The sequence below is a fragment of the Vigna unguiculata genome, chromosome 10 (assembly GCF_037176805.1).
Source record: "Vigna unguiculata cultivar grain cowpea cultivar isolate G323 ecotype 2 chromosome 10, ASM3717680v1, whole genome shotgun sequence".
Classification (NCBI taxonomy): domain Eukaryota; kingdom Viridiplantae; phylum Streptophyta; class Magnoliopsida; order Fabales; family Fabaceae; genus Vigna; species Vigna unguiculata.
Genome location: NC_140801.1, coordinates 4,139,259 through 4,283,437, shown reverse-complemented (window position 1 = coordinate 4,283,437; position 144,179 = coordinate 4,139,259). Strand labels below are relative to the sequence as shown.

The following is a 144,179-nucleotide window of genomic DNA, read 5'->3' as shown; positions in this document are numbered from 1 at the left end:
GCTTCCTAAAGAAGTTTTTACAACTTGGAATACCTACTTTTAACACATTTTTGTTTTTTTGATTCTGACAACATTAACTATGAATAACTTTTTACTTTGCATGTTCCCACAAAATGAATTGATGTTAGAAAGAATATCAAGAATTTCTCTAAATATGAATAATAGCTGTACCAATAACCGCAAATAAAAAACTTCTCACTTTCTCAAGAATTAATTTACCTATTCCAAGACGTTTGCATTAATAATTATTACAACATTAAATATCAACACTAAGAATGATGGTTTGTGGCACTCAATGCCTATCCAAATATTGCAATGTTATCTACATGTTCAAATTTAACACATCTACCAAATTCATCCAGATACAATGCACTTTAAATATTTTTACAACCTAATTGATTTAATGTATTATAACTTATAATTAATATTAATTTAAATTTTTTAATTCAATCTCTTTGTAAACATTTCAAAATCTCTCAATTAGCCATACTTACTTCTCATCTTCCACCATCACCTAATGTGCATTTAATTATTAAATTAGTATTCTATATTGTCCATGGTTGGAATTTGAAGTTTAAATAACTGAATTTGAATTTGAAACTTACTGTTTTTATATTTTGTATGTACAATAGATGAGTAGATGAAAGCGTTATTATATATCATAATTTATTCTTCGGATATACGATATTTTTAATTCATGATTTTCTAATTTAAATTGAACTTTCTGAATTTAAATTGTTTAAAAAGTTTAAAATTATTTGAAAAATTTATTTTTAATATTAGTATTAATATTAATATCAAATGACATGTTATCCTATATTTTATTAACTTCTCCGTATGTAATTATATATTGGAAATTCACTTCATTACATCTTGGCCTAATAAATTATCCAAGAATATATATTTACTCAATAAGCTTTTTATACTTTTCATCTTCCAAAAATAAAAAAAAATGTTAACAAGAATAAAAACAACTTTTCATCTTCCAGCATTTACATTGTCAAATGTCAATAACTTTTCATCTTCCAAGAATCTTGCAAATTTCTCTCTTCCAACACATTATCTTCTTTAATTACTCCATTTATTATGAACAACCAAAATTATGATTTGTGGAAACATCAATCAAACATATAATTAGGATTTAAGACATTCCAAAAAGTATTATTTATCAATTTTAAGTATATATAAAATACAAATTTTTTATATCCTAATGTTTTTTTTTTAGATGTTACGTGTTGTTTCTTTATCATTAATCATTAATATTCATTTTTTTATTGTTGTTATATATTATTGATTAGTAATTAGTATTACTAAGACTAAAAGGATGGCTTAAAAATATTGTATTGGAAATCAAAATCTTCTTCCATTAATGTGTTTAGAAGATGATTGATCTAATATTACTTATTATGTTTATATTCTTAACTTTATACCAATCTAGGATTAAATTCAAATATTAATTTAAAAATAAATTTATGTTTATGCAGAATTAATGTAATATTATCATTTTATATTTTTGTATAATATTACATTACATTAAATTTACATTGGAAACTTTTTTTTTTTCATTTAATGTCTTTGAAAACCAAACTTTTCATCTTATAATGGATTTTTTTCAAACATCAAACAGTAGATAATATTAAGTAATATATTCCTCTCGTATTTTTTAAAATAAATTTCAAACTAAATTTCAAAATTAATTGATTGGAAATCAAATCTTTCTCTGATTTTAAATTGTGAAAAATTTCTCATAATATATAAATAAAATTTGGATTCAAATTTGAAATCGTGCGATAAAAAAATTTAAATTTAACATTTAAAATAAAAAGTATATACAATTTTTTTTAATAAATACTTTAATATTTCTGATAAAAAGATATAAATTCAAATATTCAAAAATTCGATGACTCATAACTGTATAATAATATATTATAAAATATAATAATATTTAATAACAATATAAATTTAAATATCTTAATAAAGTTTGAATTTGAAATTCAAATTCAAAAAAAAATTGTAATATAGTGTAGGTTTTCTTCTGAATTTTTTTAATGTATCTAAATAATTTACAGATATTTTTAATTTATAAGAAAAATTCGTATTTAAGATATTATGAAATTCTAAAAATATAAATTGAAAAAAATTAACAAAAATACATTAATAATTACAATTAAAAATAATAAATTAAAAATATGATATAAAAGAATTAATAAATAATATAATATTTAGGAATAAAATTTTTGTGGTTCTAAATAAGATAATAATATATTAACATATTAAAATATAGTAATAAAACTAATAATAATTAAAATATGGTGTAAAATAATAAATAAATAAATAAGTGTAAAATCTAAAATTTGGTTACTGATAAGTATGTTTCCAGATTTATTTTTGGTTTTTCAAATACTTTTTTTTCAAATATCACATAAAATATATTAATATCAATAATAATTTTTAAAATATAATTTGTACTTATTATATTAATATTCAAATTTGTACTTATTATATAAATCCATTCCAAAACAATTTTCCTTTTCTTATGTATTAATCGGACAAATAAGCATTTTTTTTCCCTACTATTATATTTTTCTACATTTTTTACTCAATATTTCATTTAAAATTAAATTAAATGTCATAATTTTAATTAACTAAATCTTACTATATTATTTAAAATAATTATATACAATACATTTTATTAAAAATATATATAAATATACACTTTTATTATAAAATTAAGTAAATAATTATTATTAAATTTTACAAAATAAAATATTCATATTAAATTTAATTATACTTTTATAATTTTAAATTAATTTGATAAATATACGTTTCGAAAATTCGGTACGCGTTGCACGGGTAGAAATACTAGTTTCTTAAATGGCCAAAGTAAAAAGGGTTCTCTAATGGTCTTAACGCGCTTCCACGGCTATAAAAAAATATTAATCTTTGAATGTTTTGTGTCTGTAAAGAGATCATCTCTCACTGTGTTGCATTATTGCTTTCTCTTCCAACACTTGATGACGTCACCAGTTCCTTCCATGGAATTCGCCTCTTCAACTTCCAAACTCCCACAAATGTATGACGTGTTAATTAACTTCAATGGAGAAGACATCCGCAGGAAATTTGTTTCTCATCTTGATTCTGTCCTCTTAGCTGCTGGACTCACCACTTTCCTTCACCACCAGATCTCAGTCAACGACATGGACATCCAACAACCAATTCTCGATCTCTGTCGGATAGTAATTGTTGTTTTCACCAAAACCTATTCTCAATCTGCTTGGTGCCTTCATCAGCTTCATCAAATCATCAAATGGCATGAAACCTATTGTCGACATGTTCTGCCTGTATATTACGAGATTCAGCCATCTGATGTGCGTCTTCAGAAGGGAGATTTTGGAAAAGACCTCAGAGCAACTGCACAACAAACATTTTCAGCACAACAACTGGAGCATGGCATGTCAAGGTGGAGCCACGCACTCAGCAAAACTGCAGATTTTTTTGGATGGGATGTGAGCAATTACAGGTAAATTACTCTCTCAATCATCCACATTTTAAGCTTGTGATTTAGTTTTCGTAATGCATGACTTCTTGTATAATTGCTATTGATTTCGAAGGAGTGATGCTGAACTAGTGGACACAATTGTTAAAAGCATTCTTAATTTACCAGTCTTGTCTGCTACTAAATTTCCAATTGGATTACAATCCCACGTGGAAGATGGGATTCAAATTATAAAAAATAAAGCCACCGGGGTTTGTAGATTAGGAATATGTGGAATTGGAGGATCCGGTAAAACCACACTTGCCAAAGCTATCTATAATCAAATTCATGGTACATTCTTGAAAAAAAGTTTTATTGAAAATATTTCAGGAGTTAGTCGAACACAAAAGTATGCTAATTTACAACAACGACTACTTTCAGATCTCCTAAAAACAAAGGTGGAGATACGTAGTGTTGAGATGGGAAGAAGTATGATTGAGGAAAGACTTTATGGGAAAAAGGTACTTATTGTACTTGACGATGTGAATGACTATTGGCCATTGGATCTATTGGAAAGTAGTGCATGGTTCGGTGAAGGAACCGTAATAATCATTACAACACGAGATGAAAGCCTATTGAGGATACATCATCAAGTTGATTCTATTTTCCGAATGAATCTAATGAACCCAAACGACTCCCTTGAGCTTCTTAGTTGGCACGCATTTAGAGAAGCAAAACCAAAAGAGGAATGTCATTTCCTCGCAAAAATGGTAGTTGATTATTGTGGAGGACTACCACTAGCTCTTGAAGTCATTGGATCTTTGTTATATGAAAGGACTAAAGAAGAATGGAATAAAGTATTGTTAAGATTAGAAAGTGTTCCCCAGTATGAAGTTCTAGAGATATTGAAAATAAGTTTCGACGGTTTACGTAATCAAATTGAAAGAAATTTATTCCTTGATATATGTCGTTTCTTTGTTGGTAAAGATAGAGTCTATGTTACAAAGATCCTAAATGGTTGTGGAGTAGACGCTGATAGTGGAATAAGAATTCTCATAGAACGTAGCCTCATAATAGTTAAAAGGAACAACAAGTTTGGATTGCATCCTCTGCTAAAAGAGATGGGAAGAGAAATTATTGGCGAAATTACTACAGGAAAGGAATCTGAGAAGGCCAGTCGACTATGGTTTGATAAGGATGAAGATTATGCACTGATAGAGCATATTGTAAGAACATTCTTTATCTATTGTTTTGAAACTTCTTTTTAAAAGTGTTTGCTTTCTCATGCGCAATATATTTGTTTTTTAGCTATTTTCATCACAGGAAAAAAATGTCATTCAGAGATTCCCTCCGAAATGGTTTCTAACCGTAAGAGATTTCTTCGATCGTGATTATTTAGAGGTAAGAGACGCAATAAGCAGGATGAAACTCGGTGGACATTGTGAGTGCCGCTCTAAGGAACTGGGATGGATTATCTTGGAAAAGTTTTCTTCAGACTTCCTACCTGTTGGATTGCTACATGATGCAATAGCCATTGATTTAAAACACAGTCTTCCTCGACTCGTCTGGAAAGAACCCCAGGTTTTTGTAACTTCACATTTTATTTTGAAACTCAGCCCAAAATAAATATAGTATTTGTTTCCACTTACAACTATTTTATTCCATCACTTTCTTTTCTAAAATTTTCCAAAAAAACTATCTTCTTGCAGGTTTTGGCATCACTAAAAGTCCTTAATCTTAGTCACTCCAAGTACTTGACAGAAACCCCTGACTTTTCGAGACTACCAGGTCTTGAACACCTCATTCTCAAAGATTGCCCAAGATTGTGCGAAGTGCACCCATCTATTGGAGGTCTCTGCAATCTTACACTTCTAAATTTGAAGGACTGTACAAAGATAAACAATCTTCCCAGAGAGATATATATGTTGAAATCTTTAAAAACACTCATTCTTTCTGGTTGTTCCGGGATTCACCTAATGGAAAAAGATATAGTGCAAATGGAATCCTTGATAACTCTTATTACTGAAAATAGAGTTGTGAAAGAAGTTCCTTTTTCAATTGTAAGCTCAAAAAGTATTGGATATTTATCTCTACGAGGATTTGAGGGATTATCACATAATATTTTTCCTTTTATCATTCGGTCTTGGATGTTGCCATCAATGAACCCCCTATCTTATAATCATTCCTTTTGCATGGATATGGAAGTTAATAGTTGGGATGATATTACGCCATTACTTAGAATCCTTGTCAATCTTCGAAGTATTTTGGTGCAATGTGAGACCGAGTTTCAACTATCTAAGCAAGTACAAGATATTTTGGTGGAATATGGTGTAAATATTACAGAATCACACACTTCAAAGCAGCACTTCAGGTTTTCTTTGATTGGTGTTGGAAGATGCAAGGAATTCTTTGATGGTTTCAGCGATAGCATTTCCGAGGTTCTTCTCTAACTTTCCCTTTGTTCATCACTTTCACCATCATTTTAGCTATTAATCAAGAGAACACAATAATCCTAATGAGGTATGTAATAGAAACTACATTTCTAAACTTTTATCATCCTGCACCTCTACACCAACACAACATCTTCTAAAAGTATTTGATTTTAATAACCAACTAACCAAACTGATTATGCTTGTGCTAAGCACTAGCAAGTTGTTGATTTCCACTTTCTTGCTTTACTAGCTTTATGATTGTTTTATTCCCAGTGATTGTAGAAATATAAACTAAGAGAGTCAAAAACAGAAACGCATTCTAAATCCATATAGAAATGGTGATATAAACTGAACAAACTATTAACCAGATTTGTTTTAATCATGTATTTGTTTTTGTTTAACTAAACATTGTAAGCATAATACACAGAATATGATCTTAATAATCAATCATAAACTCATACACAATATTCCCATACTGATAATCATGCTGTAAAAAGTAAACGGAAGCGTACCTGAATTGACCATAACGATAATATTAGAGAGCACTAATGATACAGTGATCTTCCTCCTGAAGAGCACCTTTATTTCCCTTTGGTTTTCTTTCTTGATGGAGATAGGGAGAAAGGAACATGAAAAATACGTTATGACTCTGTGTGTGCTCTCATAAGGAACCACGACCATTTATAAACTGAATTACTTAAGTTTTAGTATTTCTAATTTGGCCCCTTATCAAATTAGAAATTACTAAGTGGTCTCTATACAATATTTATTTTCATGACATATGCCTTTAGCCAAATCTTTAATTTAGTCAGATCACTTTATTATTTGGCTTTATAAATAATGGTCCTAACACATTTAATTATGTGTCATATATATGCATAACCCAAAATTACTAACAAACATGTCCTTATTTATCTCATGATACAGGTATTTGCAGGAAGTGAATCTTGTGATGTTTCTCTTCCAGGTGACAATAATCCTAATTGTTTGGCCCATATGGGTGAGGGATATTCTGTTTCTTTCACTGTGCCTCGGGATCGTGACATGAAGGGAATGGCTTTGTGTGTAGTTTATTTATCAACCCCTGAAATTGTGGCAACTGAATGTCTTAGAAGTGTCTTAATTGTTAATTATACAAAGTGCACATTGCATATACACAACCATGGCACGGTAATTTTCTTTAACGATAAAGATTGGGAGGGTATAATATCAAATTTAGGATCAGGAGACAAGGTTGAGATTTTCGTGATTTTTGGTCATGGATTGGTAGTGAGGAGAACAATTGTCTATCTTGTATGTGGTGAATCAAATGAGTCTTCGTCAAAGAAAAATTCCCTCATTAGATTTATAAAAAAATTGTAAGTCATTTATCTTCTTTCAGAACAGCACGATTCCTTGAGTTATGGAATTAATCCTTATGTCCTTGAGTGGAATTTATTTTGTCATACTTTCGTCGTGTCCTTGAGTGTAATTTATTTGTATAGCTTACAGTTAAGAAATTCATGGTTATTATCCTGTTTCTCTGCTCCTTAATCGTGTTTCCTTGGTTTTATTTGATCTATTTATTGTATTTTCTTTCTGGTTGTTGCTTTTGTCAATTCTTTTACCTTTAGCAGCATATACTAATAATTGATTAAGAAATCCTCGAAAAGAAATACTGCATTATGAAATAAAGATTGCTGCGATTCGATATTCTGTTACGTGTTTTTCTTTGTTATCTGTTTTTGTTTCAATTTAATAAGCACATTAGCCTCTTCCCTTTGTTTAAGACTAAATGAAACAAAGTTTAATTTTATTTTTTTGTTATTTACGTTTATTCTATTTGTTCTATGTACATTTATATATATATATATATATATATATATATATATATATATATAATTTTTTTCCTTTATTTTTATAAAATTGATAACAGTTTTCAGTTATGTACAAAGCACGTAATTTTTTTAATTTTCCCTTTTCAACTATATTTATACAATATAGTCATGATCTTACAGCATTAATTATTTTAATTTTATTTAATTATTTTAAATTAACTCTTATAAATTAATATTCATTTGATATATACGTCCAATTATAATGTTTTACAAATCCAAAAGAAAAACATTTAGACAAGTACAACTATAATAGATTACAAAATGCGTATAATATTTTTAGCTGGTAATTAGTTTAGACTTTGTCTTTTATAGAATTTTTATACATTATGACAACTTAATAAGTTTTTCTGAAATAATGAACATAAGAAAATTCTTTCACAGTGTCAGTTGAACAGAAGCATCATAAAAAAGGTTTAAAATAATTTCATTATCGCTTTCTCCTTGCCTAGTTTCTATATTAGTTAGTTATGACCTTTTTTGAATCTTTTTTGAACAGAATAAATCTTTTTTGAAATATTTAACTTGTTATTCAATGTTTTCAATCTCTCTCTACATATCAATCCTCAGACGAAATTTTTCCAATATCCACTAATGTTATCATTCAGGAAAGATGTATACGAACAATGTACAATTGCATAAACAATTATTAATAATACAAATCTTAACATTCAAAAACAATGTATGGACTATCATAAATATAAAATTACAAAAATATAAGTTATATTATGAATAAAACTAAACAAATATACAATCAAAGAGAGGGTATTTCAGGTTTTCCCTATTGGAGTGTGACTTAACATAGCGAAGTGTACAGAGGTCCAAGATTTCTAAAAAAGAAGAAATGACAATTTAACTTAAAACATTGTATTTCTTGTAATTACAATCATGAACACTTTATATCTTCTAAAACAAACTAAATAAGGAATATTCTTTATAATTACAAACTCTAACTTATACGTGGAATTAGTAGATAATCTTGTTTAATACATAACTAGAAGAAGTTGTCCCTTTAAATGGATTATACAATAATAATTTTATTATTACCAAGACAAAGAGGACGAGCGTAAACAATGTAATTAAGATGATATTTAAATATGTTCATTCAATTCACTAAAGGAACCAGACTACCACTACACCCGCTTTCAGTAACATTTTCTTAGTTACGTTTGTTTAAAATGTTACAATAGATAAATTTCTTCCTATCTTAACATTTTTCATATAAATGTTACTAAATCTTAAAATTAATTTAACCTTTTGTTTTCTTTTTTGTTTTGTTATTTGTTTACTTTGTTTTTCTTTTGTAGTGTCGTTTCATTTACGAAAGAAAATTTTTTGTTCCTTCTCCTTGCCAAAACACCTCAAGCTCTATATTCATAAATCCGAATTTCAATTTCACACAAAATTTCTTCCTTTCAGCGTCACGTTGAAACGAGACCGAGCACCGTCCTCTCTATCTACAAGGGTTTCTTCCATCATATTCAACCTCCACTATGCACACCAGGAGCAAGAGAGGCATCGCGCCAACATCACCGTCCGTGTCATTATCAAAGATGTTGCCCGTAGCGACATAAGTTATCGTCTTCTTCCACCATCCTTCAAAATCTCGTGCGAGGCTTCTCTTCTTTCTCCGCTTCAAACCTGTGTCTCTAATCTTAGACCAACCATGAGAGACCAAACTTCAGCTTCAGTGTGTGAACAGTGGCGAATCTTGACCAAAATCTTACGGGAACAAAATAATTTATTCAAAATTTATATATTTAATATTACTGTCACTAATTTAAATTATAATAGAAATTACACATATATACAGGAAAGTCGATCATTTTTTCATATTTTTTTTAATTCATAATAACTGAATCATAATTAAGTTTTTCAGCTATCTTTTTCAATGTAAATAAATATATTATTAGTCAAATATTCATCTTCCATTTTATTAACGTGCATATATTGATTCAAAACTCTTCACAAGTTTTTATTTCGTTTTTATGTGATAAACAACCATATTATCTTGTTTTCATCTTCACCCCTTGTAGTTTTTGTTTTGTCAATTTTAAAAAATGAATTTATTTTTTTGTTTTTCATCAATATACCTATTCAAAAGAGAAGTTTAAGACTAAAAAAAATACTTTATCATAATCTATTCAAAAATTGAGAGACATAATAACTAAAAAAAATATGATAATCAAATCATAATTAAAAATCGACTATGAAAAATAAGATAGTACATTACTTTTTCTTTTATACTCATAAAAAATGAATACACAAAATGGTCATGAGATAAAAATAATGCTAAATATTAAACAAATATTTCACTATCAGTAGAAGATAATTACCTTTTATTTTTCTTTAAAAATAGAAGAGAAGATATAAAACATAAAGAAAAAAAATAATGAGTTTTTGTCTAACTTATTTTCTTCAATAACAAAAGAAAATAGTAAATGTGATAGATGTGTGATAGAAGAGTAAAACATATGAGAAACTCAAAAGACAATAAAATAAAAAATAAAAAATATCTTAATAACTTTTTTCTTTATTATATTTGATTTTATATTTTTATTATTTATTAACATTAAATATTATATTTTATAAAAAAAATAAAAGAATACATAATTAAATTTTCATTAATTTTCAATATACTACTACCTAATTTAAAAAATATAAAAATATATATAATTTTAAAAAAACTATTAGTTTAAAAAAAAGAAAATTCAAAATATTTGGGGGGCTTGTTAGCATAAAAACAAAATATGATCCTAATATTGATTCTAACAATCAATCATAAACAATATCTCATACTGATAATCATGTTGTAAATAGTAAACGGAAGCGTACCTGAATTGGCCATAGTAATCTTCCTCCTCTAGAGCACACTAGTACATTTAAGAGTTTTTACCTCGCAGTATATGCCTCAGTTCCTGCGCACCCGCTGCATATAAACACGCGGTGACATATTTGTAATTAAAGTCACATTTTATGCCTCGGTTCTTTTATAACCGAGACAGTAGGGACCTTATGCTTCGGTCCTCCTGCCAACCGAGGCATATAAGAAGCAATATGCCTCGGTTTCAAATTAACCGAGGCAGTATCGCATTGTAGGGTTAACAAAAACCCCAAATATTTTTACTGTAGCAGTAACACTCGCGATTTTCTTCTTCTCCGAGCAACCCGCACACAGCTTCCACTCTTCCACTACGCGCCAGCCGTTCGTTTCGACTTCACCACCGCTGCAACGCTGCTGCACCGCCACTACACCGCCACGGCACCGTCGAGGAGGTTGTTTCGGGGCCGCCGCTGCATCTTCTTCTTCTTCGAGCAACCATCACCACTCTTCAAGTGCGTTGTTCATTCTGCCTGCACCGCCGCTGCACTGCCACTTCATCGTCGACGAGATTGTTCCGGCGCCACTGCATCTTCGTCTTTTCCGAGCATGAAGTTCGTCATCACCGGATCTAGTGTTTGATGGGCTGCTTTACAAGAATCAGCTACTGGTTGGGTCTTTTAATTGCTTTTATTTATTGATGGAAGTAAATGAAATTGTCATTGCTATGGTTTGTGATATTGATTGATGTTGACAATTTGAGGTCAGATCTAAGAATGAATGTTTATGCCATTTTGTCATTGTTTATGCCATTCCATGTTCTGGCTTATGTTTGTGTTAAAAATTATGCTATTGGCAGTGATTGAATCACACAGATGCCATTTTTCTTTTCATTCCAGCAATAGAATTATTGTTTTACCTCCATCAGAATCCGTGGTATTTTCTCTAAGTTTAATCTTTCAATGCTTCGTAACTGTTTCTTTTTTTCTCAGTGTGATTGAAGCACCCACAGGTAATGAGCAAAGTGAAGACCCGAGTTTTTTTCTTTATTTCTTGTACACAATTAAGCCTCGGTTGGTGGAAACCAAGGCAGTAACTATGCAATATGCCTCGGGTTGATAACCGAGGCATAAAGAAGTATCTTTTTATCTCGACAGTATATGCCTCGGGTGCGAACCTGAAGTCAAAAGTTAAAAATAACCGTTGTCATTTTCCTTCCCTGCACTAGTGGCACCTTTATTTCCCTTTAGTTTTCTCTCTTGATGGGGATAGAAAGGAAGGAATAGGAACTTGAAAAGTACGTTATGACTCTGTGTGCTCTCAGAAAGGGACCACGACCATTTATAAACTGTTAATTACTTAAGTTTTAGTATTTCTAATTTAGCCCCTCATCAGATTAGAAATTACTTTATGGTCTCTATACAATATTTATTTTCATGACATATGCCTTTAGCCAAATCTTTAATTTAGTCAAATCACTTTATTATTTGGCTTAATAAATAATGGTCCTAACACATTTAATTATGTATCGTATATATGCATGACCCAAAATTACTAACACCCCTTGCTCCATCTAACATCTGCCTCTTTGTGTGAAGATTTCACTCTAAGTCTCAATCAAACATCGTCACTGTGAATCTAATTCTCGGTACATGCTTTGTTTAATTTTTCTTTTTGAAATTTTGTGTCTGTTCCCCTAATATATGAACTTCTCAATGCTTCACATTAATTCTTGTCGTTGATGACAACCTCATTGATAGCATGGTCATTGAACAATTGCTCAAGATTTCTATTGCAAAGGTTACCTAGTGTTGCAAATGTTGTCTTTGTGATTTTCCTTTGCCAAATTGAGAGTTTCTTCTAAAGATTTTTTCTTTTTTTGTGTGTTTCGAATGAGTGTTTTCAATGACAGTTGTGGATAGTGGGATGTGTGCTCTCAGTATTTGGGCTTGGACGGAGAAACCAAATCTCTCGGATTGGATGTAAGCGAATTCTGCCATTATTGCGGCATAATTTCTATTTATGATGCATATTTCTCTTCCTTTGATTTAGTTTTCTGTAAAATTTAACTTACTGTAGTATATATGTTTATATGTTGTAGTTTCTATTATCATCCTTTGTTTATATATCAGAATTTCCAGCTTTTCTAGGATTATATAGGGATGAAAAACATGGAAAATAAAACAATTCACGTATCATTATCTTTATCAATATTGGTTTCTCTCATAGCCTTTTATCTCTATATATAATTAATGGTTGCACACTTTTAACAACAACAAAGATCATTCATATCCTAAAGCATCAAAATTCAAAAGCTTATTTTCAATTATTCTTTAAAACACTCAGTTGTAATAATTTTCTTTCACAGGGAAGTCTGATTATTAGTGATTCGTTGAAACACAACTCAGTTGTTAATGGTTTATGAGGATCAAGAACAATTATTCGTGTTTTTCAGCACATTGGTGAGTATAGTTCTTTGTTGTATACTAAAATAAGTTGAGTTAGTCTTGGAGTCCCTAACTTTTTCAATTTCACACACTGTTACAAAAGGAAAGAACTTTATTTTAAGTTATGGTTTGGGATTCATCCTAAATATGTATAAGATAGTTAAATTTTAGTGACCTCATTTATGCTAACATATTTGAATAGAAAGGGTAACTGAACTAGCTTATGGTTAATTATGTTTATATGTATTTTGACCACTTGGTTAACTGTTGAGTTATTTTTTGGTTTATTCTGCTATTTGTTTGTAGATAATCAAGTAGAACCGCCTTCAGGTTCAGTTTTGTAGACAACTCTAGTTATATTCTAGGTAACATGTTCCAGAAGTTTAAGGATATTTATGTGGAAGTGGACGACACAGTGTTTAAGGTATAACTTTGTTATTATTTATCCATATAGCCTTGAATATGCATGTTCATAGTTTAAAAAAGGAAGCGGAAAGATAAATTGGGCCCTACTAAACATGATGAATACCTACTATAAAAGCCACTGAAATCTTAATATCACTGCTAGACATATTAGTTTTAATAAAATTTAAAAATTGTTGTTAAAACCTAAAAAATGATACCATTTATAAAGACAACATTTATACACACGTTGTGTATACTATACTTTACGAAAAAGGTTTTAACAATATTTTATGTATTATTAACATAATTTTTTAAAAATGTCACCAATTACTATTTTTATTAACATTAAAAAAATATTGCGAATTTAATGTTTCTGTAACACTTTTAAAATATTACCTATGTATTTATTAACATTTAAAAAAATATATCTATATATTCTCTAATATTTAAATAAATGTTACTAATTATCTATAGTAATTAAAAAATGTTAAAAAATGTTTTCTTTTGTAACATTTTAAAATTATTGCAAAATGTTTTCTAACTTTTAGATTCATATCTAGCAATGCAAACGAGTCGAATGTGACACGATTGAATTTAGTTGGGTTGTAAAATCTGGGGAGGAGAAAAGAAAAAAGAAACATGTATTTCTAAGATTGGAGTGGCAGGGATAGGATGTCTTCCCAAATCCACATGATTTTCATTGAAAAGTTACGCTCACTTATGTCACTATATGTTCCCATCTCTGCATTTTTCTCTCATTCCTCTTCTACAGCCATGCTTACACAAATTTTAATTCCAACCCCTCATCTCACTAATATATATATTTTATAAATATTATCAATTCAATCCCTAATTCATAAACAACTCTCTTTGAGTTCTTCCATACATACATATATATATATATATATATATATATATATATATATATATATATATATATATATATACATATATATATATATATATATATATATTTATAGTTAGAATTCATAGAATTCTCAATAATCACTAATGTTTTGGTGTTACATGATCAAAACCACCTTCCCAGTACCCAATATTGAACAAAATCAATATTTTAAACAGTTTGAAAATAGGTTCTTAGTATAGATGTGAGTTGTGCAACACTTAACACTAATACGTTGGAATTTAATTTTCAATCTTGATCCAAAATCAATTTAGAAATAACAAAAGATTATATCAATGATAAAAAAAAATGATACCTTCTGTTTGCCACATATCCTCCCAACACTGCTCAACAAAAGCTCGCATAACAGGTGGACAATTTGATGAAATAACTGGCCTTGAATTCGGAAGAAACACACACATAACATAAATATTACGCAAGAAGAACCATAGAGGATGACAAAGGGAGATTCAAGACCTTGAGCATGCATTTGAGTTGAGAAATACAAAGGCCACATAAAATAATTGGAATGAAGATAATACAGGACATATACATAAAAAAGCTGGCAATAGATAATAGAGTGATAAATTGCACACTACCAAATCATGGGACTCTCTTTTGCAGAATCCGCTTGGTGGAAAGGAAAATTTGGAGAAGATATAGTTATTGCTAATCTGGATTCAGGTAAATCCTACACTACATTTTACTTTATCATAACACAGGAGAATTTAGATATGAAATATTACCTTAGAAATGTCATTGGAATTGTTTTTCAAGTTAGCTAAAAATATTATTGTTGGTGAGATAAATTGATTGAAGAAGCAAAATATATACTGAAACTAAATCAACCATTAAATTGAAAGAATCAAACTCAAACTAAAATAGTAACATAGTACAAGAAACTAAAATAAAGTACATGTAGAATGTTTATAGAATATTTGATCTCATCAAAAGAGAGGGATGAAGGTTGAAAAGGAAGAACCATACCCTTCCTTCCACTTCTGTTAGCCTTGTCATCACTAGCTCTTCTAGAAAATGACCTTCATGACATACTTGCTTCATCTACCATCTTTATTTCTACCTTGTCATCACATTCAATAGCTTATGGCCTCAGTACCAAAGCACAAGCTAAAAATGGAAAAATAGGAACTTAATTAAAAGAAGTTTAATAACTAATATACACTTAGAAATTTAGAAATTGTCAAGAAAAAAATAACCATGAAGTGAATTACCATAGACAAATGACTGAATCAAGATAAGAAATCAAATCTCATTGGTGAAGTCCCACAGTTAAACTCGGGAGATCAATTGTGTCTTTGAAGAGAATCAAGACCAATAATGTTAATTGAAACAAATAATTTCATTCAGGCATGTTCGAGATAGTGCTGAGCAACAAAAACATATATAAATGTTAATGCAATTTTTATATTTTCAAAAGTTTGAAGTGCCATCTAAGTGACTGACCCTAAGAGTTAATCGACAAAGAATATATTTGAACACTAATTGAACTACATTTTGTTAAAGGACAAATACTCACGAATTTCTCTCTAGAACTCAGGACTCAAACATTTGCCACACTCCTTCCAATCCTACTCTCTGGCACCACGATACTCTTCTTCCTCGACCAATACCCCCACGTTATTTTCCAAGACTCGAGAAGCTTGAAGGGGTGAGCTAGCAACTCCCTTTACCGGGGACTTGCCTCCACCTGAGGAGTGGAAGAAAAGGCTTAGTGTTCTACATCTACATTGCATTCTGCATTCCACTGATATAATCTTTGCGTTGAATCCACCTGGTGAGAATTTGATTGAGTATTCTTTTGCTACCATGTGTTGATTAGCTGCTGTCATAGATGGATTCCAATTCTCAATTTCTGCATTCCATTTCTACATTTCATTCCTATGGCAATCTTCACTCTCATCCAATTAATGCATTTTAACACTTGACATATTCATTACCTTTGGGTAATTTTTCATGAAGATATATATTTTTTCTCTGAAAACGTTACATCTTTAATGATTGGTTCTGTGTATATATTTATGTGTTTATGAAGTAAGGATACTTAAGGACAAAGGAAGGGTCTTTAAATGGAGCCTCTTAGGGTACTGATCTGATGGTACTCTTTTCAGGTTTATGGAAGGGGTGTGGGGACCGGTTGTGGTGGTTCTCAACCGGAAGATTTGACTAAAAAAATATGTTTGGTGATATTTATTTGTCTTTATTTGAATTGGCTTTACTTTGTTTTTATTTTTCTTACGCAGAATTCTATCTAAGTTTTTCTTTGTTTCTCTAATCTTATAGGAAAGAAAACTAGAGGAATCAAAAGTTATGTGTCCCATAGGAACTCTGATCATTTTTTTTCTTGATTTCTCTATTACATTGATATTATCAGCCTATTTTAAATTTTATTTTTGGTCAAAAACTTCCTCTCTTAAGACTCTTGTGTCAACTTCATGGATTCCCTTCATACCCATGCATGTGGCACTTTTGAAGCCATAACCAACTAGGTTGTCATCTTAAATATTACATAGCTATAGTTGATTTTTCTGTTGTGTTATTAAAATAAAATAGTTGATTTTATGGCTTTCTTTTTTTATGACAACATTACATAAAGAAACATGCAATGTAAATGTTGGTGTGCAATATTTTAATACTAATTATGTGTTTTCGGTTACATTTGTTGAAATGTTACAAAATAGTTATTAGTAATATTTTTATAATGTTGCCTTTATAAAAAAATCACTAAAATTGTTTAGTAACAATTTGAAAATGTCTCTATTTTAAAAAAATATTACAGTAGTAACATTTTTATAATGTTATTTTTTTTTTTTATAAAAAATATGTTACTAAGAAGATTTAGTAACATTTTTAAAGTGTTACATTTTCATTAATTAAATGTTAAACTAATAAAAAATCTTCACGTTGTCTCCTGATGCTAAATTTGATATTATGCCATGCCAATCTCCATTGTAAGGCCCAATTTTCCTACTCTAATATTTTAAGAGCTACCCTTAATCTATTGGGCCTAAAGGCTGGCCCAAAGAGGCAAAATCAGACCTATGTGCCCTAACTCTAACCGCTATGCTCACTTTCGTAAAAACAGAACTCTCACACCCTTGAGCTGCTGCCGTCTTCCTCTGCTAGGGTTTTAGATCCCGTTCGTCCCCAAGTGCATACAACTCTCTTCTGTCCATGTAAGTCGATCTCAGCTCATGCTCTCTTTCCTTCGACTTACTCTTCGTAGTTCCAGCGAGGGTTTGTACTAATAAACCCGTTTAAAACTGTTCCGCTTCACTTTTACAGTTCTGTAACCTTCTCCTAGAGTCGTGGTGTTCCGCTGTTCGGTGTCAAGGCCTTAAACTAGCTCATTCCAGGTAAGGGAAGCTAGACCTTATTGTATTTTTGGTAGAATCTTTTTATTTGATGAGTATTTGATGATTGAATGGCCTATATGAGAATATGATCGGTTGAAAATGTCTGTTTGAACTGTTTGGATGTGTGTGGGTAGCTGTTACTCAAGAGAACAATGGTGAGCACTATTTTTCTCGCCCAAGCGAGCCTACCTCGCCTAGGCGAGATTAATAAAGGCTCGCCCAGGTTCTTTCACGCGAATGGTCGCTCAGGCGACTAGCTCTGTTTTTGAGTGAGCGAGAGTCTCGCTTAGGTGAGGAGGGTATCGCCTAAGCGAGAATGCGCAGAAGTCACTATACCTGTATGTCGAGCTCTCACCTGGGTGAAGGGAGCTCGCCTGAGCGAGAGTCCCTCTCGCCTGAGCGAGACCCTTCAGCCTGAGCGAGGAGCTGGGCGAGAGTAAGTTCTGATTTGGTGTTTTCCCTATTCTTGGATGTTTGGCTTGTATTTGATTGGTTTATTATATAATGGCATGAAGGGAATGAATATGCATGAGTGGGAGGGTATATGAGTTGTGAATGATGAACCTGAATAATTTTTGGCGTGTAATGAACATGGAATGGTTGGTTATGAAAAAGGCATGGTAATGAGATGAGTTGAAATTCTATATTCATGGATGGAGTATGATGAGTTGGTATGGGTTTGATCTGGAACATGAAAGGGATTGGTAATAAAGGTTGATGTAATATATATATATATATATACACACATGATAAATATTGCTTTGTTGTCTGTATATGTTTGGTCTGTGGTCAGTGCGTAATTCCTTGAAATCACTAGGTGAGATTTTAGGCTTGTGCTTCAGTGGTCGGGACGTAATTCGTTGACCCTGTTAGTGGGAATTCATGGTGGTGCCCCATCTACATAATTGGATAAGGATTCAAGGTAAGGTTGCATCCTAACACTCTAAGGAGTCAATTAGTCTCACTTAGAGCGGACTGACTCTTGTGGTGAGAGTAGAAAAGAGGCCTGAAACTCATTAAGGGCTAACCTTGTGTGTGGGGGTTTGGATATATTGTAACACTTGTAACACTTAGCTCGGGGGTGAGCAGAGATATCCACCACAAGTGCAAGCATCCGCTGAATCTGACCTAATTATACATATCCGGATGAGTCGAGTCGAGTCTTAGTGTATTGATTGGAAAGTCATAACATGCTTGGGTGTTGTATGTATATTTGACTGCAAAAGTGTATATGACTGCTTGATGAAACCATTTTGGGCTCTAGCTCACCCTACTGTTTGTTGTTGTATGTTCTGTGGTGTGGTATTTTCTTTTGCAACGATCATCAACTTGTTGATGTGAGCAGAGGTGAGCACTCCCCGTAATCATCAGGGTGATGGAGGTTTCGCTGCATAGTCTGCTTGGACTGGATCTAAATCTTTTTTTTGGGCTTTCTTTCTGGGCTATGGCCCATGTAATAGTTTGTCTTTTAAATCCCTTTTTGATTATTGTTGAATGTTGTAGCTGGCTTAGTTTTGGCATCGTGGTGTGCCTTGGATATTTGTAAAGAGTTATGTTTTAAACTCCAGGACTACGCTGCTATACTATCTGTGTGTGACGCTTCCTTTAATTATGTTTATTGATTAAATGGGACGTTACATCCATTATTAAACAAAATTATGGTGTCATGGTTGTGTTAGAATAACATTGAAAATAAAATAATGATAAACCAAAAACAAGATAGAGATATGGATAAAAGAAATGATCAAGTCAAATTGTTCTTATAACAAACAATAAAAATATAAGATAATGTAAATATGTAAATGAGAAAATGATAGAGAAAGCTTGGGTTGAGGCATTCAGAGCGCTATCCTTAGAGAGAAAGTGCCCCCACTGCATAGGGCAATACTCAATATTATGCGCTTCTCCTCCAAGATACAACAATTCGTTGGATCGATTGAATGCAGCAAAGGATCTCTGAACCTTATGAACACCACTGTGTTTAAGAGATAATATAGAGTAGAAAGGAAGAACACTTTTGAGAGGGAGAACTCTAGTGTTTTTTGTGTCTTTCCTCATTCAACTAGGTGGTATTTATAGGTGAAAAAGGGAGAAACAAAAGTAAATAGCCATCAAACTGGTTTAAACCAAAGTAATTTCTAATCAATGAAAAAAAAATTATACATAAGTAGAATTTAACTCTGGAATTAACATTGTATTAAAACATCAGTAACAACAATATTTTTTTTTTTAATTTTTTTAAATTATATTAATATTTCTAACAATTCCCCACATAATTTTAAAAAATATTATCTTTTAAAAAAATATTGTATTTCAGTATAAGGAACCTTCTGACTTTGAGCCTTACACCTAGTGCTTATGAACTTCCATCCGAGCAAATGCAGAGACCTAATTGTTTTGAGCCACATCCTCTATAACCGAGTTTTAGTAAATAACACATACAATATTGGTGTTTATTATAGATTATAATAAGTGGTTGCATGTTACCGCCTTGTGCATGTATCATGTTTCATGAGTGTCATTTAGAGACTTTACCCATGTCTCACAATTATAGCCCCACCATCACACTCACTAGGTAAACCCTCAAAGGGTTGTTTGTTACTCACATCCATACAAAATTGTCATTGGGTTTTTTAAGACGTATTTTACAAAATAAGCATAATAATACATATACATCAACCTTATTATTGTCATAATTTATAGTACATCTCGCCATAGGAATGAGACATATAACATTTAATCAAACCAATTTGTGTACTTTAGCCAACAACAACGTCATTGTTACCCATTGAACTCCATTCCATGGGATCGCTATTCATGTGGAGATGGGTGTCCATTGTTGCAACTAATTTATGGGCTTTTCTCTCATTCCCCTCGATGACTCAAGTACTCGTTGACGTGTCAACCCTTTAGTAAGCGGATCCAACATATGTATAAAAAATATGCAGGTACCCGCATAACGGATACCTGCACGGATATAGGTACGGGTATGTGGTGGATATTTATCTAGCAAGTAGGCTACGAAGGAGCTACTGCTGGTACCTTACCCGCCTCGTTGACATCCCTAATATTAACAATTTTGGCGTAGTGAAATCATCTAAATCCATCTTTTCTAATCACTTCAAACAGAAAATTAACAGAAATGAACGCACCTTAGGACTAAATGAACGCACCTTAGGACTAATAGTCTAAGTAACTCCTACTGTTGACGAGGATTTAACAAAGTTTTGAGTTCTAATTGAATAATTCAAACAATAACCAAGATGGATTTACAATTTTTTTTCTCATAACAATCCTCTTGATTATATATATATATATATATATATATATATATATATATATATATATATATATATATATATATATATATATAACTACTTCACTTTATATATATATATATATATATATATAATAATTAAAATATAGTTAAAAATAATAATATATAGAATTATTATTTTTAATATTAACATGTGTATATAATAATTAATAATAACGCATGACCACTACCTTTGTAAGAGAACTCTCCATTAAGGACTTGTTATGTGACATGTGTGGGATGCCTCTCACTAAATTAGCTAGATTAACATAATTAAACATCAAAGAGTTGCTTATGCTAGGCGCATATGATGCTTCCTACTAAGCAAGATGATTTTTAAAACCCTACACTACTTGGTCCTTAATAAATGGATATGGACCTTCAAAGGAACACTATAAGACCCTTAATACAAAATCTAAAAATGCTTCATGATGGCTCAAGTGAAAAGAGCATTGCCTCACCTTCTTGAGAGGATGTTAACTCTTCTAGAATTTGTTTGACCATGTTCCTTGTGATATGACCCTTGGCTAGGGGTATGCCATGATTTCTTCTCTCTTCCAACTCACATATGCGAGCCACCATGCTTTTGTAATGTAGCACATGCTCTCCTACACTCCATTAGTGTTAATCCACTTCTAATTACCATAAACAAGCCTACAAGACAAATTAAAAAGGATTAATATGTCAACTTAGGTCAAGTCAACTATAGTCAACAAATCAACCTTAATCAAAGGTCAACAAGTCAACCAAGTTCAAATTAACCAAGTCAACTTAGGAAAAACTTAACATAACACAAAATTAAAAGATGGTAAAACCAAGTCAACTTAGGAAATACTTAAAAATAACACTAAATTAAAAGATGATGAAGAAAATTTTCTTTCTAAATATGCTTAGCCTCTCTAAACATGTGCCTCCATCCTTGGTAGGAGCTAGGGGCTTACCATTTTTTCACTCGTTATAAATTATGCTCCATTTATTTTAATTAAATTTTGAATTTTAACTTGTGTGCATTAATCTGTTTCTGTAATATATGTTGTATTATACTGCTTGATCAATACATTTATTGTTTAGCATTAGATTTAAGTACTATCGTTATCAAATATTCTTAATTGTAACTATGCATAGAGATGGAGAATTCATGGATTTAAAATGGGTTTGGGGTACCAATTCTTATGTGCAGAATTCATGGATTTAAAATGGCTTTTGGGTACAGATGGAGCTTTTTTCACGTAATTAAAAAATGATGATAAACTCTGTCACTGCATCACAAGAAACGAACCTAAACAAAAATTATATTAAAAATGACCTATCAAACCTGAGATAAAACCTTCCGTTAATTTAATGTCTTTTGGACATATCTATTTTTCTTGAGTTAAACACTTTGATCAATTAAACAAATTTTGAGTGATAGTCATCTTTTTGTGATAAAATGAAAAATAAATAAAGAGCAAAAGTATAAATTCCACACATATTTTTTTCTGTTGAGTCTTTCGAGAGAAAATCACCGGAGAGATTTAATATCAATGAAACATTAGCTCAATCCACACATAAGAAATTGACACTACTCTGAATCCAAAACTTTAAAGACAATAAGTTTATGGACCTTAATCCTTATATAGGTTGAAATTTTTTATTTTTACTTGTGAGACTTAGATTCACAATTGAATTTTCAACGTGTTTTAGAAATCTTAATTGAATAGCATAAATCTTTTAATAAAAAAATTTATTTGAAATCCAAATTGAATAATTGCACTCCTTAAAATTGTCTTTCCAAAAACTTAACGCGGGAAGGTCGCAGAAAAGAATGAAGAATGCACACTGAGGTGAGTTCAGGAGGGAAAATATAACAAATATATGGAGTCTAATATAAAGTGATTGGGATGTTTCCAGACTAACAGTTAGTTTATTTTGCCAGTAGGAATTGCTTACAGCAGGATTTTAATATAATATCTATCTTTTCACAAACTATTTGTCGTTACTTATAAAATAATTGAAGGTTCTATCATATTTCAACTGTTTGTATTAGCATTTTCTTTGTTTTATGGCGACTTTGAATTGGTCAAGTAATTTTAAAATTTGATGCAAAATATATACTATTTTTTTTTATTCCGAAACTTCTTATCAGACTCTTATATGAGATCATAACTCCTTAAGTTAAACAACTGTACATCTCTTATCATTATTGCTTTACCTTTGAAGAGTTGACTTCAATTCCTTTGATGGAGTTCGCTTGTTCTTCTTCATCATCATCTCCATCCTTCTTAAAATCAGAACCCCAGTTCAAATACGATGTGTTCATTAACTTTGGGGGAGAAGATATGGGTAGAAAGTTCGTTTCTCATCTCCATTATGCTCTTTTACAAGCTCAATTCAAAAATTTGATTAGCACAGAGGATGTGCAAGAGGAAATGAAGCTGGAAGAACACATGCGAGCAATAGCAAGCTCTAAGATTGCAATAATTGTTTTCTCATAAACATACACTGAATCTACCTGCTGGCGTCTTGAGCTTTATTAAAGTGTAATGCAAATTCTAGAAGAATCTAGAAAATCATAAGATAAAAGTATTGAAATGTAATGAAAGTTCTAGAACAAAGTAGAAAAGCCTAAGATATGAAGAAAAATATCAAGAACATTCTACATAGGCAAAAATCTAGAACATTCCACACAAGTTGTGGCTAACACTTTCTAGAATACTCTATAGGTCTATAAATACCCATGTACTCAATCATTTGATGAATGTCAAGAACTAAGATCACATCTAACACACCACTCTCACTACTACAACTACATACTCCTTCCAACTACAACTTTCACACTCTACTATCTACACATTTTCTCTATCCCTTCAACTATCCCCTTCACAACCTTTAAATACTAACAGTGGTACCAGAGCTACGTTCGATCATTTATTGGGCGTAGAAAAATTACTCTATTACTTTCAAAACCTTCCTTCTATACTTCCAAAAGAATAGAGTTTTTTCTCTTAACCTATGGCTTCTAACATTGTTCACTTTTCTTCAGTCCCCCTACCAGTTTTTACCGGTGAAAATTTTGACCTTTGGAAACTCAAACTAAAGACATATTTTATCTCACAAAAATTGTGGGATATTGTTCAATCTGGTTATACAAAACCAGATAATATTGAGACTCTATCTGAGGAGGAACGAAAAAAGCTAGAAGATTCTGAACAAAAGGATGCCCAAGCATTGTTTGTTCTTCAACAAGCTGTGGGAGAAACTATCGCCAGGAGGATCATGGATGCAGAAACTGCAAAAAGGGCATGGGATATTTTAGAAGAAGAATTTGAAGGCAATGAACAGGTACGCTCCGTTAAACTGCACTATCTAAGAAGAGAATTTGAGACCATCAGAATGAAGGAATCTGAGACCATTGAAGAATACTATGGAAGAATAAAAGAAATAGTGAATAAAATGAAGTTATATGGAAAAGAAATTAAGGAAAAAAGAGTGGTAGAAAAAATTCTTATCACTCTCACAGAAAAATATGATTCCATAGTAGCTTCCATAGAAACTTCCTCGGATCCATCTTCTCTATCGATAAGTAAATTAGTTGGTCTCCTTGGAGTGCACGAAGCAAGATTAAATAATCGTGCTGATACAAATTCAGTGGAAAATGCCTTCCAATCAAAGCTCAAATTATAACCCAAAAGGAGAGAAGAAGGAGAAAAGAAAAATATTGAAGAATATTCTAGAAGCAAAGATTCTAGAAATTTCTCTGGAAGCAAGAAAGATAAATATCCTCCATGTGGCATTTGCAATAAGTCAAGTCATGCAGAAAAAGACTGTTGGCATCGTGGGAAGCCAATATGTCATTATTGCAAGAAGCCTGGTCACGTGGAGAAGTATTGTCGTAATAAAAATAAGCACCAAGCAAACTTTGCTGAAGAACATAATCAGGAGCAACGTTTATTCTATGCTAATCAAGAATCTCATAGTGGAGAAGGAAATTGGTACTTGGACAGTGGATGCAGCAATCACATGGCCAAAGATCAAAGCATCTTCAAAGACATTGATAAATCTATCAATGTCAAAGTTCGACTTGGAAATGGCGCCACAGTGGAGTCTCAAGGCAAAGGAACTGTCATGGTGGAGACAAAGAAAGGTACGAAATTCATCAAGGATGTTTTACTAGTTCCCAATCTTAAAGAAAATCTTTTAAGTATTGGCCAAATGATGGAGAATGGGTATTCTCTTCACTTTGAGAAAGATACATGCAAAATTTATGACAATAGAAGGATAGAAATTGGTGAAGTAAAAATGGAGAAGAGAAATAGAAGCTTTCCCATAAGCTTCAAACCTGGAACTAATATTGCCATGAAGGCGGAAGTTGATGACTCATGGCTTTGGCATAGGAGATTTGGCCACTTCAACACACATGCCTTAAAGCTTCTATATCAGAAAAACATGATGAGGGATCTTCCTTACTTGAAGGAGAACAATAAATCATGCGAAGGATGTCTTCTCGGCAAGCAACACCGATTGCCATTCTCAACAGACAAAGCATGGAGAGCAAAAGATTTACTAGAATTAATCCACACCGATGTTTGTGGACCGATGAGGACGCCTTCACATCACAACAACAGGTACTTCATCCTCTTCATTGATGACTTCTCTAGAATGACATGGGTCTATTTCTTAAAGGCAAAGTCAGAAGTCTTTGGAATATTCAAGAAATTCAAGGCCCTTGTCGATAAGCAAAGTGGAAAACAGATAAAAGTACTTAGAAGTGATCGTGGAAAGGAGTACACATCTCATGAGTTTGACAAATTCTGTGAAGATGAAGGCATAGAACGACAACTTACAGTCGCATATACTCCACAACAAAATGGTGTTTCAGAGAGAAAGAATCGCACAGTCATGGAGATGGCGAGATCAATGCTGAAGGAGAAAGGACTACCAAATACATTCTGGGCAGAAGCAGTCTACACTGCGGTCTACCTACTCAATAGATGTCCTACTAAAGCAGTTCAAGACAAAACTCCAATCGAAGCCTGGACACAGTTGCACAATCAACCGCTGAAGCAGAATATGTGGCAGCCGCTGAAGCAACAAGTCAGGCTATATGGCTTCGAAGAATACTCAAAGATATGGGAGAAAAACAAAGTGGCCCTACTACAATTAATTGTGACAATAAATCAACCATTGCAATGACAAAGAATCCTGTGCATCACAGCAGAACAAAACATATAGCAATTAAATACCACTTCATCAGAGAAGCGGAAACAAATATGAAGATACGACTTGAGTACTGCCCGACAGAAGATCAAATTGCAGATATCTTCACAAAGGCCTTACCAAGACCAAGATTTGAACTACTACGCGCTATGCTTGGAGTTACCGAATTTGCATCAAGGAGGAGTATTAAAGTGTAATGCAAATTCTAGAAGAATCTAGAAAATCATAAGATAAAAGTATTGAAATGTAATGAAAGTTCTAGAACAAAGTAGAAAAGCCTAAGATATGAAGAAAAATATCAAGAACATTCTACATAGGCAAAAATCTAGAACATTCCACACAAGTTGTGGCTAACACTTTCTAGAATACTCTATAGGTCTATAAATACCCATGTACTCAATCATTTGATGAATGTCAAGAACTAAGATCACATCTAACACACCACTCTCACTACTACAACTACATACTCCTTCCAACTACAACTTTCACACTCTACTATCTACACATTTTCTCTATCCCTTCAACTATCCCCTTCACAACCTTTAAATACTAACAAGCTTGAAAAAATCATTGAATGCCGCCAAACTTTTGGACAAATAGTTCTGCCAGTAATTTACGATATTGTCCAATTGGAAGAACGTAATCGGAAGGATGATTTGGTGAAAGCATTGGAAGAAGTTGCACAAAGCAGCTATTCAGGAGAACAACTAGAACATGCGTTGTCCAGGTGGAGCCGAGCACTAACCAACGCTGCAGGCATCACTGGTTGGGATTTCAGAGATTTCAGGTAAACAAATGATTTCTTCGTAGTTTCTCGTGTTTAAGACTGAATGAAGCATATGTTAAGATTGTGATTTATTTTTCGTAACACTTTACCATTCACATTGAAGGCACGACGCTGAATTTGTGGAGAAAATTGTTAGACGCGTTCAGACATTGCTGGACTATACAAACATGTCTATTACCGCATTTCCTGTTGGATTAGAGTCCCACGTGGAAAAAGTGATTGGATTGATTGAAGAACAATCCACTGAAGTGTGTATGATAGGGATATGGGGAATGGGAGGATCAGGTAAAACTACCTTAGCCAGGGCCATCTATAATCGAATTTATCATCCATTCATTGGTAAGAGTTTTATTGAAAATATTGGACAATTTCAAGTAAACAAAAGGCATGTTCATTTGCAAGAAAATCTTCTTTATGATGTCTTAAAATCCAAGTTCAAGGTGGAAAGCGATGGGGTGGGAAGAACTATGATCGAGACTAAACTTTCACAAAAGAAGTTGCTCATTGTGCTTGACGCTGTGGATGAGTTTGGCCAGTTAGAAAACCTATGCGGGAATCGACAATGGTTTGGTCAAGGAACTGTGATAATTGTCACAACTAGAGATGTTAAGGTGCTGAACCGACTAAAAGTTAATTATGTGCATACAATGGATGTTATGAATGAAAATGATTCCCTTGAGCTTTTAAGTTGGCATGCCTTCAGAGAAGCAAAACCAAGAAAAGAATTCAATGAGCTTTCAAGAAACATAGTTGATTATTGTGGAGGACTACCACTTGCTCTTCAGTTCCTTGGTTCCTATTTATGTGATAGGACAAAGGAAGAGTGGGAAAGTGTATCCTCAAAACTAAAAGTAAATCCCATTAATCAAATTCAAGAGAAGTTGGAAATAAGTTTTGATGGTCTGCACGACATGGAAAAGGATATATTTCTTGATATATGTTGTTTCTTTATTGGTAAAGAGAGAGGTTATGTTACAGAAATACTAAATGCCTGTGGATTGTATGCTGATATTGGAATAACAGTTCTCATAGAACGTGGCCTCATAAAAGTTGAAAGGAACAACAAACTAGAAATGCATCCTTTGTTACGAGACATGGGAAGAGAAATTATTCGCCAAAGATGCCCAAATGAACCAAGGAAAAGGAGTCGACTATGGTTTGAGGATGATATAAAAGATGTACTGAAAAGGAATACTGTAAGAACATTCTGTATATGATTTTGAAACTTCTTTTGAAAGTGTTTTCTTTTTCAGTGCCATGGAGCTGTTGTTATCTTATTAGAATCAGCGTTAAGTATCAATGATCAACAGATATTTAGGGATTTCTCAATTGTTTCTCTTTGCTATTTTCATCACAGGGAACAAAAGCTACTCAGGGATTGTCCCTGAAACTGCATTCAACCGGCAAAGATTACTTTGAGGCTCATGCTTTCAAGGAAATGAAGAGACTAAGACTTCTACAACTGCATCATGTACAACTTACCGGAGATTATGAGTACCTTTCTAAACAACTGAGATGGATTTGTTGGAAAGGGTTTCCTTTAAAATACATACCAAACAACTTTCATATGGAAAATGTAATTGCAATTAATTTAAAACATAGTTATCTTCAACTCGTCTGGCAGCAACCCCAGGTATTTATTACATGTTGTTTTCATTTAAAACTCATAGGTTATCTAAAATAGATATAGCATACTCGGTTCCTATTCCAAGTTATAATTGTTAGATAATCTTAAATATGGAGTAGTTTATATTTTAATTAGTTGCAGTATTTTATTTAACAGGTTTAGTTAGTTTGGTGTTCCGATGGGTTGCTAAAATAATGCTAGGGATATCATTCCACTCTTTTCGGCTATATTCATGGCTAATTATTAGATGATTAGTTAATGTATTGCATCGTATATTAAATGTCCTATTTCATATCAATAAAACACTACGTTGTGCATTTATCCTTCGTCTTCTCGTGTGCGCGAGTTTTTCAGTTTAACAAGGTGGTATTAGAGCATATTATGCTCTGAGTACCGAGTGAAAAAGAAAAAAAAAAAGAGAGTGAAATCGTGTGAGAAAAACAGTGTGCACTTGAGTGCTTTGAAAAAAAAGGGACTAATGGAAAAAGTTGTTAATGATATGATCGTGTCACAATTGTCGAAAAAAACCAATTACGATAATTGGTGTTTATAAATGAAGATCCTTTTGGGGACATATAGGATATAGTGGAGAGCAAGTACTAAGATCCCACAGAATACAAAAACTAGATGGTGGCCCAGATTGCCGTATTGATAAAGACGCAAGTGAAAGATAAATTGGCCTTGTACTTCTCGTACAATGTGGTGGACGAGTTAGACTTCGAGAAGATTGCAAACATTGCATCTTCAGAAGAAGCATGGGAGATTCTAGAGGTTACATACAGAGGGAGCGACCGCATTAGACAAGTCCGACTACAAACCCTCATAGAGAGTTTGAATGCTTAAAGATATGGAGGACAAAGAGCGGGTAAATCAAGTACATAACTCGAGTAGAGAAGGTGGCTAACCAACTTGGCAGGAACAAAAAGCCAATGCCAGCAAGCCGGGTTGTGAAGAAAATCTTGAGATCACTGAAAGATGATTTTCGAGGGCATCATATGCACCATCGAGGAGTCAAAGGACTAGTCAATTCTGTTAGTGGAAGAACTTATTGGGTCACTTGAGCCCACAAACAAAGGAGAAGGAAGAAGATGGAAGCTTTTGGCCAAGCACTGTAATGTAACTTCATTTGAATGAAACTTGGAATACTCAAGGTTGAGGTCTTGAAGGTAAAGGACGAGGTGGTCGAGGACGAGTGAACGTGGTCGAGGTGATGTTGAAGCTGGCACGAATTAGACCAGGCTGTAGAATTGGCGTGGTGGGGTCAAGGATGGGGTTGAGGAGGTCGGTCTAAGTCAGAAGTGGAATGCTTCAAGTGTGGCAAGCATGACCACTACACAAAAAGAATGCAAATTGGCAAGTTGCTACAACTGTGGCAAGGTTAGTCACATAGAGAAGTTTTGTCAGGCGAAAAAAAAGGAGAATTCACTAAATTGGATATCAAGTGGAGTTCGAGTTGTGTGGAGGAAAGGAGATCACGTGACGAGCTTAGTCCATGTTGTTTAAACATTTCAGTCTGGTGTCTTGGCACAAGAGCGAGCCATCACATGTGTGGAGATGAGAGTTTCTTCAATGAACTCACTAAGATGGAGGCCGAATTCATGTCATTTGGAGATTATTACAAGGTGGTGCTAAAAGGACGTGGAACAATCTAACACATGTAGTAGGATGGACGGTTTGGAGAAATCATGGATATCTACTATGTTCCTGAGTTGAAGAGTAATATTCTAAGCATGATTCAGATGATGGAGAAAGGAAACTCGATTATGATGAAGGATCGAGTATTGTACTTAAGGACAAGCACAGTCAACTAGTAGCTTAAGTATAAATGAAGAAAAATTGGATGTACAAACTAGAGTTGAACATCCTGCAAAAAAGATGTTTGAAGTTAGACGTGAAGGATGAAGCCATGATATGGCATTTCTTATATGGGCACTTGAACTTCTTCTCAAACTCTACACAGACTACCTAGTATAGAGTTTGAGAAGAAGTTTTGTGAAAAGTGTGTGCTCATAAAACATCTAAAGACTAGATTCAAAACTTGGCCAGGTACAAGGCAGAAGAGCAACTTGGCCTAATACATACTGATATGTGTGGACCAATTTCTCCTAGTTTGTTCAGGGGTAAGAAATATTTCATTTCGTTCATAGACGATTTCTCTCGAAAAATCTGAGTGTATTTCTTACAAGAGAAATCAAAAGCATCATTCAAGAAGTTCAGGTTGATGATGGAGAAAGAGGCCAGTAAACAGAGTTAAAGTAGTGAGGTTTGACAAGGGAGGATAATTCACATCAGCAAAGTTCATGGAGTATTGTGAAGAGCAAGGTATAAGGCATTTTCTCACAGCTCCATATTCATTACAACAGAATGGCGTCACTAAAAGGAAGAATCATACCATCATTGATATGGTTTGAACCATGCTTAAAGGAAAGAACATGCACTAGTGCAAAATTTCCTTTTTACCTCGCCTTATATGCCTCGGTTGGCCAACAACCGAAGCATATAATGGTGCGGTGGCATTTTTGTAATTCCAGCCAAGTTTTATGCCTCGGTTCAGCTAACACCCGAAGCCAAAGAGAGCTATAGGCCTCGGTTCGCCCAAAATCGGTGCCAAAGAGAATTATATGCCTCAGTCCAACAAGACCCAAAGCCAAAAAGGGACTGCATTTTTGAAAAAGTGAACTAGTCGTTAGGTGCTTGGCCTCGGTCCAACAAGACCCGATGCCAAATAGGGGTATATGGCTTCAGTTGTTAAAGGAACTGAAGCCATAGGGTTTATTTAGGGTTTCAATTTCGTGAACCCCCTCTTTCTTCTCCGCGCCTCTGCAACTTTTTCCTCTCTCTCTGTTGTTGCCAACCCAATTTTTTCTCCTCTCGTTCACGTGTGTAGGTGCTCTTTCTCTTCCTCCCTTTAATTTTCAAACCCTTTAAAAACACTATTTTTCCACATACCCAAATCCCATATTTCCCTTTTCGTCGTTACTATGTCAGACACCGAAACCACATCGGACCAACCCTCCGCTCCACCGCAAATGAAGGCTTCGCCACAGCCAGACCCATCCGTACTCTCCAAACGCTACGGCACTCTCTCATTCGACGAAGCCTCTGTCGCCGCTCATTAGATCGAGGGTGAAGCCTTCTCAGCCGCGGGTGCCTCCACCACGACCTCCGCCGATGGCATTGAGACCCTCCAACTCTACTCCAAGGAGATCGGCTTGTTGTTTCGCGCATGGTGAAGGTAGTGGTGGCTGCTGGTTCTGATGTTGTGGCTGTCATGGTGAGGTACGCCGCAATAGGTGTAGTGAAGCATGGTGGCTCGGTGACGAGTAGCGCAGTGGTGTGCTGTCGCAGGTGCGTCGCGACGAAGGTGTTACTGCTGCATTTTTAGGTGCCTGAATGGTGATTCCATGGTGGACTGTACGCCGGCGACGCTGCTATTCTGTGCATTGTTGCAGGTTGGTGGCATGGTGGTTGAAAGCAGCACTGCAGCTGGTGCGTGAAGATGGCTTTGATTCTCATATACCTGAAGCAAAAAAGTCCCTCTATGGCTCTGGTTCCTTTGCAACCGAGAACAAAGGTTCCTCTTTTTGGTCTCATCCCAATATGCCTCGGGTCTAAAACCGAGACAAAATGGCGAAAATAACACGGAGCCAAAAGCCCTTACTGCACTGGTGATGCTAGAAAAACTTTTGGGCAAAGGCAGTGTAGTGTGTTGTATATGTCCAGAACAGGTGCTCGCATTCCAAACTAAATGGTGTGACATCGCAAGAAGCATGGAATGAAAGAAAACCGAGTGTAAGACATTTCAAAGTTTTTAGAAGCATGGCTTATGCTCATGTCTTAGCTCAAAATAAAACTTGATGATAGGAGCCAAAGGTATGTTTTTATTGGCCATGGTGAAGAGGAAAAATTCTACAAACTGTATAAGCCAGGTACAGACAAAGTTCTGGTGAGTCAAAATGTCAAGGTAGATGAGGAGAATGAATGGAACTAGGAAGACTCGAAGGAGAGGTCTTTAGGGAAGATGACCTCTAAGGTCTTCAGGGAGCACTATACATAGATGACATGATATTTATAGGACGTAAAGCCAAGCTAGTCATGGAGTGTAAAGAAGTGATGAAGAGGGAGATTGAGATGATAGATCTGGGCATCATGAAATACTTTCTAGGTTTAAAGGTGGACCAAAACACGACAGGTATCTTTGTGTCCTATAAAAGTTATGCTGAAGAGTTACTAATGAAGGCAAAGATGTTAAAATGCAATCTGGTTTCTATTGCCATGGAACCCGACACGAAGTTGTACAAAAATGGAGAGGGGGGACAGAGTTTATGCAAGCAGGTATCGAAGCTTAATTGGAAGTCTGAGGTACTTGACGAACACAAGACCAGACCTAGTGTTGAGCGTAGGAATCACAAGGCGCTTTATGGAGGAACCAAGGTACTCTCAGTGGAAAGCTCTAAAGGTGATACTAAGGTATGTAAAGGGAACGATATCATTCAGATTTTTCTTCACTAAGTCAGACCATTGTCGGCTTATTGGGTACTCGGATAATGATTGGTGTGGAGACATGGATGGCCAAAAGGGCACGACAGGGTATGTACTTTTCATGGGGAACACGAATTTTACTTGGCTTTTAAAGAAACAACCCATTGTGGCACTATCAAAATGTGAAGCTAAGTATGTGGCAGCATTCTCGAGTGTTCGACATTTAGTCTAGCTTAGAAACCTACTGAGCAAACTAGAGATCAAGCAAGGAGAGAAGGTGTTGATTCGAGTAGATAATGTATTAGTAGTTGGCTAAGAACCTGATCAATCATGAAAGGAGTAAGCACATTGACGTTCGTTTTCATTTCATCAGTAGAAAAGTGAAAGAAGGAAGTATATAGCTCGAGCACGTAGGAAGCAAAGAACATATAAATGACATGTTGACAAAACCACTGTCTATAATATCGTTTCAAGAGTTTAGAAAATTGCTCAGATGAGGGAAGGAAAAATGTAAGATTATGGGAGAGTTTTGTCAGATATCTTAAATATAGAGTAGTTTATATTTTTAATTAGTTGCAATATTTTATTTAACAGATTTAGTTAGTTTGGTTTTCTGGGTTGCTAAACTAATGCTGCTGATTTCATTCCATTATTTTTTGCTATATTCATGACTAATTATTAGAGTATTAGTTAATGTGTTGCACTATAACTATTTAAAAGGCCTATTTCATATCAATAAAACACTACGTTGTGCATTTATCCTTCGTCTTCTCGTGTTCGTGAGTTTTTTTGTTTAACAATAATTTGTACCTTGTTCTATTTTCTTTTCTAATCTTTTGTCTAAAAACTATCTTTGTAGGTTTTAGAGCGGTTAAAATTCCTTAATCTTAGTCACTCTAAGTACTTGAGAGAAACACCGGACTTTTCGGGACTACCAAGTCTGCAACAACTCATTCTAAAAGATTGCCCAAGTTTGTGCATGGTACATGAATCCATTGGAGATCTTTGCAATCTGCTACTGATAAATTTAAAGGACTGCACAAGTCTAAGTTGTCTCCCCAGAAATGTATATAAGCTGAGATCTTTAAGAACTTTCATTCTCTCTGGTTGTTCCAAGATTGACATATTGGAAGAAGATATAGTGGGTCTACATTCCTTGATAACAATAGTTACTGAAAATACAATTGTGAAACAAGTGCCCTGTTCAATCGTAAAAAGCATTGCATATATATCCCTACGTAGATTTAAAGGAATGTTACATAATACCTTTGCATCAGTCATTCAATCTTGGATGTCATCAACAATGAAACAACAATATTGTAATAGTCCATTTTTCATGGATATGGAGAATAATAATTGGCGTGTCCTTGTGCCACTGCATAACGGCCTTGCAAATCTTCGAAGTGTTTTGGTTCAATGTAAGACGGAGTTTCAACTATATAAGAAAGTGAAAAAAATTCTTGTCGAATCACCACTTGTAAACTTTTCAGAATCAAGAATTTCAAATCATCACTTGAGGTTTTCTTTGATTGGTGTTGGAAGTTACAATAAATTCCTCAGCACTCTCAGCGATAGCATTTCTGAGGTTTGTTCTCTAGCTCTTACCTTTGACATCTAAATCATTCACTTTATCTTTTAGTTAATATATCATGAAATCTAATGCAATATCTAAATTAAACTGGAACTCTCCCTTTTGAACATATTGTTTATGTTATTATAATTTGAAATATATATATATATATATATATATATATATATATATATATATATATATATATATATATATATATAGAGAGAGAGAGAGAGAGAGAGAGAGAGAGAGAGAGAGAGAGAGAGAGAGAGAGAGAGAGAGAGAGAGAGAAAGAGAAAGAGAGAGAGAGAGATGGCTCTAGATTTTTCCTAAGTAAAGTATAGGAAATCTAGAAGACTTTTATTAGTGAAAGATGTAGAAAATTCTATAGTTGAGCTTTAATTAGAGAAGCTTCTAAGAAAGACTCTAGATCTCTCCATTAGGCCATATAAATACCTTAACGTACTTGACATCTTCAAGCAAGGAAATTTAAGTTCTCTCTTCTATTTTCACCTTTTCCTCTAACAAAGTGGTATCAAGAAACCTAACTTGATCCAAGAACAACACAAATGATCTGACCCAAGGGTAAATGCTCATTCTTCTGTCACCATTGAACTTTTGAAAAATTCCTTGAATATTAATAATTGTGAACTTAACCTTGATAACTTTCCCATTACTTTGAGAAAAGGAACTTGGTCTACTACCAAGTATCTTATTTCTCATTTTGTGACTACTAAAAATCTATCTATGCAACAACAAAATTTCTTCAATGTCAATGGTGCAATTAGAGTCCCTACTTCAATTCAAGAAGCATTGAAGGATGAGAATTGGGTTCAAGCGATGAATGAAGAGATGTCTGCCTTAGAAAAGTACCAAACAATGGAAATGTTTACAAGCCACTACATAAAAAGATGATGCATATAGGTTTATAATGTAAAGTATAAATTTGGTGGCACATTAGAAAGTTACGAAGCAAGGCTAATTGCTAAAGGACCTCAGACTTATGGTGTAGATATTTGCTCTAATGGCAAAGAATACAATTAGAATCATTCTCTCATTGACACCTTATTTTAGTTCGAAAATGCAACATTTTGATGTGAAAATTGCCTTTTTGTATAAACAATTAGTGCAAGAAGTCTATATGAAAATTACCCCAGGTTTAAGATCTATTGCAGACGAAAATAAAGTATGTGGCTTGAAGAAAATCTTCTATGAACTCAAACAATCACCCTATGTTTAGTTTTTTCGACTCCCTCATGTATGATCTTCATAGGTTATCGACAAAGTCAAGGTGGCCACACCTTGTTCATCAAAGCATTCCCCAAAAAGGTAAACTTACACTACTATTGGTCTATGTTGATAATATGACTGTTGAAGGAGATTATGAATATGAGAAACAATTCTTGAAAGGAAGGCTTGCTACTCAATTTATATCCCAAAGTATGTTATTGATCTTCTCAAAGAAACATGTATGAGTCATTGCAATACCATTAGAGCTCCTATAGAACACAACAATAAAATTAGGATTGATGAAGCCAATTCTTTTGTGAACAAAGGCCAATATCAAAGAATTGTTAGAAAGCTCAATTTTTTAGCTCACACAAGGCTGGACAGAGTCTATGTTTTGATTTTCGTTATTCAGTTCATGCATGATCCAAATCGGATACATTTAATAGTTGTTGCAAGTCCAGGAAGGAGATTATTGTTCAAAAGAAATGACAAATTAAAAATTGAAGTGTTTAATGATGCAAATTATGCAGGATTTGTCACAGATAGAAAATATACCTCATGATATTGCATGTTCTTAGATGGAAATTTAGTGACTTGGAGAAGTAAGAGACAAAATGTTATTGCAAGGTCTAGTGTAGAGGTTGAGTTTTGAGCCATGACACAAAGGATGTGTGAATTGTTATGGATAAGAATTATTCTAAATGATCTTAAAGTGACATGTTAAGAACCTATGATCTTTTATTGTGATAAGAAGACTATTATTAGCATTGCCCATAATCTAGTTCAACACGAAAGGTCCAAACATACAGAGATGAATAGACAATTTATTAAAGGATAATGGCCTTACCACTACTTCCTATGTCCCATATGGGCTTTAGCTAGCATATTTGTTTACAAAAGGTCTTCCCGCTAAGTAATTTCATGATCTCACATACAAGTTAGGAATGATAGATATTCATTCACTAGCTTGAGGGGGGAGTGTTGTAAGTAGAAAATAAAATGCATTACTATAAGTTGGTAGAAGATTCAATGTGTATTACTAGAAGCTACTAGAAGTTGTTAGAAGATTCTAAAATCATTTTGCAATTATTACTTTAAAGTTAGAATCTGTATATAGAGACAATGTATTGTTTTAAATGAATTAATTTGATTAAAAATCATCATATTAATTCTTTAAAATTGTTTGTACACGAACTAAACAAGGCATTGTACAGTCTTAAATTGGTTGTAAGGGCTTGGTATGTGAAAATTAATCATTATCTTCAAAAGCTTGGATTTATTAAAAGTCTAAACAAAGCAAAATTATATGTGAAAATAATGATAGAAGGTGATTTAATTGTATTTTTTGTTTATGTTTATGACCTTGTTTGATATGCACTAACTGCAATATAGATATATTTTGTATGATTTGTTTTTACATTCAATTGTTTTGTGCACGTATTCAGTTGTTTTTTTGTTTTTTTAGTTATTAAATGTGTGGTCATAATTTACCAATATTTATGCCTAGAAATATGAGATACAATGATATACAGTTTATGTACCTTACTTTCTCATAAAATGAGCAAATAAATAAAACATAAATCATCCTCTCCAATTAAAACAATAACATTTCGGATATAAAATATACAGACATGACTAAGTCTTTGATCTGCTGGTACAGGAATTAGTAAGCAGCGAGTCTTGTGATGTTTCTCTTCCAGGTGACAACCACCCTTATTGGTTGGCCCATAGGGGTGAGGGGCATTCTGTTTCTTTCACTGTTCCTCGGGATTCTGACATGAAGGGAATGATTGTGTGTGTTGTGTATTTATCTACCTCTGAAATCGTGGCAACTGAATGTCTTACAAGTGTCTCAATTGTTAATTATACAAAGTGCACACTGCACATACACAGGCATGGTACAGTAATTTCCTTCAATGATGAAGATTGGCATAATATAATATCAAATTTAGGTTCAGGAGATAAGGTGGAGATATTTGTGACCTTTGATCATGGATTGGTGCTCAAGAACACAGTTGTATATTTGATGTGTGGTGAATCAAATGGCTTAGAAATGGTACCTTTCCCTGAGGCAGAGGAAAATGCTCTGAATAAATTCTTTAAGAAAATAGTAATGTGTGATTTCTGGTAAGTTATTGGTTTACTTTGGGAACAGATAAGTATCCCTTAAATTGTTGATTAAAATCCTAATGTCCTTGTTTATTTCTTTGAGATTGTTTCCTTGTTTATGTTGGGTAGTAGTTTATAGTTAACAAATTCAATGTTTTCTTTCACCCTGTATCTCACTCCTCATATTATACCATATTGGTTATCCTTGAGTTTTTTGCTGTATTTCCTTTCTCGTTGTTATATTTGTAATTTTTTTTCCTTTTTTATCATTATTAATACTCTGTCAAGAGATAAACACACTTGCTATGGGGTATTTTATTCTTAGATGTGTTATGATTTGTTTCCTACTAGTTGTATTTGGTTCAACATAATATGTGTGCTATCTATTGAATTCAATTAACACATGTCATTTTTTTTAACAACAACAATGATAAAAATTATTATTATTATTATTATTATTATTATTATTATTATTATTATTATTATTATTATTATTATTATAATGAAATCCCGTCTACAGGAACAACTTCTAAAGATATATAATGATTCCTCCATGTTGAACTATTTATATAAGTTGTTGGTAAATATTTGTATATTTGTAATTTATAATTTAAGGTAAAAAATGTATTTTATTTATTTATTTATTCATTTTTATAAAAGATAAAAACTACGCATGGTCATAATGTCTTACACACAGAATTGGTTTGTGTTTTGTTACCATATATATTTTTTAACCATTTCGTTTCTTTTGCTAATTATGTTTTACTATTCGATGAGGCTGAATAATAGATATTGGAACGTTATTCGTGATCTTTCATATACTTGTAAAGGTAAATGCTTTAGTTTTTTACCCTTTCATTTCACCCAACTCCCTCTCTTCATCTTCAGGCATTACAGTTTTAGGTACGCCGTTTTTCCCAACATGTCAAATTGGCCCACTTCTCATGATTTGGTCTTGTTCTACATGGGTTCGGGCTAGAAAAATCCACAAGGCCAAAATGTCTACAAAAAGTTCACAAAAATCCTATGGGTTAGGGTTAGCTTATAAGCTTTTTCTTAGAAAAAAAATATATCCTGAACACAAGAAAAAAATAGAAATAACTGAATAAATTTAGGATATACAGAATAATTCAAGTACAAAACTACCTCTGCTGAAAAAAAAACAGGTATGTTATAGATAATATTGAAGACATGGTTATAATCAATAAATCCATTGTCGTTGTCACCAACATTCATATCCAATACTAATCAAAGACTCGCTTTTGCCTATTTACCAAATGGGAGAAGAATCAACCTAATAAAGCAAAAAGGGTGCTGTAAAGACAGAAAAAAGAAATATTAAAACCCCAAAAAAGGGGTAAAGTTTGGTTTCCAGTTCTGCTTCAAAATCGCAGGCACTAAAGCACACGACCTCTGCCATTTGTAGTGAAATAGCAGCTGCATTCCACTTCTTCAAACCTTAAACGCTACACCCTTTTACATAAAATAGAAGTCAAATTTGATACTGTTATTTCCTATTGGTTGGTGACTCCAGAGATGCCATATAGAAGCTATTTAATGACACTCTCTAGAAGCTACTTATAGGCATATATCAAAGAATTAAACACCAAATATATTGAGATAATGAATTAAGTGTATAACAGAACCTGAAGAAGTGTCATTGTTGATGACTTTCAACATCTTCAAGTTTAGATTCATCAATGATTTCCTCATGGCCAAAAATATCTTCAACAACTTCATCTATTACAACTAATTGAAATACAATCAAACAACTAGTCTAGAGTTAATTATTTAATGTAAAGTAATTTAAAAAATAATAACATATAAACTTACTGCTAGGATTTTCAGAAAATCCATACAATCAATCTTGAGTACAAATCAACATTTGCACATGCTCAGGAAGAATAGAGCTTCTATATTTTGAAAGAACATGCCCACCTTTACTAAAGGCCGACTTTGATGCTACTATAGTAATGGGAATACTAAGCACATCTCGAGCCATTATAGACAGTATAGGAAATTTTTTCTCATTAGTCTTCCAATATTTGAGTACATCAAAATCTTCATTGTTTTCATCATCATTTATTGTTGGTTCATCTAAATAAACATCTATCTTGTTCTTGCCAGCAATAGATTTTGATTCATTCAGATACATTTTAAAATCCTACAATGGAAAAACATCGAACACATTAAAAGAGAACCAAAAAAATATAAAAACAATGAAAACTAGGTATAAAATGCTTACATAATTAATCCTTGATCTCTTCAACTTTCTTCCTTCGATATTGGATTGAGACAATGAGATGGATTCAGTTGGTGATTGGGAAAGAGAAACACCAGGGATAGACAAGTTCTTTACATATTCTTTAAACAACTTCTTGAACTTCTCTTTCACTTTCTTTGTTTTCTCTTCATAGGTCAGAATGTCCAACTTTTTATAACAATACATTATAAATTCAACCTTTAGTCGTGGGTCAAGAATAGCTCCAAAAGCTAACCCAACACTATACTCCTTCCAATACTTTTGAAACTTCTCGTTCATTTTCATATCCATTTGCTTTAAAGTGACATCGTCATTTAACAAATTCTCTTCAATAATAAACTGAATTTTCCAAATTTGCATAAAATACAAGTTTGAAGTGGGATAAGATGAACCAGACATCATGTTTGTCAATTTCCAATTTTCAATGCCCCATTGCTTAAGGCAATAAAAAACAACACTCTCAAGTTCAATACCATTGTGTGGTGGTTTCATTCGACAAAAGTTAAGAATCTTGCTTGTTAGTTTCAAATTTTCATCGACAAAGTGTGCAGTTAGGCAAATATATCCTTCAGAAGTAATTGTAGTCCAAACATCAGATGTTAAACAAATTCTATTAGGAATCCTATACATCATTTGCTTAACTTTTTCCATCTCTTCAATGTATTCCTTTACTACATCTAAAACAGTAGTGTTCCTACATTTCATGTCATCATTAGGATTAATATATTTTATCCACTCTCTAATTCCTTCATATTCAACAAAATTATAGGGAAGACTGTGTTTAATGATGGCTCTCGCAAGTAACTTATGATGAATCTTTTGATTTATCCTTCTTGTACCAAACTTTCCTTCTTGATTCTAATCCACATCTAAGTTTGCAATACTTCTTCATGCATTGACATGTCGACTTAAATGTGAAGTCCCATAATTGTTTTTAGTAATGGGGTTTTTGCCAACTTTATAGTTATGACCGCAATACTTACACACAGTGGCGGAACTTGGACAAAAATTGTAGGGGTGCCAAATTAGATTTGTTAAATATAATTTTTTTTAGTTAAAAAAAAAAAGCTCTTCATCTTTTTTCTTCATTTTCTCTACTTAAAACAAACACATATAATAGTGAAATTCAAAAAAAAAAAGATATTACTATCATTCACTATTATATCGTGATACCGAACCATGAATACCATTTTAGATCGTACCTCATCAAGTTGATTTGGTGATATTGTCAAATTTGAGGCAGCTTTGCTCGAATCGCGTTCTAATGAATTTTTAAATTCATTATATGTAATTCTAAGAACTTTAGAGATTTGTTTTTTATTGTCTTGAATTCTTGGTTGTCATGAAATTTCTCAAGTTTAGTTAACGTAAATGCATTTTTTTCATCTTTATCACAAACCCTCCTCTTTAAAAAGAAGAATCAATTTTTTTATTTTTATCATAATCTTTCTAATATAAATTCATCACGTCTCGCCTATCTAGAAAAAATAAAATTTATATTCACAAATCACAATTATCACATTGCAAAACATAATAAAACTCATACCACTTTAATTAAATAAGCAACACTGTATAAATTCAAAACTTAAAAAAAAAATTTACCATAGGCAGCGAAAAACACAAAATCCCTAAATTTCATAATTAAGGGTTATAATAATTTGGGAAAAATTATAATTAGGGTTCCTACCAATTTCATAAAAGAATCCCTAGAATCATAATTTGGGTTTATATTAATTTGGAATAAACTTAATTTGGGAAAAACATCCTAAAAAGAATCATAAATTTAACATACATTACTCATAAAAAGATATTAACCTTGATATGTGAGAGATCATGGAAGAATGTATACTTCAATTCCAATCTATGCGTTTCTCAACCTCTATTTCTCACTCTATCTATATCTATTTGTATTTATTTCTCTTCAGACACTTTCATGACAATTTATATGATGGGAAGATCTTATAGCCAGAAAAAAAACCCTAATATCTTTTATAAATCAATGTCTCCATTAATTTTTTTTTATTTTCTCTCTCTTTTATTATAATTTTTCATAATATAAATTTAATATAAATAATATATAAATATAATTTTAATATATATATATATATATATATATATATATATATATATATATATATATATATATATATATATATATATATATATAAATGTAAAAAAAAATGGGGGAGCCGTGTCTCCCTCACGTCATAATGTAGTTCCGCCCCTGCTTACACACAGCCTTTTCAATGCCATCCTTGTCTTTCCCTAATTTTATGAAAAAGTTCCAAACATTTGAGTCTTCTTTTTTATTAGTGGCAGCACTTCCAGATGGACCAGGAGTTTCAAATGCAAGATCATTAGCGAAAATCAAAGGATTACTCTTAGAGTGGTCCATATTTAAAAGCTAATGCACACAACTGCATAGAGAATGATATTTTTTTCATTATTTAAAACTAAGAAGTGAGAATACTAGGAAATCATAGAGAAAGAGAGAGATAAATAAATAAACATTTTCTAACGCTAATTATTCTAATTATGCAACTAACCTGCTGAATATGTCAGTGCAGCTAACTTGCTGCACATTAACTAAGAGATTAATCATGTGTCCTTTGCAGGCAAGTACATGAGGGAGAAACTATATGCATGATCATGAAAAGGACATGTCACTTCACTTTTTTCTCTACCAATTGTTCTTGAAGTCAAGACTCTTTGTCACCAAAATTTGGATGGATTAGGCTAGAAACAAAAGAGGTACAATAAAAAGAGTAATATAATGAAAAGACAACGTGAGAAAAAGGATGAATATTTATTATTTTTTATTATGAGTTTTATGTGATTCTTATCATAAATTCAATAATACTTTTATCGTATATATATATATATATATATATATATATATATATATATATATATATATATATATATATATATATATATATATATATATATATATATATATATAAACTTCTAATCACATACTTAAATAATCTCATACCATATGTTGAAGGTATCTAATGATAAAGAAAAGAAAGAAAAGTAAAATAGCAAAAACAACCGAGAAGTAGTAAAGAGAAGTAAACTTAGCCAATTACAGTGAAAGTGTGCTCTACTATATCAGCATAGGCCAAAGAAAAAAATAGAATAGCAGAAGCCAATGCAAACCAAAACGCCAAAGTAGAGACCTATTTCTGTGTGCTTCTCAATGCAAAGCTATCGATGGTTTATATATATATATAATTATATATATAGGTATATACATATATATATATATATATATATATATACATATTTATATATATATATATAAATATAAATATATATATATATATATATATATATATATATATATATATATATATATATATATATATATATATATAAAAGGAGTCAGAGAGCTAGTGATGTTACCAATATCATCACATAATATAAAAAAAAAATCATTGAGTTGAAATAAGTTAACTTAGTAATTCTACATTGTATAAAAAATTAATCATGTTAATCTATTTAGCAGAAATTGTTACTGAAGTGTCTCAGGGTAATATCTGGAAGGATGATAATGTAGACAAGGTATGTTTCTCCATTTGATTTGCATGTATCACATTTTGACATCTGATATTGATTTGTAAATATTTTTATAAGAGATACAGAAGAAAATAAAAATAGTAAAATTAATTATATATTCCCAACTAAGTGATCGGGATTTTTCCTGGGGAGATCCTCAATTATTCCCATACTTTGTGGGATTCTTCCTACAAGATTATTAGACCATAGTAAGAAGAACTTGAGTTCTTTAAGGATGCAATCTTTGTTCAAAGGGATTTGGCCACCTAAGGAATTGTTAGAGGGGTCTACATAACCAAGTGAAGTACTATTGCAGAAGAGTGATGAGGGTATCTCTTCCTCAAGATGATTGCTTCCTAAGTTAAGGTAATCCTAAGTTTGAGACTAGAATGGAATGTGACCCTAAAGAAAATTTCCAGACAAATTGAGTTGTCTAAGATGAAACAAATTGCCTATTTCTTTTATAATCTGACCCACTAAAAAGTTCTTAGAAAAATCAAGCTTGACAGCAATTAGTTGCACTATCCTTGTGGTGTATAAGACCCCATCTTACTGCAGAACCATCATAATCTGTATGACGTTCAGCATGACACTTAGGTGAAAACGGCCTACCAGGAAGAAATAAATATATATGCATACCACCAGATTCTATCATGGAATGTATGCGGTGTTAATTGATCCCTAAAAACCACTCAAGTGACGAATGCATATAAAGGAAGACTACAATATGAAAAAATGGATATTATGACTGAAGAAACTGATATTACCAAACTCCTCTGCAACCTCAGGTTTGTCATCATGTTCTTCATTGGCAACTTGAGCAGGTATCGAAAGGCCAATTTCTTCACAGCATAGCCCAATCAGACTCTATCTCTCTTACAAGTATACCTAGGAAGTTGAAATAAGATTATGCACAAGTGTCAAAAATTTGTAAGGCATTCATTAACAGTTTGCAAAGAAAATTATCTTGAAAGCACCAACACTCAACAAAAAAAAAAAAAAAAACGTATTGGAAGTGAAATTCGGAGGCAGAACCGGAAGTGGTTTTGTTCTATGAAGAATGTATTTGGCGAGGTCTCAATGGAGGAGAGCATAGAAGTGACAAGGTTTAGGGTGGGGTGTGTGGAGGTTCGTGGCGAGGTATATGGAGGTTCGTGGCAAGGTTTATAGCGGGGGGTGTAGAGGTTTGTGGAGGAGAAAAAGAAGTTTCGTGTAACATTTAATTTCGGAGAGAACTTTCAATTGACAGAGAGAAAAAGAGATTTTATCCAAAAGGGCTAAACCCATCCTAACCTTGTCCCAACCCACATCACTCGGGGCTTTTGGGGTTGGGGGCTTTTAAAAAGCCCCTTTTAAGTTGGTCATTAAAATAAGGTTTAATTTTAAAGGGGGCTGGGGCTAACCCATGGGTTGTGGGTTAAAATGACAGGTTTACTTTTTCCCCACTACTCTTTGATCTTCTTTTTTCTAGAAAATCTTTTATGTGATTTGATCTTGTTTCCTCCAATTTGTTGAAAAACAAGTCTTTGAATAAATTATTGTGTTTTACGATGAACATTATATGGTCCTTTTATAAACCATTTAATTTTACCCTTCAACCACATATATACATTAAATATAACTACTACCAAGCCACAATAAATAGACGTACACAACTATTATCGAAATACTATTAATGAACTTCTAATCTTAAATTATTTTTCCAATTACCCACATTTAAGTTTACCCAACAAAATCCCCCTGTAAACTGAAATGCTTTTTCGGTATTTTATCCTTCTTCCCCCCATCTTGACGTCACCATGTGTAGCCCACATCATGCTTGCTCCTTTCATGATTAGGTGGGTCCTTCACTATCTCCATAGCCGACTTGTTTTTCTCTTTGACCGACTTGATCTTCTCTTTGTCGGTGATCGACTTGTACTTTTCGTTGGCTGACTTCTTCTTAACCTTGGATGACTTGCCCTTTGTTGGTTTCTTTATTGTCTTTGTGGCCGACTTGTCATTAACCGAGATCCTCTAAATAGGCCGAGTTCTCTTAAAAAGATCAGACAATTCACATGCCTTCTTCACACAAAAATCATCATCAATTTTTAAGTCGCCACTTCTCATCTTACACCTCCAATGCAACTCTAAGATCCTTCTCGGCACGCAACTGCTCTTGCAATCTTAACATTTCTTCATCAAGTTCAAGGTTCCGCTTATGCAAAACCTCATTTCTTCTCTCTAAGCTTGCCTATAACTCTTCTCTGCCTCTAGCTTCCTTTTCAATTTGCAAAACGCCTTTTGCAAGTACTAGCCTTTGAATAACAGATTCATGTACTTCAAAATCTGAGTTATCCATACTCCACACTAAGCTATCCAAGTTATCATGAAATCTCCTAAGTTATATGAATATCTTAGTTGTCTACCAAGCTTTCTAGGTTGTTTGGCTTCTTCACCGAGCTTTCTTGGTTGTTCAACTTCTCTAGTAAGCTTTCTAGGTTGTTCAATTTCTCCACTTTTAGGTTGTTCAACCTCTCCACTAAGCTTTCTGAGATGTTTACTTGCTCATGGCTGGCCCACGGCTACATCCCATCATCAATAACTTTGTTTTCTCTTCAACATCTTTTATGACAAGGTTGGTCATCTCGTCCCACTTGTTTTTGGATCAACAATCCCTTCCATATTGTCTTCTTCCAATTGCTCTTCCCATCTCTCTTCAATGGTGGAATTGACAACATGTTCAGCTTGGGCAACAGTTGGAAAATCTATTAATTCACCGTGCCATGTCCATATTGTATAACATCTAGGTGTAACCCTATCCCATTCAAGAAGATTCACTTTCTTTATTTTATTACTACATATTACTTTTAAAATACATATCTTAATTTTCACAAAATTTTGCCAGCATTTCGCATTGGTCTTCAGGATACACGAAATGAAAGTGATTATCAACCACAATCAAATATGCACCCGAAGATCAATACAAAACATAGTTGACAAATATTCATGAATTTTAAGATATGCGTTTTAAAATAAATAAATAAATATATATATATATATATATATATATATATATATGTACTAATAAACTAATAGAAAGTAATTAATCTTCTGAAATTGTCCAATCAGACAATTCAAGATTCAATACATTTAAATTATTAGTAATGTATTCCCTTATATTAATTTTAAAAAAAAATGTAGCTTCTTCAAAATGAAAACTCGGGGTCAACACATAATTTTCATACTAAATCTCAAACGGGAAACTAAGACTAACTCACACTATAAGAAATCAAAGAAACACTTAAGCAAATAATAAACCACATATATATAACATATTACTAATACATAACGGACTACAAAATCCTAGGAAAATAATAGAATTAGGAACCTGAGAGCGTGAAAAGCTAATGACAATTAAAGATGATGCGCATCCACAGTACTTATGTTTTCGAGAGCTACAAGAGACAATAAAATACATAAGAGACCATAAAAATAGAAGAAAAAACAACGCAAAAATCAACCAAAAACCTCAACAAAACGCAAAAGAATAACCCAAATCGTAAAAAAGTATACAAAAAGAAAAAAGAGAAGGGAACGCGTTTTCAGCTTACCCCTTGGGAGAATTGGCGACGCGATGGTGGCTGGAAATGGGGAAGGAGTCATAATAGACTCGTTGGAGCAGTGGCACGGTGCAGTGGTCGCGTTCCTTGGAGCATCATGGACAATGGACATAGTTCAGAGAGTGAGAAGAGAGAGTGCTATCGGCGACAAATGATGGTTGTTCGTGTGTTGTTCGGTGGCGCAACAACAACCAGCGATGGTGCTGTGGTGGACAGTGGTGCGACAGAATGTGGTGGACAGTGGTCGCGCAAAGAATTTGGAGAATTTGGTCGTGTAGAGGTGTTGGGACGAAGGTGAACAATGGCATTCGCGAAATTGGGAACCTAAATAGGGTACACTAGTGCAATTTGGGTTTTTTAACTCGTGTTATAGGCCTTGGTTGTCACTTAACCGAAGCATAAAATGGCGCGGTGGCATTTTTGTAATTTTTTCCAAGTTTTATGCCTCGGTTCAGAATGTACCCCAGGCAGAAAACACCTTTCTCCTTCGGTTCTAAGAAAACCGGTGCCAAAAAGGGTTTTTTACCTCGGTTTACCTTGCACTAGAGGCCAAAAAAGTTGGCCAGTATTTCAAAAATGCTACTAGAATGATGTTTGGCCTCGGGTGAAATTGAACCGGTGCCAAAAAGAGTTTTTTACCTCGGTTAAAAATTGAACCGAGGCCATATGTTCTGTTAGGGTTCAAAATCGCGAATCCTTTTTCTTCTTCTTCTTCCTCACACCTGCGATTCCTCTCATCGCGCCTCGCGCCTACTGTTGTTGCGCTCCAACTATTCACGCCACCACAGGTCTGCTGCTCCGTTTACCTTGCACCACCACGTTGCACCGTTGGGTCTCCTTCCCTGCAAACACTACTAGAATCCACGGTGTTACTGTTCATGATGTAGATTTGAGGTGAACGTTGGTGGTTTTGTCTTCGGTGATTGTTGCGAGATGATAGTGGACTCGTTGATGAGTGAAGATGCGAGTGGCGAAGGTTCCTATGAGGTGTGGTGTTTTTCGGTGAGTCGAAGATGGACGACAACTTCCATGGTGGTCCGAAGGTAGCGGAAGAACCTAGGGTTGATTTTCTATCGCACCATATGGCTTCGGTTCTCATAAGAACCGAGGCAGAATGTGGGGTTTCTGCTTCGGTTCACACCGAGGCCAAAGCCTGATCCCATTTGGCCTCGTCCTAATATGCCTCGATTCTGGAACCGGGGCAAAATGACAAAAATAACCGCTGCCAAATCCTCTTCCTGCATTAGTGGTATATGGCCTTAGTTCAAATAATAACTGAGGCCTAAAGTGGATATTGCCTCGGTCCTACTCCACCTGAGGCCAAAGGCACTGCTGTCAGTTGTAATTTTGAAAAATTGGGGAATTTTGATGAGTTATAGGCTTCGATTGACTTACAACCGAAGCATAAAAGTCTTTATAGGCTTCGGTTGGTTGGTGACCGAGGTAGAAAAGTTCGAAAAAATTCAAAAATGCCACTGCGTCCTTATAGGCTTCGGTTCCTCAATAACCGAGGCATATAAGGCAATGTAAAAATGCTAAACTTCATTAGTATTCTTTCTTGAATGTGGGACTTCAACATCTCATATCTCTTGAAAATTTACACAATGCAAATTGTTTGAACCTTAAGTTGTTGCCACTATTACATAGAATGTAATTTCATAGATTGATAGAGAATGTATCTAATACATAAAATAATAATACAAGCCAAGATATAAAGGGGCATCAAAAGAAAAGATATAAACAGAGAAAGAGGCCCAATGGAGGTCCATTATGCAAAATGTAATAGAGCCCCCTTAAGATGGGAGAAAAATATTATTTTTAAGAAGATACACCGAAGTCATAACATCCTAGCTGGATATTACTAATTTAAATAAAATAGAAATGATATAAATAATAAAGTCGCATTGAGTAAATTTAAACTTTATTAAATGCATCGAAATTCAAGACCATAAATCCAACTCCATGTTTACATTGTTCAAAACTAATCAAAATTAATGTTTAAAAAATAGTAAAATATGGTCCATAAAAGCCCCCTAAGCTAGACCCTCTTCGGGTCTAAGTGATACCAGCTCCTCCTGAAACATCATCTGCTCCCGTGTAACGAATTAGACGATCATTGCCAAACACAAACAGAAAGGGTGAGGTCATGTAATTACATATAATTAAGCATATCATAAACTAGAAATCACGACCACCACCATGTACATCCAGATTCTACATACTTGGGTAATAACTTTAAGATCACACATGCCACCACAAGCCACAACTTGTAGATACACGAGTGGGACTATCCTATTACAAACTACCATATGTAACACTAGGTAGAGTTCCCAATACGAACCACAATTCGTACTCTTGGCACAAGATTAACATCGTCACTGGCCACAACCCCTGATTGCCTAAGCAAGTGGAGACCATCTATACGAGCCACAACTTGCACACTCACACTAGTTACCAATATCACCACGCGTTTCTCCTCCATTCCAAGCCATAACTCAAGGAATGTCATTCTGAGCCACAACTCAAGGAATGCCTTCAGCAAGTCCCATACTTAAAGTCATCACCACAAGTCATGTAAAACTCTCAATCTCAGTTAACCTTACCTATACAAGATCAAAACACACTCAAGTCTTAGGGATTCTAATGCTTCCATGAACCTTCCTATTAGTTTTGAAATGGTGATTTTAGCCAAGAAGGGGGGGGGGTCAAATTGAATCAAATAAAATGACAAGTTTGGATGAAAATGTAGTAGACCAGTTCACTTTCAGTCGATTAAAATATAAAACAGCAGACTAATTTGTGAATGAAGCTATAAAACAGTCGATTAAAAAGACAAATTAGTCGGCTAAAATACTAGAGATTTATGCAAAATGCAGAATTTGCAAATTCAACTCAAACAACAATCTTTTACATATAAGACTTGTTCCAAACAATATTTATAACATGTATAAAGCCTCATATTACACCAGAACGCATTAAATCACACCAAAGATCAAATTGCTTGGTTTTCTTGAGTTTTTAAAGAGATTCAAAGTGAGTGAGATGAGGGAAAAAGAATTGCATAATTATTTTTATACTGGTTCACTCAATCACAAGCCACATCCAATTTACCAAGATAACCTGAGCGTGGTTTCTACTATATTAAAAATTTTTACAAATCACACACCAAGATTACACTTTTGAACAACAAAACTCACAAGATTTTTTACTCACACAAAAACCTAGACACACACCCTGCAAGAATCACACCTACAGACCTGAAATCACGTCACGCAAACCATCCAGAGGCACAAGAACATCCAAACCTGATGGTGGCTATCCCTAGCCAACCATACATGTGTTCTTCAAGCTACTCACAAGCCAAAATGCCTCCAAGATCAACCAAGATCTGCAAAACACGAGTTGTAACTGTGTATTGCAGAGATAGAGCTTTCTAGAGAAGAATGACAAAGTTTCATGCACAAAAACTCAGATTCACACATATGCTCGCGAAAACACAGCTTATATAGTCTGGTTTAAGTGAAAACAGTCGATTAAATTTTCCGTACGGTCAGTTGATTTCACTTGACTTAAGTGAAATCAGTCGATTGAAAAATAATTCAACTAACTGAATGCATTCATACCAGAAACTATATACATCAAGTCTTTTAACCTGTTAAAACCCATTTTAACAGATTAAAATAGACAGACTAAGGCACACAAGACATCTAACCTATGTCATATAGCCTACCAACATGATATAACACTAAGACATTACATTTAAAATGATATTTTTAGATTTAACACACTAAAACATAATCTTCAAATGGATCTTCATCAATTTTCATCAAACACATATGATCTTCACGTGTCATAGATAAGGAAATGCATTGCAAATCCCAATCATCCACTAGAGGGTGGTGATGTTCATATTAGGATGAGGTTCAGATTAGGGAAGATTTGACTTTGGACGTGAGGTTAGTAAGAATAGTGTATTCTAAAGTCATGGAAATAAGGGAGAATGAGATCCGGATAGTGAAGGTTTTTGGGATGAAGCTACGCACGAGAAGACATGGGAAATGGAGGACCTCGCGAGACAAACCTAGCCATATTTGTTTTTAGGTAAGTGCAATTCACGAGAAGACATGGGAAATGGAAGACCCGGAAAAATAAATAAATAAATAAATATTTATCTAATAAATGCGAGGACATGAATCTCTAAGTTAATTAATGTGGAGAGAGAAGACAAGGAATAATATTAACTCAAGTGGTTGAGACTACTTGATTATATGAAAAGACTTGGATTCAAGTCTTGTGTATGACATTGTGGTGTTAATTAATTATTTAATTTGTTTTGCATGGGGATAAGATCTCGTCACTTAATGTATAAGCCCATGTGTGCACAAAACATCACACAACATGAATTGGTTGGTTAGGCTTTGACGTTGTATTTGTGAGGGTGTGGGTTTGAACCTTGGTGAACACAAAAAGTTATTTTGTGCTCATATTTGTGGGGATTCAATTGTGGGTTGATAGAGGAAGAGTTTTCCAAGCACACACCTAAATTCAAAGAGAGTTAATGCCCGTTTTAGTGTGGAGGCAAAGGTGTGACTCTTTGGAGCAAAAAGAACTCTAGAAGAGCTTTGATGCCGGAAATCCAAGTTAGGGGAGCTGCCATTTCCTATTTTAATGATATTATATGCAACTGCATTATATATATTAATTCTGAAAGTATGTGTATGCTTGTCATTTCCGTTGTATTGAGTACTCTATGTGACTCCATCACTACTATGATTATTATTATTATTTTGGGGCAATGGTTATGTATTATTCTAATGTCAAATCAATGCACAACCAATTCAACCAATTTATAAAAGTTAGGATTATGTTATCACTCATAATGATAAATCATTTTGTCAAAATAATACATAATTAAAATACACTCAATTTGGCATACACAGGACTTGAACCCAAGTCCTTTCAACACAATCAAGTACTCTCAACAAATTAAGCTAGCGTACTACAACTAGGCGGCTTAGCCTGACTATAGCCGTAAAATCCATCTACAGAACCCCCAAGGACGCAAATAATCACCCTATATATGCTGAGCGAATAAGAGTAACCGGCCTAAGCCGCTAACTTAAGGGAATTAATGTTAGTGAAAATCCAACACGGCAAGTGCACTGGTCACACATAGCAAGTAATAAGTATGTTATCGTTCTCTCCCAAGGGACTTGTGCAACACATGACAACTCTCGCAATTCACGACTCAATTAGACACAAAGTTCACACAAACAATATGGAAACTCTTTTTGTATTTTATGAAACAGTTGGTGTGCAACAAGAAATTAACGTAGTGTATTTACAATTTGTCAAGATTAGACTTCAACAATTTCATTCTCATGCATTCTAAATTATCTCAATTCCATATTCATGTTAAAATCAATTCACAAGAATACTCAAATCTTATTCCTAGAGCCTTTGAGCCTATGATTACTCATCAAGTTTCAATTCCTTGAATCCTCAACAAGTGAAATCATGCATTAGTTTCAAGAATCTAAGATTACTAATGAACCAAGTTCTATTCCTAGATACAAGCATCCATTAGGTATTTAATTTCAAATCTAGATTTTAAAGATGTTTCCCAACACCTCAAGAACCACAAACAAGCCATGGGTGATTAAACCACAACAAGCATTAAGCATATGGAAATCAAATACTAACATGAATTGGAAAAGCATATAAATTAACAACACAATTTTACACAAGAATTCAATGTTTTACATCTAATCTCAACAAATAGAAATTGCTCTCCATGGTGGAGAACCTAGGGTTTTACAAAATTGAAGAATAAGGAAGAAATTGGAACCATAAAGTAGAAACAATCCCTCTCCCAAGGTTCTTGAATACTGCTCATGGTTCAATTGCGCCTCCCATTCGCATCTCCGTCTTCAATTTCGTAGCCCATCATCCTCTCCAACCCATAAGGGGTAAAACCTCAATGGATGAAGAAGGAAACCCAAGAAGGAGAAGGGAGAGTTTCCCAACACCCCTAATAGCCTCTAGGAGTCTCTCCCAAGCACCCAAGGTGTTTCTATTCGTGAAAAATGAGGAATCCCCTAATACTCTCGTAGAAACATGATTAAATAACCATATTTGCGTATTGGGGTCGATATTCTCGCCCAGCGGCTTCACACTAGCCCAGCGAGGCCTAAAATCGACGTTCTCGGACATGCAACTCGCTGGGCGAGCCACATTTTCGCCCAACGACTCAAATACTGCAGTTCTGGTCTGTCATTTTCGCCCAACGAGCCACCAGCTCGCCCAGCGAGTGACCCTGGCGCCTAATGATCGCTTTTTGGCCTTCCAAGGGTTGTCCAAGGTAGTATATACATATAGGTGAGTCCTTTCTCCATGTTTGCAGTGTTGGACTTGATCTCGGTGCCCCTCGACATGATTATTTTTGTAAAAGTCAATCTTTCATCTCCAATCATGCTTCCTTGAGCTTTAGCTTGTTTTCTTCCACCAGAATTGTTTCCTATTGTTTTATTTCACACACTTATAATAGAGATTAGAAGTAAAAACAACATAAACTAGAGGATTAAACAAGATAAAAGTTATGTAGGAGTTGATTTTATTCACAAAACTTAACATCAATAAAAGGTAGAAAACAACGTTATCAATTAAGCGAGAACTTGACGGACTCAGAGCATTACCAACAAAGCCCCTAGGGCCCACAATAATTGAGCTAAGGGGCCTGGCTAGGCCCAGGCCCACCTACGACCCAAACAGGGGCCCAGCCCATGACGTGGCTAGACATAATTAATAATCTATAAATATGCATGGACCCCAGCAATTAAAGGTACGCATTCATTAATTCCTTAGTCACGAGATTTGACTTTCTGAGAGTTCTTTGCTGACTTGAGCATCAAAGTCTTCTCCGCAGGTAACCCCTCTTGGGTCCAAACCGGTCCAAGCCGAGATACCAGCAAATAGCATATACCAGTCAGAAGGAAGCCTACTGAGGAGATTGCAGATTGAGGTAAGGTAACGTTTGTGTCTGACATCTCTTATTTATTTTCCGCAGGAACAATTGGCGCCCACCGTGGGGCACAAAGTAATACTTTACAGATCAACCCGCATTCTCTCGAAGATGGTCTCAACCCGCAGCACAGCAGGAGTTAACAAGCAAGCTGAAGCAGGTCTTGTAGCACCTGCTATTACCACCCCGGACTTGGCCGCTATGCTGGACGGCCAAGCCAAAATGCAACAAGAATTAGCATATTTGAAAAAGCCCAGTGCTGATGAAATGAAGGCACTACGACATGAAAACTCACGTCTAAGGAAAAAGATCGAGGCCGCAAAGAAGGGAAAAGTCAAGGAAACATCTGAAGCCGCAAAGTCGCCAGCTTTCCAGCCTAGTGAAGAAGAAAGTGAGTACAATGCTACCTTGCACACCTTCACCACCACTCAATAGACTCCCATCATCTCAACCCATCATACACACTTCCATAACACCCTCTCAAGACACCCTGCAACACCTACCCCAGCTGCCACCCTCCCCACCGCGCACATCCCACCTCCCAACTTCACCTCCACCCTCCCCACCACCCACATTCCACCTCACAACTTCACATCAACCTTTCCTACCCTCATCCACCATCCCATTCCCTCTTACCCACTGCCACCCCCACAACCCAGACGTCGCCACCCTTTTACTGATTTCATTGCCAACACCCCTCTCCTTGCCCAGTGGGAGCCTTTCACACTGGACCGTTACACAGGCGAAACTGACTCAAATGAGCATCTCAAAGTATACATAACGCATGTAGCCCTCTATACTTCTCATGATGTCGTTTTTTGCAAAGCCTTCCCAACCACCCTTAAAGGCCCCGCCCTCGAATGGTTTACCACCCTACCCCCATACTCCATCGACTGCTTTGACACCCTCTCCCATATGTTCACTACTCACTTCGCCGGCAGCTGCTCACATCAAACCACAACCATCTCTCTTCTCGGCGTCAGACATCAGACATCAGACGCATCAACCTGTTATAAAAAAATGTCGCCTGCCGTAACCCCTTTTGAAATCTATTGATATGCTCCTGGATGATACAACCCTTCAAATCATCCAACTCCAGCTCCATACCGTCATATTTCTCCTTCAACTCATCGTAGTCAGCCTCTAAATCGGTAATTCAGCCCTTCAGCTTCTCTTCTGAATCCAGGCAGCGCACCATCCAAGTTGCCAGCCTCTTCCTTTCCTCTTGCCATTCCTCTTTTTCCTTTGCCCAAGCTTCTTTCTCCTCGGCGTGCTTATCCAACTGCCCTTGCAACTCCTCAAGCTTTTCTCGATTTCCTTCCTTCAACTATCTTTGGTACGAGGACCCAACCCGACGTCCCAATAGTAGCGCCTTGCTACCAAATTCCACCATAGTCCTCACTAGATGGTTAGGATCCATGTTATCAATCGAGTTGATCCGTGTCTCTGGCACATTGATTTCAATATCTCGTCGTACAACCGTCTTTGGCAGCTCAATCAACCCAACCTCCTGTCCTTTTGTGCCACTAGACGACCCCGACCCTAACAAAGCGACCCACACTTTCTTCACATCTTTGCCTCTACCAGGCCTAGCCGGCAACTTAGTCTTTCTTTTTGTCCCAACGTGCACATGTACATCCACCAGCGACTCTTGCAAATTAGGAAACCCAGTGTTCCCAGCAGCTTTGGCTCTAGCCACTTTCTCCTTTCGCAATGTCTGGAAAAGTGTTAGATTCTTTTTTCCCATCTGCGCCATGTGACTTGTGATAATGTTAATTTTTACCATTATCCAAGCTATAATTCATTAGCAAAATCATCTATGCCAAAGCTTTTAACCTACTTAATCCTCAATTTTACCTTACTTTTGTAAATAAATACATTGTGGGTTACATTGATCTAAATATACCACTAATCCCCATTTTTGTGTCCTTTTTGTAGATTGGAAGCTTTGCTCCAAAAGTTCACACAAATGAGTGACCCGGAATAACAAGGAGAAGAGCAAAAATGTCAACAGGAAGCGCCCGGCGACACAAAGTCAGCGCCAGGCGCCATACTAGCGCCAACCAGGCGCCACTGTTAGTCACCGCCTGGCGGCACATTGGACACCGCTGGGCGGTAGCGGGAAGTTTTGGCCCCTGTTTGTTGGTCACCGCCTGGCGGTGAGAGGCTTCCGCCAGGCGCCTGTTTTCGCTGATGTGTCAAGTGACCCTTTTTCTTTTGTTTTTCGCGAGGGGAAACTTATCTTGGACACTTTGGAGCTCGAACAACACGTCTTGGAGCGCTTGGAGGTCTGCTAGGGCTTGTGGGAACAACTCCATCTTCCTTTTTGTGTGTCCTCCCTCTTCCATTTCCATTTTGTAAGCTTGAGCTCTCCATGACAATGGAGAGCTAAACCCGTTTTTGTTGGGGTTAGATGTAGCCACTGAACTCTTATGTATTTTCGAATGGTTTGAATATATATATATATATGATTCTTCCACTGATTTCTAGTATCTTTGTTTATGTATTTAAGGCTTGCTTTGTTTTACCCATTCATTGCATGATATTTGGGTCATTAGGTATTGGAAAATATCTCTTGAAACCTAGAATTTGAACAAGATACCTAATGGAACTTGTATCTAGGAATGGAACTTGACCCATTAGTTGTCTTAAACCCTAATTTGTAAAGCGGGTTTGTTTATTTAGGGATTCAAGGAATTGACTCTAAATAAGGGAACCTAGGCTCATTCAACTAAGGGATTAGAGTTTGAGTAGACTTGTGGGTTGACATTAGTAATTAATGGAGAAGAGTTTTATTGTTTAATATACATGAGAGTGAAGTAGGTGAAGTCTAACTCCAACAATATCAATCCATTGCATTTCTAGTCTTTACCATTTTCTAGAGTCTTCAAATATCCAAGTTCAATTTTACTTGTTTATGAAACATTTATTTTATTGCATACAAAAACCTAAATTATGAATTTATTCATTAGTTTAAATTAGTCACTAATTACGCAAATATTTAGTATACACGAGTCTCTTGGGAAACGATATCCCGGTCTTACCGGTTACTACTTGCGCGACTTGGTACACTTGCCAAAGTCTTAACAACTTGTAAACAACAACAAACATCCATCAGACCACACACACACAATATAACACTCAAAAATACAAAAAGGATACCTTCAATATCAATAATCGGTTGAACCGAATTATAAACCCTATCTAAGCCCTTAGTGGGCATCTTATCGCTAAAAAGCATCATCGCATCCAATACCTTCCGGTCAGCCACCGACAACTCCTCTTTCGCCATCCCCTTATATCTCCAAGGGTTGCTGGTCCAGAAAAAGGGAAATTTAGTACTCCTATCGTTGGTGTAAAATGTGAACGTCCAACTTGCTTTACCACCACTTTAAAGAACCCATCTTTAAAGTGTTTGAAAGATTGGGTAAAAGCATCCAATCTGTTAATTCCAGGCCGGCTTATAACTGACAACCACGTGGTCGGACTTATCGGCCTCGTATCAAAGAAATAGAGAAACGCCCACGGGGATGGTTGCAAGTACAAAGCCATACAAAACAACCAGAACGCTTGCAAGTACGCCCAGCTGTTCGGATGCAGTTGAGTGGGAGCAACATTCATCAACCGCAACACTCCCATGGTGAACTCGTCAAACGGCAACCGGATGTGCAGTTGTGAAAAGTTACACATGTACATATAAAAGAACTCCTCGACAGCTCCGTCTCGGCCGTGACAGACACATTCTACAACACTTACCCTCTCTGGCACCACAATATCCCTTTAAGCGCCCTTCTCAAAGATAGGAGTACAATTCAGCCACGACATCAGCAATCGCAACCACCGAAATATTGAGTATTGTGTTCGCACATCCGCTGCAACCCATTCGTATCCCGCCTTCGTCGACTAGCTGCTCTCCACCAACTCCTCTAGCGGACCCTCCCTAACTTCAACTGTTTTCTCCATAGGGATCCTCCCCACATATCCCGGTTGCTCCCTATCACTACTACTCGACTGACTACTCCTACTCCCCCCTGGCCACTCACTACTCGAACTCAACAAGGAAACCCTATCACTACTACTAGACATACCTATTCTTTTTAGGATGACGGTGGAAATAAGGAAGATATCGGACAACTCTAACGCACACAAATAACTGATCTCAGATTTCTTACAAATGAAGCAACGTGAGCACACTTTCAACAACATCCTCATTTATAAACATGAATCCCAAACGCTACAAGTTCTTCTCGCCAAAAGTCATAAGCCATATGAAGCGTCACAACGCAAACCAAGGGTCACCAACCTTAAAATGTCGGTACAAAACCCCTTTGACTAGACCTCTGACATCTGCCACCTCTTCACCTGCCACAAACCTATTCAAATTCCAAGCTTTAACATTGTTCATCACACTTAAAGGTTGGCGGACTGGTGTACTACACCTAGGCGGCCTAACAAAAGACATCAACACTTCTCATCCTTTGTCGCTATAGATACACCGACAAAGGTAGGGGGACTGGTGTACTACACCTAGGCGGCTTAGCTTGACTATAGCCGTAAAATCCGTCTACATAACCCCTAAGGACGCAAATAATCACCATATATATGCTGAGCGAATAAGAGTAACCAACCTAAGCCGCCAACTTAAGGAAATTAAGCGAGAACTTTACGGACTCAAAGCATTACACGCAAAGCCCCTAGGGCCCACAATAATCGAGCTAAGGGGCCTGGGCTAGGTCGAGGCCCACCTACAGCCCAAACAGGGGCCCAGCCATGACGTGACTAGACATAATTAATAATCTATAAATATGCATGGAACCCAACAATTAAAGGTATGCATTCATTAATCCCTTAATCATGAGATTTGACTTTCTGAGAGTTCTTTGCTGACTTGAGCGTCGGAGTCTTCTCCGCAGGTAACCCCTCTTGAGTCCAAATCGGTCCAAGCCGAGATACCAGCAGATAGCATATGCCAGTCGGAAGGAAGCCTACTGAGGAGATTGCGGATTGAGGTAAGGTAACGTTTGTGTCTGACATCTCTTATTTGTTCTCCACAAGAACAACTAGTATTATTTTACATCATAAAAGTCAGCAATAATTACTATAAAGGTCCACACTGTTCGCATTTATAAATTAATTAATTAAATTTCTCGAGTCTTACAAGATCAACACATAACATTAAGTAAAATACCCACACGACCCATTCATCTACTACTCTAACTAACAAAATAAACCCACAAACTCCCATGTTAAATTTACATGCGCATATTCCACCACGATGCCAAAAACTCTTTAACTAATTAACTCATAATTTTTCTAATCTCCCAATTAAGTCAGTTTTTGCAATTCATCAACATGCTTAAACACCCATTCATCCACCGAAACTTTAATTCCAGACCTCCAATTAATCCTTAGTTTCCTTTCATATACCAAAAATCAACATCTTAAAAGTTTAATTTCTCAAACTACTTCTCCCCTATTCAATCCTAAATTCAACCTTTAACATCATTTTTCATAAATCGTATCAAAATCACATAAACCCTAAACACATAAAATCTTTCTAATACAATAACAACCTTACTTAAAAAAAGATCAAAAGAAAATCATAAAACAACACATAGTCACAAAAAATAAAACAAGATCTAGTTAACTCCCCTTACTTGGAAATCCCACTCTAATATTGTTCTCCTAGCATTCTTCTTCGCACCAAACTTGTCCTAACTTTGGCCTCTACCATTGGGCACTCCTTCCAGCCTTCTAACTCTCTCTTAGGTTCCGTTGTTAGGGTTCTGAAAACTCCTTAGTTAGCCCCACGAAAATAGTATGTTTCCTTCACTAATCCACTCCCTCACTTAACTTTTCAACTCAAAACTAATTTAATTAAAATAAAATAAATTTAATTAATTAATTTCGCACTTAATGTCTAATAAACCCAATTAAACCCTTTGTTTATGTCCAGATTCATAGAACCTTCCTTTAGCTCATGACCTACCCAAATGCCACTAAGGTTAAAAATAAAATATAATAATTTTTGTTCTAAACAAGGTTCAAACTCTCATCCACCCCATTATCAAGCAAATGCACAACCAACAAGCCAATCCATGTTTCTTGATAATTTCTATGCATCTACGATTATATTATCATGCCCCATGGTCCAACATATTATTAAAATAATAAAATCATTAAATTAACACCCTAATGACATACACAAGATTCAAACTCAAGTCCTTTCAAAAGGAAGACGTATTCTCAAACACTTGACCTAGTACTATTCATTATCTTCTCTTTTAACATTAATTAACTTAGTGATTCCCGCCTTGCAATTATTAAATAAATTTATTTATTTAATTTTTCCGGATCTTAAAAAAAAGTAAAGCAACTTTTGTCATCAATTATGAGGAAATAACGATAATCATTATAGGTACATGCTTAAAAGGACCGCAAATGTCCGCATGGATAAGGTCAAAACAGTTAGGACAGAATTCAGTATGACTAGAAAAAGGAAATTTATTTTGTTTTGAAAGATGACAAGTATCTGAATGAAAAGAGGGATGAATGTTAGCTAAAGGAGTTTTTCATAAACAATTTTATACACAGAAGTAGGGATGTGGCGTAAACGTTTGCGTCAAACATCATATGAAACAGAATTACAAGATGAAATAATGTTTGCAGGGGAAATAAAATCAAAAACCAGAAGCCCATGAAGGAGTTTAGTTGTGCCAATCTTCCTCTGGGTGTGGATGAAGTAGGAAATAAAATACAAGGTAGCATGCTTAAAAGGACCGCAAATGCATGGATGAGGTCAAAACAGTTAGGACTGAAATAGAGGGCAAGGAAGGGATCATAAAGGAGGATTTGGCCCCGGATCAGTGAGAAGGTGTTGTTGAGACCCATGAGTAACGTCATCACATATTCCGTGTCGCCATAAGAACATTGAAATTGAGCGCGATATCATGATAATTCCTCCCACATTGATTTAAGCATCGTGTAGTATGTCTTAACAGGATCAGGACCTTGCTGTAGAGAAATAAGTTGGCGGCGAAGCTGGTAAATTCGAGGGTCGTTCTTCCGAGAGAAGCGAGTCTTCGAGTCTTCCTATATCTCACGAGCCGTCAGAGAAGCACTTCCATCGACCAAGGAAAGTTTGTTCTTAACTAATAAGGCAACCAACATAGTACGATTCCATGTTGTGTAGTTCTTATGATCAATAAAATGGAAAACAAAGATCAAGTCGGACCATCCGCGTGATGTACAAAGAACGTGATTGGAATCTTGAATAAAATAATACAAGTCCAAATATAAAGGGCATAAGAAAGACGGAATAAGAAAGAGGCCCAATGGAGATCCATTATACAAGCTGTAATAGCGACAAAGGAATTGCTCCCTTCTTCTCTTTCTGTACTTAGCGTTAGTGAATGTCCACTATTACAACAGAGCATCGGTGAATCATCCATATTAAAACTTTAGTGTCTTCTGGAAATATATTTTTCTTGACCTAAGCACTTTAATCAATAAACCAAAGGAAGAGAAAACTATGAATGCCGCATAATATATTTTTCATAGTTTCGAAATCATTATTTCTTACAATGTTTAAAAATCTTAATTGAATATCGTAAATTTTGTAATACAAAAAAGTTATTTGGAAAACTTCTGAAATTCTAAGTGAATAATTGCAACCCTTAAAGTTAAAGTATCTTTTTAAAAGCTTGACGTGAAGGTCGCGGAAAACAAGAAGTATGTGCACTCAGCTGGGTAAACGACGAAAAATATGAAACATATATGAGTCGGGGTCATATCGCACTGAAAGATTACATTCTTTCTTTAATATAATATAGAGTCTATTATCTTTTGAACAACTCATTTTGGGTCATAAACAAAAAAGTTAAAGGTTTTATTGTATTTCGACTTTTTCATCAGCACTTTTTGTTTTATGATAACTTATAATTTGTCATGTAAATTCTTATTGGACACTTAGAGATGAGATGATAAGTGCATAAACAACATCTTTAACATTATTGTTTTACCTTTGAAGATTTCATTTCAATTACTTTGATGGAGTTCGGTTCTTCTTCATCATCAGCATCTTCATCTTCATCCTTCTTAAAATCAGAACCGGTGTTCATATATGATGTGTTCATCAACTTTGGGGGAGAAGACATCGGTAGAAGGTTCGTTTCTCATCTCCATTCTTCCCTTTTACAAGCTCAAGTCAAAACTTTCATTAGCCAGGAGAATCTGCAAGAAGGAATGAAGTTGGAAGAACACATGGGAGAAATAGCAGCCTCTAAGATCGCAATAATCGTTTTCTCCAAAACATACGCTGAATCTACATGTTGTCTTTTTGAGCTTGAAAAAGTAATTGAATGCCACCAAACCTTTGGGCAAATTGTTCTGCCCATATTTTACGAGATTGACCCATTGGATGTATATCTTCAGAAGGGTGATTTTGGAAAAGCGTTGGAAGAAGCTGCACACAAAAGCTACTCAGGAGAACAACTGGAACATGTGTTGTTCAGGTGGAGTTGTGCACTCACCAAAGCTGCAGGTATCAGTGGTTGGGATCTCAGAAATTTCAGGTAAACAAATGAATCCTTCCCACTTTCTTGTGTTTCAGAATGAATGTAGCAAATGTTGAGGTTGTGATTTATTTTCCGTAATACATTACCTTTCATCTTGAAGGCATGATGCTGAACTTGTGGAGGTAACTGTTAACCGCGTTCAGAAATTGCTGGATTATCAAGGCTTGTTTATTACCCAATTTCCTATTGGATTAGAGTCGCACGTGGAAGAGGTGATCGGATGTATTGAAAATCATTCCACCAAAGTATGTATGATAGGGATATGGGGAATGGTAGGATCGGGTAAAACAACCATAGCCAAAGCCATCTATAATCGAATTTATCGTCCATTCATTGGTAAGAGTTTTATTGAAAATATTGGAGAAGTTTGGGATCAAGTATACAGAACACATGTTGATTTGCAAGAAAATTTTCTTTATGATGTTCTAAAATCCAAGCTCAAGTTGGAAAGCGTTGGGATGGGAAGAACTATGATCAAGAATGAACTTTCTCGAAGAAAGTTGCTCATTGTGCTTGATGATGTGAATGAGTTCGGCCAATTAGAAAACCTATGCGGGAATCCTGAATGGTTCAGTCAAGGAACTGTGATAATCATTACAACTAGGGATGTTCGATTGCTGAAGCGAATCGAAGTTAATTATGTTTATAAAATGGATGGTATGAACGAAAATGATTCCCTTGAGCTTTTCTGTTGTCATGCCTTTGGAGAAGCAAGAACAAGAAACTTGAACGAAATTGCAAGAAACAGAGTTTCTTATTGTGGAGGACTACCGCTGGCACTTGAGGTCTTAGGTTCCTTTTCATGTAAAAAGACAATGAGAGAGTGGGAAAGTGTACTGTCAAAAGTAAAATTAATTCCCTTGGAAGTTGAAAAGAAATTGAAATTAAGTTTTGACGGTTTAAACAAGGAGGAAATGGATATATTTCTTGATGTATGTTGTTTTTTTATTGGTAAAGAAAGAGGCTATGTCACAGAGATACTAAATGGCTGTGAACTACATGCTGATATTGGAATAACAGTTCTCATAGAATGTGGCCTCATAAAATTTGGAAGGAACAACAAACTTGAAATGCATCCTTTGTTTCGAGACATGGGAAGAGAATATATATGTCAGAGATTTTTAAAGGAACCATGGAAAAGGAAACGGTTAGGGTTTCAGGGTGATGCAAAATATGTACTAAAAAAGAATATTGTAAGGCATTATTTGATTTTGAAAGTGTTCTCTATTTCAGTGCAAAGCATGTGTTACTAAATTGTTAGACTCACGTATCATTCATCAACATAAATTTAGGGATTTCTCAATTGTTTCTCTTTATTATTTTCATCACAGGGGACAGAAGCTACTGAAGGATTGTTCCTGAAAATGCATTCAACTAGCAGAGATTACTTCGAAGCTCATGCTTTCAAGAAAATGAAGAGATTAAGATTGCTACAATTGGATCATGTACAACTTGCTGGAGATTATGGGTACCTTTCAAAACAACTCAGATGGATCTGTTGGAAAGGGTTTCCTTCTAAATACATTCCAAACAATTTTCATATGGAAAATTTAATTGCAATGGATTTAAAGTATAGTAATCTTCTACTTGTTTGGAAACAATCCCAGGTATTCATTACATGCCTTTTCTTTTAAAATTCTTAGGATAATTAAAATAGAAATATTACTACAAACACTTTTTTTTCCTACCTAATCTTTTATCCAAAATCTATCTTCGTAGGTTTTAGAGCAGTTAAAATTCCTTAATCTTAGTCACTCCAAGTACTTGAGAGAAACACCCGACTTTTCAGGGCTACCGAGTCTTGAACGACTCATTCTAAAAGATTGCCCATGTTTGTGCAAAGTACACCCATCCATTGGAGATCTCTGCAATCTACAACTCATAAATTTGAAGGATTGTGCAAGTCTAAGCAATATCCCTAGAGAGGTATACAAGTTGAAATCTTTAAAATCTTTCATCCTCTCTGGTTGTTTCAAGATTGAGATATTGGAAGAAGATATAGTGCAGATGAAATCATTGATAACTCTAGTTACGGAAAATACAGCTGTGAGACGAGTGCCCTGTTCAGTTGTAAGCTCAAAAAGCATTGGATATATATCCCTACGTGGATTTGAAGGATTGTCACAAAATCTTTTTCCTTCAATCATTCGATCTTGGATGCGACCAATGGTGAATCCCCAATCTTATTTTAGTCCGTTTTGCATGGATATGGATAATAATAATTGGCGTGACCTTGCACCATTGCATAGCGGCCTTGCAAATATTCGAAGTTTGTTGGTTCAGTGTGACACAACATTTCAACTATCTGAGCAAGTGAAAACAATTCTTGTCGAATACAGTTTAAATTTTACAGAGCAAAGAATTTCAAACCATTACTTGAGGTTTTCTTTGATTGGTGTTGGAAGTTACAGTGAATTCCTCAACACTCTCAGCGATAGCATTTCTAAGGTTCCTTCTCTAGCTCTCACCTCTGTGTGTATAACTTCAACATTCAATTTAGCTGTCAGTTAAGACAGCATGAAATGATCCTATTACAGTATCTAAAGTAAACTATAGAACTCACCTTTCTCGACCTGTCGTTTCTATAGTATCAATGCTTCATTTAAATGGAAAAGTTACATACATTACTTAAGCCTTTGTTCTCGTGGTACAGGGATTGGCAAGCAGTGAGTCTTGTGATGTTTGTCTTCCAGGTGACAACCATCCTTACTGGCTCGCCCATATCGGTGAGGGACGTTCTGTTTCTTTCACTGTGCCTCAAGAGCGTGACTTGAAGAGAATGGCTTTGTGTGTTGTTTATTTATCAGCCCCTGAATTCATGGCAAATGAATGTTTTCAAAGCGTCTTGGTTGTTAATTACACAAAGTGCACATTGCAGATACACAATCATGGCACAGTAATTTCCTTTAACGATAGAGATTGGGAGGGTATAATATCAAATTTAGGATCAGGAGATAAGGTGGAGTTTTTTGTGACTTTTGGTCATGGATTGGTGGTCAAGAACACAGCTATCTATCTCAATATATGGTGAACCAGCAAAGGCTTGGAAATGGGGCCTTGCACTGACCCAAAGGAAAATGCTTTGAATAAATTCACTAAGTAAATAGTAATGTGTGGCTTCTGTAAGTTATTGTTCTTATTGTTCTTCTTTGGGACAGATAAGGATCTCTTGATGTATGGAATAAAATCCTAGTGTCCTTGTTTATAGTTTAGTTCTTTGCATGGTTTTCTTGAGTCTGTTAGGTAGTAGTTTATAGTTAAGAAGTATCTAACCATGTAGAAACTATTCTGATCGAAAATTGTGCAAATATTACAAAATCGGAACTTCAAAGCAGCACTTCAAGTCTGTATTGATTGGTGTTGGAAGATTCAAAGATTTCTTCAATGCTGTCAGTGATAGAATTTCTGATGTTCTTCTCTAGCTTTTCCTTTATTCATTACTTTCACTATCATTTTAGCTATTAATTAAGAGAACGAAATTAGCCTAATCAAGTATGTAGCTGATTTTAATAACCAACTAACCAAGTGATTATGCTAATACTAAGTACTAGCAAATTCAACTAAAGTTTGATGATTGTTTTATTTCCAATGATGGTCTAAATATAAACTGAGACAAAAACAGAGCCGCATTCTAAATCCGTATAGAAATGATGGTGATATATACACAACAAAACTATTAACAAGATTTGTTTTAATCATGTATTATCTTTTTATTTAACAAAACATGCCCTTATTTATCTTACGATACAGGTATTTGAAAGCAGTGGGTCATGTCATATTTCTCTCCTAAGTGACAATGATCCTTATTGGTTGGGCGTAGAGATGGCAAACAAACCCGTCCCCGTGGGTATTGTCCGAACCCGTCCCCGTTTTGACGGGGAATCCCCGCATTGACTGGGTATGGGTATGGGTATGGGGAATCCCCGATTTTTTCAATTGGGTATGGGGATGGGGATGAATATATCCCCGCCATAATACCCATCCCCACCATATCCTCATCCTGATTCAAATTATTAAAATATTTACAATTAATTAAGTAACCCTATATATATATATATATATATATATATATATATATATATATATATATATATATATATATATATATAGGGTTACTTAATTAATTGTAAATATTTTAATAATTTAAATGAGGATGATTTTTATTTTTTATTTCTTCTAAATATTTGGTTTGTCATGAAACTCATTTCGCATCTCCAATATATTTTTTATTTTATCACAACCTTTATGTAATTATGTTAAAATGATGTATGTCAATTAAAAAAAAAATTATGTCTAACATTTGAATATTTCTATTATTTTTTAATATTTTTTTTTATTGTATATTTTCCTTTCACATGAGAATATTTAATACTCTCAATTTAAGTGTTTAATAGCATAAACATTTCATTTACTAGGTAATATAAAAAAAAATTATTTACTTATTATTATTAATTTTTGTTTCATTTGAAGAACTCTTTTGTTTCGCTAAAACAATTTTTGTTATTTCTCAACCATTGAGTATATATGTTGATATTTGAAAAGTTTTCTTAGATATCTAATATGTTTTTCGTCTTATCATACCCTTAATTATACATTTGTTTTTCTTTGTGTAATTCCTTCCAATAATCTCCAAATTATTTATAAGACACACATTTGTTAATTTTTTAATATTTTTATTTTTGTTTATTTTCATCATATAGAATACTATTTCGATAAATTTTATCTAATTTTTTTTTTTATTTTCTAACTCATTACAATCATACTTTAATATTTTCAATATAATTGTATAAATAATTTTTATTTACTACAATATAAAAATTTAATGTAATTGTCATGAATATTTTTTTATCACCATCCAACATATATTGGAGTTTAAAAAATACCATATCTATGATAAAATTTTATTATGTTTATTATTTGTTCTTTGCGTCATTTTTTTATCAAACATTGAGTATATATGTTGATATTTGAAAAGTTTTCTTAGATCTCTAAGATATTTTTCATCTTATCATACCTTTAATTATATATTTGTTTTCATTTGTGTGATTCCTTCCAATAGTCTCCAAATTGTTTATAAGACACACATTTGTTAATTTTTTTATATTTTTATTTTTTTGTTTATTTTCATCATGTAGAATACTATTTCGATAAATTTTATCTAATTAGTTTTTATTTTCTAACTCATTACAATCATACTTTAATTTTTTCACTACAATTGTATAAATAATTTTTATTTACTACAATATAAAAATTTAATGTAATTGCCATTAATATTTTTTTACCACCATCCAACATATATTGTGGTTTAAAAGATACAAGATTTATGTTAAAATTTTATTATTATATTTATTATTTGTTCTTTGCGTTATTTTAATCAAGTGATGTATTATAACTTTTATTAGTGTATAAAAAATAGATTCATTACAATTTAAAAAATTGAAGTAAACAAACATTTAAAATATATTTTAATTTAAATATTTTTTTCCTTTTATATTTTTTTAAGAATTTTTTTTCCTTTTATATTTTTTTAAAAATATTTTTAAAATTTATCAACTAGGTTTCATTAATGTTTGCAAATTTAATAAATGTTTTGGTTCTCATTAAATTTTATTTGGTATTCTAATATAAAATGTAAACAATTATAATTTATTTCAAAGTATTTGATATCGAAAAAATAACCATACTCCTAATATTGAATATTTGATAATATTATGTTTCCTTTACCGTAATTTTTTATTATTTTATAAAAATTTGATGGGGAAAACAACAACAAACAATATACCAGAGAATGCACCGGATATAATTTCCCCTAACTTGCAAGAATCTATGAGGAGCAATAATCAAAGAGCAGCAATAATAAATCACCAAAAGCACAAATAAAGACACCAAGATTTTTAACGTGGAAAACCCCTCAAATCAAGGGTAAAAACCACGAGTCGTCCAGACCAAAGAAATAGCTCCACTATGATCAACAAGAGTACAAAAGAGTCTCAATCAATAGCACAAATTAGTGCCAACACCCAACCAAATAACAAAGCAACAAAGCTTTCAAATAGAGAAGAACAAGAGGGGAAAACCTCTACAAATCACTGCTGCAGTGCGAAATTAATATCTCCCAACTCAGACCTCGTATCAAAGATCCGACCGGTCAGAATGAAGAGCAATGAGTTCCGAACCTGCTGTAAAAAATTCAGCCCGATCCAACGGTGAACGAATCCGGAGCGCCGAATTTACTGCGACAGCTCTATGAAAAACATGAACAGAATTTTCCCTCTACCTCTCCCTCTATGTGTTAGGGCTTTCAGTGTATTCTGACTCTATTGTTCTGCCTCTCTCTTTATTTTATAGCCTCCTCTCCACTAGGTTTAAGTGAGACATGGGCTTCTCAAATTTTGGGCCTTTTCTCCACATAGGAAGGGAGCCCAATACCCAACAAATCTCCCCCTCACAACTATGTGGAGATAACCGCCAAACCTGCGATCTCACAACAAACTTCAAACTTTCCTCTTGGCAATGCTTTAGTCATCATATCAGCACCATTATCATCTGTATGAACCTTTTTCAACTCCAACAACATAGCATCCAAAGCATCACGTATCCAATGATACCTCACATCAATATGTTTGGATCTAGAATGAAAAGTTGGATTCTTACCAAGATGGATAGCACTTTGGCTATCAACGAACAATGAATAGTTATCTTGCCTAAAACCAAGCTCCTGCAAGAATTTCTTCAACCATAATAACTCCTTGCATGCTTCAGTAATAGCAATGAACTCTGCCTCTGTAGTAGACAACGCTACACACCTTTAAAGTCTTGATTACCAAGCCACGGCTCCCCTTGCAAACTTTATCAAATAGCCCGAAGTGGACTTTCTGGAATCAATATCTCCAGCCATATCTAAGTCTGAGTAACCCATCAAAGTAGGTTTATCACCTCCAAAACAAAGCTTCATATCAACTGTACCATGAAGATACCTCAAAATCCATTTCACAGCATTCCAATGCTCTCTACCTGGGTTTGACAAAAATCGACTAACTGTACCAACAGCATGTGCAATATCTGGTCTTGTACACACCATCGCATACATCAAACTGCCCACCGCAGATGCATAAGGAACTCTACTCATATTGGTCTTCTCAACTTCATTTGAAGGACTCTGTTTAACACTCAGTTTAAAATGAGTAGCAAGAGGAGTACTCACAGCTTTAGCATTTTCCATCTGGAATCTCTGCAACACCTTCCTAATGTATTGCTCTTGTGATAGATAAATCTTCTTTTCTCTCCTATCACGTGAGATATGTATGCCAAGAATCCTTTTAGCAGCTCCCAAGTCTTTCATGGCAAAAGACTCGCCAAGTGTCTTCTTTAACCTGTCAATTCTGGAAATATCTTTCCCAACAATAAGCATGTCATCAACATATAATAACAGGATAATAAAGTCATCATTAGAAAAACTTTTAACAAAGACACAATGATCAGAAGTAGTCTTCTTGTAACCCTGCTCACACATAAAAGACTCAAACTTCTTATACCACTGCCTTGGAGCCTGCTTCAAACCGTATAGACTCTTCCTTAGCCTACACACATAATCTTCCTTGCCTTCAACAAGAAAACCATCAGGTTGCTTCATGTATATCTCTTCCTCCAAATTACCATGAAGGAAAGGTGTCTTCACATCCATCTGCTCAACCTCCAAATCAAGACTAGCAGCTAAACTTAGCATAGTTCTGATGGATGACATTTTCACCACAGGTGAGAAAATCTCATTGAAATCAACACCCTTTTTCTGTCTGAAACCTTTCACCACTAATCTGGCCTTGTACCTTGGAAGTGTAGAATTTGAATCTTGTTTCACCCTGAAAATCCACCTAGTTTCCAATGCCCTTTTGCCCTTAGGCAATTTCACCAAGTCGTAAGTGTGATTATCATGCAAAGATTTCATCTCATCTTGCATTGCATCCAGCCACTGTTTCTTCTCTTCACTATCCAAAGCCTCTTCAAAACACTCAGGTTCTCCACCGTCAGTCAAGCTTATGTACTCATCACAAGAATACCTTGTAGAAGGTTGTTTCTGTCTATTAGACCTCCTGAGTTGGACTTGAGGTGATTCAGATATATCACCAAGATCATCATCATCATCATGTTCCTCTTGAGCATCATCAATTGGAACCTCTACTCCACTTCCAAACTGTTGATCATCAACATCACCATGTTGCTCATTGTCTTGAGCTTCCATTTCAACATTCTCCAAATTGTGAGCGGACAACCTCATCGGATTACCATCAGTGAGATTACTGTCTTTCTCGGGTGTGGTCTTCTCCACCTTATCAATGTCTTCAATGGTATGGTCTTCCATGAATTGTACATCACGGCTTCTAACAAGCTTCTTCTCAACAGGATCATAAAACCTGTAGCCAAATTCATCCTCACCATAGCCAATAAAGATACATTGTCTTGTCTTTTTATCTAACTTGGATCTTTCATCCTTAGGAACATGAACAAATGCCCTGCAACCAAAGACACGCAAATGATCATAGCTAACATTCTTACCAAACCAAATTTTGTCTGGCACCTCAGTATTCAAAGCAACTGCGGGACTGAGATTAATAACATGCACAGCTGCAAGCAATGCCTCTCCCCAAAAGTGCTTAGGCAACTTTGCTTCTGAAAGCATACATGTAACCCTTTCAACCAAGGTCCTGTTCATCCTCTCCGCTAGACCATTCAACTGAGGAGTTTTAGGAGGAGTCTTCTCGTGTCTAATACCATGCTGCCTGCAATAAACATCAAAAGGTCCACGGTACTCACCACCATTATCACTATGGATGCATTTCAGCTTCTTGCCTGATTGCCTCTCAACCATAGCATGAAATTCCTTGAACTTTTCAAGTACTTGACCTTTCCGCTGAAGAGCATAGACCCATAGCTTCCTGGAACAATCATCAATAAAAGTAACAAAGTAAAGTGCACCACTAAATGACTTTACCTTTAATGGGCCACAAACGTCAGAATTCACCAATTCAAGCAATTTTGACTTCCTTGAGGGTGGATGCTTCTTAAAAGATACACTAGTGCAGATTTGGGATTTTACCTCGCCTTATAGGCCTCGGTTATGGCGGAACCGAAGCCTATAAGGAGGCGGTGGCAATTTTGTAATTAAAGGGAACTTATAGGCCTCGGTTCAGTCAAAAACCGGTGCCAAATGCCACTTTAGGCCTCGGGTCTTAAGAAACCGGTGCCAAATGCCACTTATAGGCCTCGGTTAAGGAGGCCCGAAGCCAAAAGGTTGCCAGAAATTGACCTATAGGCTTCGGTTAGGAGAAGCCGGTGCCAAAGATGGGTGATAGGCCTCGGTTGTTTGGAAACCGAGGCCAAAGAGTGGTTATATGCCTCGGTTCTACGTGGAACCGAGGCCATATCCTTTGATTAGGGCTCAAAACAGAACCCCTCTTCTTCCTCGCGCGCGCAGCTGCATTTCTCCTCTGCAAATTCCGGCGACCACGAGCCTCCTGCCACCACGCGAGCCTCCTGCCACCACCACGCGAGCCTCCACGCGACCCTCCACCAGCCACCGCAGTCTCGTCGCGCCTCCAGCCACCACCACGCGAGCCTCCACGCGAGCCTCCACCAGCCACCGCCGCTGTCTCGTCGCGCCTCCAGCCACCACCACGCGAGCCTCCACCAGCCACTGCCGCTGTGTCGTCGCGCCTCCAGCCACCACCACGCGAGACCACCACGCGAGCTCTTGCGCCGTCTCGTCTGGCGTCCGTCCACCACCACGCGAGACTACTGCCGCTGTCTCGTCCCTCTCTCTGTCTCTCTGCAAGTGTTCCAGGCGTCCCTCTACCACCACGCGAACACTTTCGTTCTTTTGCCGCAATTGTCGCGCCGCGATTTTCTTTAAGGTAAATTTCGAACGCGTTTTTGTTTGATTTTCTGTTTTTGTGTATGTTAATTTTAAATTTTAGTTATTGTGAGTGTTAATTTGGATTGAGATAGAAATTGTTTGGAGTGTTTTGATTAATTTTGTGAAAGGATTGAGTCTCAATTTAAGAGCATTGTGTCTTCAGACGTAGAGCATTAAGTCTGAATTTAATTTAAATAGGTAATATATGATATTAAGGAAATTGTTGTTTTTGCTTTTATTTGTTACTTATGACTTTCTCTTGTGTTTTTTGTTATCTCTTGTAGCTTTCGAACGCGTTGAATTGCATCATCTTCCAGTGTCATCTGCTCTTTTTACGCGCTCCCAGGTTCCTAATTCTAATATTTTCCTACGATGCCAATCTGTTGTTTGCTTTATATATTTTATTAATTATTTGTTAAAACATGTTGTTTGTTTTTCTTATATGTGAGTTAGCCTTAGTTTCCCGTTTGAGATTCAATACGTAAATTATGTATTGTCCCCGAGTTTTCATTTTGAAAAAATTACATTTTTTTTAAAATTAGATATAAGGGGATACAATACTAATAATTTAAATGTATTGAATCTTGAATTGTCCGATTGGACAGTTTAAGAAGATTAATCACTTTCTAGTAATTTATTAGTGCATATATATTTAAAATACATATCTTAAAGTTCATGAATATTTGTCAATTGTGTTTTGTATTGATCTTCGGGTGCATATTTGATTGTGGTTTATAATCACTTTCATTTCGTGTATCCTGAAGGCCAATGCGAAATGCTGGCAAAATTTCGTGAAATTTAAGATATGTATTTTAAAAGTAATATGTACCAATAAAATAAGGAAAGTGAATCTTCTTAAATGGGATAGGGTCACACCTTGATTACGACGTGAGCATTGATTCAAAGATTACTGAAATTGTTCACGCAATTTCAGTATGGATCGAGATTGGATTAGTTTACCACGTATTAGCGCTGAGTATGAGAATGGAGTAGAAGAATTTATAAAATTTGCGCAACGTTATGAGGGGAGAAGTGATGATGAGGTGAAGTTCAGATGTCCGTGTGTCAACTGTTTGAATGGAAGAAAATTGAATGCAACTCAAGTTAGGGAACATCTTATTTGTGATGGTTTCCTTAAAAGTTATACAATATGGACATGGCACGGCGAATTAATACACATTCCAACTGTTTCTCGATCTGAATATCTTGCCAATTCCTCCATGAAAGAGCGACGAGAAGAGCGACGGGAAGAGCGATGTGAAGAGCGATGTGAAGAGCGAGTAGAAGAAGACAATATAGAGGACATGATACGGGATGTTGGCGCAGAAGCTTTTGCACAAGCGCATGTGTATGAGACGATGTCTGCTGATGCGGAAACTCCGCTGTATGTTGGTTCAACTAAGTTCACGCGATTATCAGCGGTTTTAAGACTTATGAATTTGAAAGCGACCAATGGTTGGACAGATAAAAGCTTCACAGAATTGCTCGTGCTCTTGAATGAAATTCTTCCCGAAGGAAATACTCTACCCACTCGAAACTATGATGCCAAGAAAATTCTTTGTCCGATGGGTATGGAGTATAAAAGGATACACGCATGTCCTAATGATTGCATATTATACAGAAAAGAATTTGAAGATTTGAAAAAATGTCCAAAGTGTGGGTCATCACGGTACAAGCAGAAAAGAAACAGTGAAGATAATGGTCAAATAGAGAAGGAAGGATCTGCTTTGAAAGTAGTCTGGTACCTTCCAATCGTGCCTAGACTTAAGCGTTTGTTTGCAAATCCTAAAGACGCTAAAAACCTTAGATGGCATGCAACTGAGAGAAGATGTGACGGACTCCTTCGTCATCCAGCTGATTCAATGCAATGGAAAAATATTGATCAGGAATTTCCCAAGTTCGGTGAAGAATGTAGAAATATTCGTTTTGGCTTAGCTACCGATGGAATGAATCCATTTGGTAATTTAAGTACAAATCACAGTTGTTGGCCTGTTATATTATTCATTTACAACTTATCTCCTGGACTCTGCATGAAGAGAAAATACATGATGTTGTCTATGATGATATCTGGTCCAAAGCAGCCTGGAAATGACATAGATGTATATCTCAATCCTCTAGTTGAAGACTTGAAGGTGTTGTGGGTTGATGGTGTTGAAGTATTTGATGCTGTTGCTTCTGAAACTTTCATGATGCATGCAATGTTATTTTGCACCATTAATGACTTTCCAGCTTATGGTAATTTGTCAGGGTACAGTGTCAAGGGTCATAAAGCATGTCCTATATGTGAAGAAAACACTGCATCTCATCAATTGAAAAATGGAAGGAAGACCGTGTATCTGCGCCATCGAAGGTTTTTACAAGCTAATCATCCTTATCGAAGGTTAAAGAAAGCATTCAATGGACATCAAGAGAATGACAAAGCACCAACTCCATTAACTGGCATTGAAATTCATGAGAAAGTTAATAAAGTACACCATGTATTTGGTAAAACGTCCAAGAAGTCATCTGCATCGAGCCCTTGGAAGAAAAAATCAATATTCTTTGACCTTCCATATTGGTCGAAGTTAGAAGTTAGGCATTGCATAGATGTCATGCATGTAGAGAAGAATGTGTGTGATAGCTTGATTGGTACACTACTCAACATTCAGGGAAAGACAAAAGATGGAGTAAATGCTCGTTTGGATTTGGTTGAAATGAAGATCCGAGAAGACTTGGCACCAAGGGAGGTTGGTAGGCGCACTTATTTGCCCCCTGCATGTTACACTATGTCCAGACAAGAGAAGATAAGTTTTTGCTTATGTTTAAAGAGTGTCAAGGTACCTCAAGGATACTCTTCAAATATTCAGAGTTTAGTGTCCATGCAAGACTTGAAGCTTGTTGGTCTCAAGTCTCACGATTGCCACATCTTAATGCAACAATTGTTACCTGTAGCTATTCGTGGAATTTTACCCAAAAATGTTAGACAAACTATAACGCGTTTGTGTGCATTCTTCTCTTCAATTTGTAGCAAAGTCATTGATCCTTTAAAGTTAGATGAACTTCAAGCCGAAATTGTTATCATCTTGTGTCAGCTAGAGATGTTTTTCCCTCCATCATTTTTTGACATCATGGTACATTTACTTGTTCATGTGGTGAGAGAAATCAAGTTTTGTGGACCAGTATACTTAAGATGGATGTATCCCATTGAACGTTACATGAAGATTTTGAAAGGGTATGTGAAAAATCAATATCGTCCAGAAGCTTCAATGATCGAAAGATATATTGCTGAAGAAAGTGTCGAGTTCTGTTCAGATTACATGGCAAAAGCAAAACCGATAGGAGTTCCTCACAGATCATGGTTGAACAGGTGTTCTATAAGTAACAGCATACGAGGTGTGAGTGTGGTTACCAAAAATCGCGAAGAGTTGATGCAAGCACACCTATACATTTTGAACAACACAAATGAGGTAATGCCTTACTTATCTGCACACAAAGTCATTGTGAAAGAGAACAATCCAAGACAATCAGAGAAATGGCATTTGATGGAACATAATAGAACATTCATGCTTTGGTTTAAATCTGAGGTTTTGAAAGATGCGCAATGCTCTGAGACTTTGATGTGGTTAGCAAATGGGTTGAAATTTGATGTCATCTGTTGTACAGGTTATGAAATCAATAATTGCACATTCTATACAAAGTGTCTTGATGATAAAAGCACAGTACAAAATAGTGGAGTCAGTCTTGAAGCCGAGTCGCTACAATTTTCTACATCTAAAGATCAAAATCCCGTAGTAGGATCAATGACATACTATGGTGTAATACAAGAGATATGGGAGGTTGATTATACCATGTTTACTATTCCACTGTTCAAATGTAAGTGGATTGACAATAAGAGTGGTGTCAAAATAGATGAATCAGGAATGACTCTAGTGGATTTTCGAAAGGTGGGTTATCGAGACGAGCCATTTATCATGGCACAACAAGCATCTCAGGTTTTCTATGTTAAAGATCCTGCGTCTGAACATTGGTTTGTCGCTCTTCATGGAAAAAAACAAATTGATCCTAATGAAGAGAATATGAGTGATCTTAATATTGCTGTCACCCATCCATTTAGAAGAACGACAAATATTGATGAAATCCATCTAGTTGATGATGTACATGCAATTCGAGAAGATCACAATGAAGGAATATACATATGACCAATCAATAACTTTATGTATGAATTTCATATTCTTGTTAACATTTAGGTGTTTTGTTAAATAATGTTTTATATATTAATTTGTCAGTTGCTTATTAATGTTTTTTTATGTTTTCATTTCACAGATACATGGCTGAACATACTTCATCAGAGGATGAAGCACCTACTAAGAGACCCACTAGAGGAGCCACTAGGTTGAGAGAGGTCTTAATTAGAAGAGCTAAAGGTCAGAAAACACATGTTGATATTAACGTCGACACTGGTGAACCTAGTGGTCGTTCTGGGGACGTCTTCAAAAGCTATTTAGGAATGTTGGCACGAGAGAGAATATCAATCCTTACGCCATCTTTTGATCATGTCACTGAAGTTGATCGGGAAATGATATGGCAAGATTTATTGGTAACTAATATTAATGTTATTAAAGTTATACTTTGACTTTGTTGATAATATGATAAATATTGTTGATGACATTTTCTATATTGCAGCTAACATTTGATATTCCAAATGTGCCGACTTTAAGACAAAAATGTTTGTCATCGGTGGCTGAGAAATTTCGTGGTTTTAAGACCAAGTTGACGTCAAGGTATGTCTTTGGACACAAAAAGAATGAAAATCCATTGTTGAATTACACTTGGATTGATGAAGACACATGGCGTCAGTTTGTTGAGCTTCGGACATCTGAGGGATGGCAGGTATGTTTATTTGAAATCATGAATAGCACAATTGATAATTATGCAAAATTTTAACTAATTCATAAAATGGGTTTTATATGTTACAGGTCAAGAGGAAAAAGGCTCAAAGCATAAGTGCTCAAAATACAAACCCGCACATATTATCTCGTGGTGGGTATAGAAAACTTGAAGAGAAGATAATGACAGAAAAGAAAAAATCTAGGCCCCCACCTTCTGAGGGTGAAGATACTGAGCCTCCTTCACCACCATCACGTCATCAGAAGTGGAAGTTAGCCCGTTTACGCTCATCAGGCAACTACACTTCTGACTCTGCACGAGAAATCTCTGAGAAAATTGTAAGATACAATTTTTATCTAAATTGCTCGTTCATGTTTTATATTGTATTTTGATTTATAAATGTTTTTGTTACCTTGTAGGATTCGTTGGTTGAGCAGACCTCCCAAGGAGGATTCATTCCAGAAGGTCGTCATGACATACTTGCTGCTGCAATTGGACGACCTGAGCACCTGGACGTGTGCGTGGTGCTGGATCAGGAGTCGGCATACGCCAATTTTTTGGTTCCTCCTCTCGTCAGTCTTCATGCAGTCATGGTGCTGATTATGAACAAAGACTAAAGGAAATGATCACGGCGCAAGTGAGAGAAGAACTAATGCGCCAATTTGAGCATTATGGCATTCGTTCGCCAGTGGATCATCCGCCAGAACTAGACCCATTTGTGCCTCCCACGGGTAAATTTGTTTTCTATAAGTTATGAATTGAATAAATGATATTTAATAAAGTAATTGAATAACATTAATAAATCGTTGGCTCTAACAGGTAGAAGCGGAAAGGGGAGTTGTTCAGCTCCACCCGGGGATGACATGGATGACACTCATCCATGTCAGCTATATATTTGGGATGGTACAGAGAAGACACTAGTGGCTCGTGGAAAAGTATTTGAGGCAGCCACAGTTCTTCATGGCATGGAGTTATCAGAGGATGAGGTTAAGGTCACGGTAGAGGAGGTTCTCATACCGCATGCTTTAGTTCCTGTGCCAACAGATGAGGTGTATACTGTGGCACAGGCATTCCAGTGTTTCCTCGCCTGGCCTAGAGATTTGGTTGATACTGACCCCCCGGTACAGACTCTTAAACCCACAAATATACTACATTTTTAAGTTTACATGTTTATTATATTCAAACTTAAATTATATTCCATTTTAACTGAAATTGCATCAATATAGGAAAAACCTCAATCAAAGAAGATTCTTCTCTCTTTGGATGATCCTCTTGGTGCATTGCTCCAACTTGCAGAAATCATAGCTGATAAGCCGATGCAGGTTCCTTGGGATGCTAACATTTTTGGGAGAGATCTTGACATCCCACTTTACTTGCATTCCCAAGATGTCTTGGAGCTTGCACGAGGACAAGAAGAACTCAATATTACCATTATTCAATTATGGATGATGTAAGTCTTTTAGTCATTATATATAGTTATTTGATATATTTATGTATTTACTTATATCAAATCAATTTTTGGTTTAGGTATCTGTCTGGTGTCACTGAAACTATGGGGCTGAATGATGTATATGGGTTTATAGACCCCCAACTCACCCATGAAGGCAACAAGTTTGATGACATTCAAGCATATGTGACCAAATGCTTTCAACGTGGAAAAGAAATTTATTTTGTCCCTTATCTTGCTGGGTAAGTCATTTTTGTTAACTTATGAATATAATAAGTCATTTTAATGCATAACAATGAATTTATTTTCTTATCAGGCGTCATTGGCAGTTACTTGTGGTTTCCCTAAGGGAGAACCTTGCTGTGTGGTTTTGCTCTTTGCATCGCCCTCCGCCCAACCATCTTAGACAAGTGATAGATTGGTAAGAACCTCAATATCAATCTTATGAATATGACATGTTATATAAAAATATCCTAACTTATTCTCTATATCATAGTTCAATTGCTGCACATAACATGTTGTTAGGGAGATCAACGGCTAAGGCAAAAGGTCTTGTATGGTGTTCTCTCCAGGTTTGATATTTCTATCCATATCTTCATGATTGTTTGCTTGATTTTCTTCATTAATTAATTGTAACGTTGTTAATATAATGTAGTGTAATAGACAAACCGGCTCATATGAGTGCGGTTACTATATAATGCAATGGATGACAACCACTGTGCGTGCTCGTATTACAACAAATTGGGAAACGGTAATATATATTTGAATTAAAATGAATACTTTGCAATATTTCCTTTTTATATACTAACTTAACTTAATCTATTATTTTGTAGACATTCAAGAGTCCTGCAGCAATTCCCGCAAAGTCCATCAAGTTTGGTAGGATAGCATGTGCCAAATATATAATTGAAATGTACAATACTATTGATTAGAACATGTATCTTGATTGTAAATGATTTGTAATTGTCTTTTAAATGAATTTGAATTGTGGATGTGTTTTAAACTATTTTGTTCTGGTCTATTCTGGTCTGTGCTGGGTGCTGAACAAAATTTGCAGGTTTAAATGTGGGAATAACACCAAAACAGAAACTGCATTTAAAAAAAAAACAGAGTATTAGGCCTCGGTTCATACCAGAACCGAAGCAAAAAGGGGGCTTTTGGCCTCGGGTGAAGCCAAAACCGAGGCCAAAAGACTATCGAATTAAAAAAAAAAAAAAAAAAAAAAAAACACATATGGCCTCGGGTGCAACAAAAACCGAGGCCAAAAACAGCCCCTATGGCCTCGGTTGCAGCAAAAACCGAGGCCAAAAGGGTTCTCGAATTTAAAAAAAAAAAAGAAAAAAGGCCCATATGGCCTCGGGTGCCCTCAAAACCGAGGCAAAATCCAGGGTCTATGGCCTCGGGTGCAGTTAAAACCGAGGCAGAAGCTCCCTCTATGGCTTCGGTTCTTAACCGAGGCCAAAAGCTATGACCTTTTGGCATCGCCCCAATATGCTTCGGTTCCCGAACCGGTGCAGAATAGTAAAAACAACCGCTGCCAAAGGCCCTTCCTGCACTGGTGATACTCTGGTTTGTTTACCAGCCATGCAATGAGAACATTTCTCCAATTCTGCATTTCTCAATCCCATAAGCACATCCTTTTTAGCTAAGCAGTTAAGCCCTTTCTCACTTATATGACCAAGCCTCCGGTGCCACAAAGATGCCTCCATATACATAGCATTCACACTGTCTTTAGCAACCAAAGCTTTAGTCCAGTACAATTTAGATTATTTCTCCCCTCTGGCCATAACCAAGTTACCTTTAGTGAGCTTCCATTTACTAGAACCAAAGTGATTGTCATAACCACAATCATCAAGCAACTGTACAGAAATTAAATTAAAACGGACATCCGGAGCATGTTTGACTCCTTTAAGCAACAACTGCACTCCCATGTTGGTTTGCAGGCAAACATCACCAACACCAATCACTTTAGACTCACCATCATTACCCATCTTCAACACTCCAAAATCACCAGAAGTGTAAGATGTGAAGAACTCCTTCCTAGGTGTAACATGCAGTGTAGCACCACTATCAATAATCCACATGCTCTCATCAGATACAAGATTAACGGACTCAAAGTCATGAAGAAGAACAAGATCACCATTTGTAGCAGTAGTGACACGATCATCATCATTATGATCACTCTCTCTGTTTGCCCTTCTTGTCTTTGTTCTCCTTTTTCCACTTAAAACAGTATTTTTGAATGTGCCCAGTTTTATGACAAAAATGGCACTCTAAATTCTTGTATCTTGACTTGGACTTGCTCCTACTCTTCTCTCTACCACCTTTATGTTCCTTTTTCTGACTTCTCCCCCTAGCTTCTGTAACAAGCATCTTAGACTGAGATGAAGAACCATGTGCCTTCCTTCTCATCTCTTCATTAAGAGCACCGCTCTTTGCCATCTGAAAAGAAACAACACCATTCGAGGCAGAATTCGTAATTGAAACCCGAAATACCTCCCAAGACTCTGGTAGAGTATTAAGCAACCATAATCCCATAACTTCGTCATCAAACTTTATGCCCATTCCTGACAATTGATCTAGGAGCCCTTGAAACTCATTTAAGTGATCAGAAATAGAAGAATTCTCCCTGTACCTCAAATTCATCAAGCAATTTAACAAATACAATTTATTATTGCCCGACTTAGAAGCATACAAAGACTCAATCTTCTCCCACAAAGCTCTGGCATGTGTCTCATTAGCAATATGATTATAAACATTATCTTCAACATATTGCCGAATAAAACCACATACCTGTTGGTGCTCAAAATCCCATTCTTCTTCAGACATAGAATCTGGCTTCTGTGTAGTAAAGACCGGAAGATGCAATTTCTTGACAAATAATAAATCTTTCATCTTGCCCTTCCACAAATGATAATTTGTACCATTCAAAGCAACCATCTTTGCATTTGCCTCCATCATTCAAGCAAGTAAATATAGCCCAACCAAGAGCTCTGATAACACACTGATGGGGAAAACAACAACAAACAATATACCAGAGAATGCAGCGGATATAATTTCCCCTAACTTGCAAGAATCTATGAGGAGCAATAATCAAAGAGCAGCAATAATAAATCACCAAAAGCACAAATAAAGGCACTAAGATTTTTAACGTGGAAAACCCCTCAAATCAAGGGTAAAAACCACGAGTCGTCCAGACCAAAGAAATAGCTCCACTATGATCAACAAGAGTACAAAAGAGTCTCAATCAATAGCACAAATTAGTGCCAACACCCAACCAAATAACAAAGCAACAAAGCTTTCAAATAGAGAAGAACAAGAGGGGAAAACCTCTACAAATTACTACTGCAGTGCGAAATTAATATCTCCCAACTCAGACCTCGTATCAAAGATCCGACCGGTCAGAATGAAGAGCAATGAGTTCCGAACCTGCTGTAAAAAATTCAGCCCGATCCAACGGTGAACGAATCCGCAGCGCCGAATTTACTGCGACAGCTCTATGAAAAACGTGAACAGAATTTTCCCTCTACCTCTCCCTCTATGTGTTAGGGCTTTCAGTGTATTCTGACTCTATTGTTCTGCCTCTCTCTTTATTTTATAGCCTCCTCTCCACTAGGTTTAAGTGAGACATGGGCTTCTCAAATTTTGAGCCTTTTCTCCACATAGTAAGGGAGCCCAATACCCAACAAAATTAATTAAAATTAATATTAAAGTAGTAAGAAAACGGGTACGGGTATGGATACAAGATTATACCCGTTACCCGGTGGGGATGGGAATGGGATAAAAGTTTGATACCCGTTGGGTTTGGATATGAGAATGGGGATGAACTTTTTTTACGGGGATAGATATAGGATAGTGAAACCCGTCCCCGCCCCGTTGCCATCCCTAGTTGGGTGCACAGAGGCGAAGGGAATGGCTTTAAAGATGCAGATTAAAAGCCACATGTGTCTGGTGGATTTTCATTAGGTAATAATTATTCCATTGAATTGAATGCCAATATATATCATATATGTGATATTCTAATTTTGACCGGTTAAGAATACAAAAATACCTGTAACAGTGTATTTAAGTTTTGTCCTAATATGCTATAATATTCGAGTCTTTTGTATTGGGTGTCTACATATCAAAATAGGTAGCCAGAAAAAGGGTAAGGACCAGGTCAATCGTTACGTGTACAAGATGCATCTGAGATGTAGCCTAAAATTTTCACTATAATTGCTTTGGTTTAATCATAAGAAAACAACTTTCGCAAAAGGTATAATTACATTAATTATTAAAATGAGACATAGACCAGCAAGCTAGAATTCAAAATAAATATAAATGGAAAAAAGGTAATGTTTCTTTAATAATAACTACAAAATGGTATTAAATAATGTTACAAAAATGCGTATGATATAGTTTTGTATCTCAAATAAAAGGGAAAACTAAATTTTCTTTGCGTTTTTAATAAAATGAATGACAGTAATCTCTTTTGTAGTTTTAATAAATGATACAAAACTTTTATAATAAAGTGATCTCTAATTCTTTTATTTTACAAATAAATTCAGGTATAGTGACGTTTCTCTAAATTATATTTATACTTTCTATTTTTTTTTCATTATTAGAAAGGCCTCATTAGATATGCGTTAATGTGAAAAGAATATGTATTTGTTATTCTTTAAAATTTAAAAGGCCTCATATATTGATTTTAAAATCAAAAGTAAAGCTAATATGTAATTTTCAAAAAACGGATCATCACTAGAGAAGTTTTCATAGTTAATCAGTGTAATGTTTTCTTTGGGTGGACAAAGTGGGTGTAGGTCTAATTTCTTCAATGGCCAAAGTAAAAAGTGTTCTGTAATGGTCTTAACGCGCTTCCACGGCTATAAACAAATATTAATCTTTTGCTACTTTGAATGGTTTTGTGTCTGTAAAGAGATCATCTCTCATGTGTTGCATTATTGCTTTCTCTTCCAACACTTCAGAACGTCACCAGTTTCTTCCATGGAATTCGCCTCTTCAACTTCCAAACTTCCACAGATGTATGATATGCTGATTAACTTCAATGGAGAAGACATCCACAGGAAATTTGTTTCTCATCTCGATTCTGTCCTCTCTGCTGCTGGACTCACCACTCTCCTTCACCACCAGAATGCAGTCAACGACATGGATATCCAACAACCTATTCTCAATCTCTGTCGTGTAGCAATTGTTGTTTTCACCAAAACCTATTCTCAATCTGCTTGGTGTCTTCATCAGCTTCAACAAATCATTGAGTGGCACAAAACTTATTACCGACATGTTCTGCCCGTATATTACGAAATTCAGCCATCTGATGTTCGTCTTCAAAGGGGTGATTTTGGAAAAACCCTCAAAGCAACTGCACAGCAATCATTTTCAGCACAACAACTGGAGCATGGCATGTCCGGGTGGAACCACGCACTCAGCAAAACTGCAGATTTTTTTGGATGGGATGAGAGCAATTACAGGTAAATCACCCGCTCACTCAATAACCATATTTTTAAGCTTGTATTTTAATTTTTGTTATACATGACTTCTTTTATAACTTCTATTGAACTTGAAGGAGTGATGCTGAAGTAGTGGACAAAATTGTTAAGAGCGTTCTTAATTTAGCAGTCTTGTCTGCTACTAAATTTCCAGTTGGATTACAATCCCGTATGGAGGAAGTGATTCAAATTATAAAAAAAGAATCCACGAAAGTTTGTAGGATAGCGATATGTGGAAAGGGAGGGTCAGGTAAAACCACACTTGCTAAAGCCATCTATGATCAAATTCATGATACATTCACAGAGAAATTTTTCATTGAAGATTTTGAACAAAAACAACTTTGTAGCATTGAGATGGGAAGAAGTTTGATTCCGGAAAGAATTTATGGGAAAAAGGTGCTCATTGTACTTGACGATGTGAATTTTTCTTATTATTTAGAAATGATTGTAAGGTCACGTTTCGGTGAAGGAACTGTAATAATCGTTACAACAACAAAACAAAACCCACCGTTCACAAGAGATCTTTATTCTATTTTTCAGATAAACTTAATGAACCCAAACGAGTCCCTTGAGCTTCTTAGTTGGCACGCATTTAGAGAAGCAAAACCAAAAGACGAATACCATTTCCTTGCAAAAAGAGTAGTTGCTTATTGTGGAGGACTACCTCTACTTCTTGAAGTCATTGGAAGTTGTTTGTATGAAAGGACGAAGGAAGAATGGAATAACGTATTGTCAAGATTAGAACGTCTTCCCCAGCATAAAGTTCTAGAGATATTGAAAATAAGTTTCGACGGTTTACCTAATCAATATGAAAGAAATTTATTCCTTGATATATGTTGTTTCTTTGTTGGTAAAGATAGAGTCTATGTTACAAAGATCCTGAATGGTTGTGGAGTAAACGCTGAAAGTGGAATCAGAATTCTCATAGAACGTAGTCTCATAATAGTTAAAAATAACAAGTTTGGATTGCATCCTTTGCTAAGAGAAATGGCAAGAGAAATTGTTGCCAAAATTACTTCAGGAAAGGAACCTGAGAAGACCAGTCGACTGTGGTTTGATAAGGATGTACTGTTAGAGCATATTGTAAGAACATTCTTTATCTATTGTTTTTAAACTCTTTTTAAAAGTGTTTGCTTTCTCATGTGCAATATATTTGTTTTTTAGCTATTTTCATCACAGGATAAAAAAGTCATTCAGAGATTCCCTCCGAAATGGTTTCTAACTGTAAGAGATTTCTTCAAACATGATTATTTAGAGGTAAGAGACGCAATAAGAAGGATGAAACTCGGTGGACATTGTGAGTACCGCTCTAAGGAACTAGGATGGATTAGGTTGGAAAATTTTTCTTCAGAATTCCTACCTATTGGATTTCTACGTGATGCAATAGCCATTGATTTAAAACACAGTCTTCCTCGACTCGTCTGGAAAGAACCCCAGGTTTTATAACTTCACATTTTATTTTTGAACCTCTGCCCAAAATAAATATAGTATTTGTTTCCACTTACAACTATTTTATTCCATCACTTTCTTTTCTAACATTTTCCAAAAAAACTATCTTCTTGAAGGTTTTGGCATCACTAACAGTCCTTAATCTTAGTCACTCCAAGTACTTGACAGAAACCCCTGACTTTTCGAGACTACCAAGTCTTGAACAACTCATTCTCAAAGATTGCCCAAGATTGTGCGAAGTGCACCAATCTATTGGAGGTCTCTGCAATCTTACACTTCTAAATTTGAAGGACTGTACAAGGATAAAGAATCTTCCCAGAGAGATATATATGTTGAAATCTTTAAAAACACTCATTCTTTCTGGTTGTTCCGGGATTCACCTAATGGAAAAAGATATAAGGCAAATGGAATCCTTGATAACTCTAATTACTGAAAGTACAGTTATGAAACAAGTTCCTTTTTCAATTGTAAGCTCAAAAAGTATTGGATATTTGTCTCTTCGAGGATTTGAGGGATTATCACATAATCTTTTTCCTTTTATCATGCGGTCTTGGATGTTGCCATCAATGAACCCCCTATCTTATTATCATTCCTTTTGCATGGATGTGGAAGTTAATAGTTGGGATGATATTGCGCCATTACTTAGGATCCTTGTCAATCTTCGAAGTGTTTTGTTGCAATGTGAGACGGAGTTTCAACTATCTAAGCAAGTACAAGATATTTTGGTCGAATATGGTGTAAATATTACAGAATCACACACTTCAAAGCAGCACTTCAGGTCTCTTTTGATCGGTGATGGAAGATGCAAAGAATTCCTCGATGCTTTCAGCGATAGCATTTCCGAGGTTCTTCTCTAACTTTCCCTCTGTTCATTACTTTCACCACCATTGTAGCTATTAATTAAGAGAACACAATAATCCTAATGAAGTATGTAACAGAAACTACATTTGTAAACTTTTAGCATCCTACACCTCTACACCAACACAACATCTTCCAAAAGTATATGATTTTAATAATTCTTGGGATTTTTAGGGCTTTTGAAAATATGAGAGATATATGTGATATGTTATACGGGAAACATGTTGTTGTTGTATTTTATTGATATACCCTGTATATAGAGCAAAATTTTACAGAATATTAAGTATAAAATATTTAGAATATCTCACTCCTAATCTAAAATAATAACTAACATATCTCTAAAACTGAAATATTTTCTAAAAAATAATTTAAATAAAAAAGATATTAAGTAATATTCTTAACATTCCTCTTTGCTTAATATTTGTTTATTTAAAATTTATATCTTCATATTTGATTCTCCATCTTTTGATGATTGATTTTCTCCTCTTTTTGTGCTTGTAATTTTTGTTTTTCTCTTTCTTCCATGGCATCACATCTTTATTCAATTTGGCATCATCCTTTATATTTTTTCTTCTTATATCAACATCATATTCTTTTTCTTTGTCCAGTGTGGATTTCATTGTAGTAGCATTGGACCTTTTGTGAATATTAGAATGTGAACCTCCATCTACTTTCTTCACTTGTACATTTACTTTCTTCCAGAGATATGATTTTCATCATTCTTTCATACTCACTCTATTTGTAGCACATTCCTCCTTCATGAAATCCAATGCAAATATTTTCTTTCATGTAGACTTTGATTACTTCTATGTTTTTAGCATTTTTTATCACACAAACTTTATTTTCAAAGGAGACCTTGTAACATTTCTCTAACATTTGAGCAACACTTAACAAATTTTTGGTAATCTCAGAAACATATAAGACATCAAAAATTAATTTAATACCAGAATGAATTTTAATTGAAACTGTTCATGTACCTTTCATAGCAAGTTGTTCTCCATTCTCAATTCTTACCTTGGAAATATTTGATTTATTGAGCTCCTTGAAAATTTCTCTATCATGAGTCATGTGGTTTGTGCAATCACTATCTATAGTCCATTCTTTTGTAGATTCGTTGGTTGACACATGATGTTGTAAGAAGTAGTTCCTCCTCTAATTTATCCTCCACAATTTGAACATCTTCTTGAGAATCTTAGGATTTGCATACCTTTTCCACATGTCCCAATTAACCGCGCATTTGTGACATTTGACATCTGGCCTCCACCAACACCAGTTGGGTTGATGACCTTTTTTCTTGCAATGGGGACAAGATGGAAAAACCTGTGTGTTGTTGTATTTGCTCCTTATATTTTTCTTGACTATGAGAGCATTCTATTCAGTGTAATTTAAATTACCTTCAACTGCCTCATGATCTTCTCTCATCAATCTTCGTTGTTTTTGTGCTTGCAAGGCATGTATCACCTCTGCCAAGGTAATTATAGACAAATCTTTTGTGTTTTCTAAGGAAGTAATAGATGTCTTATATCTTTCCGGCACCGTCACTAGAATTTTCTCAATGAGTCTAGAATCTGAAAATTTCATCCCAACAATTTTATCTTGTTGGCAATACCCAACAATTTGTTTGAGTATTCTTTAATCATCTCTGACTCTTTCATTCTTTGCATCTCGAACTCCCTTATCAAGTTCAAAACTCTCATGTCTTGAATCTTTTAGTACCCTTCATATTTTGCTTTCAAGTATTCCCAAATTTCTTTGGGAGACTTTAGAGTCATGATCTTGGTCATAATCATTTGTGAAACACCTGCAAACAAGCATGACTTTGTCTTTTTCTTTCTCATTTTTTGTCTTTATGTGCTTTTATTTGAGCCACAATGGGATTCTCAGACAAGGGAACATCACCTTCCTCCACGACTTCCCATAGATCTAGCTCCTCTAGATATGTGTGCATCCTTACCGCCCATAGATCATAACTTTCACCATCAAAGAGTGGAATACCGACATGTGACATATTTCCTTCCATTCTATTAGCAGTAAGAATAATGGCTCTTTATACCACTTTGTTGGGACTTTTAGGACTTTTGAAAATATGAGATATATGTGATATGTTATATGGAGGAACATGTTATATTTTATTGATATATATAGAGCAAAATATAACAGAATATCAAGTATAAAATATTTAGAATATCTCACTCCTAATCTAAAATAATAACTAATTTCTAAAACTTAAACATATCTCTAAAACTAAAATATTTTCTAAAATTTAATTTAAATAAAAAAATAATAAAAATTGTTGGGAATAGTCCAAGTGTGAGTCAAAGTCTCACACTGGATAAAATAGACAAAGTTAAACACTATATAAGAATATAAAGACTCATAACACCATTGCCTTAAGGTTTTGGGATAAAAGTGGTGTCAAATGTCTTATATGTGTAATACAAATGTCATATAACCATATGGAACCACAATCTCTTAATGACTATAACCAAAACATATGAAAGAACCCTTGAGGGGAGATTGTTGGGAATAGTCCAAGTGTGAGTCAAAGTCTTTGCATAAAAGTGGTGTTAAATGTCTTATATGTGTAACACAAATGTCATATAACCATATGGAACCATAATCCATATATAACCATATGAAAGAATATATAACCCAATAATAACCAACTAACCAATTGATTATGCTTGTGCTAAGCGCTAGCAAATTTTTAATTTCCACTTTCTTGCTTTACTAGCTTTATGATTGTTTTATTCCTAGTGATTGTAGAAATATACACTAAGAGAGTCAAAAACAGAACCGCATTCTAAATCCATATAGAAATGGTGATATATACCGAACAAAACTATTAACCAGATTTGTTTTAATCATGTATTTGTTTTTGTTTAACTAAACATGTCCTTATTTATCTCATGATACAGGTATTTGCAGGAAGTGAATCTTGTGATGTTTCTCTTCCAGGTGACAATAATCCTAATTGTTTGGCCGATATGGGTGAGGGCTATTCTGTTTCTTTCACTGTGCCTCGGGATCGTGACATAAAGGGAATGGCTTTGTGTGCAGTTTATTTATCAACCCCTGAAATTGTGGCAACCGAAGATCTTAGAAGTGTCTTAATTGTTAATTATACAAAATGCACATTGCATATACACAACCATGGCACGGTAATTTTCTTTAACGATAAAGATTGGGAGGGTATAATATCAAATTTAGGATCAGGAGACAAGGTTGAGATTTTCGTGATTTTTGGTCATGGATTGGTAGTGAGGAGAACAATTGTGTATCTTATATTTGGTGAATCATATGACATAGAAAAGGAGTCTACATCAAAGAAAAATTCCCTCATTAGATTTATAAAAAAATTGTAAGTCATTTATCCTCTTTTAGAACAGCACGATCCCTTGAGTTATGGAATTTATTTTGTCATACTTTCGTTGTGTCCTTGAGTGGAATTCATTTGTATAGCTTACAGTTAAGGAATTCATGTTTATTATCCTGTTTCTCGCTCCTTGCATCGTGTTTCCTTGGTTTTATTTGATCTATTTATTGTATTTGCTTTCTGGTTGTTGCTTTTGTCAATTCTTTTACCTTTTAGCAGCATATAATAATAATTTATTAAGAAGTCCTCCAAAAGAAATACTGCATTATGAAATAAAGATAGCCGCGATTCGATATTTTGTTACGTGTTTTGCTTTGTTATCTGTTAGAAAGTCTCTGTTTTTGTTTCAATTTAATAAGCACCGTAGTCTCATCCCTTTATTTAAGACTAAATAAAACAAAGTTTTATTTTATTTTTTTGTTTATTTACGTTTATTCTATTTGTTCTATGTACATTTTAAATATATCATGTTTTTCATTTATTTTTATAAGTTTGATTAGAGCTTTCAGTTATGTACACCAAAACTTTTTAGTTTAGCAGTGAGAAAACCTCAATATATATGGAGGAAAAATCCACGGAAAAATCTTCCACTAATAATAATTAATGAGTACACCATCAGTTCTCTTGAAGCTTCTTCTCTTCACCAAAACATACCACCACTACTAGAAATTTACGATTTAGTTGCAAAATTTACTGTGAAAAAAATTCATAAAAATTTCATGCAAAATTTATTAAGAATTTACTTATTATATGATTTTTTTTCTTACTGATCTTGATCCGCAGAAAATTTCACAAAACTTTCTTATATTTATTACGATTATTTTTGCAAATTCAAATCAACACGTATATATTTAATAGATTTTGAAATTTGGCAGGAAACTATTTTAAAAATTACAAATTTCCTGCAAAAATTTACTTAATTTATTTTCGTCGGAATTTGATAAAAAATTATTGAAATCTATTTTACTTTACGATTATTTTCATACAAAGTTTTAATTCACAGCAAGTTTATACTTTTTTCTTATAAATTTTTTTTATAGATTTATATTTGCAGGAAGTTAAGGGTTAACATTTGAAATTTCGCAAAGGACTTTTTTCAAACTTTCTTATACTTATAGAATTTTCAAAATTATTCGCTATCTCCTCTCCTCCAATGGCTACAAGTAAGTACGTTGATCGGCATAATCGCGTGCAACCTTGAGGATCCAAAACGGAAAGCACGCCTTCATCAATCTAGGGTTCGATTAGAGGTAAAGGAATGAGGGCCTTCGACTTCAACATCGCGCTCAACAATCTCGAGAAGTACGTTTTCCGCGAACACGTGAAGGAATCTGGCAACTCCGCCGCTGTCGAAGAGTATCAGATCGACATACATCCTGTTGTTAACGCTTTCATCCACGGACAATGATGACATGGATCGTTCCTCCACTGCCTTTACCTCCTTCATCCACAACGAAATCAGCCTTGGCAACGCCAAGGAGCAAATTCTGCCTTCGGCCTCGATTCATATGGTAACTAACCATTTCTCTCTGCTCACTCTTCTTTTAGTTTAGGTTAGGTTTTAATAAACTGATTTTAGTGCGAAGTTTGTGTACTTGTCGTTCCTCTGCTTTAGGCGGTTGCAACTCAAAGGAACGAGATAGAAAGAATCTTCTTAAATATATGTGATTTGTCATTTATGCATGCTGAAATTTGTGATTTATGCAAGTTTAAATTTGTTAGTAATTGAATGATTGAATATGGTGATATGCTAAAATTGGTCATTTATGCATGCCGAACAAAGTTTAGAGTTTCATATTTTCAATAAAGCTTATGATCCTTTTCCTTGGAAAACTAGACTTGAAATAACACTTGGAGCAGCCTAAGGGTGAACTTATATTCATGAAGAATTAGAAATTCAGGTTAGAGTTTAATAAATATGATTATAAATTATTCTTGCTATGATCATTCATTGCTCAAGGGTGAACTTATCTTCATGAGGAATTATAAATTCATTGTTATGATCATACAAATAGTGAAATACAATATGGTTTCAGCCTTGAAAAATAGTCAAACATATTTTTCCTTGTGAGTTTCTATTGAAGTCATTTATAACTGTCATTTGTTAGACAACTATAATTGACCTCTTAGTTGGTATTCTGCAGTATATATAGACATTGTAACAGAAGTTCCTCATTTATGAAAATTTTTCCTTTGATACAAAGCAATATATGGATTTTGGTTCCTTTAGTTAGCATTATCTTGTTGGATTTTGAATTTGGTATATTTCTATTTCCTTGCTATATTTTTTTCTGGTAGTTTGGCTATACTTATGTTTAGTTCTTTTATAATTTATCAAATTATAGCACTTAGGAAATGCAGAAGACAGGATAGAATACTTTGTCTCTAAACCAATACTTAAAAAATATTAAAGTGTATTGTATCTAACAAATGTTTGATGAAGTTGTTTTATTAGTGCTCAATTGTTTCTGTTTATTGATGACATGTTAAACTCTGAGCCTTTCTACGTGAAGGGAGTTGAACAATTTCGACAAGCTTCAGAGATTTCACTATAGTGTGTGCCTGCACAATATGGACTTGGTTTGGCAAAAGACTACATAATCTAGGAGCATATAGATGGGTGGTTTCACTGTTAGAGGTTTTTCTCTTTAATTTTTTGATTTTGATTTATTTCTTATTAAGTTAGACACTTCCATTTTTATAACATTTAGGAAACATCATTGAACTGATTGTAGGAAGCATATGAGGTTGCAAGGGCAACTGCTTATTTTTTTCATAAACTTCTCATGTATTTGGAAACTACTTGCTGATATTTTTCTTAGCAATATGATGACATGGATTTTTCTTCACTTGATGTTTTATTCAATTTTATTTTATTTTGGACTGTTGTAACTTGCATATGCTAGATGTTATCCTTGGATTGATGATGTTCTAGAATGGGAATCTAATAAGGAAGCTTTCGGTGCTTCTATAAATTCTTGGAGGAGGACCTGCTTTTTTGTTGCAAGACATGCCAAATTTTCATATCAAGAGCCAAATTTTGATACATTGGGCTATTAGTTGCTTATTTTCTATTGAGGATTATGTCTTTCTTACTATTCCCCTAAAATATGAACTGTTTGACATTATACTTGTAGCTAGATATTTTTTGTCTTAATTATATTTCAATTTGAAAACTAACATATAAATACACAAACTATGATGCAGGCAGGGAAGCATGGAGTTTCTCTTCTCTTAGCCCAACACAAAGCCAAACACATATCTTCTATCTTGTTCTACTTAGGTTGCTATAATTGAGGAATGACCATTGAAACCAAACAGGGGAAAGAGTTCATTTTCAGGTCCAAGCTTATTAATTCCAAAATTTGTGGGACAGTCTTTGCCCCCACGAGAACGGTCTACAACTACTCTAAATTGTTGTCCTGATGATGGCCAAGATTGATAAGTATGAAAAATACTTATTATTCTTATTTTATTGGACCTCTTAATTGTACTTAATCATGTGTTTTGTGGGAAGTTTTAGGTTGTTTTTAGGTTAGATATATTTTGTTATCTTTGAGATTATTGTATAGGAAAGTGAAGGATTGGAGAAGAAGTGAGGTTATTCTGTCAGGACCCAGTCGCCCAGCGAAATGGACCAGTCGCCCAGTGAGTGTGCTCTTTCGCCCAACGAGTAATCACCGGTCGCCCAGCGAGTAAGTCATCTCGCCCAGCGAGAAGACGGTTTTCTGAAGTGGTTATAGTTTCGAAAAGTTACACGAAACTGTGTGCTGGAGTGTGGGAATGCGATAGAACCAGAAAGGAGACGAAAAAGCACCATTCTAGGGCAAGGAGACTTCACAACAATTCATCAATTCCATCAAATTCATCCATCTTTTGTTCTAGATGCTTAGGAGTGACTAAACTCCTCCTTCATTAGGGTTGGATGTAATGAACCTATACTCTTTGTAATTTTCCTATGCAATGTAACCTCTTTCGTTGTTCATATGTTTTATCTCAATTATAAATGTGCTTGATGTAAATCTTTGCTATTTGGTTGTATCTAATTATTGGAAAATGAATTGGAACTTAACCTTGGATAGAACAACCATGAGATTGGGTTCTAGGAATAGACGTAATCTCTAGGTCATTCTATACATCAAATCTTAATGTAAGTCATGTGTTAAAATAGTTAAGGAATTAATATTTTGACATATTTGACTTAGAACTTACTTCTAAGGAATTAGGGGTTAGTAAGCTTATGATGAGGATGTTTGAGCACGATAGAGAAATTGTGTAGGAAATATTGCGTTAGTATGGTTCATGAAATCCAACCTTGATGAAGTGTTTCTTAAATCCTTTTATAACTTTAGTGTTTATTAATTTTGCATCTTGTTCTTAAATTAAACCAATATTTTACGTTGACATTATTGCTAAAATTAGTAAATAAGCACACTTAGACAAACGAACACAAATCCCTTGGGAAAACGATACTTGGACTTCCATTTTTACTACTTGTAACGAATTGGTACACTTGCCAAAGAGTTAACAAGTTTTTGGCGTCGTTGCCAGGGATTTGTTTGTTTTTGATTTGTTTGATTGTGTTATTTACCAGTTTAGGCTTCTACATCATTTGTACATTCATCTTTGTTTATAGTTTGTATATCTTTAGTTGTATATGCTTATTTGTCTTTTCTAGTGTTGTTGTTCTGTATGAGTAGCAGGATTCGAGCTGATAATCTACTATTTGATCCTAAAATTGAAAGAACAGCTCGTAGGAACAACAGTAGAAGACGAAGAAGAGGGCAAATTTAGAAGGTTAAAGAAGAGATAGAGGCAGCATCTACTTATGAACAAGCTATCTTCTCCTCAACTGATCAAGAGGAGAAAGAAATGGCTGGTGAAGGACATGGTGACAAGCATGTTCGACGTACTCTGGAGGATTATGCTTCATTCTCCACCCCTCTTAATTTCAGCAGCATCGCACGTCCTATGGTGAATGCTGCCAACATGGAGATGAAGCCAGCTTTGATTCATTTAGTCCAGAGTAACCAGTTTCATGGCCATTCACATGAGAATCCATACACCCATTTGGCTACTTTCTTGGAGATCTATAACACAGTGAAGATTCACCAAGTGCTAGATGAGGCCATCAGATTGAGTCTTTTCCCTTTCTCTTTGGCTGGGAATGCTAAGGTTTGGTTGAACTCCTTTCCTGAGAATAGTTTGACTGACTGGGAGGATGTTGTAGCCAAATTCTTGAACAAGTACTTTCCACAATCAAAGGTCAATAAAGGGAAGCAAGAAATCTCATCCTTTCAACAAGAAGATTCTGAGTCATTGAGCCAAACATGGGATAGGTTCAAAGGCTTGTTACGAAGAACCCCTACTCATGGTTTTGACATGCCTACGCAACTTCCTCTATTCCTTGGAGGATTGCAATCTCATACTAAATTGATGTTGGATGCCTTAGCTGGAGGCAATATCAAGTGGAAGACACCTGAGGAAGCCCATGAAATGATTGAGAATATGGCATCTAATGATAATGAAACACAGAATGAGAGGGCCACTTCACAGAAGAAAGGAGGTATGCTAGAGCTTCAGTCTCAGGATGCAATATTGGCTCAGAACAAAATAATGACTCAACAACTTGAATCAGTAATGAAGAAGCTTTCTCAATTGCCTAAGGAACTTCAGAATGTCTCTCAGGCTCAACACCAACAAGCTGTGCAAGGATGTGAGTTGTGTGGTGGAGATCATCCAAATGGGCAGTGTGTCATGAAGACCAATTCTCAGGAAGAGGTTAACTACATGGGAAACCAAGGCCGTCAGGGTAATTATGGTAACTACAACCAAGGTTGGAAGCCTCACCTAAGCATGGGCCAACCTGGACCTTCTAACAGACCTCTACCTCAATCCCAACCATCTTTGAATGATAGGACCACTAAACTTAAGGAAGCAATGCAACAGTTTGTGCAAGTGTCTATTTCCAATCAAAAGAGCACGGAGGCATCTCTCCGTAACTTGGAAATGCAAATTGGGCAACTTGCTAAGAAGTTGGAGGACAAGCCAGAGAAGAACTTTGGGGCTAATACTGAGGTTAACCCCAAGGAGTAGTGTAAGGCTATTGTTACAAGAAGTGGTAAAGTGTTAGTGGAGAGAGATGTGATAAAAAAAGAGAGTGAGAAAGAAAAAGGAGAGATAAGTGGAGAGAAAAGTGAGAATGATGAAAAAGTTGAGGGAGAAGATGAGAAAGAAGTGGAGAGAAAAAATAGTGAGAAAAAAGAAATTGTGAAGCCACTTCCATATCCCAAAACCCACTCTAGAAAAGAAAAGGAGAAACAATTCTCTAGGTTTTTGGATATTTTCAAGAAACTAGAGATTATCATTCCCTTTTCTGAAGCTCTCCAACAGATGCCTTCCTATGCCAAATTTATGAAGGAATTGCTCACCAAAAAGAGGAAGTACATTGAGGAGGAGACAATTGAAGTGCAAGGCAATTGTAGTGCAATTATTCAAAAGATCTTGCCTCCCAAATTCAAAGATCTAGGTACTTTTACTATACCATGCACCATTGGGAAATTACCCATTGGAAAGGCATTAATTGATTTGGGAGAAAATATAAATTTGATGCCTCTTTCCATGATGAGAAGAATTGGAGATTTGGAGGTGAAACCCACGAGGATGACACTTCAATTGGCTGATCGGTCTATTAAGTGTCCATATGGTGTTATAGAAGATGTATTGGTGAAAGTTGATAAATTCACTTTTCCAGTGGATTTTGTCATCTTGGATATGGAGGAGGATACTGAGGTCCCTCTCATATTGGGGCGCCCATTCATGAAGACTGACAGGGTGATTATTGATGTGGATGATGGTCATCTAAAAGTTCGTGTGCAAGATGAAACTGTGACTTTTAATGTCATAGAGGCCATGCAACATCCAAGTGATAGTGGCAATTGTTTCAGAGTGGAGGTCCTTGATGAAGTGATTGACACAGCTAAGAGTCAGATGCATGTAAAATCCTCTCTTGAGAGAGTTTTGACTGATTCTTGTGATAATTTGACTCTTGAAGAGGAAGCAGAATTGGAAGAAGTCACTATACACTAGTTACCAATATCACCACGCGTTTCTCCTCCATTCCAAGCCATAACTCAAGGAATGTCATTCTGAGCCACAACTCAAGGAATGCCTTCAGCAAGTCCCATACTTAAAGTCATCACCACAAGTCATGTAAAACTCTCAATCTCAGTTAACCTTACCTATACAAGATCAAAACACACTCAAGTCTTAGGGATTCTAATGCTTCCATGAACCTTCCTATTAGTTTTGAAATGGTGATTTTAGCCAAGAAGGGGGGGGGGGGTCAAATTGAATCAAATAAAATGACAAGTTTGGATGAAAATGTAGTAGACCAGTTCACTTTCAGTCGATTAAAATATAAAACAGCAGACTAATTTGTGAATGAAGCTATAAAACAGTCGATTAAAAAGACAAATTAGTCGGCTAAAATACTAGAGATTTATGCAAAATGCAGAATTTGCAAATTCAACTCAAACAACAATCTTTTACATATAAGACTTGTTCCAAACAATATTTATAACATGTATAAAGCCTCATATTACACCAGAACGCATTAAATCACACCAAAGATCAAATTGCTTGGTTTTCTTGAGTTTTTAAAGAGATTCAAAGTGAGTGAGATGAGGGAAAAAGAATTGCATAATTATTTTTATACTGGTTCACTCAATCACAAGCCACATCCAATTTACCAAGATAACCTGAGCGTGGTTTCTACTATATTAAAAATTTTTACAAATCACACACCAAGATTACACTTTTGAACAACAAAACTCACAAGATTTTTTACTCACACAAAAACCTAGACACACACCCTGCAAGAATCACACCTACAGACCTGAAATCACGTCACGCAAACCATCCAGAGGCACAAGAACATCCAAACCTGATGGTGGCTATCCCTAGCCAACCATACATGTGTTCTTCAAGCTACTCACAAGCCAAAATGCCTCCAAGATCAACCAAGATCTGCAAAACACGAGTTGTAACTGTGTATTGCAGAGATAGAGCTTTCTAGAGAAGAATGACAAAGTTTCATGCACAAAAACTCAGATTCACACATATGCTCGCGAAAACACAGCTTATATAGTCTGGTTTAAGTGAAAACAGTCGATTAAATTTTCCGTACGGTCAGTTGATTTCACTTGACTTAAGTGAAATCAGTCGATTGAAAAATAATTCAACTAACTGAATGCATTCATACCAGAAACTATATACATCAAGTCTTTTAACCTGTTAAAACCCATTTTAACAGATTAAAATAGACAGACTAAGGCACACAAGACATCTAACCTATGTCATATAGCCTACCAACATGATATAACACTAAGACATTACATTTAAAATGATATTTTTAGATTTAACACACTAAAACATAATCTTCAAATGGATCTTCATCAATTTTCATCAAACACATATGATCTTCACGTGTCATAGATAAGGAAATGCATTGCAAATCCCAATCATCCACTAGAGGGTGGTGATGTTCATATTAGGATGAGGTTCAGATTAGGGAAGATTTGACTTTGGACGTGAGGTTAGTAAGAATAGTGTATTCTAAAGTCATGGAAATAAGGGAGAATGAGATCCGGATAGTGAAGGTTTTTGGGATGAAGCTACGCACGAGAAGACATGGGAAATGGAGGACCTCGCGAGACAAACCTAGCCATATTTGTTTTTAGGTAAGTGCAATTCACGAGAAGACATGGGAAATGGAAGACCCGGAAAAATAAATAAATAAATAAATATTTATCTAATAAATGCGAGGACATGAATCTCTAAGTTAATTAATGTGGAGAGAGAAGACAAGGAATAATATTAACTCAAGTGGTTGAGACTACTTGATTATATGAAAAGACTTGGATTCAAGTCTTGTGTATGACATTGTGGTGTTAATTAATTATTTAATTTGTTTTGCATGGGGATAAGATCTCGTCACTTAATGTATAAGCCCATGTGTGCACAAAACATCACACAACATGAATTGGTTGGTTAGGCTTTGACGTTGTATTTGTGAGGGTGTGGGTTTGAACCTTGGTGAACACAAAAAGTTATTTTGTGCTCATATTTGTGGGGATTCAATTGTGGGTTGATAGAGGAAGAGTTTTCCAAGCACACACCTAAATTCAAAGAGAGTTAATGCCCGTTTTAGTGTGGAGGCAAAGGTGTGACTCTTTGGAGCAAAAAGAACTCTAGAAGAGCTTTGATGCCGGAAATCCAAGTTAGGGGAGCTGCCATTTCCTATTTTAATGATATTATATGCAACTGCATTATATATATTAATTCTGAAAGTATGTGTATGCTTGTCATTTCCGTTGTATTGAGTACTCTATGTGACTCCATCACTACTATGATTATTATTATTATTTTGGGGCAATGGTTATGTATTATTCTAATGTCAAATCAATGCACAACCAATTCAACCAATTTATAAAAGTTAGGATTATGTTATCACTCATAATGATAAATCATTTTGTCAAAATAATACATAATTAAAATACACTCAATTTGGCATACACAGGACTTGAACCCAAGTCCTTTCAACACAATCAAGTACTCTCAACAAATTAAGCTAGCGTACTACAACTAGGCGGCTTAGCCTGACTATAGCCGTAAAATCCATCTACAGAACCCCCAAGGACGCAAATAATCACCCTATATATGCTGAGCGAATAAGAGTAACCGGCCTAAGCCGCTAACTTAAGGGAATTAATGTTAGTGAAAATCCAACACGGCAAGTGCACTGGTCACACATAGCAAGTAATAAGTATGTTATCGTTCTCTCCCAAGGGACTTGTGCAACACATGACAACTCTCGCAATTCACGACTCAATTAGACACAAAGTTCACACAAACAATATGGAAACTCTTTTTGTATTTTATGAAACAGTTGGTGTGCAACAAGAAATTAACGTAGTGTATTTACAATTTGTCAAGATTAGACTTCAACAATTTCATTCTCATGCATTCTAAATTATCTCAATTCCATATTCATGTTAAAATCAATTCACAAGAATACTCAAATCTTATTCCTAGAGCCTTTGAGCCTATGATTACTCATCAAGTTTCAATTCCTTGAATCCTCAACAAGTGAAATCATGCATTAGTTTCAAGAATCTAAGATTACTAATGAACCAAGTTCTATTCCTAGATACAAGCATCCATTAGGTATTTAATTTCAAATCTAGATTTTAAAGATGTTTCCCAACACCTCAAGAACCACAAACAAGCCATGGGTGATTAAACCACAACAAGCATTAAGCATATGGAAATCAAATACTAACATGAATTGGAAAAGCATATAAATTAACAACACAATTTTACACAAGAATTCAATGTTTTACATCTAATCTCAACAAATAGAAATTGCTCTCCATGGTGGAGAACCTAGGGTTTTACAAAATTGAAGAATAAGGAAGAAATTGGAACCATAAAGTAGAAACAATCCCTCTCCCAAGGTTCTTGAATACTGCTCATGGTTCAATTGCGCCTCCCATTCGCATCTCCGTCTTCAATTTCGTAGCCCATCATCCTCTCCAACCCATAAGGGGTAAAACCTCAATGGATGAAGAAGGAAACCCAAGAAGGAGAAGGGAGAGTTTCCCAACACCCCTAATAGCCTCTAGGAGTCTCTCCCAAGCACCCAAGGTGTTTCTATTCGTGAAAAATGAGGAATCCCCTAATACTCTCGTAGAAACATGATTAAATAACCATATTTGCGTATTGGGGTCGATATTCTCGCCCAGCGGCTTCACACTAGCCCAGCGAGGCCTAAAATCGACGTTCTCGGACATGCAACTCGCTGGGCGAGCCACATTTTCGCCCAACGACTCAAATACTGCAGTTCTGGTCTGTCATTTTCGCCCAACGAGCCACCAGCTCGCCCAGCGAGTGACCCTGGCGCCTAATGATCGCTTTTTGGCCTTCCAAGGGTTGTCCAAGGTAGTATATACATATAGGTGAGTCCTTTCTCCATGTTTGCAGTGTTGGACTTGATCTCGGTGCCCCTCGACATGATTATTTTTGTAAAAGTCAATCTTTCATCTCCAATCATGCTTCCTTGAGCTTTAGCTTGTTTTCTTCCACCAGAATTGTTTCCTATTGTTTTATTTCACACACTTATAATAGAGATTAGAAGTAAAAACAACATAAACTAGAGGATTAAACAAGATAAAAGTTATGTAGGAGTTGATTTTATTCACAAAACTTAACATCAATAAAAGGTAGAAAACAACGTTATCAATTAAGCGAGAACTTGACGGACTCAGAGCATTACCAACAAAGCCCCTAGGGCCCACAATAATTGAGCTAAGGGGCCTGGCTAGGCCCAGGCCCACCTACGACCCAAACAGGGGCCCAGCCCATGACGTGGCTAGACATAATTAATAATCTATAAATATGCATGGACCCCAGCAATTAAAGGTACGCATTCATTAATTCCTTAGTCACGAGATTTGACTTTCTGAGAGTTCTTTGCTGACTTGAGCATCAAAGTCTTCTCCGCAGGTAACCCCTCTTGGGTCCAAACCGGTCCAAGCCGAGATACCAGCAAATAGCATATACCAGTCAGAAGGAAGCCTACTGAGGAGATTGCAGATTGAGGTAAGGTAACGTTTGTGTCTGACATCTCTTATTTATTTTCCGCAGGAACAATTGGCGCCCACCGTGGGGCACAAAGTAATACTTTACAGATCAACCCGCATTCTCTCGAAGATGGTCTCAACCCGCAGCACAGCAGGAGTTAACAAGCAAGCTGAAGCAGGTCTTGTAGCACCTGCTATTACCACCCCGGACTTGGCCGCTATGCTGGACGGCCAAGCCAAAATGCAACAAGAATTAGCATATTTGAAAAAGCCCAGTGCTGATGAAATGAAGGCACTACGACATGAAAACTCACGTCTAAGGAAAAAGATCGAGGCCGCAAAGAAGGGAAAAGTCAAGGAAACATCTGAAGCCGCAAAGTCGCCAGCTTTCCAGCCTAGTGAAGAAGAAAGTGAGTACAATGCTACCTTGCACACCTTCACCACCACTCAATAGACTCCCATCATCTCAACCCATCATACACACTTCCATAACACCCTCTCAAGACACCCTGCAACACCTACCCCAGCTGCCACCCTCCCCACCGCGCACATCCCACCTCCCAACTTCACCTCCACCCTCCCCACCACCCACATTCCACCTCACAACTTCACATCAACCTTTCCTACCCTCATCCACCATCCCATTCCCTCTTACCCACTGCCACCCCCACAACCCAGACGTCGCCACCCTTTTACTGATTTCATTGCCAACACCCCTCTCCTTGCCCAGTGGGAGCCTTTCACACTGGACCGTTACACAGGCGAAACTGACTCAAATGAGCATCTCAAAGTATACATAACGCATGTAGCCCTCTATACTTCTCATGATGTCGTTTTTTGCAAAGCCTTCCCAACCACCCTTAAAGGCCCCGCCCTCGAATGGTTTACCACCCTACCCCCATACTCCATCGACTGCTTTGACACCCTCTCCCATATGTTCACTACTCACTTCGCCGGCAGCTGCTCACATCAAACCACAACCATCTCTCTTCTCGGCGTCAGACATCAGACATCAGACGCATCAACCTGTTATAAAAAAATGTCGCCTGCCGTAACCCCTTTTGAAATCTATTGATATGCTCCTGGATGATACAACCCTTCAAATCATCCAACTCCAGCTCCATACCGTCATATTTCTCCTTCAACTCATCGTAGTCAGCCTCTAAATCGGCAATTCAGCCCTTCAGCTTCTCTTCTGAATCCAGGCAGCGCACCATCCAAGTTGCCAGCCTCTTCCTTTCCTCTTGCCATTCCTCTTTTTCCTTTGCCCAAGCTTCTTTCTCCTCGGCGTGCTTATCCAACTGCCCTTGCAACTCCTCAAGCTTTTCTCGATTTCCTTCCTTCAACTATCTTTGGTACGAGGACCCAACCCGACGTCCCAATAGTAGCGCCTTGCTACCAAATTCCACCATAGTCCTCACTAGATGGTTAGGATCCATGTTATCAATCGAGTTGATCCGTGTCTCTGGCACATTGATTTCAATATCTCGTCGTACAACCGTCTTTGGCAGCTCAATCAACCCAACCTCCTGTCCTTTTGTGCCACTAGACGACCCCGACCCTAACAAAGCGACCCACACTTTCTTCACATCTTTGCCTCTACCAGGCCTAGCCGGCAACTTAGTCTTTCTTTTTGTCCCAACGTGCACATGTACATCCACCAGCGACTCTTGCAAATTAGGAAACCCAGTGTTCCCAGCAGCTTTGGCTCTAGCCACTTTCTCCTTTCGCAATGTCTGGAAAAGTGTTAGATTCTTTTTTCCCATCTGCGCCATGTGACTTGTGATAATGTTAATTTTTACCATTATCCAAGCTATAATTCATTAGCAAAATCATCTATGCCAAAGCTTTTAACCTACTTAATCCTCAATTTTACCTTACTTTTGTAAATAAATACATTGTGGGTTACATTGATCTAAATATACCACTAATCCCCATTTTTGTGTCCTTTTTGTAGATTGGAAGCTTTGCTCCAAAAGTTCACACAAATGAGTGACCCGGAATAACAAGGAGAAGAGCAAAAATGTCAACAGGAAGCGCCCGGCGACACAAAGTCAGCGCCAGGCGCCATACTAGCGCCAACCAGGCGCCACTGTTAGTCACCGCCTGGCGGCACATTGGACACCGCTGGGCGGTAGCGGGAAGTTTTGGCCCCTGTTTGTTGGTCACCGCCTGGCGGTGAGAGGCTTCCGCCAGGCGCCTGTTTTCGCTGATGTGTCAAGTGACCCTTTTTCTTTTGTTTTTCGCGAGGGGAAACTTATCTTGGACACTTTGGAGCTCGAACAACACGTCTTGGAGCGCTTGGAGGTCTGCTAGGGCTTGTGGGAACAACTCCATCTTCCTTTTTGTGTGTCCTCCCTCTTCCATTTCCATTTTGTAAGCTTGAGCTCTCCATGACAATGGAGAGCTAAACCCGTTTTTGTTGGGGTTAGATGTAGCCACTGAACTCTTATGTATTTTCGAATGGTTTGAATATATATATATATATGATTCTTCCACTGATTTCTAGTATCTTTGTTTATGTATTTAAGGCTTGCTTTGTTTTACCCATTCATTGCATGATATTTGGGTCATTAGGTATTGGAAAATATCTCTTGAAACCTAGAATTTGAACAAGATACCTAATGGAACTTGTATCTAGGAATGGAACTTGACCCATTAGTTGTCTTAAACCCTAATTTGTAAAGCGGGTTTGTTTATTTAGGGATTCAAGGAATTGACTCTAAATAAGGGAACCTAGGCTCATTCAACTAAGGGATTAGAGTTTGAGTAGACTTGTGGGTTGACATTAGTAATTAATGGAGAAGAGTTTTATTGTTTAATATACATGAGAGTGAAGTAGGTGAAGTCTAACTCCAACAATATCAATCCATTGCATTTCTAGTCTTTACCATTTTCTAGAGTCTTCAAATATCCAAGTTCAATTTTACTTGTTTATGAAACATTTATTTTATTGCATACAAAAACCTAAATTATGAATTTATTCATTAGTTTAAATTAGTCACTAATTACGCAAATATTTAGTATACACGAGTCTCTTGGGAAACGATATCCCGGTCTTACCGGTTACTACTTGCGCGACTTGGTACACTTGCCAAAGTCTTAACAACTTGTAAACAACAACAAACATCCATCAGACCACACACACACAATATAACACTCAAAAATACAAAAAGGATACCTTCAATATCAATAATCGGTTGAACCGAATTATAAACCCTATCTAAGCCCTTAGTGGGCATCTTATCGCTAAAAAGCATCATCGCATCCAATACCTTCCGGTCAGCCACCGACAACTCCTCTTTCGCCATCCCCTTATATCTCCAAGGGTTGCTGGTCCAGAAAAAGGGAAATTTAGTACTCCTATCGTTGGTGTAAAATGTGAACGTCCAACTTGCTTTACCACCACTTTAAAGAACCCATCTTTAAAGTGTTTGAAAGATTGGGTAAAAGCATCCAATCTGTTAATTCCAGGCCGGCTTATAACTGACAACCACGTGGTCGGACTTATCGGCCTCGTATCAAAGAAATAGAGAAACGCCCACGGGGATGGTTGCAAGTACAAAGCCATACAAAACAACCAGAACGCTTGCAAGTACGCCCAGCTGTTCAGATGCAGTTGAGTGGGAGCAACATTCATCAACCGCAACACTCCCATGGTGAACTCGTCAAACGGCAACCGGATGTGCAGTTGTGAAAAGTTACACATGTACATATAAAAGAACTCCTCGACAGCTCCGTCTCGGCCGTGACAGACACATTCTACAACACTTACCCTCTCTGGCACCACAATATCCCTTTAAGCGCCCTTCTCAAAGATAGGAGTACAATTCAGCCACGACATCAGCAATCGCAACCACCGAAATATTGAGTATTGTGTTCGCACATCCGCTGCAACCCATTCGTATCCCGCCTTCGTCGACTAGCTGCTCTCCACCAACTCCTCTAGCGGACCCTCCCTAACTTCAACTGTTTTCTCCATAGGGATCCTCCCCACATATCCCGGTTGCTCCCTATCACTACTACTCGACTGACTACTCCTACTCCCCCCTGGCCACTCACTACTCGAACTCAACAAGGAAACCCTATCACTACTACTAGACATACCTATTCTTTTTAGGATGACGGTGGAAATAAGGAAGATATCGGACAACTCTAACGCACACAAATAACTGATCTCAGATTTCTTACAAATGAAGCAACGTGAGCACACTTTCAACAACATCCTCATTTATAAACATGAATCCCAAACGCTACAAGTTCTTCTCGCCAAAAGTCATAAGCCATATGAAGCGTCACAACGCAAACCAAGGGTCACCAACCTTAAAATGTCGGTACAAAACCCCTTTGACTAGACCTCTGACATCTGCCACCTCTTCACCTGCCACAAACCTATTCAAATTCCAAGCTTTAACATTGTTCATCACACTTAAAGGTTGGCGGACTGGTGTACTACACCTAGGCGGCCTAACAAAAGACATCAACACTTCTCATCCTTTGTCGCTATAGATACACCGACAAAGGTAGGGGGACTGGTGTACTACACCTAGGCGGCTTAGCTTGACTATAGCCGTAAAATCCGTCTACATAACCCCTAAGGACGCAAATAATCACCATATATATGCTGAGCGAATAAGAGTAACCAACCTAAGCCGCCAACTTAAGGAAATTAAGCGAGAACTTTACGGACTCAAAGCATTACACGCAAAGCCCCTAGGGCCCACAATAATCGAGCTAAGGGGCCTGGGCTAGGTCGAGGCCCACCTACAGCCCAAACAGGGGCCCAGCCATGACGTGACTAGACATAATTAATAATCTATAAATATGCATGGAACCCAACAATTAAAGGTATGCATTCATTAATCCCTTAATCATGAGATTTGACTTTCTGAGAGTTCTTTGCTGACTTGAGCGTCGGAGTCTTCTCCGCAGGTAACCCCTCTTGAGTCCAAATCGGTCCAAGCCGAGATACCAGCAGATAGCATATGCCAGTCGGAAGGAAGCCTACTGAGGAGATTGCGGATTGAGGTAAGGTAACGTTTGTGTCTGACATCTCTTATTTGTTCTCCACAAGAACAACTAGTATTATTTTACATCATAAAAGTCAGCAATAATTACTATAAAGGTCCACACTGTTCGCATTTATAAATTAATTAATTAAATTTCTCGAGTCTTACAAGATCAACACATAACATTAAGTAAAATACCCACACGACCCATTCATCTACTACTCTAACTAACAAAATAAACCCACAAACTCCCATGTTAAATTTACATGCGCATATTCCACCACGATGCCAAAAACTCTTTAACTAATTAACTCATAATTTTTCTAATCTCCCAATTAAGTCAGTTTTTGCAATTCATCAACATGCTTAAACACCCATTCATCCACCGAAACTTTAATTCCAGACCTCCAATTAATCCTTAGTTTCCTTTCATATACCAAAAATCAACATCTTAAAAGTTTAATTTCTCAAACTACTTCTCCCCTATTCAATCCTAAATTCAACCTTTAACATCATTTTTCATAAATCGTATCAAAATCACATAAACCCTAAACACATAAAATCTTTCTAATACAATAACAACCTTACTTAAAAAAAGATCAAAAGAAAATCATAAAACAACACATAGTCACAAAAAATAAAACAAGATCTAGTTAACTCCCCTTACTTGGAAATCCCACTCTAATATTGTTCTCCTAGCATTCTTCTTCGCACCAAACTTGTCCTAACTTTGGCCTCTACCATTGGGCACTCCTTCCAGCCTTCTAACTCTCTCTTAGGTTCCGTTGTTAGGGTTCTGAAAACTCCTTAGTTAGCCCCACGAAAATAGTATGTTTCCTTCACTAATCCACTCCCTCACTTAACTTTTCAACTCAAAACTAATTTAATTAAAATAAAATAAATTTAATTAATTAATTTCGCACTTAATGTCTAATAAACCCAATTAAACCCTTTGTTTATGTCCAGATTCATAGAACCTTCCTTTAGCTCATGACCTACCCAAATGCCACTAAGGTTAAAAATAAAATATAATAATTTTTGTTCTAAACAAGGTTCAAACTCTCATCCACCCCATTATCAAGCAAATGCACAACCAACAAGCCAATCCATGTTTCTTGATAATTTCTATGCATCTACGATTATATTATCATGCCCCATGGTCCAACATATTATTAAAATAATAAAATCATTAAATTAACACCCTAATGACATACACAAGATTCAAACTCAAGTCCTTTCAAAAGGAAGACGTATTCTCAAACACTTGACCTAGTACTATTCATTATCTTCTCTTTTAACATTAATTAACTTAGTGATTCCCGCCTTGCAATTATTAAATAAATTTATTTATTTAATTTTTCCGGATCTTAAAAAAAAGTAAAGCAACTTTTGTCATCAATTATGAGGAAATAACGATAATCATTATAGGTACATGCTTAAAAGGACCGCAAATGTCCGCATGGATAAGGTCAAAACAGTTAGGACAGAATTCAGTATGACTAGAAAAAGGAAATTTATTTTGTTTTGAAAGATGACAAGTATCTGAATGAAAAGAGGGATGAATGTTAGCTAAAGGAGTTTTTCATAAACAATTTTATACACAGAAGTAGGGATGTGGCGTAAACGTTTGCGTCAAACATCATATGAAACAGAATTACAAGATGAAATAATGTTTGCAGGGGAAATAAAATCAAAAACCAGAAGCCCATGAAGGAGTTTAGTTGTGCCAATCTTCCTCTGGGTGTGGATGAAGTAGGAAATAAAATACAAGGTAGCATGCTTAAAAGGACCGCAAATGCATGGATGAGGTCAAAACAGTTAGGACTGAAATAGAGGGCAAGGAAGGGATCATAAAGGAGGATTTGGCCCCGGATCAGTGAGAAGGTGTTGTTGAGACCCATGAGTAACGTCATCACATATTCCGTGTCGCCATAAGAACATTGAAATTGAGCGCGATATCATGATAATTCCTCCCACATTGATTTAAGCATCGTGTAGTATGTCTTAACAGGATCAGGACCTTGCTGTAGAGAAATAAGTTGGCGGCGAAGCTGGTAAATTCGAGGGTCGTTCTTCCGAGAGAAGCGAGTCTTCGAGTCTTCCTATATCTCACGAGCCGTCAGAGAAGCACTTCCATCGACCAAGGAAAGTTTGTTCTTAACTAATAAGGCAACCAACATAGTACGATTCCATGTTGTGTAGTTCTTATGATCAATAAAATGGAAAACAAAGATCAAGTCGGACCATCCGCGTGATGTACAAAGAACGTGATTGGAATCTTGAATAAAATAATACAAGTCCAAATATAAAGGGCATAAGAAAGACGGAATAAGAAAGAGGCCCAATGGAGATCCATTATACAAGCTGTAATAGCGACAAAGGAATTGCTCCCTTCTTCTCTTTCTGTACTTAGCGTTAGTGAATGTCCACTATTACAACAGAGCATCGGTGAATCATCCATATTAAAACTTTAGTGTCTTCTGGAAATATATTTTTCTTGACCTAAGCACTTTAATCAATAAACCAAAGGAAGAGAAAACTATGAATGCCGCATAATATATTTTTCATAGTTTCGAAATCATTATTTCTTACAATGTTTAAAAATCTTAATTGAATATCGTAAATTTTGTAATACAAAAAAGTTATTTGGAAAACTTCTGAAATTCTAAGTGAATAATTGCAACCCTTAAAGTTAAAGTATCTTTTTAAAAGCTTGACGTGAAGGTCGCGGAAAACAAGAAGTATGTGCACTCAGCTGGGTAAACGACGAAAAATATGAAACATATATGAGTCGGGGTCATATCGCACTGAAAGATTACATTCTTTCTTTAATATAATATAGAGTCTATTATCTTTTGAACAACTCATTTTGGGTCATAAACAAAAAAGTTAAAGGTTTTATTGTATTTCGACTTTTTCATCAGCACTTTTTGTTTTATGATAACTTATAATTTGTCATGTAAATTCTTATTGGACACTTAGAGATGAGATGATAAGTGCATAAACAACATCTTTAACATTATTGTTTTACCTTTGAAGATTTCATTTCAATTACTTTGATGGAGTTCGGTTCTTCTTCATCATCAGCATCTTCATCTTCATCCTTCTTAAAATCAGAACCGGTGTTCATATATGATGTGTTCATCAACTTTGGGGGAGAAGACATCGGTAGAAGGTTCGTTTCTCATCTCCATTCTTCCCTTTTACAAGCTCAAGTCAAAACTTTCATTAGCCAGGAGAATCTGCAAGAAGGAATGAAGTTGGAAGAACACATGGGAGAAATAGCAGCCTCTAAGATCGCAATAATCGTTTTCTCCAAAACATACGCTGAATCTACATGTTGTCTTTTTGAGCTTGAAAAAGTAATTGAATGCCACCAAACCTTTGGGCAAATTGTTCTGCCCATATTTTACGAGATTGACCCATTGGATGTATATCTTCAGAAGGGTGATTTTGGAAAAGCGTTGGAAGAAGCTGCACACAAAAGCTACTCAGGAGAACAACTGGAACATGTGTTGTTCAGGTGGAGTTGTGCACTCACCAAAGCTGCAGGTATCAGTGGTTGGGATCTCAGAAATTTCAGGTAAACAAATGAATCCTTCCCACTTTCTTGTGTTTCAGAATGAATGTAGCAAATGTTGAGGTTGTGATTTATTTTCCGTAATACATTACCTTTCATCTTGAAGGCATGATGCTGAACTTGTGGAGGTAACTGTTAACCGCGTTCAGAAATTGCTGGATTATCAAGGCTTGTTTATTACCCAATTTCCTATTGGATTAGAGTCGCACGTGGAAGAGGTGATCGGATGTATTGAAAATCATTCCACCAAAGTATGTATGATAGGGATATGGGGAATGGTAGGATCGGGTAAAACAACCATAGCCAAAGCCATCTATAATCGAATTTATCGTCCATTCATTGGTAAGAGTTTTATTGAAAATATTGGAGAAGTTTGGGATCAAGTATACAGAACACATGTTGATTTGCAAGAAAATTTTCTTTATGATGTTCTAAAATCCAAGCTCAAGTTGGAAAGCGTTGGGATGGGAAGAACTATGATCAAGAATGAACTTTCTCGAAGAAAGTTGCTCATTGTGCTTGATGATGTGAATGAGTTCGGCCAATTAGAAAACCTATGCGGGAATCCTGAATGGTTCAGTCAAGGAACTGTGATAATCATTACAACTAGGGATGTTCGATTGCTGAAGCGAATCGAAGTTAATTATGTTTATAAAATGGATGGTATGAACGAAAATGATTCCCTTGAGCTTTTCTGTTGTCATGCCTTTGGAGAAGCAAGAACAAGAAACTTGAACGAAATTGCAAGAAACAGAGTTTCTTATTGTGGAGGACTACCGCTGGCACTTGAGGTCTTAGGTTCCTTTTCATGTAAAAAGACAATGAGAGAGTGGGAAAGTGTACTGTCAAAAGTAAAATTAATTCCCTTGGAAGTTGAAAAGAAATTGAAATTAAGTTTTGACGGTTTAAACAAGGAGGAAATGGATATATTTCTTGATGTATGTTGTTTTTTTATTGGTAAAGAAAGAGGCTATGTCACAGAGATACTAAATGGCTGTGAACTACATGCTGATATTGGAATAACAGTTCTCATAGAATGTGGCCTCATAAAATTTGGAAGGAACAACAAACTTGAAATGCATCCTTTGTTTCGAGACATGGGAAGAGAATATATATGTCAGAGATTTTTAAAGGAACCATGGAAAAGGAAACGGTTAGGGTTTCAGGGTGATGCAAAATATGTACTAAAAAAGAATATTGTAAGGCATTATTTGATTTTGAAAGTGTTCTCTATTTCAGTGCAAAGCATGTGTTACTAAATTGTTAGACTCACGTATCATTCATCAACATAAATTTAGGGATTTCTCAATTGTTTCTCTTTATTATTTTCATCACAGGGGACAGAAGCTACTGAAGGATTGTTCCTGAAAATGCATTCAACTAGCAGAGATTACTTCGAAGCTCATGCTTTCAAGAAAATGAAGAGATTAAGATTGCTACAATTGGATCATGTACAACTTGCTGGAGATTATGGGTACCTTTCAAAACAACTCAGATGGATCTGTTGGAAAGGGTTTCCTTCTAAATACATTCCAAACAATTTTCATATGGAAAATTTAATTGCAATGGATTTAAAGTATAGTAATCTTCTACTTGTTTGGAAACAATCCCAGGTATTCATTACATGCCTTTTCTTTTAAAATTCTTAGGATAATTAAAATAGAAATATTACTACAAACACTTTTTTTTCCTACCTAATCTTTTATCCAAAATCTATCTTCGTAGGTTTTAGAGCAGTTAAAATTCCTTAATCTTAGTCACTCCAAGTACTTGAGAGAAACACCCGACTTTTCAGGGCTACCGAGTCTTGAACGACTCATTCTAAAAGATTGCCCATGTTTGTGCAAAGTACACCCATCCATTGGAGATCTCTGCAATCTACAACTCATAAATTTGAAGGATTGTGCAAGTCTAAGCAATATCCCTAGAGAGGTATACAAGTTGAAATCTTTAAAATCTTTCATCCTCTCTGGTTGTTTCAAGATTGAGATATTGGAAGAAGATATAGTGCAGATGAAATCATTGATAACTCTAGTTACGGAAAATACAGCTGTGAGACGAGTGCCCTGTTCAGTTGTAAGCTCAAAAAGCATTGGATATATATCCCTACGTGGATTTGAAGGATTGTCACAAAATCTTTTTCCTTCAATCATTCGATCTTGGATGCGACCAATGGTGAATCCCCAATCTTATTTTAGTCCGTTTTGCATGGATATGGATAATAATAATTGGCGTGACCTTGCACCATTGCATAGCGGCCTTGCAAATATTCGAAGTTTGTTGGTTCAGTGTGACACAACATTTCAACTATCTGAGCAAGTGAAAACAATTCTTGTCGAATACAGTTTAAATTTTACAGAGCAAAGAATTTCAAACCATTACTTGAGGTTTTCTTTGATTGGTGTTGGAAGTTACAGTGAATTCCTCAACACTCTCAGCGATAGCATTTCTAAGGTTCCTTCTCTAGCTCTCACCTCTGTGTGTATAACTTCAACATTCAATTTAGCTGTCAGTTAAGACAGCATGAAATGATCCTATTACAGTATCTAAAGTAAACTATAGAACTCACCTTTCTCGACCTGTCGTTTCTATAGTATCAATGCTTCATTTAAATGGAAAAGTTACATACATTACTTAAGCCTTTGTTCTCGTGGTACAGGGATTGGCAAGCAGTGAGTCTTGTGATGTTTGTCTTCCAGGTGACAACCATCCTTACTGGCTCGCCCATATCGGTGAGGGACGTTCTGTTTCTTTCACTGTGCCTCAAGAGCGTGACTTGAAGAGAATGGCTTTGTGTGTTGTTTATTTATCAGCCCCTGAATTCATGGCAAATGAATGTTTTCAAAGCGTCTTGGTTGTTAATTACACAAAGTGCACATTGCAGATACACAATCATGGCACAGTAATTTCCTTTAACGATAGAGATTGGGAGGGTATAATATCAAATTTAGGATCAGGAGATAAGGTGGAGTTTTTTGTGACTTTTGGTCATGGATTGGTGGTCAAGAACACAGCTATCTATCTCAATATATGGTGAACCAGCAAAGGCTTGGAAATGGGGCCTTGCACTGACCCAAAGGAAAATGCTTTGAATAAATTCACTAAGTAAATAGTAATGTGTGGCTTCTGTAAGTTATTGTTCTTATTGTTCTTCTTTGGGACAGATAAGGATCTCTTGATGTATGGAATAAAATCCTAGTGTCCTTGTTTATAGTTTAGTTCTTTGCATGGTTTTCTTGAGTCTGTTAGGTAGTAGTTTATAGTTAAGAAGTATCTAACCATGTAGAAACTATTCTGATCGAAAATTGTGCAAATATTACAAAATCGGAACTTCAAAGCAGCACTTCAAGTCTGTATTGATTGGTGTTGGAAGATTCAAAGATTTCTTCAATGCTGTCAGTGATAGAATTTCTGATGTTCTTCTCTAGCTTTTCCTTTATTCATTACTTTCACTATCATTTTAGCTATTAATTAAGAGAACGAAATTAGCCTAATCAAGTATGTAGCTGATTTTAATAACCAACTAACCAAGTGATTATGCTAATACTAAGTACTAGCAAATTCAACTAAAGTTTGATGATTGTTTTATTTCCAATGATGGTCTAAATATAAACTGAGACAAAAACAGAGCCGCATTCTAAATCCGTATAGAAATGATGGTGATATATACACAACAAAACTATTAACAAGATTTGTTTTAATCATGTATTATCTTTTTATTTAACAAAACATGCCCTTATTTATCTTACGATACAGGTATTTGAAAGCAGTGGGTCATGTCATATTTCTCTCCTAAGTGACAATGATCCTTATTGGTTGGGCGTAGAGATGGCAAACAAACCCGTCCCCGTGGGTATTGTCCGAACCCGTCCCCGTTTTGACGGGGAATCCCCGCATTGACTGGGTATGGGTATGGGTATGGGGAATCCCCGATTTTTTCAATTGGGTATGGGGATGGGGATGAATATATCCCCGCCATAATACCCATCCCCACCATATCCTCATCCTGATTCAAATTATTAAAATATTTACAATTAATTAAGTAACCCTATATATATATATATATATATATATATATATATATATATATATATATATATATATATATATATATATATATATATATATATATATATATATATATATAGGGTTACTTAATTAATTGTAAATATTTTAATAATTTAAATGAGGATGATTTTTATTTTTTATTTCTTCTAAATATTTGGTTTGTCATGAAACTCATTTCGCATCTCCAATATATTTTTTATTTTATCACAACCTTTATGTAATTATGTTAAAATGATGTATGTCAATTAAAAAAAAAATTATGTCTAACATTTGAATATTTCTATTATTTTTTAATATTTTTTTTTATTGTATATTTTCCTTTCACATGAGAATATTTAATACTCTCAATTTAAGTGTTTAATAGCATAAACATTTCATTTACTAGGTAATATAAAAAAAAATTATTTACTTATTATTATTAATTTTTGTTTCATTTGAAGAACTCTTTTGTTTCGCTAAAACAATTTTTGTTATTTCTCAACCATTGAGTATATATGTTGATATTTGAAAAGTTTTCTTAGATATCTAATATGTTTTTCGTCTTATCATACCCTTAATTATACATTTGTTTTTCTTTGTGTAATTCCTTCCAATAATCTCCAAATTATTTATAAGACACACATTTGTTAATTTTTTAATATTTTTATTTTTGTTTATTTTCATCATATAGAATACTATTTCGATAAATTTTATCTAATTTTTTTTTTATTTTCTAACTCATTACAATCATACTTTAATATTTTCAATATAATTGTATAAATAATTTTTATTTACTACAATATAAAAATTTAATGTAATTGTCATGAATATTTTTTTATCACCATCCAACATATATTGGAGTTTAAAAAATACCATATCTATGATAAAATTTTATTATGTTTATTATTTGTTCTTTGCGTCATTTTTTTATCAAACATTGAGTATATATGTTGATATTTGAAAAGTTTTCTTAGATCTCTAAGATATTTTTCATCTTATCATACCTTTAATTATATATTTGTTTTCATTTGTGTGATTCCTTCCAATAGTCTCCAAATTGTTTATAAGACACACATTTGTTAATTTTTTTATATTTTTATTTTTTTGTTTATTTTCATCATGTAGAATACTATTTCGATAAATTTTATCTAATTAGTTTTTATTTTCTAACTCATTACAATCATACTTTAATTTTTTCACTACAATTGTATAAATAATTTTTATTTACTACAATATAAAAATTTAATGTAATTGCCATTAATATTTTTTTACCACCATCCAACATATATTGTGGTTTAAAAGATACAAGATTTATGTTAAAATTTTATTATTATATTTATTATTTGTTCTTTGCGTTATTTTAATCAAGTGATGTATTATAACTTTTATTAGTGTATAAAAAATAGATTCATTACAATTTAAAAAATTGAAGTAAACAAACATTTAAAATATATTTTAATTTAAATATTTTTTTCCTTTTATATTTTTTTAAGAATTTTTTTTCCTTTTATATTTTTTTAAAAATATTTTTAAAATTTATCAACTAGGTTTCATTAATGTTTGCAAATTTAATAAATGTTTTGGTTCTCATTAAATTTTATTTGGTATTCTAATATAAAATGTAAACAATTATAATTTATTTCAAAGTATTTGATATCGAAAAAATAACGATACTCCTAATATTGAATATTTGATAATATTATGTTTCCTTTACCGTAATTTTTTATTATTTTATAAAAATTTGATGGGGAAAACAACAACAAACAATATACCAGAGAATGCACCGGATATAATTTCCCCTAACTTGCAAGAATCTATGAGGAGCAATAATCAAAGAGCAGCAATAATAAATCACCAAAAGCACAAATAAAGACACCAAGATTTTTAACGTGGAAAACCCCTCAAATCAAGGGTAAAAACCACGAGTCGTCCAGACCAAAGAAATAGCTCCACTATGATCAACAAGAGTACAAAAGAGTCTCAATCAATAGCACAAATTAGTGCCAACACCCAACCAAATAACAAAGCAACAAAGCTTTCAAATAGAGAAGAACAAGAGGGGAAAACCTCTACAAATCACTGCTGCAGTGCGAAATTAATATCTCCCAACTCAGACCTCGTATCAAAGATCCGACCGGTCAGAATGAAGAGCAATGAGTTCCGAACCTGCTGTAAAAAATTCAGCCCGATCCAACGGTGAACGAATCCGGAGCGCCGAATTTACTGCGACAGCTCTATGAAAAACATGAACAGAATTTTCCCTCTACCTCTCCCTCTATGTGTTAGGGCTTTCAGTGTATTCTGACTCTATTGTTCTGCCTCTCTCTTTATTTTATAGCCTCCTCTCCACTAGGTTTAAGTGAGACATGGGCTTCTCAAATTTTGGGCCTTTTCTCCACATAGGAAGGGAGCCCAATACCCAACAAATCTCCCCCTCACAACTATGTGGAGATAACCGCCAAACCTGCGATCTCACAACAAACTTCAAACTTTCCTCTTGGCAATGCTTTAGTCATCATATCAGCACCATTATCATCTGTATGAACCTTTTTCAACTCCAACAACATAGCATCCAAAGCATCACGTATCCAATGATACCTCACATCAATATGTTTGGATCTAGAATGAAAAGTTGGATTCTTACCAAGATGGATAGCACTTTGGCTATCAACGAACAATGAATAGTTATCTTGCCTAAAACCAAGCTCCTGCAAGAATTTCTTCAACCATAATAACTCCTTGCATGCTTTAGTAATAGCAATGAACTCTGCCTCTGTAGTAGACAACGCTACACACCTTTAAAGTCTTGATTACCAAGCCACGGCTCCCCTTGCAAACTTTATCAAATAGCCCGAAGTGGACTTTCTGGAATCAATATCTCCAGCCATATCTAAGTCTGAGTAACCCATCAAAGTAGGTTTATCACCTCCAAAACAAAGCTTCATATCAACTGTACCATGAAGATACCTCAAAATCCATTTCACAGCATTCCAATGCTCTCTACCTGGGTTTGACAAAAATCGACTAACTGTACCAACAGCATGTGCAATATCTGGTCTTGTACACACCATCGCATACATCAAACTGCCCACCGCAGATGCATAAGGAACTCTACTCATATTGGTCTTCTCAACTTCATTTGAAGGACTCTGTTTAACACTCAGTTTAAAATGAGTAGCAAGAGGAGTACTCACAGCTTTAGCATTTTCCATCTGGAATCTCTGCAACACCTTCCTAATGTATTGCTCTTGTGATAGATAAATCTTCTTTTCTCTCCTATCACGTGAGATATGTATGCCAAGAATCCTTTTAGCAGCTCCCAAGTCTTTCATGGCAAAAGACTCGCCAAGTGTCTTCTTTAACCTGTCAATTCTGGAAATATCTTTCCCAACAATAAGCATGTCATCAACATATAATAACAGGATAATAAAGTCATCATTAGAAAAACTTTTAACAAAGACACAATGATCAGAAGTAGTCTTCTTGTAACCCTGCTCACACATAAAAGACTCAAACTTCTTATACCACTGCCTTGGAGCCTGCTTCAAACCGTATAGACTCTTCCTTAGCCTACACACATAATCTTCCTTGCCTTCAACAAGAAAACCATCAGGTTGCTTCATGTATATCTCTTCCTCCAAATTACCATGAAGGAAAGGTGTCTTCACATCCATCTGCTCAACCTCCAAATCAAGACTAGCAGCTAAACTTAGCATAGTTCTGATGGATGACATTTTCACCACAGGTGAGAAAATCTCATTGAAATCAACACCCTTTTTCTGTCTGAAACCTTTCACCACTAATCTGGCCTTGTACCTTGGAAGTGTAGAATTTGAATCTTGTTTCACCCTGAAAATCCACCTAGTTTCCAATGCCCTTTTGCCCTTAGGCAATTTCACCAAGTCGTAAGTGTGATTATCATGCAAAGATTTCATCTCATCTTGCATTGCATCCAGCCACTGTTTCTTCTCTTCACTATCCAAAGCCTCTTCAAAACACTCAGGTTCTCCACCGTCAGTCAAGCTTATGTACTCATCACAAGAATACCTTGTAGAAGGTTGTTTCTGTCTATTAGACCTCCTGAGTTGGACTTGAGGTGATTCAGATATATCACCAAGATCATCATCATCATCATGTTCCTCTTGAGCATCATCAATTGGAACCTCTACTCCACTTCCAAACTGTTGATCATCAACATCACCATGTTGCTCATTGTCTTGAGCTTCCATTTCAACATTCTCCAAATTGTGAGCGGACAACCTCATCGGATTACCATCAGTGAGATTACTGTCTTTCTCGGGTGTGGTCTTCTCCACCTTATCAATGTCTTCAATGGTATGGTCTTCCATGAATTGTACATCACGGCTTCTAACAAGCTTCTTCTCAACAGGATCATAAAACCTGTAGCCAAATTCATCCTCACCATAGCCAATAAAGATACATTGTCTTGTCTTTTTATCTAACTTGGATCTTTCATCCTTAGGAACATGAACAAATGCCCTGCAACCAAAGACACGCAAATGATCATAGCTAACATTCTTACCAAACCAAATTTTGTCTGGCACCTCAGTATTCAAAGCAACTGCGGGACTGAGATTAATAACATGCACAGCTGCAAGCAATGCCTCTCCCCAAAAGTGCTTAGGCAACTTTGCTTCTGAAAGCATACATGTAACCCTTTCAACCAAGGTCCTGTTCATCCTCTCCGCTAGACCATTCAACTGAGGAGTTTTAGGAGGAGTCTTCTCGTGTCTAATACCATGCTGCCTGCAATAAACATCAAAAGGTCCACGGTACTCACCACCATTATCACTATGGATGCATTTCAGCTTCTTGCCTGATTGCCTCTCAACCATAGCATGAAATTCCTTGAACTTTTCAAGTACTTGACCTTTCCGCTGAAGAGCATAGACCCATAGCTTCCTGGAACAATCATCAATAAAAGTAACAAAGTAAAGTGCACCACTAAATGACTTTACCTTTAATGGGCCACAAACGTCAGAATTCACCAATTCAAGCAATTTTGACTTCCTTGAGGGTGGATGCTTCTTAAAAGATACTCTGGTTTGTTTACCAGCTATGCAATGAGAACATTTCTCCAATTCTGCATTTCTCAATCCCATAAGCACATCCTTTTTAGCTAAGCAGTTAAGCCCTTTCTCACTTATATGACCAAGCCTCCGGTGCCACAAAGATGCCTCCATATACATAGCATTCACACTGTCTTTAGCAACCAAAGCTTTAGTCCAGTACAATTTAGATTATTTCTCCCCTCTGGCCATAACCAAGTTACCTTTAGTGAGCTTCCATTTACTAGAACCAAAGTGATTGTCATAACCACAATCATCAAGCAACTGTACAGAAATTAAATTAAAACGGACATCCGGAGCATGTTTGACTCCTTTAAGCAACAACTGCACTCCCATGTTGGTTTGCAGGCAAACATCACCAACACCAATCACTTTAGACTCACCATCATTACCCATCTTCAACACTCCAAAATCACCAGAAGTGTAAGATGTGAAGAACTCCTTCCTAGGTGTAACATGCAGTGTAGCACCACTATCAATAATCCACATGCTCTCATCAGATACAAGATTAACGGACTCAAAGTCATGAAGAAGAACAAGATCACCATCTGTAGCAGTAGTGACACGATCATCATCATTATGATCACTCTCTCTGTTTGCCCTTCTTGTCTTTGTTCTCCTTTTTCCACTTAAAACAGTATTTTTGAATGTGCCCAGTTTTATGACAAAAATGGCACTCTAAATTCTTGTATCTTGACTTGGACTTGCTCCTACTCTTCTCTCTACCACCTTTATGTTCCTTTTTCTGACTTCTCCCCCTAGCTTCTGTAACAAGCATCTTAGACTGAGATGAAGAACCATGTGCCTTCCTTCTCATCTCTTCATTAAGAGCACCGCTCTTTGCCATCTGAAAAGAAACAACACCATTCGAGGCAGAATTCGTAATTGAAACCCGAAATACCTCCCAAGACTCTGGTAGAGTATTAAGCAACCATAATCCCATAACTTCGTCATCAAACTTTATGCCCATTCCTGACAATTGATCTAGGAGCCCTTGAAACTCATTTAAGTGATCAGAAATAGAAGAATTCTCCCTGTACCTCAAATTCATCAAGCAATTTAACAAATACAATTTATTATTGCCCGACTTAGAAGCATACAAAGACTCAATCTTCTCCCACAAAGCTCTGGCATGTGTCTCATTAGCAATATGATTATAAACATTATCTTCAACATATTGCCGAATAAAACCACATACCTGTTGGTGCTCAAAATCCCATTCTTCTTCAGACATAGAATCTGGCTTCTGTGTAGTAAAGACCGGAAGATGCAATTTCTTGACAAATAATAAATCTTTCATCTTGCCCTTCCACAAATGATAATTTGTACCATTCAAAGCAACCATCTTTGCATTTGCCTCCATCATTCAAGCAAGTAAATATAGCCCAACCAAGAGCTCTGATAACACACTGATGGGGAAAACAACAACAAACAATATACCAGAGAATGCAGCGGATATAATTTCCCCTAACTTGCAAGAATCTATGAGGAGCAATAATCAAAGAGCAGCAATAATAAATCACCAAAAGCACAAATAAAGGCACTAAGATTTTTAACGTGGAAAACCCCTCAAATCAAGGGTAAAAACCACGAGTCGTCCAGACCAAAGAAATAGCTCCACTATGATCAACAAGAGTACAAAAGAGTCTCAATCAATAGCACAAATTAGTGCCAACACCCAACCAAATAACAAAGCAACAAAGCTTTCAAATAGAGAAGAACAAGAGGGGAAAACCTCTACAAATCACTACTGCAGTGCGAAATTAATATCTCCCAACTCAGACCTCGTATCAAAGATCCGACCGGTCAGAATGAAGAGCAATGAGTTCCGAACCTGCTGTAAAAAATTCAGCCCGATCCAACGGTGAACGAATCCGCAGCGCCGAATTTACTGCGACAGCTCTATGAAAAACGTGAACAGAATTTTCCCTCTACCTCTCCCTCTATGTGTTAGGGCTTTCAGTGTATTCTGACTCTATTGTTCTGCCTCTCTCTTTATTTTATAGCCTCCTCTCCACTAGGTTTAAGTGAGACATGGGCTTCTCAAATTTTGAGCCTTTTCTCCACATAGTAAGGGAGCCCAATACCCAACAAAATTAATTAAAATTAATATTAAAGTAGTAAGAAAACGGGTACGGGTATGGATACAAGATTATACCCGTTACCCGGTGGGGATGGGAATGGGATAAAAGTTTGATACCCGTTGGGTTTGGATATGAGAATGGGGATGAACTTTTTTTACGGGGATAGATATAGGATAGTGAAACCCGTCCCCGCCCCGTTGCCATCCCTAGTTGGGTGCACAGAGGCGAAGGGAATGGCTTTAAAGATGCAGATTAAAAGCCACATGTGTCTGGTGGATTTTCATTAGGTAATAATTATTCCATTGAATTGAATGCCAATATATATCATATATGTGATATTCTAATTTTGACCGGTTAAGAATACAAAAATACCTGTAACAGTGTATTTAAGTTTTGTCCTAATATGCTATAATATTCGAGTCTTTTGTATTGGGTGTCTACATATCAAAATAGGTAGCCAGAAAAAGGGTAAGGACCAGGTCAATCGTTACGTGTACAAGATGCATCTGAGATGTAGCCTAAAATTTTCACTATAATTGCTTTGGTTTAATCATAAGAAAACAACTTTCGCAAAAGGTATAATTACATTAATTATTAAAATGAGACATAGACCAGCAAGCTAGAATTCAAAATAAATATAAATGGAAAAAAGGTAATGTTTCTTTAATAATAACTACAAAATGGTATTAAATAATGTTACAAAAATGCGTATGATATAGTTTTGTATCTCAAATAAAAGGGAAAACTAAATTTTCTTTGCGTTTTTAATAAAATGAATGACAGTAATCTCTTTTGTAGTTTTAATAAATGATACAAAACTTTTATAATAAAGTGATCTCTAATTCTTTTATTTTACAAATAAATTCAGGTATAGTGACGTTTCTCTAAATTATATTTATACTTTCTATTTTTTTTTCATTATTAGAAAGGCCTCATTAGATATGCGTTAATGTGAAAAGAATATGTATTTGTTATTCTTTAAAATTTAAAAGGCCTCATATATTGATTTTAAAATCAAAAGTAAAGCTAATATGTAATTTTCAAAAAACGGATCATCACTAGAGAAGTTTTCATAGTTAATCAGTGTAATGTTTTCTTTGGGTGGACAAAGTGGGTGTAGGTCTAATTTCTTCAATGGCCAAAGTAAAAAGTGTTCTGTAATGGTCTTAACGCGCTTCCACGGCTATAAACAAATATTAATCTTTTGCTACTTTGAATGGTTTTGTGTCTGTAAAGAGATCATCTCTCATGTGTTGCATTATTGCTTTCTCTTCCAACACTTCAGAACGTCACCAGTTTCTTCCATGGAATTCGCCTCTTCAACTTCCAAACTTCCACAGATGTATGATATGCTGATTAACTTCAATGGAGAAGACATCCACAGGAAATTTGTTTCTCATCTCGATTCTGTCCTCTCTGCTGCTGGACTCACCACTCTCCTTCACCACCAGAATGCAGTCAACGACATGGATATCCAACAACCTATTCTCAATCTCTGTCGTGTAGCAATTGTTGTTTTCACCAAAACCTATTCTCAATCTGCTTGGTGTCTTCATCAGCTTCAACAAATCATTGAGTGGCACAAAACTTATTACCGACATGTTCTGCCCGTATATTACGAAATTCAGCCATCTGATGTTCGTCTTCAAAGGGGTGATTTTGGAAAAACCCTCAAAGCAACTGCACAGCAATCATTTTCAGCACAACAACTGGAGCATGGCATGTCCGGGTGGAACCACGCACTCAGCAAAACTGCAGATTTTTTTGGATGGGATGAGAGCAATTACAGGTAAATCACCCGCTCACTCAATAACCATATTTTTAAGCTTGTATTTTAATTTTTGTTATACATGACTTCTTTTATAACTTCTATTGAACTTGAAGGAGTGATGCTGAAGTAGTGGACAAAATTGTTAAGAGCGTTCTTAATTTAGCAGTCTTGTCTGCTACTAAATTTCCAGTTGGATTACAATCCCGTATGGAGGAAGTGATTCAAATTATAAAAAAAGAATCCACGAAAGTTTGTAGGATAGCGATATGTGGAAAGGGAGGGTCAGGTAAAACCACACTTGCTAAAGCCATCTATGATCAAATTCATGATACATTCACAGAGAAATTTTTCATTGAAGATTTTGAACAAAAACAACTTTGTAGCATTGAGATGGGAAGAAGTTTGATTCCGGAAAGAATTTATGGGAAAAAGGTGCTCATTGTACTTGACGATGTGAATTTTTCTTATTATTTAGAAATGATTGTAAGGTCACGTTTCGGTGAAGGAACTGTAATAATCGTTACAACAACAAAACAAAACCCACCGTTCACAAGAGATCTTTATTCTATTTTTCAGATAAACTTAATGAACCCAAACGAGTCCCTTGAGCTTCTTAGTTGGCACGCATTTAGAGAAGCAAAACCAAAAGACGAATACCATTTCCTTGCAAAAAGAGTAGTTGCTTATTGTGGAGGACTACCTCTACTTCTTGAAGTCATTGGAAGTTGTTTGTATGAAAGGACGAAGGAAGAATGGAATAACGTATTGTCAAGATTAGAACGTCTTCCCCAGCATAAAGTTCTAGAGATATTGAAAATAAGTTTCGACGGTTTACCTAATCAATATGAAAGAAATTTATTCCTTGATATATGTTGTTTCTTTGTTGGTAAAGATAGAGTCTATGTTACAAAGATCCTGAATGGTTGTGGAGTAAACGCTGAAAGTGGAATCAGAATTCTCATAGAACGTAGTCTCATAATAGTTAAAAATAACAAGTTTGGATTGCATCCTTTGCTAAGAGAAATGGCAAGAGAAATTGTTGCCAAAATTACTTCAGGAAAGGAACCTGAGAAGACCAGTCGACTGTGGTTTGATAAGGATGTACTGTTAGAGCATATTGTAAGAACATTCTTTATCTATTGTTTTTAAACTCTTTTTAAAAGTGTTTGCTTTCTCATGTGCAATATATTTGTTTTTTAGCTATTTTCATCACAGGATAAAAAAGTCATTCAGAGATTCCCTCCGAAATGGTTTCTAACTGTAAGAGATTTCTTCAAACATGATTATTTAGAGGTAAGAGACGCAATAAGAAGGATGAAACTCGGTGGACATTGTGAGTACCGCTCTAAGGAACTAGGATGGATTAGGTTGGAAAATTTTTCTTCAGAATTCCTACCTATTGGATTTCTACGTGATGCAATAGCCATTGATTTAAAACACAGTCTTCCTCGACTCGTCTGGAAAGAACCCCAGGTTTTATAACTTCACATTTTATTTTTGAACCTCTGCCCAAAATAAATATAGTATTTGTTTCCACTTACAACTATTTTATTCCATCACTTTCTTTTCTAACATTTTCCAAAAAAACTATCTTCTTGAAGGTTTTGGCATCACTAACAGTCCTTAATCTTAGTCACTCCAAGTACTTGACAGAAACCCCTGACTTTTCGAGACTACCAAGTCTTGAACAACTCATTCTCAAAGATTGCCCAAGATTGTGCGAAGTGCACCAATCTATTGGAGGTCTCTGCAATCTTACACTTCTAAATTTGAAGGACTGTACAAGGATAAAGAATCTTCCCAGAGAGATATATATGTTGAAATCTTTAAAAACACTCATTCTTTCTGGTTGTTCCGGGATTCACCTAATGGAAAAAGATATAAGGCAAATGGAATCCTTGATAACTCTAATTACTGAAAGTACAGTTATGAAACAAGTTCCTTTTTCAATTGTAAGCTCAAAAAGTATTGGATATTTGTCTCTTCGAGGATTTGAGGGATTATCACATAATCTTTTTCCTTTTATCATGCGGTCTTGGATGTTGCCATCAATGAACCCCCTATCTTATTATCATTCCTTTTGCATGGATGTGGAAGTTAATAGTTGGGATGATATTGCGCCATTACTTAGGATCCTTGTCAATCTTCGAAGTGTTTTGTTGCAATGTGAGACGGAGTTTCAACTATCTAAGCAAGTACAAGATATTTTGGTCGAATATGGTGTAAATATTACAGAATCACACACTTCAAAGCAGCACTTCAGGTCTCTTTTGATCGGTGATGGAAGATGCAAAGAATTCCTCGATGCTTTCAGCGATAGCATTTCCGAGGTTCTTCTCTAACTTTCCCTCTGTTCATTACTTTCACCACCATTGTAGCTATTAATTAAGAGAACACAATAATCCTAATGAAGTATGTAACAGAAACTACATTTGTAAACTTTTAGCATCCTACACCTCTACACCAACACAACATCTTCCAAAAGTATATGATTTTAATAATTCTTGGGATTTTTAGGGCTTTTGAAAATATGAGAGATATATGTGATATGTTATACGGGAAACATGTTGTTGTTGTATTTTATTGATATACCCTGTATATAGAGCAAAATTTTACAGAATATTAAGTATAAAATATTTAGAATATCTCACTCCTAATCTAAAATAATAACTAACATATCTCTAAAACTGAAATATTTTCTAAAAAATAATTTAAATAAAAAAGATATTAAGTAATATTCTTAACATTCCTCTTTGCTTAATATTTGTTTATTTAAAATTTATATCTTCATATTTGATTCTCCATCTTTTGATGATTGATTTTCTCCTCTTTTTGTGCTTGTAATTTTTGTTTTTCTCTTTCTTCCATGGCATCACATCTTTATTCAATTTGGCATCATCCTTTATATTTTTTCTTCTTATATCAACATCATATTCTTTTTCTTTGTCCAGTGTGGATTTCATTGTAGTAGCATTGGACCTTTTGTGAATATTAGAATGTGAACCTCCATCTACTTTCTTCACTTGTACATTTACTTTCTTCCAGAGATATGATTTTCATCATTCTTTCATACTCACTCTATTTGTAGCACATTCCTCCTTCATGAAATCCAATGCAAATATTTTCTTTCATGTAGACTTTGATTACTTCTATGTTTTTAGCATTTTTTATCACACAAACTTTATTTTCAAAGGAGACCTTGTAACATTTCTCTAACATTTGAGCAACACTTAACAAATTTTTGGTAATCTCAGAAACATATAAGACATCAAAAATTAATTTAATACCAGAATGAATTTTAATTGAAACTGTTCATGTACCTTTCATAGCAAGTTGTTCTCCATTCTCAATTCTTACCTTGGAAATATTTGATTTATTGAGCTCCTTGAAAATTTCTCTATCATGAGTCATGTGGTTTGTGCAATCACTATCTATAGTCCATTCTTTTGTAGATTCGTTGGTTGACACATGATGTTGTAAGAAGTAGTTCCTCCTCTAATTTATCCTCCACAATTTGAACATCTTCTTGAGAATCTTAGGATTTGCATACCTTTTCCACATGTCCCAATTAACCGCGCATTTGTGACATTTGACATCTGGCCTCCACCAACACCAGTTGGGTTGATGACCTTTTTTCTTGCAATGGGGACAAGATGGAAAAACCTGTGTGTTGTTGTATTTGCTCCTTATATTTTTCTTGACTATGAGAGCATTCTATTCAGTGTAATTTAAATTACCTTCAACTGCCTCATGATCTTCTCTCATCAATCTTCGTTGTTTTTGTGCTTGCAAGGCATGTATCACCTCTGCCAAGGTAATTATAGACAAATCTTTTGTGTTTTCTAAGGAAGTAATAGATGTCTTATATCTTTCCGGCACCGTCACTAGAATTTTCTCAATGAGTCTAGAATCTGAAAATTTCATCTCAACAATTTTATCTTGTTGGCAATACCCAACAATTTGTTTGAGTATTCTTTAATCATCTCTGACTCTTTCATTCTTTGCATCTCGAACTCCCTTATCAAGTTCAAAACTCTCATGTCTTGAATCTTTTAGTACCCTTCATATTTTGCTTTCAAGTATTCCCAAATTTCTTTGGGAGACTTTAGAGTCATGATCTTGGTCATAATCATTTGTGAAACACCTGCAAACAAGCATGACTTTGTCTTTTTCTTTCTCATTTTTTGTCTTTATGTGCTTTTATTTGAGCCACAATGGGATTCTCAGACAAGGGAACATCACCTTCCTCCACGACTTCCCATAGATCTAGCTCCTCTAGATATGTGTGCATCCTTACCGCCCATAGATCATAACTTTCACCATCAAAGAGTGGAATACCGACATGTGACATATTTCCTTCCATTCTATTAGCAGTAAGAATAATGGCTCTTTATACCACTTTGTTGGGACTTTTAGGACTTTTGAAAATATGAGATATATGTGATATGTTATATGGAGGAACATGTTATATTTTATTGATATATATAGAGCAAAATATAACAGAATATCAAGTATAAAATATTTAGAATATCTCACTCCTAATCTAAAATAATAACTAATTTCTAAAACTTAAACATATCTCTAAAACTAAAATATTTTCTAAAATTTAATTTAAATAAAAAAATAATAAAAATTGTTGGGAATAGTCCAAGTGTGAGTCAAAGTCTCACACTGGATAAAATAGACAAAGTTAAACACTATATAAGAATATAAAGACTCATAACACCATTGCCTTAAGGTTTTGGGATAAAAGTGGTGTCAAATGTCTTATATGTGTAATACAAATGTCATATAACCATATGGAACCACAATCTCTTAATGACTATAACCAAAACATATGAAAGAACCCTTGAGGGGAGATTGTTGGGAATAGTCCAAGTGTGAGTCAAAGTCTTTGCATAAAAGTGGTGTTAAATGTCTTATATGTGTAACACAAATGTCATATAACCATATGGAACCATAATCCATATATAACCATATGAAAGAATATATAACCCAATAATAACCAACTAACCAATTGATTATGCTTGTGCTAAGCGCTAGCAAATTTTTAATTTCCACTTTCTTGCTTTACTAGCTTTATGATTGTTTTATTCCTAGTGATTGTAGAAATATACACTAAGAGAGTCAAAAACAGAACCGCATTCTAAATCCATATAGAAATGGTGATATATACCGAACAAAACTATTAACCAGATTTGTTTTAATCATGTATTTGTTTTTGTTTAACTAAACATGTCCTTATTTATCTCATGATACAGGTATTTGCAGGAAGTGAATCTTGTGATGTTTCTCTTCCAGGTGACAATAATCCTAATTGTTTGGCCGATATGGGTGAGGGCTATTCTGTTTCTTTCACTGTGCCTCGGGATCGTGACATAAAGGGAATGGCTTTGTGTGCAGTTTATTTATCAACCCCTGAAATTGTGGCAACCGAAGATCTTAGAAGTGTCTTAATTGTTAATTATACAAAATGCACATTGCATATACACAACCATGGCACGGTAATTTTCTTTAACGATAAAGATTGGGAGGGTATAATATCAAATTTAGGATCAGGAGACAAGGTTGAGATTTTCGTGATTTTTGGTCATGGATTGGTAGTGAGGAGAACAATTGTGTATCTTATATTTGGTGAATCATATGACATAGAAAAGGAGTCTACATCAAAGAAAAATTCCCTCATTAGATTTATAAAAAAATTGTAAGTCATTTATCCTCTTTTAGAACAGCACGATCCCTTGAGTTATGGAATTTATTTTGTCATACTTTCGTTGTGTCCTTGAGTGGAATTCATTTGTATAGCTTACAGTTAAGGAATTCATGTTTATTATCCTGTTTCTCGCTCCTTGCATCGTGTTTCCTTGGTTTTATTTGATCTATTTATTGTATTTGCTTTCTGGTTGTTGCTTTTGTCAATTCTTTTACCTTTTAGCAGCATATAATAATAATTTATTAAGAAGTCCTCCAAAAGAAATACTGCATTATGAAATAAAGATAGCCGCGATTCGATATTTTGTTACGTGTTTTGCTTTGTTATCTGTTAGAAAGTCTCTGTTTTTGTTTCAATTTAATAAGCACCGTAGTCTCATCCCTTTATTTAAGACTAAATAAAACAAAGTTTTATTTTATTTTTTTGTTTATTTACGTTTATTCTATTTGTTCTATGTACATTTTAAATATATCATGTTTTTCATTTATTTTTATAAGTTTGATTAGAGCTTTCAGTTATGTACACCAAAACTTTTTAGTTTAGCAGTGAGAAAACCTCAATATATATGGAGGAAAAATCCACGGAAAAATCTTCCACTAATAATAATTAATGAGTACACCATCAGTTCTCTTGAAGCTTCTTCTCTTCACCAAAACATACCACCACTACTAGAAATTTACGATTTAGTTGCAAAATTTACTGTGAAAAAAATTCATAAAAATTTCATGCAAAATTTATTAAGAATTTACTTATTATATGATTTTTTTTCTTACTGATCTTGATCCGCAGAAAATTTCACAAAACTTTCTTATATTTATTACGATTATTTTTGCAAATTCAAATCAACACGTATATATTTAATAGATTTTGAAATTTGGCAGGAAACTATTTTAAAAATTACAAATTTCCTGCAAAAATTTACTTAATTTATTTTCGTCGGAATTTGATAAAAAATTATTGAAATCTATTTTACTTTACGATTATTTTCATACAAAGTTTTAATTCACAGCAAGTTTATACTTTTTTCTTATAAATTTCTTTTATAGATTTATATTTGCAGGAAGTTAAGGGTTAACATTTGAAATTTCGCAAAGGACTTTTTTCAAACTTTCTTATACTTATAGAATTTTCAAAATTATTCGCTATCTCCTCTCCTCCAATGGCTACAAGTAAGTACGTTGATCGGCATAATCGCGTGCAACCTTGAGGATCCAAAACGGAAAGCACGCCTTCATCAATCTAGGGTTCGATTAGAGGTAAAGGAATGAGGGCCTTCGACTTCAACATCGCGCTCAACAATCTCGAGAAGTACGTTTTCCGCGAACACGTGAAGGAATCTGGCAACTCCGCCGCTGTCGAAGAGTATCAGATCGACATACATCCTGTTGTTAACGCTTTCATCCACGGACAATGATGACATGGATCGTTCCTCCACTGCCTTTACCTCCTTCATCCACAACGAAATCAGCCTTGGCAACGCCAAGGAGCAAATTCTGCCTTCGGCCTCGATTCATATGGTAACTAACCATTTCTCTCTGCTCACTCTTCTTTTAGTTTAGGTTAGGTTTTAATAAACTGATTTTAGTGCGAAGTTTGTGTACTTGTCGTTCCTCTGCTTTAGGCGGTTGCAACTCAAAGGAACGAGATAGAAAGAATCTTCTTAAATATATGTGATTTGTCATTTATGCATGCTGAAATTTGTGATTTATGCAAGTTTAAATTTGTTAGTAATTGAATGATTGAATATGGTGATATGCTAAAATTGGTCATTTATGCATGCCGAACAAAGTTTAGAGTTTCATATTTTCAATAAAGCTTATGATCCTTTTCCTTGGAAAACTAGACTTGAAATAACACTTGGAGCAGCCTAAGGGTGAACTTATATTCATGAAGAATTAGAAATTCAGGTTAGAGTTTAATAAATATGATTATAAATTATTCTTGCTATGATCATTCATTGCTCAAGGGTGAACTTATCTTCATGAGGAATTATAAATTCATTGTTATGATCATACAAATAGTGAAATACAATATGGTTTCAGCCTTGAAAAATAGTCAAACATATTTTTCCTTGTGAGTTTCTATTGAAGTCATTTATAACTGTCATTTGTTAGACAACTATAATTGACCTCTTAGTTGGTATTCTGCAGTATATATAGACATTGTAACAGAAGTTCCTCATTTATGAAAATTTTTCCTTTGATACAAAGCAATATATGGATTTTGGTTCCTTTAGTTAGCATTATCTTGTTGGATTTTGAATTTGGTATATTTCTATTTCCTTGCTATATTTTTTTCTGGTAGTTTGGCTATACTTATGTTTAGTTCTTTTATAATTTATCAAATTATAGCACTTAGGAAATGCAGAAGACAGGATAGAATACTTTGTCTCTAAACCAATACTTAAAAAATATTAAAGTGTATTGTATCTAACAAATGTTTGATGAAGTTGTTTTATTAGTGCTCAATTGTTTCTGTTTATTGATGACATGTTAAACTCTGAGCCTTTCTACGTGAAGGGAGTTGAACAATTTCGACAAGCTTCAGAGATTTCACTATAGTGTGTGCCTGCACAATATGGACTTGGTTTGGCAAAAGACTACATAATCTAGGAGCATATAGATGGGTGGTTTCACTGTTAGAGGTTTTTCTCTTTAATTTTTTGATTTTGATTTATTTCTTATTAAGTTAGACACTTCCATTTTTATAACATTTAGGAAACATCATTGAACTGATTGTAGGAAGCATATGAGGTTGCAAGGGCAACTGCTTATTTTTTTCATAAACTTCTCATGTATTTGGAAACTACTTGCTGATATTTTTCTTAGCAATATGATGACATGGATTTTTCTTCACTTGATGTTTTATTCAATTTTATTTTATTTTGGACTGTTGTAACTTGCATATGCTAGATGTTATCCTTGGATTGATGATGTTCTAGAATGGGAATCTAATAAGGAAGCTTTCGGTGCTTCTATAAATTCTTGGAGGAGGACCTGCTTTTTTGTTGCAAGACATGCCAAATTTTCATATCAAGAGCCAAATTTTGATACATTGGGCTATTAGTTGCTTATTTTCTATTGAGGATTATGTCTTTCTTACTATTCCCCTAAAATATGAACTGTTTGACATTATACTTGTAGCTAGATATTTTTTGTCTTAATTATATTTCAATTTGAAAACTAACATATAAATACACAAACTATGATGCAGGCAGGGAAGCATGGAGTTTCTCTTCTCTTAGCCCAACACAAAGCCAAACACATATCTTCTATCTTGTTCTACTTAGGTTGCTATAATTGAGGAATGACCATTGAAACCAAACAGGGGAAAGAGTTCATTTTCAGGTCCAAGCTTATTAATTCCAAAATTTGTGGGACAGTCTTTGCCCCCACGAGAACGGTCTACAACTACTCTAAATTGTTGTCCTGATGATGGCCAAGATTGATAAGTATGAAAAATACTTATTATTCTTATTTTATTGGACCTCTTAATTGTACTTAATCATGTGTTTTGTGGGAAGTTTTAGGTTGTTTTTAGGTTAGATATATTTTGTTATCTTTGAGATTATTGTATAGGAAAGTGAAGGATTGGAGAAGAAGTGAGGTTATTCTGTCAGGACCCAGTCGCCCAGCGAAATGGACCAGTCGCCCAGTGAGTGTGCTCTTTCGCCCAACGAGTAATCACCGGTCACCCAGCGAGTAAGTCATCTCGCCCAGCGAGAAGACGGTTTTCTGAAGTGGTTATAGTTTCGAAAAGTTACACGAAACTGTGTGCTGGAGTGTGGGAACGCGATAGAACCAGAAAGGAGACGAAAAAGCACCATTCTAGGGCAAGGAGACTTCACAACAATTCATCAATTCCATCAAATTCATCCATCTTTTGTTCTAGATGCTTAGGAGTGACTAAACTCCTCCTTCATTAGGGTTGGATGTAATGAACCTATACTCTTTGTAATTTTCCTATGCAATGTAACCTCTTTCGTTGTTCATATGTTTTATCTCAATTATAAATGTGCTTGATGTAAATCTTTGCTATTTGGTTGTATCTAATTATTGGAAAATGAATTGGAACTTAACCTTGGATAGAACAACCATGAGATTGGGTTCTAGGAATAGACGTAATCTCTAGGTCATTCTATACATCAAATCTTAATGTAAGTCATGTGTTAAAATAGTTAAGGAATTAATATTTTGACATATTTGACTTAGAACTTACTTCTAAGGAATTAGGGGTTAGTAAGCTTATGATGAGGATGTTTGAGCACGATAGAGAAATTGTGTAGGAAATATTGCGTTAGTATGGTTCATGAAATCCAACCTTGATGAAGTGTTTCTTAAATCCTTTTATAACTTTAGTGTTTATTAATTTTGCATCTTGTTCTTAAATTAAACCAATATTTTACGTTGACATTATTGCTAAAATTAGTAAATAAGCACACTTAGACAAACGAACACAAATCCCTTGGGAAAACGATACTTGGACTTCCATTTTTACTACTTGTAACGAATTGGTACACTTGCCAAAGAGTTAACAAGTTTTTGGCGTCGTTGCCAGGGATTTGTTTGTTTTTGATTTGTTTGATTGTGTTATTTACCAGTTTAGGCTTCTACATCATTTGTACATTCATCTTTGTTTATAGTTTGTATATCTTTAGTTGTATATGCTTATTTGTCTTTTCTAGTGTTGTTGTTCTGTATGAGTAGCAGGATTCGAGCTGATAATCTACTATTTGATCCTAAAATTGAAAGAACAGCTCGTAGGAACAACAGTAGAAGACGAAGAAGAGGGCAAATTTAGAAGGTTAAAGAAGAGATAGAGGCAGCATCTACTTATGAACAAGCTATCTTCTCCTCAACTGATCAAGAGGAGAAAGAAATGGCTGGTGAAGGACATGGTGACAAGCATGTTCGACGTACTCTGGAGGATTATGCTTCATTCTCCACCCCTCTTAATTTCAGCAGCATCGCACGTCCTATGGTGAATGCTGCCAACATGGAGATGAAGCCAGCTTTGATTCATTTAGTCCAGAGTAACCAGTTTCATGGCCATTCACATGAGAATCCATACACCCATTTGGCTACTTTCTTGGAGATCTATAACACAGTGAAGATTCACCAAGTGCTAGATGAGGCCATCAGATTGAGTCTTTTCCCTTTCTCTTTGGCTGGGAATGCTAAGGTTTGGTTGAACTCCTTTCCTGAGAATAGTTTGACTGACTGGGAGGATGTTGTAGCCAAATTCTTGAACAAGTACTTTCCACAATCAAAGGTCAATAAAGGGAAGCAAGAAATCTCATCCTTTCAACAAGAAGATTCTGAGTCATTGAGCCAAACATGGGATAGGTTCAAAGGCTTGTTACGAAGAACCCCTACTCATGGTTTTGACATGCCTACGCAACTTCCTCTATTCCTTGGAGGATTGCAATCTCATACTAAATTGATGTTGGATGCCTTAGCTGGAGGCAATATCAAGTGGAAGACACCTGAGGAAGCCCATGAAATGATTGAGAATATGGCATCTAATGATAATGAAACACAGAATGAGAGGGCCACTTCACAGAAGAAAGGAGGTATGCTAGAGCTTCAGTCTCAGGATGCAATATTGGCTCAGAACAAAATAATGACTCAACAACTTGAATCAGTAATGAAGAAGCTTTCTCAATTGCCTAAGGAACTTCAGAATGTCTCTCAGGCTCAACACCAACAAGCTGTGCAAGGATGTGAGTTGTGTGGTGGAGATCATCCAAATGGGCAGTGTGTCATGAAGACCAATTCTCAGGAAGAGGTTAACTACATGGGAAACCAAGGCCGTCAGGGTAATTATGGTAACTACAACCAAGGTTGGAAGCCTCACCTAAGCATGGGCCAACCTGGACCTTCTAACAGACCTCTACCTCAATCCCAACCATCTTTGAATGATAGGACCACTAAACTTAAGGAAGCAATGCAACAGTTTGTGCAAGTGTCTATTTCCAATCAAAAGAGCACGGAGGCATCTCTCCGTAACTTGGAAATGCAAATTGGGCAACTTGCTAAGAAGTTGGAGGACAAGCCAGAGAAGAACTTTGGGGCTAATACTGAGGTTAACCCCAAGGAGTAGTGTAAGGCTATTGTTACAAGAAGTGGTAAAGTGTTAGTGGAGAGAGATGTGATAAAAAAAGAGAGTGAGAAAGAAAAAGGAGAGATAAGTGGAGAGAAAAGTGAGAATGATGAAAAAGTTGAGGGAGAAGATGAGAAAGAAGTGGAGAGAAAAAATAGTGAGAAAAAAGAAATTGTGAAGCCACTTCCATATCCCAAAACCCACTCTAGAAAAGAAAAGGAGAAACAATTCTCTAGGTTTTTGGATATTTTCAAGAAACTAGAGATTATCATTCCCTTTTCTGAAGCTCTCCAACAGATGCCTTCCTATGCCAAATTTATGAAGGAATTGCTCACCAAAAAGAGGAAGTACATTGAGGAGGAGACAATTGAAGTGCAAGGCAATTGTAGTGCAATTATTCAAAAGATCTTGCCTCCCAAATTCAAAGATCTAGGTACTTTTACTATACCATGCACCATTGGGAAATTACCCATTGGAAAGGCATTAATTGATTTGGGAGAAAATATAAATTTGATGCCTCTTTCCATGATGAGAAGAATTGGAGATTTGGAGGTGAAACCCACGAGGATGACACTTCAATTGGCTGATCGGTCTATTAAGTGTCCATATGGTGTTATAGAAGATGTATTGGTGAAAGTTGATAAATTCACTTTTCCAGTGGATTTTGTCATCTTGGATATGGAGGAGGATACTGAGGTCCCTCTCATATTGGGGCGCCCATTCATGAAGACTGACAGGGTGATTATTGATGTGGATGATGGTCATCTAAAAGTTCGTGTGCAAGATGAAACTGTGACTTTTAATGTCATAGAGGCCATGCAACATCCAAGTGATAGTGGCAATTGTTTCAGAGTGGAGGTCCTTGATGAAGTGATTGACACAGCTAAGAGTCAGATGCATGTAAAATCCTCTCTTGAGAGAGTTTTGACTGATTCTTGTGATAATTTGACTCTTGAAGAGGAAGCAGAATTGGAAGAAGTCACTATACAGTTGGAAAAGACTAGAGAAGTATCTTCCACTCATGCTAAAGTGGAGAATTTGACAAAGGAGAAATCTGATGATCAAGGCAAACTTGAGTTGAAAATATTGCCAAATCATCTCAAGTATGCCTTCTTAGAAGACGATTGTAAGAAACCGGTGATAATTAGCAGTACACTTTCACAGTTTGAAGAGTAGAGGCTTTTGGAGGTTCTCAAGGCAAATCAAGGGGCTATAGGTTGGCATATTTTTGACTTGAAGGGGATAAGCCCAACCTATTGCATGCACAAAATCATGTTGGAGAAAGACTTCAAACCCATTGCACAACCACAAAGACGTTTGAATCCCACTTTGAAAGAGGTGGTGAGGAAGGAGGTGCTGAAATTGTTGGAAGCAGGGATGATATATCCAATTTCAGACATTTCTTGGGTAAGTCCTGTGCACGTTGTGCCAAAGAAAGGGGGAATGACTGTTGTCAAGAATGAGAAAAATGAGTTAATTCCAACTCGAACAGTCACTGGGTGGAGCATGTGCATTGATTATAGGAAGTTGAATCAAGCCACTCGGAAGGATCATTTTCCACTCCCTTTTATGGACCAGATGTTGGAACGGTTGGCTGGGCAAGCTTTCTACTGTTTCCTGGATGGTTATTCAGGATATAATCAGATAGTTGTTAATCCAGAGGACCAGGAGAAGACTGCTTTCACGTGTCCTTATGGTGTATTTGCTTATAGGCGAATGCCTTTTGGCCTTTGCAATGCACCTGCCACCTTTCAAAGATGCATGCTAGCCATTTTTGCTGATTTGGTTGAGAAGAGTATTGAGGTATTTATGGATGATTTCTCAGTTTTTGGTCCATCTTTTGATTCATGCCTTGAGAACTTGGATGTGGTTTTGAAAAGATGCATTGACACAAACCTTATGCTGAATTGGGAGAAGTGCCATTTTATGGTGAGAGAAGGTATTGTGTTGGGCCATAGAGTTTCTTCTAGGGGAATTGGTGTTGATCATGCTAAGGTGGATGTCATTGAGAAATTACCACCTCCATCAAATGTCAAAGGGGTTAGAAGTTTTCTTGGTCATGCAAGTTTCTATAGAAGATTCATCAAAGATTTCTCCAAGATTGCTAAACCCCTGTGCAATCTCCTTGTTAAAGATGCTCCTTTTGAGTTTTATGGTGAGTGTTTGCAAGCTTTTAATAGCTTGAAGGAGAAACTAGTTGCTGCCCCAGTGATAATTGCACCAATTTGGACTCAAGAATTTGAGTTGATGTGTGATGCTAGCGATTATGCCATTGGGGCGGTTCTTGGCCAGAGAAAAGAGAAAGTTTTTCATGCTATTTATTATGCAAGCAAGGTTTTAAATGGTGCTCAGCTTCATTATGCCACAATTGAGAAGGAGTTTTTGGCCATTGTCTATGCATTGGAGATGTTTAGACCTTACCTTATTGGGTCTAAAGTGATCATATATACAGACCATGCTGCCATAAAGTATTTGTTGTCCAAGCCTAACTCCAAGCCACGGTTGATCAGATGGGTTCTCTTATTACAGGAGTTTGATTTGGAGATTAGGGACAAGAAAGGGAGTGAGAATGTAATTGCAGATCATCTCTCTCGGTTGGTAAATGATGAAGTTACATGCAAAGAGAGGGAGATTTGTGAGACTTTTTGTGATGAAAGCTTGATGCTCATTCAACAAAGGCCATGGTTTGCAGATATGGCTAATTTCAAAGCTGCAGGTCTTCTCCCTGAAGATCTTTCATGGCAGCAGAAGAATTTTTTTTTACATGATGCAAAACAGTACCTTTGGGATGACCCTTTCTTGTTCAAGCTTGGTGTTGACAATCTTTTGAAGCAGTGTGTCACTGTAGAAGAAGCTGCAGGTATCCTATGGCATTGTCATAATTCGCCTTATGGTGGACACTTTAATGGAGAAAGGACAGCCGCCAAGGTGCTCCAATCTGGTTTCTACTAGCCCACTTTATTCAAGGATGCTCATGCTCATGCTAGGAGTTGTGATAAGTGCTAGAGGATTGGAAGCATTTCAAGAAGAAATGAGATGCCACTGCAAGCAATTTTGGAAGTGGAGGTGTTTGACTGTTGGGGCATTGATTTTGTTGGTCCTCTACCTTCATCGTACAGTAATGAGTATATATTGGTTGCAGTGGATTATGTCAGCAAATGGGTGGAAGCAACTGCTTGCCAAAAGAATGATGCCAAGACAGTTATTAAGTTCTTGAAAAGACAGATTTTCTCACAGTTTGGAGTTCCTAGGGTCCTCATAAGTGATGGTGGATCCCATTTTTGTAATGCTCAGTTAGCCAAAGTTTTGAAGCATTATGAGGTTAGGCACAAAATAGCCTCTCCTTATCATCCTCAAACCAATGGCCAAGCTGAAGTGTCCAACCGAGAGATAAAGAGAATTCTTGAGAAGACTGTGGCATCATCCAGAAAGGATTGGTCGGTGAAGCTTGACGATGCTCTTTGGGCATATAGGACAGCCATGAAAACACCTGTGGGGCTGTCACCGTTCCAATTAGTATATGGCAAATCTTGTCACCTGCCGGTGGAGATGGAGCATAAGGCTTATTAGGCCTTGAAATTTCTTAACTTTGATTCACCTTTGTCTGCAGAGAAAAGAAAGATGCAGTTGCAGGAACTTGAAGAAATGAGATTGACAGCATATGACAACTCCAAGAGATACAAGGGAAAGGTAAAGCTCCATCATGATAGGAAGCTTTTGAAGAGAGAATTTCACCCAGGCCAGCAAGTGCTACTTTTCAATTCAAGATTCAAGCTCTTTCCTGACAAGTTGAAATCAAAGTGGTCAGGGCCATTCACCATCAAGGATGTCAAACCATATGGCGCAGTTGAACTAATGGATCCTTCTTCTAGTGATCCAAATAGAAGTTGGATAGTAAATGGTCAGCGCTTGAAGCATTATGTGGGGGGTGAGGTTGAACGCCTCACCACTATCATTCATTTTTCTGATCCATGAACTGTTACCCGTCAAGCTAGTGACGTTAAAGAAGCGCTAACTGGGAGGCAACCCAGTGTTGTTGTTTGCTATTGTTTTTAGAATAGGTTTGCTTCTGTTTATAGTTGTTTCTGTTCTGTTTTGTTCGCCCAGTGAGTGGCTGTCGCCTAGCAAGTCCGTTTCTGCAGAATCTGGTTTTCAAAAATTATGCAGACTCGCCCAGCGACCACCACTCGCCCAGCGAATAATTGCGTTGATTCGACTCTGGAGCAGTAGCTGGGCGAGTCACTCTCGCCCACTGAGTCTGGCTAGTTGTGAATTCAAAAGTTATACGCACTCGCCCAGCTAGTAGTAGTCGCCCAGCAAATTATTGAAACAATTTCGCTCTGGAACAGTAGCTGGGCGACCACTACTCGCCCAGCAACCAAGCTTCGAGAAAAAAAAAACTAAAATTCGAATTTGAAATTGGAGGGAACTGGGACGCTCGCCCAGCGAGCCACGTCAATCGCCTAGCGACTACGACAGACTTTAATGTTTTCAGGAGGTCGTTGGGTCAAATTTGACTTTTCTAAAAACGAGGCTGCTCGCCCAGCGAGTAGTGTCACTCGCCCAGCGAGTGCGTCTCGCTGGCCCTAAAAAATCAGATTTCCCCTCTTTTTCTTTCTCTTTCTCTTTTAAAGAAAACCCTAGCCGTTTTCTCTTCTCTCTTGGGTGTGGGTCGCGCAGCTAATTTGTGCTTCCTCCTAGCCATTCCATCTTCTTCTTGCACTAATCTTCATCAAGGTAAGTATTTCTCATCTTCTTCTTCCTTTTTCTTTCAATAATTTAGGGTTTTACTTAGGGTTTTCTTTAGGATTTCTCATTGTTGATTTTGAATCTATGGAAGTTTGTGTAACTTAGTGTTGTTCGAGTATTGCATATAGAGTATTGTGTGTGGGTAGTGTGTTTGCAATTTTGATTGAGTCGTGTTCGGCTAGCGAGCTTGCTCACGTTCGTTCTGCGACACTGTTAATCTGCTGCAGGTTTCATCACTCGCCCAGCGAGTTGCTCGCCTAGCGAGTCTGTTACAGCAGCTTCTATTGTTGCTGCTCGCCCAGCGAGTTGCTCGCCTAGCGAGTGAACCTCTGTAACATTGTTTTCTTTTGTTATGTTTTGTGTGTTGATATTAGCATTGTTGTTTCTAACCTTGTTTTGTGGAACAATCTCTGTGCTGGTTCTGTGATGTTAATTGTGCAGATGGCTCCTCCTAAGGCATCTCAGGATTCTAAGAAGCGGAAAGTTACTCGAGGGTCTTCGTCCCGTGCTCCTCCCATTGATTCAATGGACGAAGACGCCGAGTTTGAGTATGATCAGTATAAGTTTACATCTGAAGCTGCTGCAAGGAGATTTTTGGAGATCATGCATGTCGGTATCTTACTAGAGAGACATGTGAACTTGAAGGTGGGGGAGTTTGATGATTTCAGATTGGAGTTGGAGAGACGATAGTGGCATAGAGTGCTGGGAAACCTTCCAAATGAGGTTGATGAGGTCCTTGTTAAGGAGTTTTGTGCCAATGCCTACAATTCGGATGGTTCTTTGCCACGCCAAGCCAAGGTCCGGGGCAAAATGATCAAGTTTGACCGCAAGGCACTGAACATCTTCTTGAAGACTCCTATTTTTCCTACTGATAGGAACACGCCTTATAGAGATTTTCTGAATGAAGATAAGGATTTTGAGGCCATTGCAGCAAGATTGTACATTCCTGGCGAGTCCTATGTGATAGGTGTTTCTGGCACTCCTGTTCGCATTCTGCACAAGCATCTAAACTCCTTGGCACAGATGTGGAGTGTTTTCTCATATAACAACACATCTCCTAACACTCACACCTCCGATATCAATCTTGAATGATCGTACTTGGTTTTTGCGATCATGACCGGAATTGAAATTGATATTGGAGCTGTGATATCACAGGAGATTGCCCTCATTGCGAGTAATGCTACCAAGCTCGGGTTTCCAGCACTCATCACGGCCTTATGCAAGGCAAAAAGTGTTGTTTCAGACACACCAGTATTGCTTCGTCTCCAACCCCCCATCAATAGTCGGTTCATTTCTAAACATTGTATGAACCCAGCAGTTGATCATGTTCCTGCACCTAGACCGGTTCCTCGCCCTCGTCCACCGAGTGTACCTCGTGCATCATCTTCTATTTCTAAAGCTACCTTCCAGGCAGCCATGAGTAAAATGTTTGCTAGGCAGGAGGACATTTGGGATAGCCAGCAAGCAGTTCGGCGTGGCACACGATGTATCATGGACAACTTGCATAAGTTGTCTTTGGCTGTTCCAGACACTCCAGATGATTATTTGATGACTGGTGCTCAATTTGATGAGTATATTTCTTGGCCTCGGGGCAGGCCAGAATCTTAGTGGGGGGTGGTACTTCTGCTGACTCTGATGATCGTGATGATGGTGATAATGGTGCAGATGATGCTGATGAAGCTCAGAATGCTGTTGAGGAGGAGGTTCCTCCTGATGATGACGCCTGAGATGTGTCGTGTTTAGATGTGTTGTGTTTAAGACTCTGTTAATTTGTTTAGTGATGTGTCAGTTTTGTTATGGGTTTAGTACTTTGTTTTGTCTAGACATTATTGTTTAGTTGTGGAGTTTATGTTCGTGCTTATGTTTGTAATGACATTGTGATCTCTGTTCATATAGCCTTGCATGATCTTTGGTTATTTGCTTGCAACTTTGAATGATTTATGAAGTGTTGATGTGGTTGCAATGTGATTCAGTCCTTATCCAGAGTGAAATTTGGCTCAATGAATGAGATGGTTGAGTGTTGACATATGTGCTTGGTGAGAATGCTAGGAAGCTATCATTGCTATGAAGTTAATTTTTGCATGATTCTTTGAATGCAATCACACACACTTGGTTAGGGGTGAAAAAGGCAATTGTTTGTTGTTATGTAATGAAGCTACTTGGCCAAATAGCTAACCTTTGTGCATAATGTGAAACCATTTTTGAACCCTTTTTGAGCCTTGATGTATTGTTTCTCTACCCTAAGCCTTGTAAAATTTTATCTTACCTTACACCATGGAAGAAGAGAACAAGTTTTATGTTGTGAACATGGGTATGAGTGGAGATTAAGTTTGGGGGAAAGATGTGATTGAGAAAGGATAAATTGTGATGATTGAAAAAGCTCAACACTCTCAATAAAAAAAAATGTCATAAAAAAAAGAAAAAGAAAAAAAAATAAAAAAAAAAGAGAAAATGCAAAGGCAAAGTAATGAAAAGGGTGCATGAAATGAAATTGTGAGGTTGAGCTATGAAAAGATTATGGTGGATTGTATTGTTTGTATATGGGGAGTGAGGATATTCATGAATGTTTATGCATATAATTGTTCTCCTCTTCCAAGGTGATTTGATTCCATGAAAAACCATAATTCTTTGTAGCCAAGCCAAGTTTCAAGCCTAGAAAGACCTTTTGATCTAATTCAATGTGTGTGAAGTGTATGAATGAGATGATGTGCAAAAATTTGATGGATTGGTTTTATGGTATGCTAGTTGTGAGATTGTGTGGCTAACACATGTGTGAGGAAACACTGACTTTTGTGTGATTTAGTGATTCTCATTGTTGATAGTCATATTTAATTCTGGATTGAGGAATTGATTTTCATGGAAGCACCACATCATATCTTCTTGAATTTGAGAAATGCAAGTGAATGGTCTTTGATATGTGTAAAGGGGATTATGTTATGAGATCATATGTCTTTGGTTCATTTTTAAGTAGAGTGTTTTGTTTATGTGTTTGTACAGTTAGGTTTTCTTTTCATGAGGACATGAAAAAAGTACAAGTTTGGGAGAGTTTGATAAGTATGAAAAATACTTATTATTCTTATTTTATTGGACCTCTTAATTGTACTTAATCATGTGTTTTGTGGGAAGTTTTAGGTTGTTTTTAGGTTGTTTTTAGGTTAGATATATTTTGTGTTATCTTTGAGATTATTGTATAGGAAAGTGAAGGATTGGAGAAGAAGTGAGGTTATTCTTTCAGGACCCAGTCGCCCAGCAAAATGAACCAGTCGCCCAGCGAGTGTGCTCTTTCGCCCAGCGAGTAATCACCGGTCGCCCAGCGAGTAAGTCATCTCGCCCAGCGAGAAGACGTTTTTCTAAAGTGGTTATAGTTTCGAAAAGTTACACGAAACTGTGTGCTGGAGTGTGGGAACGCGACAGAACCAGAAAGGAGACGAAAAAGCGCCCTTCTAGGGCAAGGAGACACTAGTGCAGTAAGGGCTTTTGGCCCCGGTTATTTTCGTCATTTTGCCTCGGTTTTAGACCCGAGGCATATTGGGACGAGACCAAAAGTTTGGTCTCGGTTGCAAAGGAACCGAAGCCATAGAGACTTTTTTTGTTTCGCCCACCAACCACCATTCACGCACCAGCCACCATGTCCTTCAGCTTCTTCCCCAACCCGCTCACCACCGACGTCCTCGTCCGGTCCGCCGACGACCCCGGCCCGCACCCCGGCAAGCTCCGGTTCGCCGCGTTCGACTGCTCCAGCGCCTCCAGCTTCCCCTTTACCACCTTCGCGCGCTTCAGCACCAGCTCCACGTCCTTATCCATGCGCGCCTGAATCTCCTTCATCGCCTTCGCCGTTTTGCTCTCCTCGTTCGCCTCTTGCAGCTTTCTGTACAGCATCTCCACGCTCCTCATGTCCTCTTTCACGTCCTCCACATCCTCGAAGAAC

General features: G+C 35.7%; 5 protein-coding genes, 2 long non-coding RNA genes and 4 pseudogenes across 16 annotated transcripts; 10 read left to right on the top strand and 1 right to left on the bottom strand.

Moving 5' to 3' along the window:
* Positions 1-2,938: 2,938 nt before the first annotated feature.
* Positions 2,939-7,440, top strand: LOC114166760 (disease resistance protein RUN1-like; annotated as a pseudogene). The gene is made up of 5 exons (XR_014985386.1): positions 2,939-3,520; positions 3,612-4,701; positions 4,784-5,056; positions 5,185-5,913; positions 6,835-7,440. The product of XR_014985386.1 is annotated as a disease resistance protein RUN1-like (transcript).
* A 19,743-nt stretch (positions 7,441-27,183) lies between these two features.
* LOC114165119 (disease resistance protein RUN1-like) lies at positions 27,184-38,071 on the top strand. The gene is made up of 4 exons (XM_085668366.1): positions 27,184-28,227; positions 28,389-28,664; positions 34,000-34,725; positions 37,601-38,071. Exons 1-4 carry the CDS (start codon positions 27,199-27,201, stop codon positions 38,069-38,071), a joined length of 2,502 nt encoding a protein of 833 aa, XP_085524492.1. The 5' UTR covers positions 27,184-27,198.
* A 24,352-nt stretch (positions 38,072-62,423) lies between these two features.
* On the top strand, positions 62,424-66,371 carry LOC114167178 (disease resistance protein RPV1-like). 2 transcript variants are annotated; one of them, XM_028052171.2, is made up of 6 exons: positions 62,435-62,848; positions 62,930-63,069; positions 63,173-64,265; positions 64,404-64,679; positions 64,792-65,520; positions 65,726-66,371. In XM_028052171.2, exons 1-6 carry the CDS (start codon positions 62,546-62,548, stop codon positions 66,101-66,103), a joined length of 2,919 nt encoding a protein of 972 aa, XP_027907972.1. In that variant the 5' UTR covers positions 62,435-62,545; the 3' UTR covers positions 66,104-66,371. The 2 variants fall into 2 exon arrangements, with proteins under 2 accessions (XP_027907971.1, XP_027907972.1); XM_028052170.2 differs by having other exon boundaries at positions 62,424-63,069.
* Positions 66,372-84,100: 17,729 nt separating this feature from the next.
* Positions 84,101-90,650, top strand: LOC114166861 (disease resistance protein Roq1-like). 2 transcript variants are annotated; one of them, XM_028051734.2, is made up of 6 exons: positions 84,101-84,763; positions 84,859-85,177; positions 85,322-85,864; positions 85,946-86,218; positions 86,347-87,075; positions 90,007-90,650. In XM_028051734.2, the coding sequence occupies exons 1-6, from the start codon at positions 84,135-84,137 to the stop codon at positions 90,451-90,453; spliced, it is 2,940 nt and encodes a 979-aa protein (XP_027907535.1). In that variant the 5' UTR covers positions 84,101-84,134; the 3' UTR covers positions 90,454-90,650. The 2 variants fall into 2 exon arrangements, with proteins under 2 accessions (XP_027907535.1, XP_027907534.1); XM_028051733.2 differs by having other exon boundaries at positions 84,859-85,864.
* Positions 90,651-91,516: 866 nt separating this feature from the next.
* Positions 91,517-94,449, top strand: LOC114166534 (uncharacterized). Of its 3 annotated transcripts, none has more exons than XR_003599950.2 (3): positions 91,522-91,975; positions 92,302-93,102; positions 93,672-94,449. It is a non-coding gene; the product is annotated as an uncharacterized LOC114166534 (long non-coding RNA). The 3 variants fall into 3 exon arrangements; XR_003599951.2 differs by having other exon boundaries at positions 91,530-91,975; positions 92,978-93,102; XR_014985257.1 differs by lacking the exon at positions 92,302-93,102 and having other exon boundaries at positions 91,517-91,975.
* Positions 94,450-95,156: 707 nt separating this feature from the next.
* On the top strand, positions 95,157-97,553 carry LOC114165116 (uncharacterized; annotated as a pseudogene).
* Positions 97,554-110,052: 12,499 nt separating this feature from the next.
* Positions 110,053-114,000, top strand: LOC114167215 (disease resistance protein RPV1-like). Of its 2 annotated transcripts, XM_028052224.2 has the most exons (6): positions 110,064-110,477; positions 110,559-110,698; positions 110,802-111,894; positions 112,033-112,308; positions 112,421-113,149; positions 113,355-114,000. In XM_028052224.2, the coding sequence occupies exons 1-6, from the start codon at positions 110,175-110,177 to the stop codon at positions 113,730-113,732; spliced, it is 2,919 nt and encodes a 972-aa protein (XP_027908025.1). In that variant the 5' UTR covers positions 110,064-110,174; the 3' UTR covers positions 113,733-114,000. The 2 variants fall into 2 exon arrangements, with proteins under 2 accessions (XP_027908023.1, XP_027908025.1); XM_028052222.2 differs by having other exon boundaries at positions 110,053-110,698.
* Positions 114,001-123,042: 9,042 nt separating this feature from the next.
* LOC114166374 (disease resistance protein Roq1-like) lies at positions 123,043-129,592 on the top strand. 2 transcript variants are annotated; one of them, XM_028051093.2, is made up of 6 exons: positions 123,043-123,705; positions 123,801-124,119; positions 124,264-124,806; positions 124,888-125,160; positions 125,289-126,017; positions 128,949-129,592. In XM_028051093.2, exons 1-6 carry the CDS (start codon positions 123,077-123,079, stop codon positions 129,393-129,395), a joined length of 2,940 nt encoding a protein of 979 aa, XP_027906894.1. In that variant the 5' UTR covers positions 123,043-123,076; the 3' UTR covers positions 129,396-129,592. The 2 variants fall into 2 exon arrangements, with proteins under 2 accessions (XP_027906894.1, XP_027906893.1); XM_028051092.2 differs by having other exon boundaries at positions 123,801-124,806.
* Positions 129,593-130,475: 883 nt separating this feature from the next.
* Positions 130,476-133,391, top strand: LOC114166378 (uncharacterized). Of its 3 annotated transcripts, none has more exons than XR_003599908.2 (3): positions 130,476-130,917; positions 131,920-132,044; positions 132,614-133,391. It is a non-coding gene; the product is annotated as an uncharacterized LOC114166378 (long non-coding RNA). The 3 variants fall into 3 exon arrangements; XR_003599907.2 differs by having other exon boundaries at positions 131,244-132,044; XR_014985259.1 differs by lacking the exon at positions 131,920-132,044.
* A 707-nt stretch (positions 133,392-134,098) lies between these two features.
* LOC114165114 (uncharacterized) lies at positions 134,099-136,678 on the top strand (annotated as a pseudogene).
* A 7,185-nt stretch (positions 136,679-143,863) lies between these two features.
* LOC114166997 (syntaxin-125 pseudogene) overlaps positions 143,864-144,179 on the bottom strand; it is a 324-nt pseudogene continuing 8 nt past the window's right edge.

Excerpts from the sequence above, each read along its gene's own strand:
- LOC114165119 (XM_085668366.1), top strand. The coding sequence starts at position 27,199 with ATGTCTATTACCGCATTTCCTGTTGGATTAGAGTCCCACGTGGAAAAA. Across the intron at positions 28,665-33,999 it reads TCGTCTGGCAGCAACCCCAG|GTTTTAGAGCGGTTAAAATT; the intron begins GTATTTATTACA and ends CTATCTTTGTAG. Across the intron at positions 34,726-37,600 it reads TCAGCGATAGCATTTCTGAG|GAATTAGTAAGCAGCGAGTC; the intron begins GTTTGTTCTCTA and ends CTGCTGGTACAG.
- LOC114166861 (XM_028051733.2), top strand. The coding sequence starts at position 84,135 with ATGGTCTTAACGCGCTTCCACGGCTATAAACAAATATTAATCTTTTGC. Across the intron at positions 84,764-84,858 it reads TGGGATGAGAGCAATTACAG|GAGTGATGCTGAAGTAGTGG; the intron begins GTAAATCACCCG and ends TTGAACTTGAAG. Across the intron at positions 86,219-86,346 it reads TCGTCTGGAAAGAACCCCAG|GTTTTGGCATCACTAACAGT; the intron begins GTTTTATAACTT and ends ATCTTCTTGAAG.
- LOC114167215 (XM_028052222.2), top strand. The coding sequence starts at position 110,175 with ATGGAGTTCGGTTCTTCTTCATCATCAGCATCTTCATCTTCATCCTTC. Across the intron at positions 110,699-110,801 it reads TGGGATCTCAGAAATTTCAG|GCATGATGCTGAACTTGTGG; the intron begins GTAAACAAATGA and ends TTCATCTTGAAG. Across the intron at positions 111,895-112,032 it reads ATGTACTAAAAAAGAATATT|GGGACAGAAGCTACTGAAGG; the intron begins GTAAGGCATTAT and ends TTTTCATCACAG.
- LOC114167178 (XM_028052170.2), top strand. The coding sequence starts at position 62,546 with ATGGAGTTCGGTTCTTCTTCATCATCAGCATCTTCATCTTCATCCTTC. Across the intron at positions 63,070-63,172 it reads TGGGATCTCAGAAATTTCAG|GCATGATGCTGAACTTGTGG; the intron begins GTAAACAAATGA and ends TTCATCTTGAAG. Across the intron at positions 65,521-65,725 it reads TCAGCGATAGCATTTCTAAG|GGATTGGCAAGCAGTGAGTC; the intron begins GTTCCTTCTCTA and ends CTCGTGGTACAG.
- LOC114166374 (XM_028051092.2), top strand. The coding sequence starts at position 123,077 with ATGGTCTTAACGCGCTTCCACGGCTATAAACAAATATTAATCTTTTGC. Across the intron at positions 123,706-123,800 it reads TGGGATGAGAGCAATTACAG|GAGTGATGCTGAAGTAGTGG; the intron begins GTAAATCACCCG and ends TTGAACTTGAAG. Across the intron at positions 126,018-128,948 it reads TCAGCGATAGCATTTCCGAG|GTATTTGCAGGAAGTGAATC; the intron begins GTTCTTCTCTAA and ends CTCATGATACAG.